A 129,376-nucleotide genomic window follows, 5' to 3' on the forward strand; every position below is an offset into this window, starting at 1 on the left:
AAGTTTTCCTTGAAAAATGTCAATCACATTTGGGACAAGGCACGTAGTGTTCTCAGATGCCTTACATCCTTATGTAAACTACTGTGTGTCTATGAGGACCTAAGCCACAAAACTCATTCCTAAACGTAAGAGCAGTGCTCACATAAAACCAAGTTTGATTTAAGTCAAGCAAGCTGCTTAAAGGCTGGCCTGGTCACCCTCACCCAGGGACTATCTGCATAATATTTCCAAGTTAGTTTGACGCCTATTTTCTTCCACCAACTGCATCATCGTCAGCCTCGGTGACCCGTCTCAGCTCCCTTAAGACAGAAAATTCACGACTTACCATCCCCTCTCTCGTGTACCAACCACTGAGCAGTGAATAGCCTCAAACTTGAGTTTTGGTTTTTGAGACAGACTGAATTTACAATCCCCCTGCCTCTGCCTTGTGAGGAGCTGAGAGTTCAAGTCTATGTACCCAGACTGAGCTGAGGTATCTCCTTTAAAATGTTTGTTTTCTAAATTTTTCTTATGCTGAGTTTGATCTGAAGAACACACACTTGGGTGTGCTGAAACAATTCACTGTATATTTAGTTTCAACGTATTTTTATTTCCAGCGGTTATTCTGGAACAAAGCTATTTTCACAGAAGGGATACACATAAAAAAGAATTTTGAAAATCAGCTCTTAGGATATAGATGGATTTTTTTTTTGTCACTGTTTATTCAAGGGCCATTCAAGCATTTAAAATTTATGAGAGCTGTCTCTGGGCCAGGCACCGAAAGGAACTGTATCATAAGATGAATAAAATATAAACCCTGGCTGAAAGGTATTTGCAGTGCAGCGTGGGATGGATCTTAAAGGAGCCTGGGTTTTGGTGCTGCAGGAAAACTTGCTACTAATTAGCAGGAATAACACTCATCATTCTGCAAGTTCTGTAAAATTCTCTCTCTTAACTTCAGACTGCAGCACTGATGTCCTCGTAAATACTAAGAACAGAGCTGTAGGGAAGAGTACCTCACAGATCCATCTTTAGTTCTCAAGAGACAAAGCAGCATAATTAGACGAGGTGGATCAGGAACTGTGCTGAGGCAAGAGGGTCTTCTTAGTGCTCCAAGGGTAGCCATGCTCAGAGGGCAGCCATGCAGTCGGCCTGAAGAACGGGTAGCCTTTGAACCCTGGGCTCAGGTCCCTTCTCTGCTGGACTGGTCCAGCTGTGGAGGTTTAAGAGGAGGAAACAAATCACTGCTCTACCATCCTGGCTTGCTATCCACTATCAACTCCATGACAGATGTTTTGTGAATTATTTTTGGTTCGTAAAAAAATGTAGCTGTGAAACCCTGAGGGGAGCACCTCGCTATACAGAGGGAATGATATGTCCTTTGGGAGGAAAGGGCAGACACTAAAGGAAGTGGGGAGAAGGAGCATGGTTACCACGCCCCAGTGGCTGCCAGGTAGATGTGTTCAATTATTCAGACTGGAATTTACTTTCAGCACAAAACCTTAACTGGTGCTTTTGCTGCCATCCAAACCATTTTTATTAGCATCTTTCTAAAATAATTGTCCAATGAACTAGATGGCCAGGAGTACACCCAATAAATAAGCTGCCATTGCAACTCAATTCTTGTATGACAAATCATTTGGGGGATCAGTACTCAGAGCGATCCTCTCCTTATGGTTTATTTTTAGTTTTTGTTTTTGTTTTTGTTTCTGTTTTTTTTGTTTATTTGTTTTTTTTTTGTTTGTTTTTTTTTTTTTTTGTGAGCTATTGATTTGCACTCGGTCAGGGCGAGGTATGGAAGGTCAGGGTATACTTGGTCCACAGGGATATAGCTCAAAAACAAAAGTGAGTCCAATTTAGATCAGATGTGTTAAAGGGCCATTTCCTACCTAGGCATACAACTGAGTGGAGAGAGTAAGGGTAACTTAGATTACAAATGCACCCAAGGAAGAGAGGGTCTATATTATATCGAAGTCTTCAGAGCTAGAAATCACCCTTTCAGGGATCATGGGATGTCCAAGGCCAGCAAACACTGAAGGAGATGTCAGAGGATTCCCGAGCACGTACGAAGCAGAGCACTTCCCTCCAGGTCCGCTTCAACCTGCCTCTCCTCAGTTCTTCTGAGTGGCGCTAGATTTCTACAGGTCACATTACCAAACTTTTGGAGACCAGCTAAGACCCTGAGAGTCACATACGGTGGCTCACGCTGCAACCTCATTAGCGGGGGCGGGAAGGAGGTGCAGGCTTAAGGCCTGGGCTGTATAGTGAATTCAAGGTCAGTCCAGGCAGCGCACAGCATCCTTTCTCAGAAAGGGTTATGACTGCTGCTGCATAGCAGATCACTTGTCTAGCATACTCCAAGCCTTAAGGTTGAATCCACAGTGCCACAGAGCAAAGCAAACCCACCAACAGTCAGAACTCCTGAGTTTATATTTTGTAACAATTGCAGCAAACAAACCATGACGAGCTGCCACAAAGTAGCATCTGCCGAGGTTCGCAGAATGGGACTGCTCATAAAATGGTATGACTGATTTTATAAGTAAAATATTCAAAATAATGAAAAATACTGTTAAAAATGAAAGGCCCTGTGTTAAATCTGTAGCTCTGAAAACAAACAAACAGTCACAAAACAAACAAAAACAGTCACATAACAAACCAGTGGGAGGAAGAGGAGAGACAACTCTTTTTTTTTTTTTTTTTGGTTCTTTTTTTCGGAGCTGGGGAGAGAGACAACTCTTAACCTCATCCTGATGTTAAGAATCTCATAGACGTGAAGTTTTTCTAATTATAATCCTTAATAACTTCAAGAAGTTTAAAACTTCAAAACAATTAAGACAAAAAATTAAAACAAACAATTAAATAAAACAATTATTTTAAACTCAGAGCCAACTGAGAATTAAATCATCCCGTTGCAAACTGTTTCCACCCTACCCGGCCTGGAGTTTTTACCTCCACAACAAAGTACAGTCCAAGCTTAGACAAATGAGGTTCATGACAAGTTTCTTTCTCGTGATTAAATCCATTACTGACATTTTTCTGTGTATGTTTTAATGTAAGTATTTATTAAGAAATTCCTCAATCACATTCACTGATAGCGTTCATGCAAGAACCCACACCTGTACATTTATGATAGCGGTGGGAAAGTGTAAGGCTTCCTGTAGATTTCAGGAGGAAGACGAGGATGTCTTTACTTCTTTACTTCCTATTTTGTTTCACCAGGTTCTGGGAGCCCAGCTCTCAAAGGAAGTAAAATGCACTCAGACTAGGATGAAGAAGTAAAATTACCTTTGTTCACAGGAGTTACAGTCTATAATGTCCACCATTAGGCTGTGGGGGATGGCTCTTTTACGTAGGGTTATTATTGCTATGATGAAATGTCATAACCAAAAGCAACTTGGGGAGGAAATATTTTATTTGGCTTACTCTCGTGGAAGGAAATCAGGATAGAAACTCAAGCAGGACAGGAACCTGGAGGCAGGGGCTGATGCAGAAGCCATGGAAGGGTGCTGGTCACTGGTTCCATCAGGCTGCTTTCTTAGAGAACCCAGGACCAGCCTAGGGGTGGCACTGCCGACAGTGGGCTGGTTCGCCCACATGAATTGCAAATTAAGGAAATGCCCTACAGGTCTACCCACAGCCAGATCTTATGGAGGCATTTACTCCATGATGCCCTCCTGTTTGATGACCCTAGCTTGTGTCAGATTGACATGAAACTAATCAGCACAATAGACTAACTGGTAAAGTGTTTGCCTGGGAAGCACAAAGACCTGAGGTTAGACCGCTACAATACCATACTCAGGTGTGGTATATCCTGCAATCCCAGAGAAGGCTATAAGGGAGGTGGATCCTGACAGATCTCTGGAAGATTGTGAACCAGCTCTCCTGGGCCATACTGCGAAGTTTCTAGACAATATGACTCTGTCTCAAACAAAAAATGGAAGGTACCTGAGGGAAGGACACTGGAGGTTGACCTCTGACCTCCACATGTGCACATCAGCATCTGTATACACACACACACACACACACACACACACACACACACACACACACACATAAAGAACTCCATTGCTCTTTTACATACCAGGAGCGAATAAGGGATTGAAACTTAAAACACAGAGCCTTACCTTGGCATAAATCTAATAAAATCTATACAAGTTTTATATGAACACAATCACAGAACCCCAATGTATATATAGACACTCTGTTCAGAGGCAGGGAGGTCCTGACCCAAACCCTAACAAGTGATTTTGAGGACACCGATGAAGTGACTGTAAATCTATGAAAAGACACAAGTCTAAGGGACGTGAGCCAGCCCTCAGGAGAACCAGGTTGGAGGACTGACCCTGCCCAGCCTCAAGACTGATTATGAAGTTATTGTCATCAAGACACTAAATTGAAGGAAAAAAAGACAAATCAACGTGACAGAATAGAAAGCCCAGAAATGATCTTTAACTGTGGAGCAAAACCAAGAGGGCGGAGAGACTAGCTTTCAAAAATCCATGTTAAAAAAAAATCAATTTAGACGCAGGTCTTATAGATACCAACTCCAAATGGATCACAGATGTAATATGAAATGCAAAATTATAGAACTCCTGGAAAATATGGCCTTGGGCACAGGGATGAGCTTTTAAGTGTGACAGCAAAAGCATGGTCCATGAAAGGAATGATGACAAGCTGTCCTTCCATTAAAATGGCGTGAGACACAAATGACGCTTGTGAAACATAACTTTATCCAAACACACAACATATACAAATCAACACTGAAGCGATGAGTGACCTAATTTAAAAATCAAGCCAAAGACCTAACGATACCCCAACAAGGAATTTGGGCAGCAAGCAAGAGAATGAAAACCTGTTCCCCACTGCACGTCCTTGCGGAAAAATGCAAGCCATGAGTTAGCACTACTCCATACCCATTAGAACCACCTAAATCCAGAACACCACATCAGTGTGGGCACCACAGGAACTCTTACTGACACTGGCATGGAAGATGTTGGGGGACAGTTTGGCCATTTCTTTGTCTTTAATTTTTTTAAAAAACTTTTGTTTAAGGCTTGTTTTATTTTGATGACCATGTGAGGCCACAGCCAGGCCACTATGTACAGACAGGAGGGAAGCTTTATGTCTTGGTCTCTTCCTCCTTGGATAGTCTTGATGATTTCTTCCTTCTTGGCCTGGAGGCGCTCCTCCCGGTGCTTTCGTGCTTCCTTGGTCTGAGACCTGCGAGCCACAGCCTGGTCAGCCTGGAGCTCCTTGTGGGCCTTGTCTGCCTTCAGTTTGTGGATCTGCTCTGTGAGAATCCGCTTGTTTTTGAATACATTCCCTTTGACCTTCAGGTACAGGCTGTGATACAATCTTCTTAGATTCCCGGAATCTCCTGAGAAGCCAGCTCAGGATCCTCATCCTTCTCATCCAGGTCAACTTCTCGGGCATCCGAGCGTTGGCAATACCCTTCCTCTTCCCTATGCCCATGTGCCTGCCCTTCTATCGGGCCAAGGTGTTTTTCCGGCAGCAGGCCCAGGAATGGACAGTCACGGGCTTCTGGATGATCAGTCCTTCTTTGGTCAGCTGACGGGAGTTGGCATTGTCGATTTTGTTGGTCTCATTGGGGTCTAACCAGACCTTCTTTTTTACCACAGTGGAGGACACTAGAGGCAAGCCTCTTCTGCAGCCTGAGCATGCTCATGGCTGCAGACACAGCAGCAACAGGGAAGAGCTATTTTAAAAACTTTTTATCAGTTCTTTGTGTGTAGAAGAATTTTAATCCAGCAATATGGCTGCTCTGGCAAGGGATCCCATCCAAAGATATGATCCAACTGGAATGCAGACGCCTCCTGGATTACAGTACGATCTGGCTAGAACACACATAGGCACTCCCTTAGTGCACACCTTTAATCCTTAACGATGAAGGTATGGTTAGTTTGTAGAAGGAGGCAATCATGTTGAAATTTACATCTAATTGAGGGGCAGACAAAGTCACAAATCAGAGAACACTGGGGTTCAGATCCTGAGTTTTGGTGTCTATAGAACTGGTGTCTTCATGCACTCCAGCAGTTCATCAATGGAGTAGATGTTGGGATGGACCAATTCAAAGCCCTGGCCGTGAGCCTGAGAGATTCCTGAACTGGTTAGCCCTCTGGCTCTCCAGTTCCCCTTACCTCAGGGCCAGCTCACCTAAGTCCCCATCATAAGGGCCAGCTCTACTGTGCTGCCCAGGTGAGGAGAAGGGACAGCTTCCTGCTCTCTTAACCTTGCTGGGGACAACTCTCCAGACCCCTGCTGGCGGTGAAGGCAAAAGAGGGGAGGTGATTTCTTTCTCATACAGCCATGACATAGCAGACAAGAGGCAGGGCCAGCTCTCCCACATTCACACCCTCAGGGCAGCTCATTTGGAACCCCCTATATCCAAGGTCAACTCTACTGTGCTGCCCAGGGGAGGGGCAGGGTCTGCTCTCATGCTCTCGTGACCCCAATCTCCTGCCTGTAAGGATCTCCCTTAATCACACTACAGCACAGGAGGAGATTGGTAGAGGAGTCATATTCTCAGGGCAGGCTCACCAGCAACTCCCACAGAGCACTGCAACTGACTAGGGGTGGAGTTAGGTTTCTTTTTGTTCTTTTGTCTTTTTTTTTTTTTTTTCCAGAGCTGAGGACTGAACCCAGGGCCTTGTTCTGGCCTTGCTCTGGCCTTGCTCTCTACCACTGAGCTAAATCCCCAACCCCGGGGTTAGGTTTCTTGCTATCATGATGAGATGCCAAATCTTTTAAGTTCAGACTTCATTTTAGAGAACCTGACCTAGGTTTGAACTCAGGGAAATGAAGAGGCTGGTACTTAGCATTAGTTTCCAAGTTGTCCCCTCTCCCCTCAACAAAACCCAAGCCTAGCTCCAGTCTCTAGGCTAATCCCCAACAAGACCAGTGTCTCCAGGTTATTCCTCCAACAAACCTGTACCCCCAGGTTACAAGCCCACCCCGTGCCTAATGCCCACCAATGCAGAGAGGAGCAGAAATCGAGTTTATGATGTGACTCCCAAGACCTTGCTGTGAGATGCATCAGGTTGGTTTCTGTCTGTTTTCTTGGGGATCACTAACATTTCCCTGTACAACAATACCCCTAGGGCCAGCTCTCCCACGATGCCCAGGTGAGGGCTGAGGCTAATTCGCACAGTCCTCAGACATCAACATCCGGGCCCCAGACTGCAGGTCAGACCACTGCAAGGCCACAGACCCAGACGTCCCCCTCCACCTCCCCGGTAGCAGCCCAGACCAGGAGCCCACCATGGTCCCAGTGGTATCACTGGCTACTCATAAACAGACTGTTCCTCACTCCCTTCGAGTTCTGCCTCTCTTCGTTGTACCTGCATCCTTCTGTTTCTCTTTCTCTTCCATTTCTCCACCATTTACTTGCTCCTTATGGCGCCAAGGCTCTAGTGGTCTCCGAGTGTCTGAGATCATCTCAGGAGTGCTATGCCTCTCTCAGGCATTATGGTGCTGGGTGGGGGTTATCTCAGGCACGGTCTGTCCCTCCAGGCCTGCACTGCTCCAGGCCAGAGGTCAGCTCGGGCTAGCTTCCTGTCTGAGCTCCCACGGCTCAGGTCTGGTGGTCATCTTGGCCTCACTTCTCTCCCAGCCACCTAAGTGACCCCAAGGGAGGGTCGACTGTTTCGAACTCACTCCCAGGAGGAATTCTTCTAGTCTCTGTCTTGTTCCCTACCCTGGAACCTGTCTCCATGGCACTGGACCAGTGGTCATCTCTGGCTTGATATTTTTCAGGGAACATTAGGTTATTAGTCATTCGGATGTTCATAGGTTGACTCTCTGTCACCTACCAATGCACATGTGACACAGCAGCCACGCCTGCAGTGCCTCTAGGGACAGGATGTCTTTCATTCTTAATTAGCATACAAAGAAGTTTCATCTTGGCCATTTTCAATAGTTTGGGAGTTTCTTATAAAATTAAACACACTAGGAAAGAAGGGCTGTGAATGCCTTTCTTCCCAGCACTTGGAGGCAGATGCCGGCAGATCCCTGTGAGTTCCAGGCCAGTCAGGGATACATAGTCAGACCTTACCTTAAAGAAAATAAAATACAATTTGAAAATTTAACTCTTTACTACACAACCCAACAATTTTAACCTTTGATGTTTACCCAAAGGAGCTTAGAGCATTTTCATCTAGAAGCCTACATTGAATGCTTACAATAGCTTTACAATGTTCATTTCAGACACAACGGTGACCATTTCGTTGCTACTGGGATGTTGTTCAGCATGTGAGTGGAGAGAATGCTATGTCCCAACACTGGAGCAGAATTTAGGAGTTCACAGAATGAACTATCAAGCCACCCAGGAAAGGCCAATACCAAGAGCAGGGACTGCCAGGTGCCAGAAGTCATTCATGGGGAGAAAGGCATGAACTTGGGGCACATAAAGGATATTTAGGGGAGTGAAACTTTTGTGCGGCCCCTGATGATTGATGTGTTATATATGTGTCAAAGCCAATAGAATACACAACACCACCGAATCCTAGTGCAAACTATAGACTATGGCTTTTCAGAGTCGGCATACACTCAGTGATGTTAATGCGTGTACCGTTCTGGTAGAGGATGCTATAGTGGGAGCAGGCTTTAATCAGTATGGGCTTGAGGCATATGGAACTCTACTTTTTTATTCAGTTTTGCGGTGAAAATAAAGCTGCTCTAAAAAAGTTTACTAAAAAGAAAATAAGCCAACAACGAAACCCATCCAGAGATGCTATGGTAAGTTCTATATTAAATTTTATTTAGGAATACATATTATATAAAAGTTTTATTTCACAATTACATAGATAATGCTCTGTGTCTGGTGTCCATGTTTGCTGCAGATGACTGTTGCTTCTATGGGGGAAGAGATTAAGAATGAAAGGGACTGGGACTAGCTACTCCCAGCTGTCCCTGGGGGCTCTGAGAGGTGCCCAGCACCTTGGGTACGTCACTGTTCAAAGCAAATGAGGAACTTGACCCTGCGACTGTTCTCAGGGACCGTGCTGCACATGGATTTCATTATTGATGCCTGCTGTATGGAGCCCAGCTGACGTCTGTGACGGCATCAGTATCCGGCTTCCAATCTCCACTCCTTAAAATATTTCTCCATCGTGTTCCTGGACTGAAAGGTGCCGACGTTTACGGTGGGTATGATTTTCTGTGGCTTTAGCCACTGGACAAAACGCTTCATTTCTAAGTAGCTGCTGTGCTCACTATAGGGGATTCCTGTAACATCAGAGGGAAGAGATTATTTTCTAAAAACCAAACTAATAAAAAAATATATATGAATATATATATTATATGAAAAAGCAATCTAGAATATTATTCTAAAAAAAAAACCCCCTCTGGTATTTTAGTTATGATAAAAGTAACTTGATGCTATGCTGTGTGGTGGTGACACACTTCCTTAACAACGCACTTGGAAGGCAGAGGCAGGCAGATTCTGAGTTTGAGGCTAGCCTGGTCTACAGAGCAAGTTTCAGGATAGCCAGGGCTACACAAACAGTCTTGAAGAAAAAAGAAATAACACCCCTGCACACACATAAAACCTTTATTAGTCTTTATGACTAAGAATGATGAAAATATTAACTTATCATAAAACTCAGGGCACACAGAAAACAAAACCACTATGTTATAATGCATATACCTAGACACATGCATTTTTGGAGAACTACATTCATTTGGGATTTTCTTCTTCCTCTAAACCAGTGGTCTCGACCCCTTTGGGAGTCAAATAAGTCAGAGGGTGGCTTAGACCACTGGTAACCACAGACATTAACATTATGGTTCCTAACAGTAACAGCATCACAGTCCTGAAGGAGCTGTGAAGATAACTTAGGCTGGGGTCAGCACGGTGTGAACATTAAAGGTCGCGGCATTGGGAAGCTTGAGAACCACTGCACTACACTCTCCCCTCAGCCGTGAGCTTCAGGAAATCTGGAGGAAATCGGAAAATGGGAAGAAAGACACACAAGGGCCTCTGGTTCCTAGAGTAAGCAATCCTCAATACAGCTTTACATACAGAAAAAGCAAGACGCGAAACAAGGGCTCCTAAAGCCCCTTTATTGTCTTTTCTTAAAGAGCAATGGAGGGCTCTGAGAGTGAACCGGTCCGTTAGTGGTGACATGCAGCTCATCCCTACCCGACATTCTGAGGGCGAGGGTAAACCTCCCAAAGGGAGCCTGCACCAGCTGCCACCCTGCCGTCACCACATCTAACTCACCTCTTCCTGCCACAACCTTGCTGCTTCCTGACAGCGCGGTATAAAACCACAGCATTGCCTGTTTCAAGTAACTATCGTTTCCTCTAAAATCACCGACTGTCACATGCAGTGGCCTGCGCTGGGCGGCACTGGACACTCACCAGCTCCGCTCCCTCATGCTGGCTTACAGTGCACTGGGCAGGAGCTCAGAGTTAGAGGGACCTGAAACTCTTGGGTTGCTAAATTCTCTGCTACCCGTTTCTCTTGGTTGTTAATTTTACAGTGCTTTAAGCATTAATTAAGTTAAGACAGGCATTCCAAGTGCATCTCAAGGGAGAAGCTCTGGACCAGAGAGGTGGTTCAGTGGTCAGGATACTTGCTACCACACCTGATAACCAAGTGTCACCCCTGGGACCCAAACAGCAGGAGGAGAGGACTGACTCCAGCACGTCCGTCGTCCTCTCATCTCCACATCCACACCTGGTATACACGCACAAATGAAGAGATGTCATAAAAAGGAGAAATGTCTGGAAAACGGGAAGCTTGAATGACTTTACCATATATTGCTATGTTTCCTTTTGTCTGGGGAGTAATATCTGCTATGCTCGTTATGTTGTTAGAGTGTGTCCATCCTGTAGGTCGGAAAGCCAAAATCTGATCAAATTTCCCACCACACTTCTTCAAGTGGTTCTGCAAACCCTGTTAAATGAAAACAGTGCATTGACCGTTGGTCAGCGTCAACAGAGATGGAGTCTGTGGAATCAAACGGCGAGATCAGAGGCCTGGCACAGGCAGTCACAGATAGCTTCTGTTGCAAGACTGCCGTGCAATGAGCCAGTGCCATGCTTCGAAAGAGACAGTCATGGGAGACACATACAAGCTCCTCTTTCCTTCTTTCTGGAACTGGCCAAGGCAGCATCTGGAAAGAAGCCCTACAGGTCATTTGGGACCTAAGTAGCTGAGTGAAGTGAAATCTGATCTGAGTTAGCTCCAAAGCCACACAGAGACATTAATACGATAACAATAAACAGAAATGCAACACAAGTCTGTGAGCAAAGCGACACAGAGACACTAATACAATAACAATAGACAGAAATGCAACACAAGTCTGTGAGCAAAGCTGAGGGGAGCTGAGGAAGGGCACAGCAATCCGCTGAGGTGGTACTGTACTGTACCCAGATTTTAAAGATGTCCTGTGGCATTCTTCCTGGGCACTTGCTGTTTACCTCAAACATAAACTGGACTCATCTTGGTCTTCAGGGCGCTGTAATCAGAGGTGATGTGCTGTCTTACTCATTGCTTTTTCTGTTTTGTTTTTGTTTGGTCTTTAGTTTTTGGAGGCAGGGTTCTTTGTGTAGCCCTGAGCATCCTTCCTGGAGCTCACTCTGTAGACCAGGCTGGCCCCAAGCTCCCACCTGCCTCTGCCTCCCAAGTGTGGGATTAAAGGCGTGTGCTACCATTTCTGGGCTCAGTCCCTGTTCTATTGCTCTGCAGAGATGCCATGACCAAGGCAACTCTTATAAAGGAAAGTATTTAATTGGGGGCTAAAAAGAGGGGGGGGGGGCGGGGAGACAGAGAGACAGAGAGACAGAGACAGACAGAGAGACAGGGCCTATCACAGGTTTTTGAAATCTCAAAGCCCACCCCTAGTGGTGCTTCCTCTCACAAAGCCATACAAACTCCAACAGAACCACACCTTCTAATCCTTTCAAACAGTGCCACTTCCAAGTGACTAAGCACTCAAACATTTGCTTAAGTGGGGCATTCTTATTTAGATCACCACATTCCACTCCGCTACCCCCATAGGTTTGTAGTCATATCATACTGCAAATGTATTTAGTCTGACTTCAGAAGTCCCCAGTCTCCCACAGACTCAACGTTATCTACAATTCCACAGTCTGTTGAGACTCACCTGTTAAACACAGCAGGTCAAACCTCAACTTCTACAACTCCACCCCTGACGTCAGAGCGCTCTCCAGATTTGCAGCTCCTTTTGGCGTTGTGGACTGCGACACATTTCACTTACTTGGACTGGTTCCACATCTGGTCTGCTGCCCTTCCTGAAAGGTATCCCTAACATCTTGGGGTTTCTAAGGCAATCCAGACTTCACCTTCATAGCTTCACACAAAGGCCTCTCTGGACCTGCATGCAGGGATATCCCTCACACCCTCCTGGGCTCAGTGACTTTCCTTAGCCATGGAGGGAGACATCCCAATTCCTTTCTTGTATTCTTGACTCTAAACCCAGAACCGGGAGGCTGAAGCTGACAAGTTTTGCTGCTTGCTGGGGCTGGAACAGGACCCTGTGTTCACCTATGTCTGCATCAGCTTTCTGGCTCTGTGGCTGGTGGTCTCCCTCACAGCTTAAGCTTTTCCTCAACTCCTTCTCACAGGTTGGAAGCTTAGCTGGGTGGGGTCTTCCCCTGAGGCTACTGCTCCATTATTTCTTTTAGCATCTGGCTTTTCTTTAAACACTGTATCTCCTTGAGCACAGTTCTCAGCTCCACCAGACTTCCTGGTGCTCCCTTTCCCCTCACTGTACACTGTGTACTTCTCTTTGTCCAGCGTGCTCCTTTTCACTATAGATCAGCATAAGAGTGATTACCAATAATCGTATGACACAGTCAATACTAGACTATCTTAAAACTTTCTCAGTCAACACCATTTGTCCAAAACTCTTTAGCCTAGGCAGATTTTTAGGATAAGGACAAACCCACCCATGTTCTTTGACAAAATACCAAACAAAAGGTAATATTCTCACCCTCTGACACTTCTCAGGCGGGGCCCTCACAATTCACATCGCCATCAGCACTGTCTCCCAGGCTCCCCTACTAGGGTGGCCCATCAAGCCCGACTTAAAGTGTCCAACTACTTTCCTAGTTCAAACGTCCCGTCCCATACCTCCATCAAACAGAATGGCGGGAACTGTCACAGCGATACCCAAGTGCCTGGTACCAACTTCTGCCTTAGTCACTGTTTTATTGCTGTGAAGAGACATCACAACTAAGGTGACTCTTATAAAGAAAACGTCTAGTTAGGGGCTGGCTTACAGGTTCAGAGGTTTAATCCATTATCAGCGAGGCAGGGGGCATGGCAGGCACAGTGCTGGAACAGAAGGTGAGCCACAGAGACAGAGACACTGGGGCTGTGGTGGGCTTATGAAACCTCAAAGTCCACCCCCAGCAAGACACTTCCACAACTTCTAGTCTTTCTCAAAGAAAGTGCCACTTCCTGATGACTATGCATCCAAACACGTAAGTCTACAGGGGCTACTCTTACTCAAACCGCCACACCTGCTCCTCTTGTAAGTGTTGAATAAATTAAAGGGTCTCAGCTAAAGTCATAACGGGCTACATTTCAAAAACCTCCTTTTGAAAGACTAGAGACACTCAGCTGACCGCAACAGTGGCATGAGAACGGGGTAACGCTGACATAAGGGAGCTATTTTTAGGTCAACACTTTAGAGTTTAAGGTTGAAATCTAGGATTTCAAAAGTGTAGAATGAATTAGAATGCGCTTTGTTGATGAAGTAATTGTGTGTGTGTGCACGAGTGTGTGCACAAGCACATGTGTATATGTGTATAGAGGACATGGGGTATGGGATATCCTGCTCTATCATGCTCTGCCTATCCTTTGAGTTGGGGTCAGTCACTAACCTGGAATACGCTGATGGCCAGCACGAGCCACCTTCTTGTCTCTGCACCCCCAGTACTGGGGCTGCAAGCACTTGCACCTACTCCTGGCCTTTATTGGGTGCTGGAGATGTGAGTCCCGAATGTGCCTGCACAGCATGTGTTCATCTGCTGAGCTATCCTCCCAGCCCCGCTGGACTTCCGTTTGTACCAACCAAAGCTTTTATTAATTTGAGGAAAATATAAAGATATCTATCATGAAAGGACCATGTTTCTAGTCAGCTCCTAACTTAGATATTAAGAGCTGGAGTTGCAGACACTGATGTTATAGTAAACATCTCTAGCATTGTACGTTTCCCAGTTCTTGTTTTAGTTGTTTGCTTAAGTACTATTTTCCACCACCTCGCCCTCAGCCGGGTGACAGTAAACAGAGACCGCAGATGGTAATGATGATAATACGTGTAATTGTACCCATTGTCCCATCAACTGGAGTCTAGTTGGCAGCATCCATTACCAGCACAGGGTGCGCGCGCGCGCACACACACACACACACACACACGCACACACACACACACACACACAAAACGCCCATGTGTCCGAACTACCTGAAAGAATTAAATGAGAACCAATTTTTGGTTCCTATGAGACAAATCAGTTATTCTAAATATAACATGTGATATAAGCCAGTGCTACAAATAGAAACTTGTGGTTGCTTGAGCCAAATCTACAGAGAAGGCTGCCAGCAACCTCTCACTGAGCATCAGCTACAATTGTAGGTCTGTTCTCCTGAGGAGAGTTATTATAAACAATTGAGTCAACACAAAACCCCTGATTTATGACTGCCTCCCCATGTTTATTGGTAACCAGTGTGTGAGGAAAACGCCTTGGCAATGTTGCCAAGGTTTAGTTCGGGTCACCAGCAACCCCCACAGCATCTCTGTATTGTGTTTTACCACATTTGGTCAATAAGGGTTAAGTCAGAGGTGGTGGTCAACCGTGAGACACCTGTGAGACCTTGGGACGAGCGGTGAGCAAGAACTAAGCATCATTTGCAGCGTCTCAGCCTTTATCTTTAGATATGTGAGTGCATGTGATTGGGTGTGCTGTGTGTGCTCAGGTCCAGGTACACAATGGGCTTGTGGTGGCCAGAGGGCTATCTGTGTGTCGTTCCCTGGGACCCATCTACTGTTTAGCCAGGTTCTCTCAGTACCTGAAGCTTGCCAAGTGTTCTAAGCTACTGGTCAGGGTGCCCTAGACATCCAGCTGTCTCTGCTTCCTGGTGCTGGGTCTACAAAGCACATATTATACCCGGTTAGTGTTTGTTTCTTTGTTTTTAGCATGGGTCTGGGATAGAACTCAAGTCCTTGTACAGTGAGCATGTTACTGACCCCACACTCTAAAACCCTTTAAAGATTCCCTGAATACCTGGGAAACTCCTGGGTTTGTCTTTTAACAAGAAAGCCATTATGTCTGATGCAGTACAGATATTTGGTAAACTTGGTTATAATCATTAAGATATGATATTACGGGGCTGGGGATTTAGCTCAGTGGTAGAGCGCTTACCTAGGAAGCGCAAGGCCCTGGGTTCGGTCCCCAGCTCCGAAAAAAAGAACCAAAAAAAAAAAAAAAAAAGATATGATATTACAATAATCATTGGATTCCACTCCTCTGTGCCTGATAGAGTAGGACTATTCAAATCTCCCCACTATCTGCTCACTCCTAGGGAGGATGGGAGAGTCCTGAGGCGGGAAAGAGATGCTGCTCTAAGCCCACACCCACAGCGGGCACAGGAGGTTAAGAAGGTGTGGCTCACCCCTGGAGCTTCCCAGCCCCACCCTTCAGATGTGCCTGGAGGGACTCCACCCACCCGCCCTTATCTTTCTTAGACATTCATCTGAGACCCCTAAAACACAGACTTTTCATACAGGATGAATTTTTAGTATAAACTCCCAGAAGTGGTAAAAGAAGCTGAGAGAGTAGTAATCCTTTAGACAATAGCACGGGTAACTCCCTTCTCAAGAAGGCCAGCCTGAATCAGCTCTGCAGAAAGCCTTCCAGTCTGCCCTGAAAGCCGTCTGAGTTCCCGCATAGAAACTGTGCTTGAGGTTGCAGTTGCCTCAAGATTTATTTCTGTTTAGCCCTGGAACGATAAAAATACAGTCTAAAAGCAGCTCCCGAGGACCAGAACACTGTAAAGCTACTGGCTGTCAGGAGCCATCGAGTCCTTTTTCTGAGCAAGGCTGCTGAGAAGCCTCGCTTCGCCAATTACTGCCTTACCTCCGTGTCCCCATCGGGGTCACCTCAGTGTCCCCTCCAGGGTCACCCGTTTCTCACTAGTCCCACCACAGCAAAGCCACTGAGTTCTCTGAGGAAGCCACGCTGCGTGCCCAGCCCCTGGAGTACTCTGGCCGCACAGCAGCCGGCTCTGCTTCTGGTCTCTGTTTACCTCTCCTTTGCTTATTCACTGTGTTTTTTCTCTTGGTGTCTAGGCAGCAACTGCCAGTGTTAAAATCCCACAGTTGAGCAATTTTCAGTCTACTTACAAAATCAAAGTTGGGCAACACTGCCATTACCAAATTCTACAACGGCCACACCATCCAGAAAAGAAGCCCTTTATCCCCGGCAGCTCATGCCATAGCGTGTATTACTACTCCATCATTTTCGTGGTTGAAGAACGCCCTGCTTCCTGGATACATCACATTGTATTTGTTCATTCACTATTTGATGGTTGTCTCTGCTATTGGGCTGCTGTGAATCCTGCTACTGTGAGTTCTTCCACAGTTTCAGGCACGGTTATTAATAAGCATGATTTAGAACACAATGCAAAAAATGTGGTCTTGCTTTTGCCATATTCATGCTTATACACAACATTACTGTTTCCATTGGCAGGTGTCAAAATGTTACAAAATGCAAAGAAAAAAATCCTAGAACTTAAATCTGAGAGATAGGCCCCCAAACCACAGGGACGTATCAGACCTTCCATATCACTGTTTGAGCTTATACCTGGGGATTCACACTAGAGCTTCCTGTCAGAATACACCAGCAGTTCATGCCAGTATTAATAGGGGCCAAAGTCAGAACCAAACAGAACAGGCCTGAGGGAAAAAACTTACAACTGTCTAACCCCTCCCTCACCCCAAGATGACTAGGAAAATGGTCCTGAAACAGAGCCTGGATGACCAGCTAGGACATGCTTTTCTATCTGTGTTTCTTCCTTTGGGCTAACTGTCTATGTCTGAAGTCCTGGTGGCATGGGAATTACCCAACAGAGGTGTATACACAGAAAAGCTAAAACATCAAATGTTTTTGTCGGGGGAGGAGGGTATTTTCAGAATTCTGACAGAATTTCTTAGAGTTCTATTAGGATAAATACCTTTCCAGTGCTTACCTTAAAATTGATTTGCATCATGGGGAGGAGGTGAACCAGAGAGTTGCACATGTCTGTGGTAATGAGGGAGCTGACTTCGGGTATATTGAGGCACTGCAGAGTTTTATATTTTTCCTGGGACATGCCCACCTTTGAACCTAAAACATCGGCAATGGCTGTAGACAACGCAAAAGAAAAGAAACGATGAAACCACAGCTTGTTAAACAGAGTCACAACTTACTCACATTTTAAAGTACAAAATTACCAAATAAAAAAAGCTAATTCACAAAACGAACATTCTCATTTTAACCACAAATCACCAAATGATTTGCTCATTGGCTACGTGTAATTAACAACGAGAGGGCCAAAGAATTTACTTTAAAGAGCTGATTACTTATCAATGAAAAGCTACAAAACAAGCATAGAAAGCAGATGTTGAAATGGCTCAGTAGCTGAGAGCACATTCTGCCCTTGCAGCTTGGTTCCAGCATCCTACTTGGGCCGGCAGCTCAAAACCTGGAATTCCAGCTCCAAGGTAACTGATGGGATCCTCTGGCCTCTGTGGGCACCTGCACTACCATGCACAGATGCAGATACACACACACACACACACACACACACACACACACACACACACACACACACACACCTGACTGAAAGTGCAATTGATCTTAAAAGAAAGCAAAGAAAGCAGCATAGACAGTCAGATGGGAAGGAAGAACACTGGCACGTGTGAGAGCCCTGGCCTTATTACTTCATCTCTTGGAGGTTGGCATGGTGTTATCACACTTAAGAATCAGGGACCACTCTGCAGGAACTAAATGACACATCTATCACCTAGACAAACTACAGGAAGACAGAAACAATCACCCAGGAGCAAAAGTTAGATTGTTCTCTGCTGGCTCGCTGGTAGGTACAGCAAAGAATGATGCGGTATGGCTATGCAGTGAGCGCCTTAAAGGCTGAGACCACGGTGACGCACGGACTACCTATAGACATTAAGTGTCAAGATGTTCAAACTTGTCAAACGTTCCCGCAAAGTTTAGCCTCCCGGTTTAGTGTCGAGCACTATCCATTTTTCCTCTTCAAAGGTAATACTGGATCATTTCAGAAAGTATCAAATGCGGGAGCAGGGCTGAAAGGGCCCATGCAAGAGTCTGATCTTTATAATATATTAATGTGAATTAGATACCACTGCCACCCACCTAGGAAGACTTTCTCCTTTCCGATACAGTACGTGCCACAGACAATAAGGGCACGTGGGTTTAGAGTTACAGCCTCAAAGGCAGTGTTGATGGCAAACTGGATAGCCTCCTGCTGAGACGGGAAGGTATATTCTGGGCTGCAGTATCTGTGACAAGGAAATGGTTCTTACTGACGGAGGAAGAGCTGCAGCTCTGCTCGGATGCTTACAAGACAACAAACAAACCAAGTTCATACTCCAAGAACACAACTACTAAAACCACCCAGTCCCGCACTGCCCACAATGGAAATACGTGCAACTGCCAATTTATGCACAATAGTGATTTTCACCATACATTTTTTAATTATGTTTTTATCATCCTCAAAGAAGTTCCGTGTTTGAATATTCTTCTTCTCAATAAGAATATATTTTCTCAGTTGACCACTTTACTTATGAATGACAGAACTCAGTATCTATTTTAAAACCCAAGTCACTGTCAAAGAAAATACAACTGATATTTATAGACAAGAGTTCTGACTTAATAAATAAGAAACTAAATATAAATTTAATCTAATATCTCAAATTAAAGGTGGTATACACATGGTTATTTCCTTTCATAAACCCATAAATGCATGCATCACAAGAATACAGCACACACAGGGGCTGCAGAGATGGCTCATGGGTTAGGAGTGCAGATCCTAACCTGGCCTGTAGCTCCAGGGGCTCTAACAGCTTACCTTCCCACTGGCACCTGCTCCCAGGAGCACAAACTCCGACACAGAGTTAGAGATAATAAAACAAATCTTTTAAAAAACACACAACAGATCCAGCTGGACTGTGTGCTCAAAAACACCCAGTGAAAGGCTGGCTCCCAGCTACTAATTATCTGTATATATTTTGAGATGAAGAGGGTGGTTTTTTCCAAAGTATAATATACTATAAGCACTGAACAAATGATTTTTTCATGATTGTCAGAACTGTTTTTGGTACTCAGTCATCAAAAAGGGGAACGAATCTCAGTCCTTCCTTCTAACACAAAGAAATCCAGAAACCCGTGAAGAATAAAACTACACGTCTTAAAAATGTTACTTTAATTTATCTACCATTTAAAGAACATAACATGTCACTGAGAACGAACACCCACGGAAAGACTTGTTTTTGGTGTTTCTGCATTTTTTGGAAAGATAATCTTTTACTGAAATATCTTATCCAAAGAATCCTTGAAATGTTTATACACTTGAATCCCAACAAATCAGTGTTATTTTAATACATGGAATTACATTGTATAGTACAAATATTTAATACACGGAATTACATCGTATAGTACAAATACATATAATTTCTGTCACTTCTATCTTAGTAAGGCTAAGATCACATAATCTAAACATGAACATTTAGTTGGCTGTATTTGTATCACTGAAGGATTCAAAGGTATCACTTATAGATTACCTTTTTAAGAAAAGAATAAAAGTAATTCCAATACTCATAAGCAAAACCCCACTGTGGCCTCTGTTTCCTCTTTATAACTATACCCAATAACTATATGGACACTTCAGAAAAAACAATAATTTAAAAGGTGTTTTCCTAAAGTCTGTCCCCCAATTTTCTTTTTAGTAACAGGACTGCCTATAACTATTTTCAAAATTAAAATAACAAAAAATTATGACCTATAATTCTAAATTTGCCTTTTAGCAGGTTTTTTAATGGCATTTCCTTTTGATAAACACTCTTAAAACAAAGTTGCCTGTAGACCACCATTTAAATGATCTAAGCAGATGCTTAAATTACCCACACAACTCAGGGCAGAGCTATGGGTGGGACAAGGGGGAACACATAAGGTTTCTCACGTGGTGTCTAGGAACAGTGTGTGGACTTTGCGGCTGGCAAGGAGAGAGCGTTCCATGCTGGGGTCTGCTCGGAAGTCTCCAGTGTGCAGTGTGACGGCACCGTTAGGAAGCTGGAAAAGGATCATGGTAGCACCTGGACAGCTGGGTACAAACATTTTAGAGGCACATGCAGGGAACAGACAAAGCACATCTCTCATCATCAACAGGAGAATGGCCTCCAACGGCGGCCCCGTGTGCAGGGAAGGTAGCTCACATCTACAGGGTGCACATTTACAAGACGGTACCGTCTTCAGGATAGGCTGGCCTGGCTTCTAAGCCCTTAGGACAACTTCTGTCTGATCAGAGTTGGCTGAGACCCTAGCTTGATCGAATAGTTTATGTGAACTGTGTGATCTGTGGTAAACATTGCAGTAAGGACAACTCTAAAAAACATCAGAACTCAAACTGGCGATCAAAAAAAAAAAAAAAAAGAAGTATCAGCAAGGCTGGAAGACATTTTTTTTTTCTTTTTAAAGACTCTTTTTTTTTTTTTTTTCTTTTTTTCGGAGCTGGGGACCGAACCCAGGGCCTTGCGCTTGCTAGGCAAGCGCTCTACCACTGAGCTAAATCCCCAACCCCCTTTTTAAAGACTCTTAACATGAGAATATTGGCCTGGACTTCAGCAAATCTAGATTTTGCCTTAGTTCTTTTCCAAGATGTTTATGGTCTCTATAGAACAGGCTCACATCCCAGAAAGAAGCCTAGTGGGTTGCTGTGTTTGGGCAACATGAATCTTGATAGCTCCATACAGTGCGGGGTAGAGATGCAGATGGGAAAGGGATGGAGAGGGAGAGGGAAGAAGAAGAAAACGAAGGAGGTGGGTAGAGAAGGGGGCAAGAAAGACAGAGACAGAGAGACAGAGAGAATGACAGAGAGACAGAGAGAACGACAGAAGGACAGACACAAAAAGACACAGAGAGAGACAGATAGACAGAGCGAGGAAGACAGAGAGACAAATAAAGACAGAGAGATAGAGATAAAGACAGAGAGAGACAGAGATAGAGACAGAGAGACACACATACATATATACATACATACATACATACATACAGAGAGAGAGAGAGAGAGAGAGAGAGAGAGAGAGAGAGAGAGAATGCTATCCATACCAATGGAAAAAGAAATCTTCCAAATCTTTAGAGTCTAAAATTAAATGATTTATTTTTTTTTAAGTTTAAAAGTAGGGTGGGAGCAGCAGGCCAATCCTCTGGTATCCAAATAGAATATAAGATTTTACTTTACCTAAGTTAAGGAAATTGGAAAACTTCATCTTTGAAGACCAGTAACAAAGTGTTCTTTTTTTAAAATATAAAGTGTTGCCAGTCAACTGTACAAAATATAACAAGACAACGGATTTACTCTACATTGTATCTGATAGTGAAATTGTATTTTCAAAAATAGAAATAGGGAGCTGGAGAGATGGCTCAGTGGTTAAGAGCACTGACTGCTCTTCCAGAGGTCCTGAGTTCAATTCCCAGCAACCACATGGTGGCTCACAACCATCTGTAATGGGATCCAATGCCTCTTCTGGTGTGTCTGAAGTCAGCTAGTGTACTCATATACATAAAATAAATAATTCTTTAAAAAAATATGAATAGTATTTACTCTGGTTTAAGAATCCAGATTGTCAGCTCTAGGCTCTCGGACAAGCATGCCAAGAAAGCCATTTTCTTTTTCCATGCTGTTTAAGGCAGGCACCTCTTATGGCACTTGTGTGTTGCCTACAGTGGTAAGTGGGTCACTGAGGAGACCTTCATACTTACTGATTGGCATCCAGCAAAACAACCTTCACACCGTCCACTATACATTCGGTGTCCATCGGCAACTGATGTATGTATTGTTCCTGCACACGAAGCTTCTTCTTCAACAGACTGCCAGTGATCTGCAAGGCAGGGTGTGTAAGAAGCTGGTACTGTATCATGTTCAGTGGGGGCCACGGTGTGTCAGTGCTCTCTGGTTTCCTGCTGTTATGCATGTGAACCCTCCACAGCAGGCACGGGTCTGTGAAATTCCCATGTCACTCTGCTGCTTGTTCATCGGAGAAAGGCCCGCCGTCCCTGCAGGACACACGAAGCACGTCCTGACCTGGCCCTTGCCCTCCACTGTTGGTTTATCTCCTCTGTTTCTTTGTGGTGTGTTCTGGATATTAACTTTCCGGAAGCTCAAAGTACGGATTTCTGAGGTGCCTGGGCCTCTCCACAGACTGCCTGATTCATTCTTTCACTGAGTAAAGAGGACACTTCCAGAGCCCTGTGAGGATTCCTTCGCATTCTAGCTGAAGCCCCGGGGAACTGTTAAATGTTCACGATCTAACAACCTGTTCAAGGTATTTTGCACCATGAAACGTCTTCTAAACTCCAGCTGGGGACAGAGTCTGAGGCACCACTGCTGTGGTAATAACCCTGCTCTCCTTTACCGGAAGGTACAAACTCCCGACATTAAGTATTGTGTCTCTGTATCTACCTAGGCACTCAGGTGCATGCTTCTCAGTGAGACTTGGCTTAGTGACTATACATACCCACTTGACTTTCAAACCTGAATGGCCAATCTGCTTAGCCGTCTTCTCCAGCACAATGCTGGCTCTTCTAGTTTTCAATAGCAACGTTTCTCAAGGTCACAACATTCCATAGAGTTTAGAGGACTGAAACTTACCTCGCTACAATAGATCGGCCGTGTGAAGTCCTTCGACAACCCAGCATAATGATCAGAGTGGAAATGTGTAAGGAAGTAGGCAGTGCAGCCTTCGATCTCGCCATACTGAAAAGCATCCACGGTGAAGCCAGTCCCTGCAAGGAGACGCCCCGCAGTGGGGTGAGCAGGAGCCAGGGGCTCACACACCTGGGTCCCCGCTAACTGCCGGGCCTCTCCACTCTGCTCCTCTCACTTATGCTTCAAATTCACTATGAGTTTCTTAAAAACATCCATTTATCAACAGGGAGGAATAATTCCTGTGTCTGCTAAATATTCCAGTGTAGAGTCTTGGGAATAATCTCCCCCCAAAAATAATAATAATAATTAAAAAATACTAAGTTACAAACCAATCATTTCATTTCCCTGACTAATGCTTTTGCAGTACTGATACTTAGGGGTAGGTAGGTGACATCTCTAATTTCTACCAAGCATGGAGAAGAGAATCAGTTAGAACTTCAAAGCCATGAATTCCAAAGAGGGGGTGAGGTTGATAGGCTTCTCAGGGATCAAAAACCATACCAAAGTTTGCAATCCTCCAAAGAGCCAAAGTAAAAGAAAAGACAGGTAATATTATCTGTAGTCCTTGGACTTCCTTTTGGGTTAGCGGAGGAGGAAGGAAACGAGAAGGGGTTGCCTCGAAAGTCTTCCCGGAGGAAAAATGACAAAAGTGAACTTGAGAAACACTGTTCTAAAATGTGCTTATGGACGAAACAGTCAAGTGTGCTGACCGCTGATAAGCAGGCAAACTGACTCAGCCTCACCACACTTTCGAGGCGGCCAATATGTACACGTGCGTACGTAGCATGTGTAAAGTATAAAAAATGAAGTGTGATGATCACTGAAAACAGAAGCAGCCTTGGTCCCACATCAGTGAGGTATTTCTGGGCAGTATCAGAAGCTGAGTGAATTCCTGCTGTTCCCTAATAGAAGAGTTAGTTCCTGTTAGCAATAGAATTCAATTTTCCTATGAACTTATTTATCTGTGAAGGCATGGGCAGGTACCCAATTGGAACATAAAAAAGCAGAAAACCCTAGGTTCTCGCACTGCTTTAAAATTGGCCTTTGTGGTAGGTAGAGCCTGTTCCACTCCCCCTTTTAAGCCACTAGGCCTGTTTATCCTCAGCTTTTGTTATCTTTACACCGACATCTTACGTCTTTAAGGTTACGTGGAATCTTCACTGTTCACATGCCTTTCTATAATGGGTACCTAATCACTATAGTATCCTATAGAAAATGGTTAATAAAAATTTGCTGATAATGGAGAAAAAAAATTAAAAAAAAAAACCTGAACGCTAATTCTGTTAAAAGATTCCCAAAGTATCATAAAAAGCAAATATATATTGTATATACTCTACACAAATTATTTCAACGACAGAAATGTGACGTTAAACATTGCTGTGTCTTCCCTGACGAGCTGAAGCTGGTATTTCAACTTACCGGGGATTCTCTTATAGAACGGACATGTTCTCCTCGATTCCCCTCCACCAGAGGACTCGGAAATGTTCACGGCCCCTCTCTGCGTCCTGCTGGGAGTCCGTCTTGCAAAGGCTTTGCTTCTCCTCAAGCTGACTGCCCCCAACTCTGGATTGTTAGTGAGGTGACCTGACCTTCCCTGGTATGTTCCTTCCTGTGGTGAATTGGACTTTTTATGTCTCTTTCTTCGATGTTGGGCCCTCTCTCCAGACAGTTCCATAGAGTGCTGGCTCTCATTTAAATTCTTTGCATCAAATTCTAAGTCACTTAGGGAGCTCTGCGCTTTCCTCTTGCACAACCGGGGCCTCTTTTCACTGGGACTCACAACTGGACTGGCCTTTGGCCCTTCTGACGCTCTTTCCCTTGGTGATGTGTCTTGTGTTTTGGGTGGCAGTCCAAAAAACACACCTATGTCCATTTGCTTCATTACTTTCTTAGAAGGTTGGCTTGCACTGCCCTTGGGGCTGGAAGGCGCTGTGCTCAATGACTTGTTAAGGGGCGCGCTAGAGGGCCTCTGTGTGTTCGAGCAGGCACAGTTAGCGCCTGGAGCACCCGAGCCCTTACTCCATAATCCTCTCCTCTGACTTTGGGTTGGATGCAAAGGCAGACGCTCGCCTCCCTCCTTTTCAAGTGGCTTTGACATGGCACTTAGAAGTAGTGGCAGCGAGGTATGACTGCCGGCGGCCGACGTTTCAGTTTTCTGTTGCTGATGACGTGATGCAAGTGAGTGGAATTTTTCTGGCTTTGCCTTGGTGGTCTGGCAATTAGGAGTAGCGCCTCCCACTGCCGACGGCGCAGGTGAAAGCAAGAGGAAGGCGGCATCTGTATCTGATGGGTCCTCTCCGGAAAGCCGACCCGAGGTGCGGGAGATGAGCTGGAAAGAGTCATTTCCTGTACTGCCTCTACTCAGCGCACTACACCCAGCCTGAGCGGCCAGGGTCTTCGCTGTGGGCTGGATCCCCTCTGCTTCCTCTGGGAAGGGACCATGAAGGTTTTCGAACGTGGCAGAGACATCTTCTAGGCTGCTGTCTTTAGAGCTTTGGGTGAAAAACAGCTCCTGCTGTGAGTCGTCCAGCTCTTGGTCGCAGTTGTAAGTCTCCTCGTCACTGTGCAGCGGAGAGTAAGAGATCTCGAAGTCGCCGCAGCCATTTTCTGGCAATGGCAAACCAGTACTCCCTGACTCGCTTTGGCAGTTGAAGGCAACCTCAGCAAGGGGAGATCCGCTTCCCACCAGCTGGTCTCTCTTAACAAACTCTGCACGCTGTGGAACCAGTGACTTTTGGGAACGTGGAGAAGAGGCACTCTTCCTGTTGGTTTCAGCTGGAGGCTGGGATGTTTTTAGACACTGTATCATCAACAAAGAATCTTCTAACACTTTTCTTGAGTCCTCAGTTTTCAGAAGCACAGACCGCCTTTCCTCAAGGTTACAAGAATCTGGCTGTGCTGCAGCGAAGCGCCCAGCCAACGCCTGCGAGGGGCTGAGGGGCTCCTTGCTATCTCGACTTTGAGCAAGCAGGACGTGAGTGTATTTCTTATAGTGGGAAGGAATTGTGGAGCTACACAGCACGCCGTCAGGGCACTCTGGAAATAGTTAAAAAAGAAAGAAGATCATTTTATACACTAAACCTTGACCGCACTAACACCATAAAGTAACTACTAGGCACAAAACCACGGTTCACCATTTGGTTTTGTTTTTTTGAGACAGGGTCTCTCTACAGAGCCCTGGCTATCCCAAACTCTATGTAAACCAGGCTGTCCTTGAACTGACAGGTATCTGCCCACCTCCCAAGCGCTGGTATGAAAGGTGTGGGCCACCATGCCTAGCCCTCCATGGGTCCCGTCTAAGAACTATGGCAACATCTATGGCTAACTGCCAAAATCAACATTAAAACACCAAAAATTAATCCAATATATTTTTACAAGGTTAAGCCAAGTACTTTTATATTGCTTTTCGGATCCTCTTTCCACAAGGAAATTTGAGGTAACTTAGAAACAAATAGTCAAAACTCATTCTCCATATAGTCCAAGGAGAACTGTCTGTGTGTTAAACATGACATTTATCTTAAAATATCATAAAAACATGGCACCACTCCTGTTACTGACACATTTCTGTGAGACTGAATCATCTAAAACTACCTTTTAGTTCCTCTTCCGGTATTCTAACACGCATGATGAATACAACACGTCCCTATTTAGAAACCAAATGTATTTATAGTTTTCTATCTGATTCAAAAGTAGGAGAACAAATTGAGCCCGTAGGAATGCTCATCTTTAAAATGTTAATACTATCCAACTTATTCGGTCCTTATAGGAGTTATGTAGGAGCAAGTAGAATGTTCAGTGACATTTATGGCAACTGAGGAGTTGAGACGCCAGCTCAGTCAATGAAGTACCTGCTGTGTACACGAGGACCTGGGTTCCGATTACCAATGTGTACATAAGCAAGTCAGGCATGGTTACAAGTGCCTATAATCCCAGCACTGAGGGGACACTGACAGGAGCCTCGCTGGGCCTTTTCTTACCTGTGTCCGAGATGGGTGGAGAATCCAAACACTCAAAAACATGCCACCGGGGTGTCTGACCTAGTAATGAGGAGAAGGGCATCTGGCAGCTAGGGCAGTGTCCATCATAAAGCGGGCGCACCTTTGGGGTCGCCTGCTTGCCTCTGTTTGTTCTACATTGCTTTTTTGGTGTTGTCTCTTTGCTCTGAGACTGCTGAATGTCGTCTCTACAGCTTGAATTCTGGCTGGATCCTGCAGAAATCTGACTGTTTGTTTCTGCAAGGCACACTGGATGGTCCTTTGTCTCGCCAGGATTTTCTGAAGTTCTCTTTTTGTTTCCTTTTCCTTTGGACTGGTATTTTCCATCTGTTGCTTTTTCAACAGATTCTGAAATATTTTCAGAACAACTATTTGGATGTACTGGTTTGGGTTTTCTTTTAGATTTATATTCCCAGATGTCTTCTTCCCAAAACGCGTCTTCTAACATGGCAAAAATGATTTTTTACGAGCGTGGCACTAGTCTTTGGTGAATTCACAGTGCATTTCTTATAATGAAATTTTAATAGGAAAAAAAAAGTAACCAAAAGTCAACTAATTTGGTTGGAACTGAAAGCTTTAGTGGTACTGGCCCACAGCCCACTTAGTACCTGTGAACAACTGCTGTTCCATTTATACCACAATAAAAATTAAGAGAATCCACCACAGGGTAACATCTGTACGGTTTTCTTTACACCATGACACACTATTTCATTCAGGTTTTTTTTTTTAACTTTCCAGAGCTTGATTTATGAAAATAAGAATCAAGAATGCCTCAAATGTTAAGCACTGATGGAGAAGTACCTGGCTCGATGACTTTAATTGAAAACAGGGTCTATATAATGGTTAGGAAGCTATTGTGGCTCTCATTCATGTGGACAAGTGTCCATTCACAAGTCCAGTCACAATCCCTAGTCTACTGAGTGCAAAACTAGTCACGCCATAATCAAAGAGGTGTTGGTTACAACCCACAGCTACCCTTATACGTCCCTCATGAATCCAACCAGCTTCAGTTTCCTGGGTCAGTCCATGTCTTCCTCCATCATAGGATCAAACCCTGCACAGTGAACAAAGTTCAAACAGGTGAGACTGTACTCCACACCCCTGGGGCTGTCTGCCCCGAAAGCCATCAGCCACCTCTGTAGACCTCCAGAGAGGTCAGATACCAGAAAATTCCTACAAGCTCCCTCTCTTTGCCTTTGGATCTGGGGTCGGGGAAGGTCAATGAAAGGGTCCTAGGTTATTCTGAGGTTAAGCAATGCTAGCTCTCAAAGGGCCCTTCTGCGGCTCGCCCACTCCCCTCCAGCAGTCCCTCGCGGGCACACCTGGCCAGGCAGCATGGGGACCAGCTGCAGCTGCTTCCTCTCGGCGCCGCCTCCGCTCGCGGGACATTCCATTCGCGCCCGCACTTTCAGCACACCCAGAGTCACAGCACACTTTATTTTTGGTTGTTGTTAACAACACAAAACCACTGGCCTCACTGCCTACATAACAAAGCTTCTCCTCTGAGTATTGCTTTACCCTATTTACCTTTCGGGTCTTTCTTGGCGGGAACGCAGTCCCGCTGTCACTGCCGTGCCGAATCAGCTGATGTCAGTTTAAGAGTGGGACAACTGGGGAGGCTTTTCTTAAGTCGGCTCTTTTTTAACTTTGCACATAGTTATTTGAATTTTATTTGTCTTGGAAACCTTGTCGGGCTCCAAAGGCAATGGGTTCCCAGTTCCTCTAGAGCGGGATCCCACAGCCTTTCCCGTGTCGAATCAGGCGCTCTGAACGTCCAGGCTCCACGGCCGCCCGGAACCTGGGAGGGGCGGGGGGTGGACAGCTCTGGAGTTTAATTACGCGCCGGGGAAGCACGGCCCTTTGGACTTTGGCGTCTGAAGGAAAGCTTAGAGTAGGCGGAAGCGTGTGTGGCGCAAGTCCGGGCTGGTCGGGTCCCTTTCTGAGACAAGAGGGCGGCGCACGCTGGTCCGACCCGCGCCTTCGGACCCGGAGCCCTTGGGAGCTCGCGCAACATGGCGGTCCCCGGAGCGCGCGGCGCGAGTCTCTCGGGTCTTCTGCCCGCGCAGACCTCTCTAGAGTACGCCCTGCTGGACGCCGTCACCCAGCAGGAGAAGGATGACCTGGTCTATCAGTATCTGCAGAAGGTGGACGGCTGGGAGCAGGACCTAGCGGTGCCTGAGTTTCCGGAAGGTGAGGGGCTGGCGTCGGGGTGGGGGCCGCTCCCGGGTCCTCCCCTTCCTCAGAATGGCTCCCTCCCGCCAGCAGTCTGGAGATCTGGTGCCCTGTGGTCCGCCCACAGCCCCGAGGCAGAGGAGCAACCCTCGGAGGGGTTTCTGCTGGGCGGGGACCAGTGTTTTGCATCTCTGTCTCGAACCCTGCGTGGCCTGACGTCAGTGACCACAAGACTCCGTGGAAGTGTATCGATCAGTTAGTTTCTACGTGCCACAGACTGTTTTAAGCACTTAAGGGAGATCTTAGTACAACCCACCGGGACCCTCTTACTAGTCTTGTTTTACAGTTAAGGAAACCGAGGCACAGGCACGGCCAGGGAACCTGCCTGTCTAATAACCCCTAAAGTTGAACTGCAGACTACAGACCTTACATCTGATGCTTCTCTAGGCCTACCGCGTTCCCGCGTTCAAAGTGGTGAACCTGTTGAGCTTTAAAATTTGGAGTCAATTTTAGCTTAGTACTCATGTTTGAATCCTAGCTGTGGGAACTGTTGGAACATGGGAAATAGTTACTCCCAGTAGTGCAGTTTAAACAAAACGCTCCTTTACCATTTTTGGTTGGGAGTGTCATTGTTTAGCCTACTCGTGTTGGCACGTGTCCTGGCATGACACTGAAACCACATGCATAGTTAATTTGTTACCTGTGTCAGGGCTCAGATATCTCCCGGAAGGATAGATCAGTTCCTCCTTCATTCCACAACAGTCTTGGATATCTTTCCTACCCTTTTGCACTCACCTTGAGAGGGGCTTGCCCTCTCCCTCGTTATTACTATACCGGATTTGAAATACCGTGGAATTGCAAAAGAATTGGCTGCGTGGCGGTTGATCTCCTCGGAGAAACTTCAAAATGACGAACACATGTATGCGGTGTACAGATATCTTCTGAAACCTTTGTAATAAAGCACATAGTAATACACCATTGTAAACCAGCAGGCCATCAGCTAGAATTTTGAGAAATGTTGCAGTTTCCTAGTTTTGTTTGTCTTTCTAGTAAGTTTACTATATTACTATGATATTTGATCACTGTGACTGACATCATACAAGTAAGAAATTAATCAGGCTTTGTTTTTGACATAGCCTCATGTTCTATGGCACCCAGTTGTTAACAGAATGTTAAAAACAAACAGCAGTTTTTGAGGTAAAGTTATGCTTGGTCTTGATTGTAGTTTACAGATCTGCTTAGAAAACACTCATTCTTCAGAAGGTACCACCTGCAGTTTAACAGGTAATCCAGGACGACCTGAAACTGAATCCCCGCACTTCTTTCGTTAGCTTTTTGATTTTGAGCACATTACTTGATTTCTCCAGGCCTTGATTTTTTTTTTCACTCGTGAAGAAAGTGGAACTGGTATTTACTTTTTCTGGTATTTAAGTGGAGGTGAATCAGGCAAATTCTTAGAAAACAAGAAGACTCATTAAGTGTTGGCCATTTATTGTATTCATTATAATTATTGCTGCTTAAAATACATTATTATCATTAAATCTGGTAAATACCCAGCACAATAACCTAAATTACTTAACACAAAAAACTTAAATAACTGCTTCTATGCCCTCAATAAGGCACTCTTTTTTTTTTTTTGGTTCTTTTTTTCGGAGCTGGGGACCGAACCCAGGGCCTTGCGCTTCCGATAAGGCACTCTTAACAAGTGCCTATTTATAGAGTCCTAAATATCTTACAAGTGGGATGTGAAATACACATCAACTAGTAGGTTAATTAGTTGTTCTGTGTCATCAATTAAATATGTAGCTAATACTTATCAAGAGGAATGATTAAGTGTTCACTGAGCCCTAAAACCTTTTGCATATTTGGTGGAAATACTAATTTGTTAGGGATCATCTTTTCTAGAATGTTGTTAAAATTGAATAACTACAGTTTCTGTTGTTGATAATCCTTGCTACATTGGTCCTCCTATCGGGTTCCAGGGACCGATAGTTAATCACCTCAAAATATTCAATGGAAGTTTCCAGAAATAAACTGTTGATATGTGTTAAATCGTACGTTGTTCTAGTGGCATGATGCACTTGTGTGCCTTCCTCCTGTGTCCTCTCCAAGATGTTAATCATCCTGTTGTTCATGATACCCGTCAGCCCTTGTCTACATCTCAGTGTTGTGTGTGCTGCCCACTGCTAGTCAGCTCGTCGTCATCAGAACCACAACGCTTAAGTCCCCTATCTCAGTAATCATGGCTCCCAATCTCAAGAGTGATGATGTCATTTATTGGATATGCCACGGAGAAAGTCTAAAGTTTCTCCCTTAAGTGGAAAGGCGACATTTCTGACTGTATGAAGAACAACCGTGTGCTGTGGTCCTAAGGTCTCCAGTAAGAGTTAATTTTAACCCTTCAAATTGTAAACAAGGAACGGGTAACTGCACAGTTTTGCCCCTGCACCTCAAACTGCAAGTGGCTTAAGGAGGGCAGTATGTAAAAAAGCAGACATCTAAACCTGGTGTCTACACCTGACACCTGCGGCTGACAGGGTTCAGGTAGCCACTCAAGGGATCTGAGGTGGACCTGTCTATGTCTTCTGTCAACTTCAGCTTTCAGTTTCTTTAAACTATTTCTGTGTACTTCAAGGTACAGTGAATAATAACTGTGTTTATTTACTGATAAGCGATAAATGTTGTTTTCTTATATAGGAATGCTGTACTTTTTAATTTAGCAAAGTCATTGTATAGAATAAAAAGTTTGAAATGTTGCCAACTAATTGTAAATTCTATATTAAAACTAAATTTAAGTTCCTACTTTTCTTTGAAGGGAAGAGAACATGATCTTCATCAACGCTAGTAAGGGTTCTTCTAACTCTGCCTTTAATGTATTTTGTTTTATATTTAGTTTCGTGCAGCCCTAGAACATGGTAACGTCTCTTCTGTAAGAGTAACTGGGGCATGTTATGTTTGTCCTTCACGCATCCTGGTCCTCTTGGTTCCTTGCTGCTCATGACCTTGGCCTTTGTGTCCGTGTCCCTGCTACACTTGATTATGGGTGCAGTTAGATTTTTTAAAATAATTCTTATTTCCTCTTGCTTTTGTTTGAATGTGTTGATTTTATTCACTCCCCAAGGCTGCTCCACTATTTCTGAAAGGATTTAGTATCGCGTGTAGTGGTTTTGGGTGGGTACATTCACAGGTCGCCTCACAGAGCAGATGCCCTTTCTCCGTGCTCCCACCCTCTTCCTGTTCGTCCCTCTCCAGGTTTAGTCTCCACATGGTTGTCTCATTGATCTTTCTCATGAAATCAAACATGCCGACGTTGTTAGAATCATGAAGTTGTTCTCTTATTTATTAATAGAAAGGAGACTCTTAAAGTGTTTGGCTATTTATACTGGTCTTTGAACAGAGATTCACATTTTAATGGACAGTTTAAATTACCCTTTTTCTTTTTGTTTCCTTTCATTGGTGTAATTTGTTTTGTATAAATTCCAGGACTAGAATGGCTGAATACAGAAGAGCCTTTGTCGATTTACAGAGACCTGTGTGGGAAAGTGGTCATCCTCGACTTCTTCACTTACTGCTGCATCAACTGCATCCATGTGCTGCCCGATCTCCACGCCCTGGAGCGCACGTTCTCTGACACAGGTACCTGCTCTTTGATTGGTGTCTCACACACTGAGCACATAAGCACTGGAAGAGCATCTGGCTCTTTTACTCAAAGAGGACTGACCATTTGGCAAGACTGTGTGGTACTTCTAAGTGCGATCTGAATCTATGAATCACTGACTCCTGTCCCCTACCAGGTAGTCAGGTTGATCTGAGTCTGTGAGTGAACAGTGACCGCCTTCCTCCTGTGAGTCAGGTTGGCCTTCAAGATCTAGACTTCCTGACTTGCCTACCATATTCCACTAACCTGCCACGCTCGGTTTCCATGCGCTTTTTCATGAGGGGTTAAATTTAGTGATAATGGTTTGCCTGAGAACCAGAATTTAGGATTCAGGTTTTGTCTGTGGGTAAGAGCCTAATTTACTTTTGTCATGATGAGATACTTAGAAAAGTCTTTTTCTATCCCAGGCTTAACTAAATTTGTTCTATGAAAAAGTGAAACATCTGGCCACAATTTTATGCTCTTCTCAGTGTGGTAATACAAAGGTTTAAATTCTTAGCAGGAAATGTTGTTAGGCTCATTCCACAGTGGAATGCAGAATACAGCAGGTACTTTTCCCTGACCTTGTATCATTATGAGGTGATTCATTATAGTTAATGTTTTCTAAAGCCCACAGGAAATCCTCTTCCAGCATTAGGGCCTCTGGGTATGGGGAGATTATCCTAGTGTTTGCTGTCCAGGTAGGAAAGTAATCAGGTTTTTATTTTTTGTTGACTTCTTTCTAAAAATAACAAGAGAGTAAACAAATTGATAAAATGCTTTCATTTAAGTGTGAACTAGTCAGTACTCCTGGCGTCTATATGAAAGCAATATGGTTACTAATTTTGTGACCTGACGCTGGGTAGACCATGAGTACATGGAGGATCCCTAGGGACATACTTGAACGAGTCTGCTGGTGAAATCCAAACACACAATAGAGTCACAAGCTTTTTAGCTGTAATATATTCTATTTTAACAATATTAGCGAAGAGATTTATAAGAGACTAGGTGATCAGAATTGACGTGTACACATTTAAGGACTGTGTTTTATTTATTATGCCCTAATAGTATGTGCCTCTGTGTCTTACTCCAGCCAGCACATCTTTTAAGCATGCATTATGAATATGCTTTTAGGAAATATGCAACAAGTCTGAGTAAGATGCATTAAGGTGGAAAAATCCATTATTTTGTAAAATTAATGTATGTAAAAATTTAAAAGTCTTATAGAACCCTCTCCCCCAAAGAGTAGTAACTCACTTTGCCTGTGACACTTTATAAAGATTTTCCAGTGAAACAGAACCATCTAAACCCAGAACTAAGGAATAGTGCATGCGACATTAAAAATGGGCAGCAGGACATGCTCACCTTGCATGTGTCAGGTAAGCAGCAAAGATGCCAGAAGAAGTCGCATTCTTCCCCCACAGATAGGTTTATTGGACAGGACCTTTGATAAATATGAAAAGAGACAAAACGGAGAGATGGCTCAGCGGTTAGAGCACTGACAGGTCTTCCAGAGGTCCTGAGTTCAATTCCCAGCAACCACATGGTGGCTTGCAACCCTCTGTAATGGTTCCTCATGCTGTCTTCTGGACTGCCAGTGTATGTGCAGACAGAGGGCTCACATACATAAAATATATAAATAATCTTTAAACACATAAAAATGAATAAATAAAATGAGACAAAGATTGGTATGTTAACTCATGTTGTGAGACAAAGGTTGATATGTTAACTCATGTTGTGAGACAAAGGTTGATATGTTAACTCATGTTGTGAGACAAAGGTTGATATGTTAACTCATGTTGTGAAGTGTTCTTTAGGGCATTCCTAAGAATTCAGACTCTCTTCTTCCATTGAGGATGTGACAAAGTTGAAGACAGTTTTTTATTTTGTTTTGCTTGAGTTTTTGATAGACATAATAAAATTTTATTTCTGAGCATACTGTGTTAACAATCCTCATGTTGACCCCTAAGTGACTGTGTAGTTAGCTTAGTTGGTTGACACCACACCGGGAGAAAGCCAGTGCCCTCCTCCCAAGGCTCTGTGCCTTCTGCCAGTTGACATGGATTTTTTATTTTATTTTATTTTTTTACTGTCTCCGAAAAGCATAACACTTTGTAAGTAGAAAGGGTCCAGGAAGGTGGAGGAGTAGGAAGCGCAGAAATATCCTTCAGAGATAGTTCTGTAGGCAGACTCTGTCAGGGTGGAACTCTCATTCTTTTGAAGGCAAAGTTGCTGAATATTTTTAGCAAAGTCACAAGATAATTTAAAACTAAACCAAAAAGGCAAGGAAGAATAGCCAATTCTAAGAAAACATAAACCACGGAAACTATCTCTTTAAAAGATCAAATGATAGGTGTATGAGACTCTCTTAAAACAAATTAAAGGTGCTTATAGAACAAGAGGAAGGTGTAGAAAAGATGAAACAGTGCACAAGCAAAAGGAAAGAGCAGTAAAGAGGTAGGAGGACCTTTGACAACACAAAGCCAGCGCTGGGACTGAAGACTGTACCATCTGGAGTGGGCGATGGAGGCAGACTGAAGCAGCCAAAGACAAGACTCTGAGCTCAGAGCTAAGGCAGCAGAAACATGGAATACCATCACCTAGATCAGGTGCTTTGTAGCAGGGACTTTTAGAGAAGGAATGGCCAAAACCTGTCCCAGTTTAATGAAAGACATGATTACAAGTATCCAGCATGTTCACTGAACTCATAAGTGCAGTGGACTCAAAGAGAACCACACCAAGACTAGAATCAGTGCTGAGAGACAAGGACAGAGAACTCAGCAATAGGAGAGAAGGGGCTCATTGTGTTCAGAGAGCGTGAGGAGTTGGCAGTTCCCTCAGATGGTTGGGTGTGATGAGGCCAGACGCTGAAGGCAGTGGGCCAGTGTATTCTGATTTCTAAAGGAAGACTTTGTGCAAAATTTTGCAATTGCAAGTTATGCTTCACAAGTGAGAGAGAAAGGAAACGTAAAAGCTGGAAGCTTGTTAAGAGTTCTGCAGGTGGACAGGAACACATGCCATATGCTGGGAAGAAACGGGTAAGTAAACACACAGTAGTTAGAAAAACTACATTATCATAGCAGTGATGTTGTAGCTTGATGTCTGCAAGAATTAGTAGACAAATGTATAATAAAAGTTAGTCTAAAAGGTATCAACAGATTTGAGGGAAGAAATCGACAGTTCTGTGATAGTAGTTGAAGAATTCAATACCCATTCTCCATAATGAATGCAATATCCTGACAGAAGATAAGTAAGGAAATAAAGGAATTGAAAATACACAATAACGCAGCTAGATCTCCAACCTACATAGAACACCTCAGCATTGTCAGGACACACATTTCTTCCTTTCTTCCTTTTTCTTTTTTTAAAGTCTATAAAGGCAGGTTTATTGGGAAGCTGCTTTCAGGTGGGTTCACTGGTCCCAAAGGAGGGAGGCAGAGGGAAGGGGGAAGAGGAAGAGAAAACATGTACATGGAGCAAAGAAGTGCAGAGAGGGAGAAAGGTCACACATTCTAACCCAGCTAGATCTGCAGCTTACACAAAACCTCAACGCTGTAGGACACACATTTTGTTCAAGTGCACATGGATCATTTTCTAGGACAGAACATATATCAGGTCAGAGTGTTTTCAGTAGGTTTTAAAAGAATATTCCAAGTATCTTCTCTGTTATCAATTAAAGTTAGAAATCGATGGAAAGAAAGCTGGAGTGATAAATGGTTTGTAGAAATTAAACACATCTTTAAATACCCAATAGACCAAAATAGAGATTATATGACAATTAGAAAGTACTTAGAAACAAATATTTATGGCATAAGAAAGAAAGCTTATAAATACATTTAAAAAATATATCAAACTTACAGCATAAAGAACTAGAAAAAGAACTAACTTCTGTGAAATTAGCAGAAGGCACCAAACAGTGAAGGTTTGAGTAGAGAAAAACAGAATAGACAAAAGAAAAATCATAGAAGCTAAAAACGGATTTCTTGGTAATATCAATATAATTGACAACCTTAGCTAGATTACTAAAATCAGAAGTACAGGTGAAGCTATTACTACTCGTTCTGTTGGAATAAGGATTAGAAGAGCACATAGAATGGTGTGTTACTGATGAAACAGAAGTGTCTGAAAGCTCAAAGTCTACCAGGAGTAAGCCGTGAAGAGAGAGAAACCCCAACAGACCTTTATCTACTGCTGTTAGTCACTGTAGCCAAGTCACAGTAACAACCAGACTCTTACTGCAGGCTGAATGGAAAGGGGAAATAGACACACCCACTGGGGCTAGTACTCACCCCCAGGAAGGAAGGGAATGTTGACAGCTTTGAGGAGCCCTGAAAATACGATATTATACTAAGTAAGATAATCAGCCCCCCCCCTTACACACACACACACACACACACACACACACACACACATAGAGAGAGAGAGAGAGAGAGAGAGAGAGAGAGAGAGAGAGATTGAGATTCCACTGAAGTGAATTATCTAGAATAGTCAAACATAGAGATAGGAAGTAAAATGGTGTGGAAAGACTAATAAGGACTTACTGTGCAACGATTAAGTTTCAGGGAATTCTATTTGTAGGATCTCATTCTTAGCCCAGGCTGGTCTAGAGCTTACTGTTAGCCCAGGATGGCCTTGACTTTGTGTCTGGGATTTTCAGTTTTGCAAGATGAGGAGGTCAGAGATGGCTGGTGGTTAGAGATAGTTGTCTAACAGTATGATTGTACTTAGTTCTCTACTACAGTAAAGGATTGTTAAGGCAGTAAAATTTGTAGAAAATAGCATTTCTGAACACAAAACAGGCTGTGTGTGATGGTGTGTGCTGTAATGCCAGCACTTGGGGAGCTGAGATAGGAGTGTGACAAGTTGGAGGCCTTCTTCAACCATGGGGGGTGGGGAGGTGGGGAGAAGGGTTGCTTTAATCCTGTTTTTACATTTAAAATTAACATTATAAAGACAAATCTGTGCACTTTGGGGAAAATTCTGTTTGTTCCTTAGCATGGAATCCTACTGACCAGTGGGATCCATTTGTTTGGAATATAGACATTTTTATGAACCAACTGTAAACTTGAAATTGGCCATAGGGAATGTATTTATACACGAAAGTCAACAAATGCTACAAATCAGGAAATTTAAAAAATTTGATTTTGAACAGGTCCATCAAATTGAATCACTAGTTTGCTAGCATACTGTCATGGTTTGAATATGCTTGGCCCAGGGAGTGGCACTATTTGGAGTGTGGCCTTGTTGGAGTAGGTGTGCCACTGCAGGCTTGGGCTTTAAGACTCTCATCCTAGCTGCCTGGAAGTCAGTCTTCCACTAGCAGCCTTCAGATGAAGATGTAGAACTCTGAGCTCCCCCTGCACCAAGCCTGCCTGGATGCTTTCACGTTTCTCCTGCCTTAATGATACTGGACTGAACCTCTGAACCTGTAAGCCAGCCCCAATTAAAAGTTGTCCTTGTAAGACTTGCCTTGGCCATGGTGTCCGTTCACAGCAGTAAGCCCTGACTGAGACACACACACACCATGGGGTATCTTATTCTGAAACTGGTAGACTGTAGAGAAGCCGTTCTTAACTGCCGGGTCGAGACCCCTTTGGGGTCGCATATCAGATATCCTTCATATCAGTTTATATTACAGTTCATGACAGTAACAAAATTAGCAATGAAATGACTTTATGGTTTGGGGGTCAGCACAGCATGAGGAACGACATTAAAGAGTCACAGTGTTGGAAGGTTGAAAACCACTGCTGTAGACTAATTTGTGTTTCTGCATTTGTCTGTTTTGAATTCCGTTTGTAGAATAAATTTTTAAGTCTTGGAATATACTTGGGAAGTGGTCTCAGACTTTTAATTTCAAAGAAACATTGCTGAAATAATATGCTACTATATGAAAATCTCGGTAACTCAAAAGTTTGTGTATTGTCAGAAGATAATTCAATTCATGTTGAAAAGACATATCTAGAAATCTTCAAATGGTTCAAAAGTTCAGTAGATTGTCACCAGATTAAACTTGCTTTCTTATATTTTTGGTTGTGAGCCTATCCTTTAATGGCTGAGCCTTCTCTCCAGCCCTAAACTTGCTTTCTTACAGCTGGATGTCTTCCGCTGTCTGGGACATTTGTGAGCATAGTGCAGCAGTGTTGTTCCTGTCCTAATGGCTGCAGCATATTCTAAATCCCAGTTCACAAGACATGCTCAGCAGAATGAAGGATTTCTCATTAATTCAAACACCTTGACAGAGACTCTGTTTCAAACCCACTCTTGCCTGGCTTAGTGGTTCAACCTCTAATTCCATCACTCAGTAAGCAGGGGCTGGAAGATTATGAATTCTAAGCCAGCCTGGACTCCATAGCAAAACCCAGAGTAAATAAATAAATAAATCAGTAAGTAAATAACAGCTTTTAAGCTCCAGTCTGCAATAGTGACCAATATCATTTTTATAATAGCATATGAAAAACTATTTTAAGCAAAAGTAAATAATGCTCAATTGTAATGAGTCACTGATGCTTACATGTTTTAAAAGAAATAACTGTGCCCTGAGGTCATTAGTTCATAGGAATTCAACACAAGTTTGTATTAAATTGGTAACAGTCCCAGTGATGTCTGCTTGTTGCGTGAGCGTTCCTAAGATTTTAACTCCTTATGCTATTACCTCAGAAGTTATTGTTACAGTACTTATTTAGGACAATGGCTGGTATCACAGGGAAAATATTCTTAATTTATACAAAGCATTTTCTTAGGAAAGCTTCGCATATGTTAGTGTGATTTCTAGTTATATTTAATGCATAACTGCATCAGAGTTCTAGTTTGTTTTTTGTTTTTTCAAGGCAGTGTTTCTCTGTGTAACAGCCCTTGGCTGTCTTAGGACTTGCTTTGTAACCAGGCTGGCCTTGAACTTAGAGAGATTCACGTCCATCTGCCTCTAAAGTGTTGTGATTATAGGCATGCACCACCACTGCCTGGCTTGCATCAGATTTCTGTTTTAAAGCCTGAATATTTTGTTATTGCTGGGTGAGCACTAGTACACGTCATGCAGTAGGTGAGGCCTTCTCTGTTTCACACTTCACTCGCATTGAGGACTACACCTGAACTTTACAGTGAGAGTAAACCTTGAAGGGAAGTGAGTTTAGTTCACTTTGAGTAGTTTCCAAACCACCCTCAATGACAATGTAGAGAACCAGCCAGGTGAAGACTCAGCCTCAGATTCAGAGGAGCGTTGCCTTTGAGGCTCTAAGTGATTACAGCAAGGACACAAGCAGCATCGAGGAGAAGCTGTGCAGGAGCAGATGCGGGGAGACCAGATGCAGGGTGCCCGTCCTTTCTTGGTGGAGACACATGGCACACCTCCTCCAGCATGGGCAGAGACACATTTGGCACACTGCCACCCAGGGAGCTTCCCACCACTCGTTTGGTTCATTTCCCACGTTTTTAGTGGAGGTGCCCACAGGGGCAGCTGATTTTCTGTGGCATATTCTAGAACATCAGAGAATGTTTGTTCAGTGTAAATCACATGGTTTATACACAGTGCAGCCATGGTGAGCCACCGCATCTGTGCCGTCTGGAGTGGTGAGCCCTTCTTACACATAGGCCTCAGACAGACAGGTCTGCTGTGCTAACTCTTACCTGTATATGTGCTACATTCTCTTTTCTTTTCCCACAACCTATTTAGTTATCGGTCTGTGGTGTCCTTAAGTAGTTGAGCTCCTGTGAAAATATTGCTCATTTTATGGCATATTTTCTGGGGTTTAGTCTGACTTTTTTTTTCTTTCTGTCCCTGCTTCAACTTAATCTTTAGTGGTTTTGATTTCACCAATTGTCCAGTGTCTTCTGCCTATGGGACCCTTTCTCCCTTTGTTTCAGCCTACCTAGCTTTGCCCCAGGTCATCTATGATATTGTTGCATGGTGCTGGTGGTGCTGGTGCTGGTGGTGCTGGTGCTGGTGGTGCTGGTGCTGGTGCTGGTGCTGGTGCTGGTGCTGGTGTTGGTGCTGGTGCTGGTGCTGGTGGTGCTGCTGGTGCTGGTGCTGGTGCTGGTGCTGGTGGTGCTGCTGGTGCTGGTGCTGCTGGTGCTGCTGGTGCTGGTGCTGCTGGTGCTGCTGGTGCTGGTGCTGCTGGTGCTGGTGCTGGTGCTGGTGCTGGTAGTACTGGTGCTGCTGGTGCTGGTGGTGCTGGTGGTTCTGGTGCTAGTGCTGGTGGTGGCAGGGTATGTCTGGGTGAATGTGTATGGTGGCCAGAGGCTGCCTCCTCAGACTCCTCCTTAGTTTTTGGAGGCAGAGTTGTTTGTTGTGGTGAAGCTGGAGCTCACAGATTGGCTGGACTGGCTGGCCAGAGTCCCTGGGGTCAGCCTGCCTTCATCTCCCCTCTGCTATGATTGGGGAGCTTTTGTGCTCTCCTTTTACACGGGTGCTGGCTCTGAATTCACATCTTCTGCTTGAACAGCAGCAACACTTTGAGCCTTTTCTCAGCCCTCTTGCTTTTTTTTTTTCAGCTGGGGACTGAACCCAGGGCCTTGCGCTTGCTAGGCAAGCGCTCTACCACTGAGCTAAATCCCCAGCCCCTCCCTCTTGCTTTTTAATACTGTTATCTATAAGGTTCCTGTGCCTGAGATGATTTTTCTCTCCTCTTTTATTTTATAAAGTTATGCTTACCATTTAGGGTGCAGGTTTTACTTTTTTAAATGTATTCAAGAAGGCCTCAAATATTTTGTCCTTCTGTTTGACTAGATTATCATGTAGACTGTTGCTGAACACTTTCTGTTCCAGTGTATTCAATTGAATCTTAGTTACTGTTCCGTTGCTGTGAAGAGACCATGACCAAAGTAACTCTTATACTTAAAAGTTACTTAATGGGGGTCTCCTTACAGTTTTAGAGTCTTTACATGGTCCTCATGGCAGTAAGCAGACAGGTGTGGTGCCAGAGCAGTAGCCGAGAGATCTACACCCTGATCCATACACAACGGGCAGAAGCAGAGACATTGAGGCTGGTGTGACACACTGGCTCCAACAAGGCTCCGCCTCCTACTCCTCCTAATCCTTCCCATGCAGTTCCACCCTCTGCTGGCTGAGCATCCAAATATTTGAGCCTGTTGGGTCCATGTTCATTCAAACCAGCATGTTTCTTTGCAGGCTTTTGGAATGATTTGTTAGAAGTTATTTTGTTGCTGATGCTTTTGAAGTTGTCCTCCTTTCCTCCTTCCCTTTCTGCCTTCTCATTCCTCTTTGCTTTCCTCTCTTGTTCCTTTCATGCTTTTCATGTGTTGATCCTTATGTTGGAGTCGCAGAGGGAAGAAGCTTCTCATCCTAATTGTTAGGACCTAGGTAATGGCAAACTAGTTTAAGAAAAGTATTTGAATATTTTAAGACTTAATGCTAAAAAGTGAGAAAAATATTTGACAGTTGTCTATATATGAATCAATATTTGGACTGTGATATGAGATATACATACATACATACATACATACATACATACATACATACGGAGAGAGAGAGAGAGAGAGAGAGAGAGAGAGAGAGAGAGAGAGAGAGTGTGTGTGTGTGTGTCATCTTCCTTCTACTTACATACCAGTGCCCTTGACCTGTAAGGCGTTTAACCAAAGCCTTGTGGATACTGCTCACTATCTGTAATTACTGTAAGGCCCCTTTTTTCATTAGTAAGTGCTATCACTTACTAATTGTGGCCTTAAGCCACAATTCACTTGAGCCACTTTCAATTTGAGATATAATAGTAAGACTCTAGCACAGGTTTCTTTTTCTGTCTTAATGGATGATGAATAAATACGCATTCTTACCATAGATTTTATTTTCATTCCTTAAGTCAAAATCTCTCACCTTTTCACTGAAAAATATGTATGCCTTCTTCATTGACAAACATGAATTGCTAGCACTACTGTTCCTGAGCTTTAGGGCCATAATTAACTACAGTGTTGGTTACTTGAATACAGAACTAGTACAGCAACTGAGTGGCTAATGTGGGTAGTGGATTCAACATAGATCCCTTGAAAGGGGGATGTTAGATTTTAGATGGGCTGAGTGAGTCTGAGATTCCACTGCACTGCTTAGGAGGGTGTGTAGTCTAAAAACACGAATAACTGATTTCTGTGATTTCCTACTCCATAACTTTAGACTACAGTTGATTTTAGAACCAGAGAAAGATGGGGAAAGAGGGATTGTAATGAGTGATAGCCTAAGGAACCAAAGGACACTCAGATTGCTGCAGCACCTTGGGAGAGGGAAGAGAGGTGGAAGATCGGGAGATGCTTCTGCAATGACACTTGATCTTCTTACTAAGAAGAGAGGGATTTTTTGCAAGATGGTGATATAGTCATGTTTCTGTGTTTTTAAGAGATCAGTCTGACTTAGGGAGGTAACTCATTATGGATAAGACAGGTATCGAAATCTGCAAATGCCAGGGTCAACAGAGTAATGATCTGCATGTGGCAAGATGGCAGTCAGTTCAGCATGACTTTGCTAGTGTTGGTTCAGACTCTAGAGTCTTGACACCGGACAGTTTATTTAGACATATTTAAGTAAAGAATGGTTTTAGAAAAATGCTTCCTGGTAACAACTGACTCAATTCCATGTGCACAGTAAAGCATCAAAACTGTTTTGTACTGTATGTGTGACCTCTTTTATGAGATGGGAGAACCTGGTGTGTCCTGGTCATACAGATAGCAGGAATCAAGTGGGTTCTGTTGACTGAGGAAAGTGTTCAAGGTAAAGGTACAGGGGGAGGAGTCTGGGCAGGGGCGGGGCTTCAGATGTGGCCTGGTCCTACAGGTAGCACAGATAGATCACCAGGCTATCTAACTGATCTACTCCCAGCCTTCTGTGTGGAAAACAGGTAGAATTTCCCCTTGAGACAGTCCTGCATGTCTAACATTCCTGATTTCCGTGGTGCTTATCTGTGAGTACAAGGCTCTCATGCTTGCTATAGGTAGGTATAGCAGGTCTGTAGAGAGACTTCTGCTCTGAGACGGGGTACAGGCTGAACAAGTAGGGGTAAGAGGAATGAAATGAAGGCACCCCATGGGTTATTACAGAGACACTCTAGCAATCTAATGTAGTTGGATGTACAATAATGCAGTTCTATAACTAAACACCAAAGAGTGCAGATTGGGAGGGACTCTCATGAGGGCAGTTTGAAGTATTGAAGGATCTTCAGTACTTGCTTTTCACTTCCCTTGTAACTTCAGTTGCACGTAGAACAGAGGTCTAAATGCTGACCTTGACTTTGAAGGCCACTTCCGGGTGTTTGTTCTCGCTTCTCAAACTTCCATCTTCTTTGCATGTGCTGTTTCCTCCCCCTGAATCTCCTTCACCACTCTCTTTGCCTCATTTCAACTTCTCATCCTTGCGGTGTCACCCCATTCATCATTTCTTGGGGAAAATATTGGGGGAAAGTATGTAGGAAATACCACCGTATATTTTGATTTAGATTATTATAGCTATATAATATACATAAATAAACGGGCTTAACTTATAAGCTCTTACTTGAATTTGGCGACTTTTGAATTATTACTGTTATTTATTTCAGTGTTTGCATTGTCCCAGATCTAACCAGTGTCTTGCCCACCAGCTGCCTCCTGTGCTCACGCCATTTTTGGAGTACTTCCTTCTCACAGCAGAGTATTTCTAGTTCCTCCCGCACTTTCACAGCCCATCCCGAAAGTTACCATTTCTCCAAGGAGCTCATGGCTCCTAAGCTGTCTTTGTTTTTTGTTTAGTCTTAACAGTTATCGAGGCTGTCTTTCCAACTGCCTCCACCAGAAGTTACAGTGTTCATTTGAAGGACAGGGGATTCATGTGCTGCTCCTTGTATTTCATTTTAACACCCTTGGCATCTTTGTAGCCTTGGGGTGTGTGTGTGTGTGTGTGTGTGTGTCTGTCTGTCTGTCTGTCTGTCTGTGTCTCTGTGTGTGTGTGTCTGTCTGTCTGTGTCTGCGCCCGGGTGTGTTGGGGGTGGGTATAACAACATGGTTTTCATGGATAGGTTTGTCATTCATGCACCTGTTTCTTTAGCTGCTCTGCCTTGTACTTTATTTCATTTCTTACTACTTTTTCTCTTAAATAGAATTTTTAAAGAAAAAATAAAATGCAATAGTTTTGAAAGAAAAGTAGTATAATTCTGAAGACTTAGAACAGAAACAGAATGACCCTTTGGTCCTAGTAAGAAATACCCAATACAAAATGTTTGACAGAGATTTGGATGTCCTAGTTATACTTACCTTAAATGTTCAGGGAGGAGAAGGATGGAGAAGTGTTGCTTTGGGACAAGCATCAAATACGCAAGCAGGGTGTGGTTTCCCTCAGATGGATCCCCAAAGCGAAAGAAGGAAGTAAATGGGACAGTTTAGGATCCAGTATGAAGGATGGAGAGTTACAGCCAGCACTTCCTCCACACGTGGTGTCCATAAATGAAACGATACAAAAAACAGCTGTCAGAAGAGGGAGCTCTCAGGTTAGGAACCTGGCTTCCAAGATGATAATAAGGTGGGCACATCCATAAAAAACTGCAGGAAAGAGAATGTCACTAACAGTCAGACTTGACAACTTCCTTACTGAAGTAATGTCTTCAAACAGCATTTAAGACTAATGAAAACCAACTTGGGTCAGAAATATTAAAATTAAAAAGAAAAAGAAGAAATGGGTATTGATTGAATTTGAGAAACAAAAAATTCAAGATATTAGAAATGAAATTAAATTACAAGATGTCCAAGGGAGGATAAATTCATGTAATAATGGAGTGGGGAGAGTGCAGTGAAGCAGAGGGGAGCTTTCATCCGATCTGGGTGAGTAGGGAAGCTGCCATGGATGGATGGAGATGCCATACGTGTAGATGCAGAGCAGAGATCAAAACAGCACTGTCAGTAGAGGTGCATGTGATGGTCAGGCTTTGTTCTGCAGAAACAGAACTGATCAGGTAACAAAGGCTGAGGATTTCCTGTAGGAGCTGACCTACCTATTGAATCGGGAGCTGGCTGACCAGTCTACATGGTTTAGTACCTGTTGCTTCCGTTTAGTATCTCAGTGGCAGATGGAGCCTCGGATATAGAAAGGGAAAGGGAAGAAGGACAAACTAGAGCCCCTGTCAGCTCTGTCTTATTTAAGGAGTGGCTAGCAAGTGCCCTTTATTGTGGAGCTAACATTCCTGGACCACGGAAGGGGGTGGGGGGGAGAGGTGGGATGCAGGTGTAGTCTGGTTCCCTGGTGTTCCTCCCAGCCTGCTGAGGCTTTGCCTGCCCTTTGTGGTTAGCCTGGCTCACTCCTTTCACCTGTCTCGTGGATATGCTCCAGTCTCCTTTAGCTAGATGACCCCATTTGTATCTGCATATTTATTCAGGCGAGCAATGTGCTATATCATGTATACTAGGTTACATCCTCATATTTCCCAGCGTGACGTAGTTGTGAAGTTTAATGCTGCTAATTTCTTTTGGAATTTAGAGGGGTTTTTTTGTTTTTTTGTTTTTTTTAATTTGAAAGATCGTGGTTAAGTTAGGTGAGATTTCACTGTGTACTAAGTACTAGGCTAAGTATGTACACAAATCATTCCTTCATGCACTTAACCTTGGGAGTCATTCAAGATTGCTTCCCCATTTCACACGTGAGAAGACTGATAAAAAGTGAGTAATTTGGCCAAAGTCTCAAATCCTCCCACTTCTGCCCACTCCCACTCTTCCACTTTGCAGGTATTTGCTCCTCGTGATTTTCCTGGGTATCCATGGCTGTTTAACTGTGCATCTCAGCAGTTTGGTTAGGAGCTGGTAAGACACACTTTCCTCTATTAGGTCTGATGCTGTGCTGGCCTGGAGTTACGTACACTTCTACTGTAGCCACAATTAGAAGATTAGGCATTATTCAAGTGCTTGCTTTGCCCTGATTTCTTCTCTTTTCCTTTTGGATTCTTGTAACTCCTTAGATGTTCTAAGCTATTAAGATGTTGTTCTGAGACGTTGCCTGAAGAAGTGTCTATTTTCCCTCAGTCCCCCTGAGTGTATCCTTTCTCTGACCTGATCTCTGGGCTCCCGCCTTTTTCTTTGCCACCTGTTTGCCAGTGAATTCATTCAGTGTCTTTGTTTCAAGTAGGTGTTTTCAGCGCTGACATCTTTATTTAGTTTTTCTTTTACAGTCTTATCTCTTTGCTTGTTTCCTGTCTTTTCATTCATTTCATTTGTATTTTTCTTTTACTTCATAGAATACAATTTTATAGCTGCTGTAAGTCTCTGCTGATTAAAATTATTTTGGCATCTAGCTCTTGTTTATTTTTTATTTCCTTTGATAATAAATCAGACACCCTTGTTTATGGTGTTTGTTTGAGGCAGGTTCTTACTGTGGCTCTGAGTGACTGAGGACTGGTTTACTATTCTTTGTGAAACAGTAGTTTGTGACTATCTACAAGACATTGGATATGTGATGTGTGGAACTTGGGTTCTGTTGAAGTCCTGATAGATAAATTTAGCTTTGTTTTAGTAGACATTCAGCACAGTTACTTCTGATTATAAATTCCCATCTTTTAAAAAATTATTTTTGGGGTTGGGAATTTAGCTCAGTGGTAGAGCGCTTGCCTAGGAAGCACAAGGCCCTGGGTTCGGTCCCCACCTCTGAAAAAAAGAACCAAAAAAAAAATTATTTTTAACGTATGCATGTGTGTTTTGCCTGTGTGTGTATGTGTGTGTGCCCCACATGGATACAGTGCTTCCAAGACCAGAAGAGAGCACTGAATACTCTGAACCCAGAGTTGCAGACCAGGGACCCAACCTGTATCCTCTGTGAACGGAGCAAGCTCCTAACCACTGCACCACCCCTCCAGCCCCCTCCTCATCTCCTCTTCTCAGTAATTCAGTTCTCAGTGCTCAGCATTTGCTATACTTTGCTGGTCCTGCTGCTGGTCCTGCTTTCTGTGTGTGTAGTTTAGAGAAATGCAAGTTGATGCATGAGTATTTTCACTTTTCCCCCTACTCTCCAGCTTCCCTGGCTCTCTGACCAGAATGCAATGGGGTTTCAGCTGACAGAAGAGCTTCTCCTTGGTAGCACTGGCCCTACCTTTCTGTGATATACCTTCCCATGGTTGAAATCTTCCACTTTCTTTAAAAGCTTTACCCAAAAACATAGAGTTCTAATCCTGCACATGAATTTGATCCTGTGTGTTTAAATGTTAAAATTATCTGAGATTTAGATTTATCAGTTTTGTACATACATGTTTAAATACAATTAAATACATGAGCGCAGTTGTTTTTTAATCTATAGATTTTTATATTAATGAGCAAATGCTAATGTATGTATTATTTTCAAGTTTTCATAATGTTTAACATACACTTTTCTTTTTCAGATGGCCTTCTGATTGTCGGTGTTCACTCAGCTAAGTTTCCAAATGAAAAGGTCCTGGACAACATCAAGAGTGCTGTCCTTCGGTACAACATCACCCACCCTGTGGTTAACGACACAGATGCTAGCCTTTGGCAGGAGCTTGAAGTCTCCTGCTGGCCAACACTGGTCATACTGGGACCCCGTGGAAACCTGCTGTTTTCTTTGATTGGAGAGGGTCACAAAGATAAACTGTTTTCATATACATCTATTGCTTTAAAGTATTACAAAGACAGAGGACAGATCAGAGATGGAAAAATTGGGATAAAACTCTTTAAAGAGTCTTTGCCGCCTTCACCATTGCTGTTCCCTGGCAAAGTAGCCGCAGACCCTACTACTGGTCGGCTGGTGGTAGCAGACACCGGGCACCACAGGATCTTGGTTCTTCAGAAGAACGGGCAGATTCAGTACAGTATTGGAGGTAAGGTTTGCTTCTAATCATGCTGCTTATTGATCAGTATGTAGTATATTTTTCAGTTTAAAAACAGCTCAATATAGAAAGGCAGCCTGAATTGCCATCTGACTTTATCACCAAGTTATTTTGTTATTTAGTCTGTGTGTCCAAGTTAATCTCCCTCTCCTCTTCAGAACAAACAAAACCCAGAAACTTCATGTCAAAAGGAGGAAATCATTAAGTTATATAATTTCTTAGGTATATTGTGTGTTTTATCTTGTTTTTTAAGAAAAGTGTCACATTTATTTGTTCATATAAATATATACCAAGATTTTAGGTCAGTGACATTTTAAGTGGGAATTTCATGTTTTCTTCTCTAACAAAATATGTCCATATAGTTTTCTAGACATGAACTCAGGACAGTGACCAAGAAACTTGATATTTACCCTATAAAGTAAACAGGCTAGGGTTCATACGTATATTTACTTTTCTCTTGCTTCCCCCTTAAGAACTAACGGATACATCTAGACCCCTCCCCTTTCTTGCAAGCGCAGGCCATCTAGTTTTATAGCTCTCTGCCTTAGATGAGATCATGCCTCTAGCTTCTATCTGCATGAGTAGTAAAATCTCCCAAGTCCATTCAGACTAATCTGCTCATCTGGGCTGAACTGACAAACACAAATTAGTCAGAGGGAAAGCCACCCCTTATAGCCACTCCCACTTGATAGCACAGGACACACTACATAGATTAAACGGGGTCCGGAGCCATTGCTCATTGTGTGTGCTAAGATGTTCTCATCTCATGTGTCATTGTTTATGGTTTTTATTGGAGTATGCGTTGTTGTGTGAAGCTTTCAGTTTTTGGTTTGGGCTACATGGTATTTTCAATTTGAACAGTTATGACAATTGTTACTCAAAAAATGTCTTGGAATTTTGGTTTTGTGGTTTTGGTGTGTGCGGTCTATGCATGCTATGTGAGCCTGTGTGCTAACAAATGCACAGAAGCCAGAGGTTGACACTGTGTGTCTTCCTCCATTGCTTTCCGCCTTATCCTTGGAAACAGGGTCTTCAGTGAACATGAAGCTGACTGGTGTGGCCAGGTTTGCTGCCCACTGAACTCCAGAGATTTGCTTGCTTTGCACCACGTTGTGTTGCTGTCGCTCTTATTAAGATAGCGTAACTGTGAAGTCCTAGGTGGTCTCTGTAGATCAGACTGCCTCAGCTCACATAGACTTGCTTCCCGGGAGTAAGGGCGTGTTTTGCCGTGGTTGGCTTCTTGTGTATGCTGGCAGTCCAAACACAGATCCTTGTGATTGCACGTCATTACCCGAGGAGCCATCTTCCCACCCAGATTTTAATTGCTGTAACATTCAGAGTGATGTAGGTAAGTGCTCTTCTTTTTAACAGGGTCTTATATATACTTCTGGTTGTCCTGTAACACTCTGTGTAGTTCAGGCTGCTCTGGAGCTCAGAGAGATCCACCTGCCTCTGCCTCTGCCTCTTGAGCTGGGATTAAGGGAATGTGTCACCATGCCCAGCCCAACAATATTCTTATGTATATGAGTACACTGTCACTGTCTTCAGACACACCAGAAGAGGGCATCGGATCCCATTACAGATGGTTGTGAGCCACCATGTGGTTGCTGGGAATTGAACTCCGGGCCTTTGAAAGAGCAGTCAGTGCTCTTAACCCCTGAGCCATCTCTCCAGCCCACAATATTCTTTTTAAACAAAAAACAACAGCAAATGGTATTTTCAAGTATGCCTCTAAAAATACTGCTAACTCTTAGTATCTTCTTTAACTTGGTGGTCTTTAGACAGAGCCTCTGTCTCTGTCTCAGGCTGGCCTGGACCTCACTGTATCCCAGACTTACTGAATTCACAGCAATCTTCCTACGTCCAAAGTGTTAAGATTACAAGCATATGCCACCACACCCACCTAATATTATTTGTTACGTTTGTTTGTTTGTTGTGTGTTGGGGAGTAGAAGGGTGCTTGTGTCTTCCTGCATAGAAGTCAGGACAGCTCTTAGGAGTCAGCTCTTTTCCTTCCATCGTTATAGGTTAGAGTCAGACTCTGGTTGTCAGGCTTGGGAGCAAGCTCTTTTACTTGTAGAGCCAACTTGCTAGTCTCCCTAAGTTTTACAATAGAATGTTTTGGTCACATATTTTCAGGAAATACTGATTTCCTAGGACCTATCAGATTTGGTCAGGGGTGGTATAGTATTGTCAGGTTGCTTAGGCGAGTTCCTCTGGCAGTGTCTCGTGGAGAGTCAGATGATGGCTCTGCTCAGCACTTGCAGGTCTCAGCTACCAGTGAGTCTTCCCACCCCTTATTCTTCTCTGCGTCAGTAACAGTGACGGGGCAGACCACATCCCTGGCTTCCTTCTAAGCACACCGCCTGCACTTCTTGTCTTCATCCCTACAGGACTTTAATCAGGGTGTTATTAGGTATTATCAGTTCTACTCTACAGAAGTAAAACTAAGATATAAGCACGTACTCAGATCTCTAACTGGAGAAAGTTAGAGCTGGGAGTTCATGGCACCTGCATGCACTCCCTAGCCCTCTTCCTACTGTGTAAGACAGTGGGTGTTTGCAAAGCAGTTTCTGAGTGCTGCCCAGAGGCCTGAGGAGCAGCAGTTGTACTGACTGTGTTAAGCTGTGGGTTCTTGGAGCTAGGCTGTTCCAAAACTTGAGAGGCCATCCATTAGGCCAGGGTGACTTTACCTGTCTTAGAGTATGCACTGCTTAGTGACTGAGAGAGCCAGTCGGAGGGAGTGTCACCCTGGGCTTCTTGTCTTAAGAAGACAGGATGGCTCTCAAGGTGTGGGACTATTTATAACAGTTCGATTATGAGTATTTTTCTAGGGAAGGAATGTATGTATAATTTCATTTTATAGTCAGATTAGTCTGTTGTCCAAAATTGTTTTTAAAAAAATCATCCCTTTTGGGGCTAGAGAGATGGCCTGGCATTAGGGGCACTTGCTCTTTCAGAGGGCAGTCATTGATTCCAGGAGCTCTGATGCTGGCTTCTGACCTCTGTGGGGATCAGCACCCATGGTGCTTGTCACACATGCATGCAGGCAGCACACGCGTAAAATAAGTCAGGTTTAAAAATTATCCTTTTAGCTGCTGTATGGTTAAAGTTATTTTTAACTTTCTAGTATAGGTAACAGGTCTTTAAAAAGCTTTCAAAATTATTTTCTGCTGTATACGCTACTGAAGTGCACTAAGAACTATTACAGTATAAGCCCTGTCATTACCCAAAGTAGATAGAAACAGAAAGAGAGAAAAATAGCAAACATTTTCATTTTAAAATTCTTTTAATTATTTAATTTTTTACGTGTATGATGTTTTGCCCGCACTATACTTGTGTAGTGTCCTCGAAGGCCAGAAGAGGGCATCATGTCCTCCAGGACTAGTGTTCCTGAGGTGCCATGAGGGTGAACTCAGTCCTCTAGAGAAGGAGCCAACACTCTAACTGCTGGGCCATCTGTCCAGCCCCACATTTTCATTTTAAAATAGAAATACTGAAATACTATGTTATTTATTTTTAAAAAAATCCCAGCATTAAATGCAAATTTTAAAATCATTTATTTGGAAGATATTATTTTGAGTTTCTTTTTTAATGTGAAAAAAAATCTCATGACTGTCTTGTCTTTTAGGACCTAATCCTGGAAGGAAAGATGGGGTGTTTTCAGAGTCGTCTTTTCATTCTCCACAGGGTGTAGCTATCGCAGATAATGTCATCTATGTGGCCGACACTGAAAACCACCTTATAAGAAAGGTAATCTCCAGTCTAAGTTAAAGTTTTAATAGTTATAGTCAAGATACCCTGATGTTTATCAGGAGTCCAGGGTCATCCTTGGTTACATACAAGTTGGAGGCCAGGCTGGCCTACATGAGACCTGTATTAAGGACAAGAAAGGGTAGGAGGAAGGGAGGAAGGGAAGGAAAAAAGATGCATTAAGGTTTCAGAGAAATTTCCTGTCAATATACTCTTATACAAAGTTGGACTTCAAAGACTATTTCTAGAGAATTTTTTAAACAAATGGAATTTATTAAAAGTCTTTTGTATGCTTAATTTATTCTGTCTTAGTCACAGGAATGATATGACTGTCATATTCCATTATAGATAAACCTAATTCTCTTAAACATTTCCTACCAATACTGATTTTGACTACAGTCTACCGATTGTTAATTATTGTCAACTTGAACAATAACTAACCAAAGTGCATATGATCTCCCTTGTTAGGTAATCACAGTGCGTCCAATACTTCACTTTTATTCAACACTGACATTTGTCTTTACTTGACAGTCATCACACAGTGCACATATAATAGCAAGGATGTATCTAGAATGTGTAATAAAATCTTGGTAAAGGTATTGTATTTTCTTTGCTGCCGAGTAGGATCTGGCCTGTTAAATATCCAATAGATATTTGTTAAGTATATTACAAGTTATATATATTTAATGAAACATTTTTGTGGATTTATTTTTATAAATATATATTGTGACTTAAAGAATTAAAGAAGATGTGGGATTTTTTGTTGTTGTTTGTTTGTCTTGGGAACTTCTAGATACTTAAATATGCTGATATACTGTTGCCAAGATAGGGAGGACACTTATTTGGATACTAAACCTAATTTATGCAGAACTTTGTTAACATTGCCGTGTGTCGGTTATAGAAAAATGGTATGGTTTTAATTACTGGGCTCTTTTTTTTTTGTTTTTTTTTTTTTTCTTTTTTTCGGAGCTGGGGACTGAACCCAGGGCCTTGCGCTTGCTAGGCAAGCACTCTACCACTGAGCTAAATCCCCAACTCCTGTACTGGGCTCTTAAAAGTTGGTTTTTCTAAATAATTTTTTAAATTTAATTAATTAATTAATTTTTTACTTATTCACTTTACATCCTGCTCACTGCCCCATTCCCAGTCACCCTTTCCATAATCATTCCCCCACCCCTGTTCTCCCTCCCCTTATCCTCTAAGTGGATGGGGATTCCCCCTGGGTATACCCCAACCCTGGCACTTCAAGTCTCTGTGAGGCTAGGCTCTTCCTCTCCCACAGAGGCCAGACAAGACAGCCCAGCTACAAGAACAAATTCCACTTATAAGCAACAGCTTTTGGGATAGCCCCTCCACCCCCTCCAGTTGTTTGGGACCCACATGAAGTCCAAGCTGCATATCTGCTACATATGTATGGGGAGGCCTAGGTCCAGCCCATCTATGTTCTTTGGTTGTTGGTTCAGACTCTGAGAGCCCCAAGGGTCCAGGTTAGTTGACTCAGTTGGTCTTCCTGTGGGGTTCCTATTCCCTTCGGGGCCTGTAATCCTTCCCCCTATTCTTCTATAAGAGTTCCCAAGCTCCATCCATTGTTTGGCTGTGGGTGTCTGTATCTGTTTGAGTCGGCTGCTGGGTGGAGCCCCTCAGAGGACAATGTGTCCCTGTCTGCAAGCGTAATAGAGTGTCATTAATAGTGTTAGGCATTGGTGCTTGCCCACAGGATGGGTTTCAAGTTGGGCTGGTTATTGGTTGGACATTACCTCAGTCTCTGCTCCCCAAGCAAGTAAAAGATCTGTATGACAAGAACTTCAAGTCCCTGAAGAGAGAAATTGAAGATCTCAGAAGACGGAAAGATCCCCCATGCTCATGGATAGGTAGGATTAACATAGTGAAAATGGCCATCTTACCAAAAGCAGTCTACAGATTCAGTGCAATTCCCATCAAAATTGCACCCTAATTTTTTATGGACCTTGACCGAACAATACTCAATTTCATATGGAAAAACAAAAACCCCAGGATAGCCAAAACAATTTTGAGCAATAAAAGAACTTTGGGAGGAATCACCATCCCTGACCTCAAGCTGTGCTATAGAGCAATAGTGATAAAAAAACAAAAACAAAAAACAAACAAACAAAAACCTGCATAGTGTTGGTACAGAAACAGAAACATTGATCAATGGAATCAGATCATAGAACCAGAAACAAACTCACACAGCTATGGACACTTGATTTTTGATAAGGAAGTCAAACAAAGAGTCTTTAACAGATGGTGCTAGTCTAGCTGGATCTCTGCATGTAGAAGAGTGAATTGATTCATGTTACCCTACACAAAACTCAAGTCCACTGGGATCAAGAACTCCAGCATAAAACTGGATACAGTGTAGCTCATAAAAGACAAAGTGGGGAAGAGCCTCGAATGCATTGGTACAGGAGACAACTTCTGAGTGTTCACCAATGGCCCAGGCTCTAAGATCAACAATTGATAAATGTGACTTCATAAAATTGAAAAGCTTCTATAAGGTAAAAGACACTGTCAATAGGACAAAATGGCAACCTACAGATCGGGTAAGGATCTTAACCAACCCTACATCTGACAGAGGGCTAATATTCAAAATTTCCAAAATGTCAAGAAATTAGACATCAACAACCCAAATGGGGTATAGAACAAAGCAGGGAATGCTCAACAGAGGAATGTTGAAGGGCTGAGAATCACCTAAAGAAATGTTCACAGCCCTCAGTCATCAGGGAAATGCAAATCAAAACAGCTCTGAGATTCCACCTCACACCAGTCAGAATGGCTAAGATCAGAAACTCAAGGGGCAGCAGACATTGACGAGGATGTGTAGCAAAGGGAAGACTTCTCCATTGCTGGTGAAAGTACAAACTTATACAACCACTTTGGAAATCAATTTGGTAGTTTCTCAGAAAACTGGGAATAGTTTTACCTCAAACTCAGCTATACCACTCCTAAGCATGTACCCAAAAGATGCTCCAACATCCCACAAAGACATGTGCTCAACTGTGTTCATAGCAGCTTTATTCCTAATAGTCAGAAACTGTGAACCTAGATGTCCCTCAGCTGAAGAATGGATAAAGAGTAGTTTTCTCTGGGAGTTATTTCTGTAATTGTCAGAGTTACAGATGTCTGATGATTCACTGCAGTAGAGAGACCAACCTCAGAAATGCTTGTCCTTCATGACTTGTGCCCTGTTCTCCTGCTTCACAACTTGGAGTTTTCGAGTGTTGGACAAGGTGCTGCATTCATGCCTGTTCATTGAAGTAGTGTAACCACACAAATACTGGGTTTCTACAGTCAGGGTCCATTCTGAGTGACGTGACTTAAGTGTGTTGTTCCTTCCTTTTTCTTCCGCACAAATAGTTACTGTATTTTATCTTGAAGATCGTGTTTGCAGAGGTCTAAGCTCATTACCCTCTTACATTCACACACAAAAACATCATCGCTCCACGTACGCCCTCCCTTTGTCTAGAGTAGTTTTTTTATTAACCTATAGATCTCATGTCTCCTTTTCCTCACTCCACGTGCCATTCATTTCCTCACCTGAGCCAACTGTAGATGACCACTTTAATATGCTATCTGTGTATGACCCTAAGTATCACTGTCCTGTACACATGGTCATCTTAGTGACTTTAACGTGGCACATACTAGGAAGTTCACCCATTGAGTATAGAACTCACTAGTTTCCAATCAGTTTAGCAGGCTTTGCAGTCATAACTTTACAGTGTTTTTAGAATATTTCAGCTCCAAAATAAGAATTGTCACACAAAGATAATTACCTTTCCCATTTTTAGGCAATCAGTTGCCTATTGATAGGCCCTTACTGGGCTTTTTACATGAGTACAGAAGAGTCCTGTAATAGATGATTTCTTCTTCAATCTTGCTTGATATTGTAAGTTCCTCTGTGAGGTAGTATGTGGGTAATTCATTCCTTTTTACTACTAGAATGAGAGGAACAAATTGAATACGGGCATGACAAGTCATCTGTAACTAGCCTTCTAAGACATTGTGTTTCAAACACTCTGTGTGTTCTGTTGAACTGTTCGCATATTGAAAGCAAAAGTAACATGCATTAAATAAACGATGTACTGAATTTTTTGTAGATAGACTTAGAAGCTGAGAAGGTGAGCACTGTAGCTGGCATCGGTGTTCAAGGGACAGATACAGAAGGCGGTGAGGAGGGAGACAAACAGCCCATCAGCTCCCCGTGGGACGTTGCACTTGGGACCTCAGGTATGCAGCTGAACACCAAGTGCCAGCACATGCTGCTCGTAAACATAGGATCTTTAACAAGTTCTTTTTTGTGGGCATTTGTGGCACATGCCTTTAATCCCACTCTGAAGAAAAAGGCAGGCAGATGTCTGGGTTTGAGGTCAGTCTGGTCTACCAAGTGAGTTCCAGGACTGCCAGAGCTACACCGAGAAAGCCTGTTTCAAACCAACCAAACAAAAAGAAACCAAAGCAAAGCAAAAGAAAAGGAAATGAAAAGATAAGAAAAAAAATCAAGAAAATCTCTTTTCCAATTTTTTAATTAAAATATTCTTGAAATGTTAATTATGTATCTTGTTTTATATATTTGTACTTAAGGCTTGGAGAGCAAAGGCAACCATAATATATGCAAATAGAATACATTATCTATAACATTACATTATATTTAAAAAAAAAAAAACGGTAAACACGGCTGGTTAGCTGGCTTGCTCCTGTATTGGTGCTCAGTGTGCACTAAGTTCTAATTTAAACAGTTTCTTATAACTGAATCTTCTAATTGGTGTATTTATCATTATTCTTAAACTGACAGGGTTGTAGTTTCAGAAACCACAAAGATTATTCATGGCTACCTATCATTTAATAACCTTACTCTAAGTGAAAGAGAAACAGATATGAAAGAGAAAACTACCTTATCTTCTTCACTCTTAAAAAATGTCCAAATGTGGAAATAGGATAGCATCTTTTGATTAATTAAAAAATGTTACCCTAAAGAGTCAGGCAGTCGCTGATAACAGATGAGACATGCTGTCTTTGTGTCATGTTGCTGTATGAGCATAGTAAAGAAACACCAGTGTCTCATCATCGGTCCTCAGTGCTGAGGTTTTTGTCTGTATCCAGTATCAGACATAGAAAGAGTAGAGTCCGTGGGAACTGGAATTTGAAACTAAGTGGTCTCTGTGATCTTCTTGGCGTATTCTGAGAATTCTTGCTCTACTATGTCAGTGCCATCTCTGAAGAGAGGGGAAACTATGATTTATTTGTAAGGTTAGTGGGGTCAACAGAAACACGAGTCACATAGGCAAAAGTTAAAAGTCAGACGACAGGGATCCATGCTTTACCCACCATGAGTCTGTAGAAAGCGTGATTCTGATAAATATATATAATACTCATTTACATTTAGATGTGCATATTTATTTCATATTACTTATAAAGTGAAAGATAAATACAGAACCAGAAATGTTCAACTTACAGCATTTCTATCAAAATTTGCTTTGCTTAAAATTATGCTTGAAATGACAGTATTTATTGAGTTAGACATACATAATGGCCAAGGAGTATTTAAAGTTTCATCCAGGCTGAAAGCTTCCCAGTTACTCCTCATGGTACTGCTGGTTGTTTATCTCTGTGTTGAGAATACATCCATCTTACTCCTAAGAGATCCTAACTTTATTGATAAGTATTGTTAGGTTCTAAGTTAAATGATCTGCTTTTGAAGAGACACATCTTTATTAACCCTAGTTTTCAAGTCCTGCTTTAACTCAGCTCATGTCTCTCTCTGCATTTAACCAAATTCTGTGAACATCTTGTAGTGGTTTGAATGAGAAAGGCTTCATAAAGTCGCACCTGAGTGTTTGGTTCCTTGTGGGTAGAACTGTTTGGGAAGGATTAGGAGGTGTGGTCTTGTTGGAGGAGGTGTCAATGGGGGTAGGGTTTGAGATTTCAAAAGCCCATGTCCTTCCCACTTAGTGCGCTCTCTCTCTCTCTCTCTCTCTCTCTCTCTCTCTCTCTCTCTCTCTCTCTCTGTCTCTCTCGCTCTCTCTCTATCTCTGTGTATGTCTCTTTCTGTCTGTCTGTCTCTCTCTCTTTCTGCCTCTTGCTTATGGATCAAATGCAAATACCCAGTTACTGATTCAGCACCATGCCTGTCTGCCTCTGCTGTGTACCTGCTATGATGATCATGAACTTTAATCTTCTGAAACTGTAAGCAAGGCCCCCTCCCCTCAATAAATTCCTTCTTTAAGTTACTTTGGTCACAGTGCCTCTTCACAGCAATAGAACAGTAAAAATGGCATATGTCACTCCAGAAAATGGGCAAGAGAAGTAGTCTTGAATGCACTTAAGTGTTGGCTGCCCAGGAAGTGTGGTTCGAATGCTGCCTGAAGGACTTGTTCTCAGTGGTCACACTATTTCTAGAGTTATCTATGAACTAGCTAATCTGGGTATCTATACTAAGTCTTTGGTATGTAGGCTTTATTAAAATTGCTGAGGAGCCCCAGAAATCTTAATTAAAATTTGGGACAATTGTTTGAATTTTTATAAGACTTGCAAAGTGATATGTTACTCAAAACATCTTCATAACTAAAGCTTTGAATTACTTTAGAGTCCTAACCTTTCTTTTGTATTCTTATTGGTCTTTAACTTTCTTATTCTAAGTTTTATGTCATAAGATTGTTTCTTTGTTGCGTTGTAAGCTCCAGGGATCATTTGTGAAACTGAAGAAGATGGAATTTAGTAGACTCTGTCTTTTCAGAGCTGGTTGAGCCTAATTGTCGGTCTGGCCCAGCGGTTCTCAACCTTCCCAACACTGTGGCCCTTTAATATAGCTCCCTAACCATAGAATTATTTTGTTGCTACTGTAATTCTGCTGTTGTTATGAATCTTAGTGAAATATCCAATATGCAGGATATCGGATATGTGACCCCCCCAAAGGGTCTTGACCCACAGGTTGAGAACTGCTAATCTAGATAGTCCAAAAAAAAAAAAATTGATGACTTATAAAATATCTGTATTTTAAGAAACAAAACATACAATTCAAAGTCAGTTTCTTTTTTTGTTGTTGTTGGGTTTTAAGACCCCATTTCACCAAGTACTTACATGTAACCAAGCTACCTTAGCATGGGGTGCTTGTGTTTGTAGCTGTGTACCACCATACCCAGCTAGCCAGTCTCCTTGTGTGAAAATAGGGCTTTTTCTTCAAGCAGTTTCTACTGGCTTTTTTTTTCTCCCACCTCGGATAAATCATTTTTATTTTCTCAAAGCATAGTGAGAGTTTTTGAATACATGTAAAGAAATAAATATGAGGGCTGAAAATAATTACATTTCCACATATTCGGCACTTGACTTAGCTACTTGCCTCTATTGTATCTTCTTTTAAAGTGTTCTTCTGCTCGAAGTATGCACAGTCTTTCCATTCCTATTTCAGAAGTGTGTGTCTATTTCAATTATAAGGTCACGCACGTAACCGCTCAAGCAGATGATGGAGTAAATACTTGGATGCTTCAGTAGCCCAGGAAAGAGCTTCCTAAGCTCTTTTTCTAATGCTTCGGAAATGTTATAAAACTTTGTTAAATTCTATCATAATTCATGAAAGTGAGAAGACAGAATTATCAGTAAGAAAACATGAAAAATGGGTTGCTTTGTAGTATCTTTAAATGGTATGTTCTATCCAGTGTACATCAATGGAACACAGCTACCCAGAACTATATATAGATAAATATCAGGAGTGTGAGAAAGGAACCTCTGTTGAGTTTTGTGTAGAAGTTACATGAAGATACGTGAAGCATCGGGAGATGCACCCACACAGATTTACACTTAAGAGAAATAAATGAAAAAGATAAAATTCTACACTGGCGACTTCTGAAAGGAGAGGGAACTTGTGATCATAGAGGCATGCTTAGAGTCTCCAGATGATGCTGTTCCTCGGGTGTGTACATGCATGTGCAGACAGGATTTACTTAGTTACATTTTCTCTATCACATGTACAGGTAAACAAAAAGAATGGCAAGTAACAGATGATAACTGCTGGATGTGTACTTGACTGAGAATTTCAGCTTAGGGGAAAATAGCCTTAAGGGGCTAGAGAGATAGCTCAGTGGTGAAGAGCACTGACTGCTCTTCCAGAGGTTCTGAGTTCAATTCCCAGCAACCACACGGTGGCTCACAACCCTCTATAAAAGATTTGATACCCTCTTCTGGCATGTAGGTATACATGCAGACAGAGCACATACAGAAAAAGAAAAGAAATAGACTGAAAAATGCTGTTATTCTAAATACATTTGTAATTGTAAACGTGTATTTTAAATGACTATGTGCATTTGACTTAATTGTGCAACTGCTGCAATCAAGTAAACATAATTTTGCAGAAGTAAATTCTACCTTATCCCCTTTAATATGATAACTTCTCTCTGAGATAGTGGTGTCTATGATAGATTCATCTTTTACCAACTTATTTTTAAAAAGGTGTTTCTCTTCTCTCTTGATTCTGCTGGTGCCAGACAATAGCCTATAAAGCACTTTATCAGAGAGGTCAGGCCTGCCAACCTGAGTGCTTCATTTGGTCCCTGTCAGAATCAGTTCTAGAAAGGATTCTGTGCTTAAATCCCATTAACCTTCCTTGACTCCAATCAGCATCTTCCCTTGATACAAACCCCCTTTTCTTACATCTCCTTTAATGGTTGGAATCCAGCATGAATGTGCTCAGCTGAGAGTCTGTAGACAAAATACAGTTTCGCACTTACATGCTTAGATGATCTATCACATGACAGCTCTAAAATACCAGGAAACATTTTTGTTTTAAATGTAATCCACTGATGCAGGCATGTTTAAAGGGATTTATGCATTGTGACCCGTGTACTTTTATTTTGAAAGACAGTTGTACTTTTGAAAATTTGATAGATTCTTTTTATATAATAACTTAATTGAATTTTTTTCATATAATATACTCGGACCATGCTTCCCCCTCTCCCAACTTCTCCTAGGTCCTCCCCAGCTCTCCATTCCCTTTCTTTTTTTACTTTAAAAAACAAGCAGGTCGGGGCTGGGGATTTAGCTCAGTGGTAGAGCGCTTACCTAGGAAGCGCAAGGCCCTGGGTTCGGTCCCCAGCTCCGAAAAAAAGAACCAAAAAAAAAAAACAAGCAGGTCAACAACAACAACAACAACAACAACAACACACACACACACACACACACACACACAATCATATTAATAAACCACAAAATCAGAAATCATGTTATATAAACAAAAGACTAATAAGACGAAAAGAAAAAAAAAAACCCAAACAAAACAAAATGAGACATAAGGCGTCTATAAACCATTGGGATGGTTTGTGTTGGGCATCTGTTGCTGGGCATGGGGCCCACCCTCAAGTGTGGTCTGTATATCTAGTGAGAGTCCATTGGCGAAAACTAACTTTTCCTTAGCAAGTGTCAGTTGCAGATAGCTTCTTAGTTAGGGGTGGGAGCCCCAAGTCTGCTTCCCACTCAGTGCTGGGCCCCATCTGGTTTGAACCTGTACAGTCCTGTTCTGCCACTGTCCCTGTGAGTTCCTATGTCCACAGCCCTGTTGTGTGAGGAGGACAGTGTGCCCTAGAGCCATCCATCTCCCCATCCATCCCCCCATCCTTCCCTCCATTCCTCCCTCCCCTCTCCTCTGCAGGATCTCTGAGGCCTGAAGGGAGGGTCTCAATGAAGAACGTATTCAGGACCAAGAGCTCCTAAGTCTCTTACTCTGCATATCGTTTCAGTGCTCTATGCTAGTTCCCATTAATTGCAGGAGGAAGCTTCTCTGTCAGAATATTTTTACTATCCTGTTTCAAGTTAATGAGGTAAAATGTAGAAATAGCAAATTTTATTCTTGCTCTATAGATGTGTGTTTTTTTAAAAGTGTATACAGACAATCCTGCAACTCTGACCACAGTCAGGGTCACCCCAGAGAGTTTACTCTTTGCTCAGTCTCCCCACGTCACCACACATTCACTAGCCACGGGCAGCAATGGTTTTGTACTTCCTCTCAAGCTCTTTGTGACTGACTTCCACGGGAAGGGTAGTGCTTTCATGACCCTGTGTAGTTGGCTGTTCCTTGCTGAGAGTCGTCTGTTGTGTGGCTCACCTCAGTGTCTCTAGTTGCTAAAAGTTTTAAATAACGTACCACTTCCACTAATGTTTGTGGCTTCTGTTTGTGGTGATCATTCATTTGCTTCTCTTGGGTGAATGCCTAGGAGTGTTGTTGTAAAAATATAAAAAATAAAATAAGTAGGGTTGTCTTTTATCCCCCTAGGTCAGTCTCTCTGAGCCTGGCAGCAGTCTCTCTACCTATCTAGTACCCAAGGCAGGTTTCCATGCCAGAAACACATCCCAACTCCATGGCGGCCCAGACCAGCCATCCCACACTTTCTTACACTTAAATTGGTGCACTTGAAAGACCACACAACTCAATAACCTTAGATCCAATTGATAAGATATAATTGGCCACCTAAACATGCAGAGCCCGCCCAGTACCATCCATCCCTTATGAACATTAATAACAACCTGTAAATACATAGAGCGGAATCTTAATACCACCTGCCATGGCTTCTCGCCCTCTCCCTCCTGTCTCTTCTCCTTCCGTTCCAGTCTCCTCCTCTTCCTTCAAACTTTTCTCCCACCCATCCTTCCTTCTCCTCCGGTGACAGGTCTCCTTCTATCCTGTACCTGCCCCTCTCCCTGTATTTTACAAATTCATTGGGGAGGTTCTGGTGAAGTCACATAATTCCTGTGTACACGACTAGATTGCTGTCCTTGAGGCAGTGGACTTAGCATCAAAATACAGATAACTCCAGGGCAAACCACAACGTAGGAATGAAATTGATTGCCATTTTTCTCCAAGTGGCTGTTTTCTTCAGTCCCAAGCATGGGCTTGAATCATTGTTCCTGCCTGTTTAGTTCAAATTTCTTTTAAACAAGTTGTCTTAGTTTGGGTTTTATTGTTGTGAAGAGACACTATGATCAAAGCATCTCTTATAAGGGACAGTGTTTAACTGGGGCTGACTTGTAGTTTCAGAGGTTGAGTCCATTATCATCACGGTGGGAAGCATGGCAGTGTGCAGGCAGACCTGTGCTGGAGGAGCCAAGAGCCCTACATCTTGATCCGAAGGCAGTCAAAAGGAAACTGGCTTCTCTGTACTGGGCAGAGCTCAAGCATTAGGAGAAGCCCTACACAGTGACACACTTCCCAATAGGACCACTCCCTGGGCCAAGCATATTTAAACCACCACACCAGTTATGCTGACTTCTTGCCCTTTTCTGAGCTGAGAAAATGTTGACCCTTCCTTTCAGAAGATTCTTTGGCTTCATAGGTAACTTACCTTGGGTTGACTTACGTTGGGTTGATACATAGTTTCCCAGCCATCTGCTCATTGTTCTCTTGATTTTTGTATGTAAAGTATGTTTTTCTTTGGTTGCTTCCAAGCCTTTGCTTTTGGTGTCAGCCATTTAGCCGTTGATCCTGAGTTACCCCATCTGGACTGCTGTGGTGTGGTGATGTCTTCCTCCTTCATTGTTTTCAAGGAATCCTCTGGGGTCTCCACACATCCTCACTTTTCGTTCCTGCCTTTCTGAACCTCCAGAGACTGAGCTCACCTTCCTCAGGGTTATGTCCCAGAGCCTTGGCACATTCTCTCCTTCCTTCACTTCCCTTTCCTGCTGCAGTAACTCCTCTTGATCCGCCCCCAGGGAGACTGATCCTTTCCTTGACTGTGTCAGAAGATGGCCCTGCTTTGAAGGGTTCTTCATTTTTAGTATCATGCCTTTAAAGAAAAATGGTGTTTCTGCTTTGCTCTTGGTTTCAGGCTCTGTCTCTACAGAAGTTTCCCTCTTCTTGTCCACAACAGACTAAGTCGGAGTGTCAGCCCAATACTTTCGAATTTTGTGCTTCAAAGATGGATGTTGTGGTCGTCCACATCGCCTCTTTTTCTCTTCTCCTCTGTTTGCTTTCATGTCTGTCTTCTCACTAATTACGTCCTTCATCTTGAATAGAACTAACTGTAAAGGCTGAGATAAGTAATACTGTGTAATGCTGGGGAAGCTGCATGGCTGGGTTTTCTTATTATGAAGATTACTATGTGCTTAGGAGCCTTCCAGGTCTAATAGTTGGGCTGGTTGAATGGCTCCAGGGTGGGCAGTGGGGTGTAGCTAGCTGCCTGGGTCTGTCTTCTTGGTGCCATTCTTTACCCTCAGGGTTCAGTTCTGTCATCCCAGTACACAGAGCCATATCATGGCTGTCTGTATGCTTGCCTCTAGAACAGACCTTTGCTGTTTAGTCCTTTGCACTTGGCCGTCCTTGGCACTCCACAGTATTGAGGAGACCTCGCACCCTGCTCCCCCAGCAGAGTCCTTCACAGCAGCATGGGGCTTCTCCGCTGTGCCCCGTCTAACCCCACAGCTGCAGTCCGTCTTCTCCGGAGTCTGCAGCGACACATCACTGCTTTTCCCTGGAGGCACAGGGCAGCTTTATGAGAGCTTTCAGAATTGTGGAAACCCATGTTTACACTACAGATTTCACAAAGGCCAGCAGAAGGGTGCTCATCAGTTTTTTTCAAAGCTGGAGTGTTTTTCTTATTTATTTTATTGAATTTATTCCTATTTTTAAACTATTTTAGTAATCTTTGTTGATAATTATGTTTTACCTTCTAAAAACCTTTTAGACATTAAAGGGAATAAACCAGTCTCTCGTCTTGGAATAGGAAGCTGAGGCCTCTCAACATGATAATGAACCTGGGTACACTGGCTGGTGCGGCCAGACTGTCTGCCCACCAGCCACCCAAGGAATGACATGACATGGAGACTTTATTAATCATGGAAGCTTTTGGCCTTAGCCGGGTATCTCTCAGCTAGCTTGTATACTTTAGATAACCCGGCCTGCTACCTCTCCTTCAGTCCCAGCACTTATGCTTTTTTCCCTGTCTGCCTGGTGAATTCCCTGCACCTGATTCCTTCCCAGAGTTCCTACCCCTGCCCAGAACTCCCACCTATCTTCTCCTAGCTAGCTATTGGCTGTTCAGCTCTTGATGGAACCAATCAGAAGGTGCTTTAGGTAGGCAAGGAAGGACAGAGACACACCTTCATATAGTCTGCAGAAGTATTATCCCAACAGGCTGAGTACAGGACCAGAGGCAGATGCAGGGAGAAGGGAAAGGCCCAAGCAAAGAAACAGACAGGGCAAGCTCTCTTCCATCGTACTTCCCTGCTTCCCCAGTGCTAAGGAGTTAGAGCAGATGAGCTCAAGTTCCAGGTCTAGCTGTGCAGATTTTAACAAATCCTTAATCTCTCTGATTTTAGTTCTTTTATAAAATGAAGATGATGGTAATAGGACCACCCATGCTCAACAGTCAATAGCATGTGCTCTGGTGATGTTTTTGCTGTCCCTCACTGCTAGTTGGTTCTTAGAAGCTCCAAAGACCAAACCCTAAATTGATGTTGTCCTTACCTCACTGCTGTAAAGGAGGTCAGTGTACAGGAGCCAAGAACAGCCCAGTCCCTGAACTTTGTGACAGCATACTTTTATCCTGCATGTGCAGGAGACTGCCTGACCTATATATACTGACCTTCTTAGAGAACCAGAGAGACGTGCACCAAGCTCTCCTTTGCAAGAACAGGCTCTAAAACCTCCCAAGGTGAAAGTAAATTCACCTGACTCACCTGTCCTAACAGCTCACCTCTCCTGGGTCACGTGTCTGCTTTTGTTGGAGTCAGGGTCTTGCTTATGTAGCACACACTGGCCTGAAACTGACTGTGTGGCCCAAACTCTGTGATTTTCCTGCCTCTGCCTCCTGAGTGTGGGGAACACAAGCATGAGCCCATATCCAGCAAAAGCAGCAATGTAGCATCAGTTAAGATGGAATTCTTCAGTCACTCCGATGGTGCCTGAGATCAAGGTCAAAATGGTTCAGACTCTTCATTCTGATCAAATTCTTCATTCATTTTAAATGAAGAGCCAACAGAATTTGCTCGTGAATTGTATATGGCCCATGAGAGAGTCAGTCAGGGTGACAGCATGATTTCTAGCCCAAGAAACAAAATGGGGAGGCCGCCGTTCAGTGCTCCATAGAGTGACTGGTGAAGAGGACGTGCATCTCGGTAGGCGTGCGCCTACTCGACAGTGTATCCAGCACCATTGCAGACAAGCCCCATCGCTGGTGAGTTATTCTTACTGAGAGCACCCAAACCTGGCTGAACTTACTTAAGAACACGGCTCATTCTGCGATGTCTTACATGCAATCATGTCACGGCTAATACGTGCAGTTTTGCTTAATATTTTTTTTTTTTTTTGCTTTTGTTCCCCAAGCTACCTAGTGGTAATGGTAGGTCTTTATCTCATTTCTGTTGATAGGAGCATGTTTATACTGTCTCATCATTAAATATGACCGTCACTATCAGTTATCTTGAAAGCGTTCACTATCAAATTAAATAGGTTTTCTGTGGGTCTTAGCTTGCTTAGTTTTTATGACTAGAAACATTAAGAGGCCCTGAATGGCTGCATTTTCATATGTAACTTGAGAATTCTTAGTCCTGTTAGACCCCAACCCCATTGTAAATTATCTGAAAAATCAAAGTAAAATTCACAGACGCATAATCCAATTACACTTAGATGTCTTTAAAATATGAAAAAGAAATAGAAGTAATTAATAATAAAATAGGGATTCATTCTGGCATGACCTTGGTACCATCTCATGTGCAAAACTGGTTTGGGGTGAGGCTCACTCCTTCGCTGTGGTGATTTGGGGTGAGGCTCACTCACTCCTTCGGAGTGGTGATTTGGGAGGACAATACCACAGACTTGCCATGCTGGGTAAGGAATCAAGAAGTCTGAGCAGAGCCCCATGCTAGGGGCTGAGGATGAATCCTAGGAGAGGGAGGAGGGAGCATACCTTGTGCAGGAGCTGAAAGCCTGCAGGTGCTGTCTAGGACCCAGCACACGCCAGTACTGTGTGGTCCTTAGCTCCCAGAGCCTGGACTCATCCCTTGGTCATCTTTAACCATGGACAGTCACAGCCTCACTGGGCAGAAATTGCAGCCAGGATTCAAGCCCTTAACTCTTTGATTCTCGGTCACGGAAAGGATGCTTCGAGTTCTCTTATCTCAAAGGCCATCACCACCCCAGGTGCTCAGTTTAATTCCTTTGAGGGAGAATTAGGAAAGCTTAGTAGTGGGCTTCAAACTGCAATTGTCTGCAGTTCTCTGTGTGTCAGTCTAAACTCGTTACGATAAATACAAGCTTTGGATAATTGTAAGTGGGAAACATTCCAGACATTGTAAAAGTAAGGGCCACCCCCTCGCGCCTTTGTTTACTTTACTTACTGAAGCTTTTCTGTTACCCTGTTGTTCATTTCCTTAGTTAATAATGCCATCATCTAGTCAGAAACTTGAACTCATTCTCAGGGTTTGATATGATCGTTGTGGGTTGTTTCTGTTGTACTGGTGGGTCCTGGGTCCTAGACAGTGCCATTATAATCCTAGATGTGTGATGGCTTTCACACAAGACAGCAGTTGTAAACTGAGTGCATCATGGATATCACGTGTGGTAGTGCAGTAGTAGTCAGTGCTTAGTATCGAATTAACAAGTGTGTGTGGGAGACATTGTGTCCTACTCTTTACCCTTAGTGCCATCTGCTCGGAGCTGTTGAGCTTGTAGATCTATTTATGCTTGCCTAATGCAACAAGCTATAAAGGTAAGATCCAGATTCATGAAATAATGATCATGGCTGACATTTGAGTGCTGCTGCCTGTAAGCAGTGTTCATCTGAATGTCACTGTATCTGAAATAATGGAATATTTTATTAGCTTAGATGACATAGTCATTTTAGCAGTCCCAGAGAGTTGCTCCAGAATAACTGATGAAGCAATGTGTGTTAAAAATTAATTGTGCAGGTCTTTTGATCTCCCTTGAAAGTGATGAAGCGGAGACTCAGTCCCCAGAACGTGGACAGCAGAGTCCCCTTCCGTACCGTTACATCTGCAGGCACGGCTGTGCGAAGGAGGCACACTGAGACACTTTGCATGCATAGCACTCGAGACAGAGAGCGTCAGCGCATCATGACTGAGGCATTGTTTGTCTCTTGGTCTGGCTTGGGCCCAGAGTTCAGTTCCTTCCTTTGCTAGCTAGTAACCTGGCGTGCTGACTTCCCTGGGCTTGGTGACTCATCTGGAATTGGACTTGCTCACAGTACCTAGTCATGGGCCTTTCCCAAAGCTGGAATGGGTTTTGGAAAGTGCTTGGAATTATAGCTCCTTGATAACTTGAGAGCCATCATCATTGTAGGTTTCTGTTGTTACTAAGTTAAAAGACATTTAAAACGTATTACTAATTAGGGAAGAATACCCTTCTCATCACAAAATACTTGAAGTTAAAGAAATTACAAATAACTCTATAAGATAATGTCTCACCAGACTACTTTAGTTAAAATGTCTCAGTTATTTCAAAGTACTTCCTAATTAAATTAAATATGTTAACAAAATTAATCTGAGAAATAGAGCTTTCCCCTCTTATAATAAGTGTAGTATCATTAAGTGTCTAAAAATAGAATGGTAAAATTAATGGTGATAAGCAGCATATTATAATACACTGTACTCTTGGTCTGCTAAACTCCTTGGAGGCTTTTAAAACCAGGCCTGAAGTGGCTCATTTGCTAAAGGGCTTGCCATGCAGCATGAGGATCTGACCTCAGTCTTGAGCACCCAGTAAAAAGCCCAGCCTCGGAGGCTGTATCTGTCTCTATAGCCCAGCCTCAGAGGCTGTACCTGTCTCTATATCCCAGCCTCGGAGGCTATACCTGTCTCTATAGCCCAGCCTCGGAGGCTGTACCTCTCTCTGTAGCCCAGCCTCGGAGGCTGTACCTCTCTCTGTAGCCCAGCCTCAGAGGCTGTACCTGTCTCTATATCCCAGCCTCGGAGGCTGTACCTGTCTCTATATCCCAGCCTCGGAGGCTGTATCTGTCTCTTATAGCCCAGCCTCAGAGGCTGTACCTGTCTCTATAGCCCAGCCTCAGAGGCTGTACCTGTCTCTATATCCCAGCCTCGGAGGCTGTACCTGTCTCTATAGCCCAGCCTCAGAGGCTATACCTGTCTCTATATCCCAGCCTCGGAGGCTGTACCTGTCTCTATATCCCAGCCTCAGAGGCTGTACCTGTCTCTATATCCCAGCCTCGGAGGCTGTACCTGTCTCTATATCCCAGCCTCGGAGGCTGTACCTGTCTCTATATCCCAGCCTCGGAGGCTGTACCTGTCTCTACAGCCCAGCCTCGGAGGCTGTACCTGTCTCTATATCCCAGCCTCGGAGGCTGTACCTGTCTCTATATCCCAGCCTCGGAGGCTGTACCTGTCTCTGTATCCCAGCCTCGGAGGCTGTACCTGTCTCTGTATCCCAGCCTCGGAGGCTGTACCTGTCTCTATATCCCAGCCTCGGAGGCTGTACCTGTCTCTATATCCCAGCCTCGGAGGCTGTACCTGTCTCTATATCCCAGCCTCGGAGGCTGTACCTCTCTCTGTAGCCCAGCCTCGGAGGCTGTACCTGTCTCTATATCCCAGCCTCGGAGGCTGTACCTGTCTCTATATCCCAGCCTCGGAGGCTGTATCTGTCTCTTATAGCCCAGCCTCAGAGGCTGTACCTGTCTCTATAGCCCAGCCTCAGAGGCTGTACCTGTCTCTATATCCCAGCCTCGGAGGCTGTACCTGTCTCTATAGCCCAGCCTCGGAGGCTATACCTGTCTCTATATCCCAGCCTCGGAGGCTATACCTGTCTCTATATCCCAGCCTCGGAGGCTGTACCTGTCTCTATATCCCAGCCTCGGAGGCTGTACCTGTCTCTATATCCCAGCCTCGGAGGCTGTACCTGTCTCTGTATCCCAGCCTCGGAGGCTGTACCTGTCTCTGTATCCCAGCCTCGGAGGCTGTACCTGTCTCTGTATCCCAGCCTCGGAGGCTGTACCTGTCTCTATATCCCAGCCTCAGAGGCTGTACCTGTCTCTCTGTATCCCAGCCTCGGAGGCTGTACCTCTCTCTATAGCCCAGCCTCGGAGGCTGTACCTCTCTCTATAGCCCAGCCTCGGAGGCTATACCTGTCTCTATAGCCCAGCCTCGGAGGCTGTACCTCTCTCTGTATCCCAGCCTCGGAGGCTGTACCTGTCTCTATATCCCAGCCTCGGAGGCTATACCTGTCTCTATATCCCAGCCTCGGAGGCTATACCTGTCTCTATATCCCAGCCTCGGAGGCTGTACCTGTCTCTATATCCCAGCCTCGGAGGCTGTACCTGTCTCTATATCCCAGCCTCGGAGGCTGTACCTGTCTCTGTATCCCAGCCTCGGAGGCTGTACCTGTCTCTGTATCCCAGCCTCGGAGGCTGTACCTGTCTCTGTATCCCAGCCTCGGAGGCTGTACCTGTCTCTATATCCCAGCCTCAGAGGCTGTACCTGTCTCTCTGTATCCCAGCCTCGGAGGCTGTACCTCTCTCTATAGCCCAGCCTCGGAGGCTGTACCTCTCTCTATAGCCCAGCCTCGGAGGCTATACCTGTCTCTATAGCCCAGCCTCGGAGGCTGTACCTCTCTCTGTATCCCAGCCTCGGAGGCTGTACCTGTCTCTCTGTATCCCAGCCTCGGAGGCTGTACCTCTCTCTGTATCCCAGCCTCGGAGGCTGTACCTGTCTCTATAGCCCAGCCTCGGAGGCTGTACCTGTCTCTATAGCCCAGCCTCGGAGGCTGTACCTGTCTCTATATCCCAGCCTCAGAGGCTGTACCTGTCTCTATAGCCCAGCCTCGGAGGCTGTACCTCTCTCTGTAGCCCAGCCTCAGAGGCTGTACCTGTTTCTATAGCCCAGCCTCGAAGGCTGTACCTCTCTCTATAGCCCAGCCTCAGAGGCTGTACCTGTCTCTATAGCCCAGCCTCGGAGGCTGTACCTGTCTCTATATCCTAGCCTCGGAGGCTGTACCTGTCTCTATATCCCAGCCTCGGAGGTTGTACCTGTCTCTGTAGCCCAGCCTCGGAGGTTGTACCTGTCTCTGTAGCCCAGCCTCGGAGGCTGTACCTGTCTCTGTAGCCCAGCCTCAGAGGCTAAGACAGAGGGCCCTTGGGACTTTCTAGTAGCTAGCCAGTCTAGCCAAATCAGTGAGCTCCAGGTGCACTGAGACCCTGTCTGTTAAGCACACAGAACAGAGCATGATTGAAGAAGGCATGCAATGTTGACCTCTAGCCTACACACATGTGCACACTGCTATAGACACGATTCCGTAAGTAGTATAAGCTACTAGACAAATATATTTTAAATGGCTGTTCTTCTTCATTTCTGAATGTCAAATCCCATGCCTTTGGTAATAAAAAGACGCATTCCTTAAGCTTCTTTTTATTGTTATTTTGTTTTAACACTGGTTCTCTGTAACTTACGCTGGCCTGGAACTTTATAGTCTCACAGGTTCCCAACTTGGGCATTTCCTGCCACTGCTTCTGGGAGTGCAGGCATGGCCCACCATACTCCTCTGAAATCTGCCTCTCAGCCTCTGGGACTCCAGGAGAGTGCTACTACGCTGCTCTTAAAAGCATCGTTCTTTCATGGAAATTGCCAGAGTTTTCTTAAAGAATGTCAGCCCATTTTTTGTGTCACATAAAAGAATTTTTAAGCAGTGTTTAAAAACATTATTCCAGAGATGCAGATTGACATACTGCTATTAAGAATGTGTGGATTTGGTTTAAGGAAATGGAAATGCTAATTGATTTAATTTTGTCATTACACATTGTAAACATGTATTGAATTATCACCCTTTACTGCATTTAATTAAAAAAAAATGACAACTTTGGGTTGTCATAAAATTGTTGCAGGTGAGGTGGTAAGTCTCTAGTGACAAGCTCTCCCTGAGGAATCGTTTTCTAAAACAGCTGACTCATAAAAATTAATATCCTCCATGGATTTCAATTCCTGAAAAAGTATCATATTAACCAGATATGTACATAATACATGCTACTTATTTTCATAAAGGTTCAAAGGTCCAAAGAAATGACATCCTGTGGATAGCCATGGCAGGGACTCATCAGATATGGGCCTTCCTCCTGGACTCTGGCACACTGCCAAAGAAAAGGTAAGTGGCTATGTCCTGGGCAACCATCCTCCTGGGAGCCCCCAGCTTCCCTGCCCAGGTCACCACGCTCACAGCACGTGCTGTGCCTGTCAGGGTGCACTCAGCCACATGGCACAACAGAAGTGTGGAGCAGGCTTCTTGCTCTCTCAAGTGGATTCACTGGGGAGCACTGGTCTGCTCCCCAGGCTAAGGAAGCAGCTGCTGTCAGGAGCTCTGCCAGCTCTTCTGGCAGAGATAGAGAGGAGGAGGTGGTGAGTCACTAACTGGCGCTCAAAGCTGCTGCTCAGAAATGATATACGTCACTTGGACTTGTATTTCATCAGCCTCGGTTAAGCCTGTGGCTGCGTCTAATTTCTAAGAGCCTGGGAGGAGCCATTCTTCTGAGTGCCTAGAGAGAGAACCAGAAGTGCTAGGTGGGGCCTTAATCCTTCACAACATAAACCCAGCACATGTGTCTGCAGTCACTCCTTCAGGTGGTTGAGTGCTGCATGGCAGAGTGGCTGCTCTTCCCAGCTCTCCTGACTGTGGACGCACAGGAGAGTGAGTGAGTGAGCCCCCTTACCTCTGCCATTCCATCATTGTATGTGTTTGTGTCACCTCAGGATTGCTGTGTGAGGGAGGATTTGGATAGCATTGGCACATGGGTCCATGCACTGTCGGGCGTGTGAGGATGGGAGCAGCACTTCTCCACACAGTGTCTCCTGACTGCTCCTCCTCCCTTGGCCTCAGGCAGGGCTGGCTGCACTCTCTCTGTTCCTCTCCTCTGTCTCTTGGTGCGTGCCTGATTCTAACTGTTTCTTCCTCTGAGACTACTTAAAGAAAGGAGCCTGGTTCCGTTTTCTTCTGTGCACTCTGCCTGGTGCTGTGTCTGTAGATAACAGTGCAGTTAATAAGCAAATGGCGGAAAGTCTGTCCTGTGCCTGCAGAAGGCACTGAGCGAGGCCACTGGTGCTGCTCACAGGCTTCTCCATTTGCTTTCTTACACACCCAGGACCACTTGTCCAGGTTGGTACTGCCCACAGAGGGCTGGGCCCTTTCATGTCAGTCATCAGTCAAGAAAGTGACCACAAGTTTGTCCACAGGTCAGTCGGATGGAGGTGTTTTCTCTATTGAAGCTTCCACTTCTCAGATGACTCCAGTTTGTGTCAAGTTGACAAAAACCTGACCAGGACACAATCACAGGCCATAAAATTGTTATGTAATCGTAGAAAGTAGGTACAAGCTATCATGACACTTCCCTTTTGTTTGTTTGTTTTTAGTTTTTTATGTAGTTTCTCTGTGTAGCCCTGGCTATCCTAGGACTCACTCTGTACTCTAGGCTAGCCTCTTACTCAGATCTACCTGCCTCTACCTCCTGAGTGCTGGGATTCAAGGTGTGCACCGCCACTGCCCGGCTCCTTCTGCTTGTCTTTGTAGAAAGGGACAGCAGCCTAGCAAGTCCAAGACCTCAGGTGTGCAGGCTGTGGAACACAGTTGTGTAGTGGGCTATGGCAGTCGTGCGTCTGAACAGTGGTTACAGAGGTTCTCATCTGTGGGTTGTGATCCCTTTGAGACTGAATGCCCTTTTCACAGGGGTCACCTAAGACTATCAGAAAACAGATATTTACATCATGATTTACCTCAGTAATACAGTTATAAAATAACAACAAAAGTAAATTATGGTTGGGAGTCACCACAGCAGAAAGGTGTTATTAAAAGTATATTAAAGGGTCACAGCATTAGGGAGCTTGAGAACCATGATCCACACTCCTTCATGCGGAGCTCTTTAGCCAAGGCTTTTGAAGCGTCATGGAGGACTTCTGTAGCAGAGGTCTTCCAAGTGGAGCTGATACCAGTGATGTCGGTAACATCAGGTCTTGCCTCATCTGAGTCCTTGTAGGAGATTTGGACATTCCAAATGCTGTTTAGAAAGGTTTTTTTTTTTTTTTAATTTGAATTTTTTTATTTTATTTTTTTTTATTAACTTGAGTATTTCTTATATACATTTCAAGTGTTATTCCCTTTCCCGGTTTCCGGACAAACATCACCCTCCCCCCTCCCCTTCCTTGTGGGTGTTCCCCTCCCAAACCTCCCCCCATTGCCACCCTCCCCGCATAGTCTAGTTCACTGGGGGTTCAGTCTTAGCAGGACCCAGGGCTTCCCCTTCCACTGCTCTTACTAGGATATTCATTGCTACCTATGGGGACAGAGTCCAGAGTCAGTCCATGTATAGTCTTTAGGTAGTGGCTTAGTCCCTGGAAGCTCTGGTTGCTTGACATTGTTGTACTTTTGGGGTCTCGAGCACCTTCAAGCTCTTCCAGTTCTTTCTCTGATTCCTTCAACGGGGGACCTATTCTCAGTTCAGTGGTTTGCTGCTGGCATTCGCCTCTGTATTTGCTGTATTCTGGCTGTGTCTCTCAGGAGCGATCTACATCCGGCTCCTGTCGGTCTGCACTTCTTTGCTTCATCCATCTTGTCTAATTGGGTGGCTGTATATGTATGGGCCAGCTGTGGGGCAGGCTCTGAGTGGGTGTTCCTTCAGTCTCTGTTTTAATCTTTGCCTCTCCCTTCCCTGCCAAGGGTATTCTTTTTCCTCATTTAAAGAAGGAGTGAAGCATTCACATTTTGATCATCCGTCTTGAGTTTCCTTTGTTCTAGGGATCTAGGGTAATTCAAGCATTTGGGCTAATAGCCACTTATCAATGAGTGCATACCATGTATGTCTTTCTGTGAGTGGGTTAGCTCACTCAGGATGATATTTTCCAGTTCCAACCATTTGCCTACGAATTTCATAAACTCGTTGTTTTTGATAGCTGAGTAATATTCCATTGTGTAGATGTACCACATTTTCTGTATCCATTCCTCTGTTGAAGGGCATCTGGGTTCTTTCCAGTTTCTGGCTATTATAAATAAGGCTGCGATGAACATAGTGGAGCACGTGTCTCTTTTATATGTTGAGGCATCTTTTGGGTATATGCCCAAGAGAGGTATGGCTGGATCCTCAGGCAGATCAATGTCCAATTTTCTGAGGAACCTCCAGACTGATTTCCAGAATGGTTTTACCAGTCTGCAATCCCACCAACAATGGAGGAGTGTTCCTCTTTCTCCACATCCTCGCCAGCATCTGCTGTCACCTGAGTTTTTGATCTTAGCCATTCTCACTGGTGTGAGGTGAAATCTCAGGGTTGTTTTGATTTGCATTTCCCTTATGACTAAAGATGTTGAACATTTCTTTAGGTGTTTCTCAGCCATTCGGCATTCCTCAGCTGTGAATTCTTTGTTTAGCTTGTTTAGAAAGGTTTAATATGGGAGTGAGCTGATTCAATTCAGGAGGCTATAGCCGTCATCCAGGCACGAGGCACTAGTGACAGTAGTGCCAGGATTTCTGTGAAGTGTGGTTACAGCAGCTAGGGTGTGCTGTCAGGGCCGCCTGTGTCTCCTGGTCAGAAGGGTGTCGCTACTTATAATAGGAAAATGGTTGCTCATGTTATATCGATCTGCATCTTAATTCTGTGGGTGTGTTGCTACAAAGATAGTATCTAATGGAGATTTGCAGGCAGTGCTGGCCCCTAATGTTCACCACCTCTTTATCACGGGCCGCTTCTCTAACGTGTTTAGACCTCTTCTGTGCAGTGTATGTGCTGCACGTTCCTCTCTGGCCGGGAAATGGTCGCACTCATCCCATGTCCTTCCTTTACCCTGCTTTGTGCCACTCTAGTGTAGGGAAGGTACAGTCCCGAGTGCTGGTCTCATTGGACCTCCATGTGCTGTGCCATTGGGAGATGGTGTCCACACAGCCTCTCACTCCCTTTCTTACCGTGCCTTGTCTTCCTTATGATAGTTTTGACATAAACTTAGACATCAAGGTGTCACTTTCTCTGTGTTAGAGGAATTAGCAGGGGTTCTTCTCAGCATTTTGCGCAGATCTCTGCAGCGCAGCTGCCCTGAGTTTGTTACCGTCGTGTACCACCATGCCCTGTGCTGCTGCACCTCAGGCAGACATATCCGAGTGCGTGTAAAAAATGGGGTTTGTACAGTCGAATGCAGTCATTATGTCATTTTCTTAAAATGTTCATGCTGAGAGACCTGGCTTCCTTCAGTCAGCTCTCTGTTTTATAGAAGACACAGACATTTCAAACAACCAAAACTAGATAATCGTTTAATCTTCTAGAGCCTGATATTGTATGAAACTAAAGTTAAAATGAGAATAAATCATCTCATTATTATCTCATAATCTGATCATTACTGTTGCAGCGTCAAGGATTTCTTACCTGGTATTAGAAAGTGATGTCAGTAGTTAAGTATTATACTAAAGAGGGGAGAGGCCGCCCTGCGCCTCACCCTGGAGGGTACGCCTGGATAACCACAGCAGTGGACGGGCCATCCGCTATGGGCCCTGTGAGTCTGTCTAACTGCTGTCACTGTCAGCTGGTTATTTATGCTCCGTTAGGAACTTGTGACCCCACCTATGAACGTGTCTTTCAGTGACCTAAAGAAAGGAACCTGCCTCCGTTTTGCTGGAAGTGGAAATGAAGAGAACCGAAACAACGCATATCCTCACAAGGCGGGCTTCGCCCAGCCATCAGGCCTCGCTCTCGCTCCAGAAGAGCCCTGGAGCTGCCTCTTTGTGGCTGACAGCGAGAGCAGCACTGTGAGGACTGTCTCGCTGAGAGACGGAGCCGTGAAACACCTCGTTGGCGGAGAGCGAGACCCCATGGTAAAGAAGCTGCTGTGTGCTGTGCACACACCCCTGAGTGAGCCCCTGTGGAGTTTAGGGGTTCATGCCTGGCCTGTGATAATACGCAGTCGGAACAGAGAGCGTGGTTATAGAAAGGCACCCACCTGACTACACCGGGGACCGTCTGGGGAGGGAGGAAGAGCCGTTGCGCTTGGCTTGTGGCAGTGGAGTAGGAGGTGCACTGCACCAGCGGATGTGAGCTGCTGTGAGCGAGCCAAACAGTATGGCAGCAAGCGTAGAGTCAGACTGCCACTGTGCTCTCCTGCCATCACATGCCAGCCCAGCCATGGAAAGTCAGAGCTTCCCTAGCCTTAGAAACACCAGGATCTTAGTTTTCATGTTAATAACTGCTGTTTCTTTCTCTCTAAAAAAAATAAAAGAATTTATTTGCTTTTGGTGATGTTGATGGAGCAGGCATCAGTGCGAAGCTTCAGCACCCACTTGGGGTTGCATGGGATGAGAAGAGGCATCTGCTCTATGTGGCCGACTCCTACAATCACAAGGTGAGTCTGGGCTGGAGATGCACCGCCCTGCTTCTGGGTGGGAGATGCACGTGCCTCCCACCAGGGCCACTCTAAACACGGAAAGCAGCGCCAGCCTCAGTGCTGCGGCCCTCGGAGGGTTTACAACAAAACACAGTGTAACTGTTATCTTATAATGTGAATGAAATGTCTGATAAATTCTCTCTCCTTCAATGATGTAAATGATTCAATACTGGGATTTTCTGGAACTAGCTCCTGCTTTGAGACTTGTTTTTTGAGAATACTAATGGCAGTTGGGAGCCCTGGTTTCCCTGGCACTGCTGTAAACAGGAATGACTGCAGGGGAAATGTTTGTTCTTTTTTTCCTTAGATTAAAGTTGTGGATCCAAACACAAAAGTCTGTACAACGTTAGCAGGCACTGGAGATGCGAATGACGCCAGTTCCAGTTTTGCGGAGTCGGCCTTTAATGAGCCGGGAGGCTTGTGTATCGGTGAGCGTGGTCGGCTGCTCTATGTAGCAGACACTAATAATCACCAGATTAAAGTGATGGATTTAGAAGCAAGAACAGTTTCTGTGGTAAGTTTCCTTAAAGCATAGCTTAAAGGCTGCAGGTTTAAGAGCCTTGATGCAGTTTTGTCTATCTGTCTGTCTGTCTCTGGTATGTGTGTTAGGCACATGGAAAAAGGGAGTCGGAAGTGGGCACCCTGTTGTGTTCTGGGATAACTAGGCCAGAAGGCTTACTCTGAGGATCTCCTGTTAGTCTTAAAATATAAGTTCCATCTGTTGTAGGCATTTGAGGAAAATGCTGGAATTTGGAGAGAATTGGATGAATCTTTAATAAAAACAGAAACCTTGGGTCTGTTTTGAAATGGATAGAAGTCATGATACACACTATGTGTGTGCCATAGAGACTGGTTGTTTTATTCAGTGGCCTTAGAGTATTACCTCCTGTCTTGTTTCCTGTGGTGAATCCAGTACCAAATTGTCCTCAGAAGTCCCAGCTCTCCAAACTCTGAAAATGAGATGGACTGGCGAAAATTTGGCCAAGTTCAAAACAGTTTTCAAAGAGAAAGTCTGTTCCCACTGCCTTTGACTATCCACCTGGTAGTGTGTGTGGGAGGAGAGGCTGACTTTTTTTTTTCTAAGCAGTGTTTGCAAGGTAATTATTTTAAATTAAATCCTCAGAATAGCATTATGACCCTGTATCCTAACCACTGTCCTTAAATTCATAGAGTTGCTTTAATTTCCTGCCGTTTGCAAACCATGGGACAGGTAGTTTTACACCGCGCCCTCGGGTGTCTGACCGCTGAGTCAGGCTGCTACTGCTGAGTCAGGCTGCTTGTCTGTGCTTGGGGAAAGTCTTTAGACTAAAAGGTGGCTGATCTCACTGATAGGGAACTTCATTTTTCTGTCCAGATCTAAGGCTAAGCTCCCTCACTTTTGATCCTAAAAGAGCTTCTGCTTTAGTAATGTGTCCTCTGGCCTTCTAGCTCCCTGTCTTCAAGTCTGACAGTGCTGTGGTAGACGGCTCCTTCCCTAGAGAGAAACAGAAGACAGTGCCCAAAGTGCCGAAGTCCGCCCCAAATATCAGCCTCCCCCCTGTGACAGTGCATCCGGGCCAGGCTCTGCAGCTCGGGCTCCGGCTAGAGCTTCCGCCAGGAGCAAAGCTGACAGAAGGTGCCCCCAGCGGCTGGTTCCTGAAAGCTGAAGGTATGCGTGCCCACAGCGCTACAGACAGTCGTGAATTGCCTAGGCTCCTTCTGTCTGATGGTTTCTGGTCACTGTGTATTTTCTGTATGTTTGGGCCACATTTGAGAGAAGTGGTGTGAAAACACAGCACGTGAGTCTGCCTCTACTCCACCTTGATTTGTTTACTGTTCCCTCCCTCCCACTCCGACGGGCAGCTCTGAGCAGTGCGGTCGGTCGCTGGGAATGAGGCTTCCTGCATACACGAGGCCTCTTTCCATCCTCTTCACTCCATCTCCAATCCCAGTGTGATCCCAGCACTCAGGTGACTGAGCTAGGAGGACCACAAGTTTGAGGCTAGCCTGAGCTACATAGTGATTTCCAGGCCATGTGAGATACAGAGTGAAAGCCTGTCTAAAACACAAAAATTAAACAAATAAAATATTACAGGTCTGATGAGGAGAAATAGTGGAGCTTCCTTATGTGACGTCCTTCTGTAGCTCTTCCTTCTGGGCCTGTCCCTCGCTGTGGACAGGAAGGTCAGTGTTCTGCCTGCTGCTCTGAGACCTGGGAGCTGCTGTGCCGCAGTGGGAAGGGAGGAAGAGGCAAGTCCAAAGTGAAGCCGGGGTCCAGAACTCTCAAAGCAGGACTTGGTGTCTCAGAAGAGCTTCCTCTGTCCTCGTCTCCCACGCTCTTTCACACGCTGTCACCCAATCTTCCATTTCCTCAGCTCCTTCTCTCCCACACCCTCTCACACACTTCTTTTTTTTTTTTTTTTTGAACATTACCCCAATTCTGGCCTCAGGCCTCCTTACCTTCATACATTCTCAGGCCAGAAGCTGCAGGTCTCCACCGGTCAGGGTGCTGTCCAGATCAAGGGGACCCTGCAGGTCGACTGCTAGTTACAGTTTGAACTGATTCCGAAGACACTCCCTGAGTCAGTGCGAACCTGGGTACCCCGAAACCCCTTTCTGGGCTCTGAGGTCCTAGAAAGAGCTCAGCTCTTTTGCGTGTGTCTATACATATGAAAGCAGCTCCCTAGTTGAAGACCACATACTTAATCTCTCTTTAATTACAGAACAATATCATGTGTTTTAAATAAGATATTGAGAACCTTTCTAACACTGCATTCTTAAAGTCCAGAGTGCGTGCTGAGTCATTGCCCTGAAAGTGAGGAGGAGTTAAGGTGAAGGGTCAGAAACTTCGACGTCCACTCTCTGTCCAAAATATTGGCTCTGTTTTAACTCTACAGAGCAAATAAGCTCTGAGGCGAGACTCGTAGTAATTCAAAGATTCCAAAGCATTATAGAGCCCACGCCTATACTTAGGGATAGAAGACCTCTCTTTGGGGGCGACTGTTTTAAAGAACACTTCACAAGTCATACATGGTATGCGTACGTAGCAAACATAGAGAAGCGGCTGGTGAGTAGCAGTTTGTTGTCTCACCCGGACTGAATCACTGCAGAGGTGTGCAGAGGTGTGCAGAGGTGTGCACACATTGGGTTCTCTGCAGCTCATGCCCTAGTCTTAGACCGTATCCCTGACGATCAGTTTCCCTTTGGCCCACCGTCTCCCAGGTCCTGTGTTTGTTTATTTATTCAGCATCAGGCCTTCCTTTGGGCTGAAGAGCCACTGTTGTGTGCTCAGCTCCATTTCAGTAGATGTCACAGGGCGGGAACTACACTAGTAAAATGCAGTTGGGACGGGATGTCCTTCTCTCACCGGTCACCGTGTCAGAGCGAGGCTTGCACCAAACGCTTGCTGATGCAGAGGCTCTTTCCCTAGAATTTTCTAGTGTCCTACTTGTATTCTTTTTCAAATTTCTGTATGTATATTATGCATGTGAGCATGTTCACATGTGTGATTGCACATGTATGTATATGTGTTCATGTGAGCATGTTCACATGTGTGAGTGCACATGTATGTATACAACATGTACATGCAAATATTTGAGCATGCATGAGGTTAATGCCATGTTTCTTCTTTGATCTCTCTCCACCTAAAATATGGAGAGATGATGTCTTACTAACTCTGAGCCCACTGCTTCAAATACTTGGACACTTGTGGGGATGCCCTGTCCCAACTCCTGAGCTCTGGGATTACAGATGGGGCCACATGCACCCAGCATTTATGTGAGTTCTAGGGATCTGGATTCTGTCTCTCACACTTGCGTGGCAAGCATTTGCCCATCGCCATGCCCCAGACTCTGGTATTTTTTTAATAGTCTTAATAATATTCTCTCCTGTTTCTAGGCAATGAATGGCTTCTTCAGGAACAGATCCCATCTGGAGACATAGAGAATATTTCCAATCAGCCGGCAATCTCCCTGCAGATCCCTACTGAGTGCTTGTCCCTGGAGGCCGTGGTGTCTGTCACCGTGTTTCTTTATTACTGCAGTGCTGACAGCAGTGCATGTATGATGAAGGGAGTTGTGTTCAGGCAGCCTTTGCAGATAAACAGTGTCCAGCCAGCGTGTGCAGCTCCTGTGGAGCTCACGTACGCATTCTAGAGCGCTGGCCAGCAGCCAGCAGCACAGGCCTGTCATCCTGCCACCTATCATTTACGGAAGAAGCGTTATAGAAACCCATTGCTCAGTTGTAACAACTGACACCACAATAAAGCTGTCCTCCTTATTAGTATTTTAATTGCAAACCAATTCCTTCATTTGAGCAGTGTGCTGTCCAAGTCATTGACCATCGTTTAAGCACGGCACTCTAAACTCTGCAGTTATCTGACCCGAGGTGACACTCCATGCTGTATCAGAGGACATTATATTTGTAGTCAAAACTAATCATGCCCGATATGTTAGATAGCCTCTATGCCTTTATCAGAGAAAAAGCCATTTCACGGATAACTTTCCAGTGACTTGGGATGGGCCTGAGCTCTGCACCTTGGTGTCAGGACACCTGCTTAGCCGGCACCAAGAGCGCACATGCGGTAGAAGCTTCTCTCCTGTGACTTTTCTCACCTGAGATTTTTTAAAAGAGAGTTTTAATCTATTTTTATTATAAATTATTTGTTTTCACATTCCATTATTAATGCCTTATAACTTTATATAAAAAAAGAAAAATATATAGGATTTCTAAGGGCATGCCGACCACCCCTTGACTATGTAATGAGCATATTCCTAGCAGGCAAAGCCTAGATCCCCGTGCTGACTTAGGGGTGTCGGAGACTGCTGTGCTGCTGTGTGTGATGGTTTATTGTAATGGTTGAGCGTGAGGTAAATGAGTATTGTGTTATTTTGGAAATTTACATTTCAGTTTTAAGAGTTAAGTAGCAGAATTGTTGGGTTTAAGACTTTTGTTATTGTTTTGGTTTCCGTATTTAGAATTTAAATTATGATCATTCTGATATTTTTGAAAAATCACATATAAACCTTCAATTTGCTATTGTCAATGTAAATATTTTAATTTAATTGATGGGTGTAGTTTTACTAATATACCTCCATCTAAAATATTAGGGCTGAAACAGTGATTTACTGATACTGTTTTGATATTTGTTTTCTTTAACCCCATAAGAAACAGCACTGGGAGGGATATTGGAGAGGTTTGGTTTTCATTTACTGTAATTATCAGAGATTATTGTAACCATTTAAAAGCCTTGTTTTTATAAAACTGAGTTGACATAGTTTTTACTAAGATTACAGGATTTCAGAAACATTTGAGCCTTGCCTATAAATCAGTAAGTGTCTGTACACACTGCCTCCTGCCTTCCATGGACGTTCTAGATCGGGAGTATAGTCATTTAAGTACAGTCTACCTATTTATTGATTGTTTTTTGAAGTAGTTTTTCATAGGCAACATTTGCTTGTTTTATTATTCAGTTAGCTAAAGAAAAATCTGAAGTAAAAGCTTCATGACTTTAATTAGTAACATGCAACTCTTTTCCAGGAGCAGGGCGGTTGTAAAGTGGAAGTGACCGCGTTGAGAGTCACACACGGTCACGTCAGAAACCTTTGTTTCTAGAACCAACCAGAGCAGAGGATGTGCAGCTGTAGTGTACTGTGCTGGCCCGTGGTGGGGGAGGTGCCGTGGAGTATGTCAGCCGTGTTTGCTTTGTAGTCCTCATTTCCAGTTGGACAGGGTGAGAGGATGAGAATATTTTGGCTCAGTCATTTCCTGTTTGAGGACATGAACAGTTTCACTCTCTGAAACAGGGTGTATACAGTTTCACTCATGTGGAGATTATTTTCCACTCTGAGAACACAAGCGTGTGTTCTATAGTGAGAATCCCTTCCTTTTCCTTCTGCCTGGGTAGGACCCTGCTTGAGTCTTCAGTGACCGAGAGTACCTTGAGGATGCACAATGGCGCACCCCACACACCCGTGCCTCCACACTGCTGGCTACATAGAAGGTGTTGGACCTAGAAAATCCATGGTGAGCCGAGTACATGGTTTCCTAGAATCAGGAGCGACACAAATGTCTGACAAAAAGAAACCCTGCAGTGTTTAGTTGTAACGCTTCTGGAGCTGCAGCCACCTTCTGCTTTCTCTGAGAGCCTTTAGTTCTGTGACCTGTCTGCTTGGGACTCATACCACTAAGAGAAGTTACTTGGGCCTGTTTCTGCAGTGTAGGAAATCTGGGGGACATAGTGAAAATGTATACCTATAGCCTTTCCACATATACAGAATTGACTTTTTATCTATTGGAAAGTCTGCAGCTTAGCTGTTGCCTTTGCCATGGTGATGTTTAAGACCAGTCACCAAAGACTTGAGTTGTTAACTCATTTGGAAGATGTTTTCTTTGGCATGTGCAGGGGCCCTGGGTTCAGTCCTCCGGGGGAACAATTAAGTCATGAAAAGCTAAGTTTTGTAGTGAGCAGTGTTGTAAAGCCACGTGCAGGGACCGTGTCACTGAAGCTCTAAATGAGGAAGCTCGTGCTGTCTCCTGAGCTCTGCCTCTGTGTTCTCAGTGCTCAGACTTTAGAGAGCAGTCTAAGCTTCTCAAACACAGTGAGATGATCTGAGTTGTAAGCACTAACTCAGAGCTTTTCTAGCACCACTTCTGTTATCAAAGATGGGGTCTGCTCTAGAGTCAGTGCTTCTGTTAACCAGCTTCCTTTACAGTTGGAGTTGGTGAGGACAGGGTAGTCACGGTGCTTCATTGTGTAGCACGGTGTAGCGGCAGGAGTGTGGACTCTAGCTGGGTTCCACCCTGTAGAGCAGGGCTGCTGTCCCAAACCTGGGCTTGCTGCCAAGCTGCGGTGAAATGCCCACACGGCATTTAGCACAGAGTAATTTATGAACTGCAACTTATCAGTTTAGTTACTAATAATGACAGTAATTTATGGCCACAGACATGGACTTGACTTTTTTTTTTACAACTCCAATTTCTAAAGCAAAATATTTCTCTACCATTTGACATGTTAGTAGTCCCCGTAGTAGCTCAAGAAGAAAAAGAACACTTTATGGTAGAATGTGTTAACCATTTCATAAACAGTATTGTTTATAAAGAGGTACCTCTCTACTGTGTTGAAGTATTTAAAAAGACCTTCTGGAACTTCAGTGAATAAGCTTTTTCATAGAGGATCCAGACAGCTGTGACACACCACACTCTTAACAACTGATACAAGAATCTTCAAATTACAACCTGTGTATCCGGGATGGTTCCCCTACCCTGGGGCGGTGCTCTCTGCAGTCTTCAAAGTACTTGAGAAAAGTATTACAGACTAGGTAGGAGTGTATGTTCCAGAAGAAGAAGCTGCTTTGGCATGTTGGTAGCCTGTCTGGAGGTCAGGAAGCCCTGGGATAGTGTCCAGTACCTAGAACAGGACCTGGTACGCAGGGTTGCTGGTTGTCCTCGCTGACTAAAGTGCGACTAGTGAGCCACAGAGCTTGACCGAGGCTCTCCTACAAAAAAGTGGGAACCTACCCCAGGGCTTCAAGACAAGAGCAGGATACTTACATTTATCGAGTCACCTGCCGGTGCTTTCCCAAGTACTTTGTGTGCTGACCACATGCAGTCCTCACAGCAGCCTTAGGATGGGGGATGGTCCTTCTCCTGGAAGCCAGGCTTGAGCAGTTACCTCAGCAATCAAAAGCGTGCCCTGAGGAGGTGACAGAGCCTAGACAGCCCAGGCAGTGCCCCACTGCCTGCTCTGTTGTCTCTCAGACATTCTAGCTCACATAGTTCAGACGTTTATGCAGTGACTTATCAGTCCAGAGGATTCCAGGAACCCTGAGAATGATTGTGAAATTCATCTCAACTCATTACAGCCATTTGACTTACATGACTTCTCCTAGATGCTTATCATCTGGGCCTCGGAATGGCATATATAATCATTGGTTCCCAGAGGATTGTCTGTGCCCTTAATTTCAGGGACTGTCCAGTTTTTTCTTGGCAGGAATATGTGTAAACACCCCAGTCAGCTCAACGGGACTGTCCTGAAGAACATGTTATAAAGAGCACGGCTGGTGCAGGCCCCGAGGAGGCTGCCCATACCTGACACAGTGCTTCGTGAGCCAGTGCCGAGTGGCAGAGCACAGTCTTCTGCCTTCCTTCGTCCCCAGTGGCTGTGTGCAGGCATCCTAGTGACTCAGGTGTTGTTCCTGAAGTCAGTGTGGCAGTGTGAGACAAAATGCTGTACCTAGGCCGTGGTGGTTTTTAGAAGCATCCCAGTGCAGTGTCCATCTGTTGTGAAGGAGTGTGGTCGTGAAGCAGCACTGCGGTCCACTGAGGAGCACAAAAGCCTGGGTCAGAAATGCCATCTGAACCTGACAGCATGACAGCATCACATACTTAATGTGGACCTCAGTGCTAATCACCAAGATTGCTTTTCCACCTGTGAAGAATTAGCACTCACCCGAGTCACTCTTCCACCCTGGCTTAATTCAGTTTGCTTTTCTCCAGTTTGTTTGCAATAGGGTAACAGACAGAGTGATCGTAAACGTTAGAGGCTTGGTAATCAAGCCATGTGGCATTCTGTGGCTAATCAACCTTGTCACCTGCTTGTGCTGACTTGTGTAGACTGGTGCCTCAGGTCTCGGGTGGCTACTGTGAGCACACAGGCTGGGCCGAGTAGGACACAGCCCTGCCTGCCAGCTCTCCTAGGTTAGCTTTTGCCATAGTGAGGGGCTTGGTTTAATCATTGTCAGGGTTAGAGTTGAAAAGCTAAAACCCTGGTTGCTTGTGGAATGTGCGGCCGGGTGTAGTTACTCATTGTCTGCTGTGTCCTTTCCTCCCCTTGTGTGTCACTCCTGTGTGTGTGGACACAGCTTTCCGCAGCCTCCTGACCCACAGGAGAGTACTTTCCAATACACTCCTCCCTGTGCCCATCTCAGCCTGGGGTTAGAAATGAACACTGAACCAACAGACTACACTCCTGTGTCTGGCCTGGCTCAGAAGTGGGTGTGACCAAAACGGCTGTTAAGTATGGTGCTCACAGGTGGCTTCGTCTCAGCTTTCCTCACGAGATAACAACAGGGATGTGAAGATCCACCCTGAGATATGGACATTCTAAGGAGAGGTTTACCTCTCGGTACCTAGTTTCATGAGAGAATATGTTGAGATAAGTAAGATATAACAATCAATACATCACACCAATGGGGGTGAAAATGCGTAAGTTCCTAACGTAGCCATTCAGGTATCTTCTATTTTAAAGACTGCTTGTCTCTATTTTTACTTCCACTAGAAACATAAGGTAGTCTTGTTTGCGCAGAGTTGGAATTTACTGTTGGCGCCTGCCTGTGATGTCATCATTGAAAGCTACCTGCAGACATGAGCCAGAGCCCCGCCCCACTCAGCACCATGGCAGAAACAGCTGCAGCTCCTGCAGAGCCCTGGCTGAGGAGCTGGGGTCCTCGGGAACTACAGATGGGGAGCTCGCTGCAGTGGTTGTTTTTCTAAAATCCCTAGTAATCTCTCAGTTTTCTATAGCAAGGAACAGGACCTGTGTGAAGTAAGGCTTCCTCGTTGTATGCAGGCTGATAGAGCTCTAGGTCCTCTGTAGGAGACACGGTTACTGTCATTACTCGTGTCCGTCTGTCTGTCACTCCTTCAGGGTGTGCCCTATAAAATCATGTTAGGGACTCTTCCCATCTTGTGTGGTAAATCATGTAATTTAATCTGTGAGTCTAAGGTGATCCGCCATGACGACTTTGTGCCTGAACAGTGCCGTGAAAATCCAGTATAAGAGTTAGTCCTGAAAGGACTTACTAGCGATGCATTCTAGAGTGTTTGTAGATGGAGTAATATATTTTTATGCAGTGTATTTTACACTTATTTCCAGACCAAACTCTGGAGTGGCTTCTTTTTCAAGTGCATGACCGGGGGATAAGACCTGTGGGCTTCGCATCTCAGGAGGAGTGTGGAGCGGAGGGTCTGGGAAACGCGAGTGTCCACTGTACTTGCAAATCTAAAGCTCTCCCAAGGCTTTGTACACTCTTTTTCATGAAATAGATTAAATATTTTTCTCCAAAGCTGTGTTTCTGTCCTGAATATGCTCTGTGTCTCACGTATGTCATTAATTTCACTACTTGGAAACCTGTAAGCTGGGGCTGGAGAAGCAACTTAGTGGATAAAGCTTGGGGCTTGGGTCTCTGCCTCACATGACAGCTGAGCCTGTGTGGATGACAGACAGGAAGTTAGGGTCCTCTCTTGGAGTTCTGAGTCTCCTTAATCCGGGAACTTAAGAATGGATTCAAACGGAAGCATAAGGACAATTTCACTAGAGTCTAAAGAGAAACCTCAGGGCGGGCTGTGAACCTCAGCAGCTGCCTGGGGAATGAAGAGGAAGGACAGACAGAAGGAAAAAGCCACTGACCACTGACGTGCGCATGGAAGGCAGACACAAATGGAGGGGAGGGCGGCTTTAGAGAAAGCAAGGAAGCGTGAGATGTTGGGGAAAGTGTAAGGAAAGCATCCCTAGAAGGAAGGAGGAGAAGAACAGTTAACCTTTCCTGGGAAATTCAAAACAGCACACAGATGCAGATGTTTTAGCTTTGCATGGCTGTGGCTCAGAAGCTGCTGCAGTAAGGAAGAAAAGGGAGTAGCATCTCATTAAAGACCTGATGATTCCATCCATCTCTTTAGCATGGCTTAAGGTAAGCCGCCTACCTGGAATTTAGGTCTCTATTTAAGAGTCCATTCTCTTAAGTAGAAAAGAATTTTTAAAGATTATTTATTTATTTATTTATTTATTTATTTATTTATTTATTTATTGTGTATGAGTTCACTTCATCTGTCTTCAGACACACCAGAAGAGGGCATCAGATCCCATTACAGATGGTTGTGAATCACCATGTGGTTGCTGGGATTCAAACTCAGGACCTCTGGAAGAGCAATCAGTGCTCTTAACCACTGAGCCATCTCTCCAGCCCCAGGAATGTTTTTCTACTCTTAATATGGTGAGCTGCCTTAATCCCTGAGGAGATAGGGGATCCACTGGGCAAGCAGCTAGCTAGAAGAGCTGAGAGGGGTGCTCTAGGTTCAGGGAGAGACCCTGCCTCGGTAAGTAAGGTGAAGAGCAGTTAAGGAAGACACCAGATAATCTTCGTGTTCTATTGCCGTCAAGAGACACCATGACCATAGCAACTCTTGAGAACATTTAACTGGGGCTGGCTTACAGTTTCAGAGGTTTAGTCCATTATCATCATGGCAGGGAACATGGCAGCCTCCGACTTGGTGCTGGAGAAAGCTGAGAGTTCTACATCCAAATTTACAGGCAGCAGGAAGAGAGACTGAGCCTGGCTTGGATATTTGAAACCTCAAATCCCACCCCCAGCGACACACTTTGTTCAACAAGTCTGTACCTCCTAATCCTTCTCAAGTAGTGCCACTTCCTGATGACTGAGGATCAGATGAGCCTATGGGGGCCACTGTTACTTAACCACCACATCTGATAACCATCTCTGCCTTCCACCCACAGGCACAGATGTATGTCCCTACACAGACGTATGCAGAAAGGAGAAAACCTCAAGATGAGAATTATTTGAACCTTGGAGAGTATGGGGAAAAGAATACTAAATTAAAAAAAAGAACTAAGACTTTGAAGATATCTTTGTTCTTATTTTATGTGCCTACATAAGCATGGATATTATGTATCCAGTGCCTACAAAAGGCCTGGAGAAGGTTCTGATCCCCTGGAACAGTCCAAGGCAGTTGTGTGTTGACATGTAGTTGCTAAGAACCAAACCCCTGTCCTGTGGAAGAACACGTGCTCTTAGCCACCGGGCCACCTCTCCAGCCACTGTAAGTAAATAGTTAACAATCAAGTCATTCAGTTTTAATTGGAGGCTTTTATATACACTGAGGTGGGAAAGAGCAATGTAGTCACAAAATGATACTGGGAAACTAGGTGTGCAGTGGAGCTCTACCCAAACAGTGTATAAGAATTTGGAAGGAGCTAATGATTTAAAGAAACTCCCAAAAGGGCAGAAGATGAAGAATAAGTGTTAGGATGGAGAATGGCATTCCTGAAAATTACCTAGACCCAAAGCAATAATTGGGAAGCTTGATGTGTATAACCATCTACAACCTGCAAAGAGCTGTATAACAGAACAAACATGGAGGGAAAAGCCAAGTACTAGCCACTTTCTGCTGCGTTGGTAAAACATCTTGACCAAGGCAGCTAGCAGAAGGAAGAGTCTATTTGGATTATGGTTCCAAGGGAATAAGAGTCCATCAAGACTAGGAGGCATGCATGCATGCATGGGAGGCTAGGAGGCATGCATGCATGCATGGGAGGCTAGGAGGCATGCATGCATGCATGGGAGGCTAGGAGGCATGCATGCATGCATGGGAGGCTAGGAGGCATGCATGCATGGGAGGCTAGGAGGCGTGCATGCATGGATCCAAGCTGAGAACTCACACTCACTTGCAAACCCAAGGCAGAAAAGCAGACGCAAGTAAGGTAAGACTATCAGCACTCTAAGCAGAGACAGACTTCCTCCAGCAAACTTCCACCAGCCAAAAGTTGTGCAACCTGTTCAAACGGCACCAGCAAGCAGCTGGAGACCAAGTGTTCAGTATCGGAGCCTATGGGGAACATTCTCGTTCCAACCACCACATCAAAGAAATGAAAACTCAAAACACCAGAGAGAGATCAAATTAATATCATATAAAATGTGGAACTTATAAATAAAAATATACTAGTTGAAAAGTTATGGGGGGGGGGATACCAGCATGCAACAGCTAGGGATTTACAGAAATGAAATGATGCTCCCTCTGGATCAAAATGTGCACATTCAGTCGGCTGCTTAGCAACCTATTTATAACAAAAAGGCTCATTACTTCAGCCAGGTACACTGGGCTACCCAGGCACAGCAGCTGCATTTAAACACTGTTCATCTCCACACAAATCTGAGGGAAGTGCCAAGGCCATGCATCCAGAGGTCTGATCAGTTACAGCAGTTACTAGGCAAGTGCATGAGAACCAATAGTTCCCACTGGTTCTCCGACCCTATCCTCTCAACATTGAAGTCTTGACCTGAAATCATAGAATGTCATCTCTTTGTAATGCAGATCCCGGACAAAACTGGGTTCTTTTTGAGACAGGTCTCTAAGTCTGACCAAGAGCTCAATGGTCCTTCCGTCTCAGCCAGAATGATACGGTAGTTCACTTGTAGAATGTTTATGTACATACACAAAAACATGTCAGCACATAAAAAACAAAGCCGAATAATAACAAATATTAACGGCCTAAATATTCATCAGTAGTGAAATACTAAGAAAGCAGCAGCCCCTCCATTCAGAAGACTAAGACAGTCATGGTTAATACAGTAACTATGGGTGTGTGCCTGTACTTACACTGTTCACACAACATGTTCACGCATGCAGACACATACATGCATTCCTAAGCAGACTTTGCTTTCAGGTTATGCAAGACTATAAAATTGCGCAAGCCAGAAGTCAATAGCGGGCTGGAGAGATGGCTCAGCGGTTAAGAGCACCCGACTGCTCTTCCAGAGGTCATGAGTTCAATTCCCAGCAACCACATGGTGGCTCACAACCATCTGTAAAGAGATCTGATGCCCTCTTCTGGTGTATCTGAAGACAGCTACAGTGTACTTATATATAATAAATAAATAAATCTTTAAAAAAAAAAAACAAAAAACAGAAGTCAATAGCTGGGGAGAAGAGACATAGGTGGGGTTTAGGTTTCCTGGGCACGAGGAAGAGAGAGAGGGAGAGCAGCCATGGGGTTGAGAAGCTAGAAGAGGCAGAGTCGCCAAGGCCTCTGGGCCAAGAGAACATGGCCTAGAGGATAACCTGGTTGGAGCTGAGAGCAGCCCAGACGAAGCATGAAGTAGTAACTTGGGTTATCAATGGGAAAGTGGATCCTAACAGCATGGAGAGTAGGCAGTTGTCCTGCTATTGAGCTGCTTAAGGCATATTTAAAAATATAAGGCACTGTGTGTGTGTGTGTGTGTATCTGTGTTTCACCTGAGAACATAAATGGTCTAAGGCAGAAGGCACCCTGCAGTGGGATTTTATTATTATTATTATTATTATTATTATTATTATTATTATTATTATTATTATTATATAGTATTCTGCTTATATGTAGGCCTAAAGGCCAGAAGAGGGCGCCACACTCCATTACAGAGGGTTGTGAGTCACCATGTGGTTGCTGGGAATTGAACTCAGGACCTCTGGAAGAGCAGTCAGTTCTCTTAACCTCTTAGCCAACTCTCCAGCCTGGAATATTTTTTTAAAAAAATATTTTTTAGTACAAGTGAAACCCCGCTTAAATAGTATACAAATATCCAGGTAATCTGGACTACAAAGAACTTCCATAATCGACGTGGACTCGGATTGTTCTGTGACCTTGAATTACCAGAGCATTTCTCTGCAGGGTGTCTAAGGTGAGCACCTCTCTCTTCAGACTCAACATTTTGTTAGCTTTGTGGGACACTGTCACTAGAAAGCAAGTGACACAGCTACACTCCACTGTCTAGGAGCAAAATGAGTCAAAGGTGGCAAACAAAATGGCATCTCTAGTGTCTGAGCATGGGGCACGTTACAGAGTGACTGAACATTCTTAGAGACAGCTGTCATTTGTACCACAGATGCTGAAATCATGCGCATCAGAACTGTCCAAAGCAAGGAAAACCAGAAAGATATTAGGGCACAGCAAAGTACTGAGTGTGTGCAGAAGAACTGGTCTTCAAGCCTGAGTGTTTGTGTGGCTTTCAGCACAGAGTGAATTAAGTGGGAGGTGCTGTTTCCCATGGTCCACCTGTGCTCCTATGATGTTTCCCACGGTCACATGGTCCACCTGGCTCCTACAAAAGATCCAGAAACAACGGAGGAACGGTGTGAGAAACAAGTGCTTGTTGCAGGGAGAAACAGCCTGGTAATGGACGCATATGGAAAACCTGAAGTGAGACTTAACCTCCCTACGAAAATGCCACAGCCTGGTCACAAAACGATGGCCCTGAGCTGGTCTCTGTCTGTCACCAGCAACCAGCTTCCTGTCTGAACAGCTGGGCCTATTATGGGTCAGTGCTGCCCAGAATTCCCTTACGATCAGACAAGAGAAGCGCTTAAGAACCGAGAAAACTCAAAACCCTGAGTTTTCTGACAGGAAATGGTATAGTTTGTCCAAGGATTTACCGCATTAGGAGGGAAGCGGAACCAGCCAATCTCGTGGTGTGAACCATTAGCGCAGAATGCTTCGGAACGAGTAAGGACAAGAGTGCTCAGTTTAATCCATTTATGCCTGAAGACTTAGTCTTTATTATATTTGTGTATGCGTGGTGTGCACATGGGAGTGCATGCGTTCTTGAATGTGTGTAGTATAGATGTGTAGGTGCATGTCCTCATGGTGTGGGGGTTCATGTGTACACATGACTGGGCCCCCGTACACGTGTGGGAGTGTATGTGTGTAGGACAGGTTGATGTAGGGTATCTTCCTTCATATTCCACCTTATAAGCAGAGTCTCATCGGTAGCATTGTCTAGTCTGGCTAAGCAGCTTGCTCTGGGTAAGACTTCTCTGTCTCCCAGGTGCTGGGATTGCAGAGGGGGCCACGACACCCACTTGACATTTGTGTGAGTGCTAGGATCTGAACTCCAGACTTCAGCTTGCTATTAAGTGCTTTACCCACTGAACTATTCCCCAAGCCAAGGCAGCCTCTTAGAACTTTAATAGGACTCAGAATTACTTTTAGTACATTTTGTTAACAAACAGAAGTCTTGTTAATAGAGGTAATTTTGTGCAATCCCAACCTCTGGGTAATTCAATTGATATCATATATAATATACACGAATATATACTACTCAATAAAAAAACTTCAGCCAGAAAGACCTTAAGAAGTGAGGTTCTCAGGGCTGGAAAGATGGCTTAGTGGTTAGGAGCACTGACTGCTGTTCCAGAGGTCCTGAGTTCAAATCCCAGCAACCACATGGTGGCTCACAATCATCTGTAATGGGATCTGATGCCCTCTTTTGGTGTGTGTGTAAAGACAGCTACAGTGTACTTATGTATAATAAATAAATAAATCTTAAAAAAAAAAGAAGTGAGGTTCTCTTCTGCCTTTTTTATGTATAATAAATCTTTAAACAAAAGAAGTGAGGTTCTCTTCTGCCTTTATTTTGTTTATGAATAATCCGTAAAATATTTGAAATATCTTTATGTACTGAAAACTTTAGCTAGGGAAGTTTAAAGTTTTGCTGCAATGAAAAAAAATTTTTTTAAGTATGTGATTTCTGGGGTTGGGGATTTAGGTCAGTGGTAGAGCACTTGCCTAGCAAGCGCAAGGCCCTGGGTTCGATCCTCAGCTCTGGAAAAAAAAAAAAAGTATGTGATTTCCAAAATTTACTGATGTTATCCGACCTCAATCTTAACAATTTCCAAAGAACACATAGCTCTTTATTCTGTCTGTCTGTCTGTCTGTCTGTCTGTCTGTCTGTCTGTTTGTTTGTTTTTACCAAGGCATAGGGAACATCTGGTTCTCCATCATATTGCACACCAGTTGCTTGCGTGCTCGGTGGTTAAGGGGAAGAGTTAGTCCGACTCACAGAGTCACAGGCAACCAACTGTATTTCCAGGCTCCTCTGAAGTCTACCCTCCCTGTGTGAAACGGCAGCGGGCCAGCCACATGCCGAGGACAGCTAATACTTTTCAAGAGAGGAGATGCCTCTTAGAACAAACAAAGGTCAGAACCAGCCCACGTGTCCGTTTTCCAATCAGGTCTGAAAAACTAAAATGAGAGAAAAGTCGAACCAGGGAGCGTCACTTCACTGTTCATCAAAGCACTTTAAGGGCGTTAGTGGGGGCTTGGCGGTGATGTGTGTGCAGGCCCTAGGTTCAATCCCAGAAATGAAGCAAGGAGCTATCAGAGTCTACTTTTGTTCCTATGAAGTTTAGGTCTTTATTTTGAAGGCATCTCCATAACTCTTAAAGCATTCTTCTATCTCTGTGGTGATGAACACACAAATTGCATGCGTGCGTGGTATGAGATTACCTTTACATGTGTGTAATTGTTATGGATGTAGGTATGGATAATTTGCATATACCTGTAGGTATGTATGTATTTGAGCATTTGCAGTTTCTAGTTTCCTGTTTGTGCTTCCGTTCAGAATCAGTCAGTCCAAGGGAGTCGGAAGTAGCCTACATCTAACCAAACGGCAAAAATCAGATTTTTAAAAGGATCGTGAGTTCTTTTAACTTCAGTCTTAAGAGAAGCAAGCAGATGGCATTGCTGTACGGTGTGTGTGTGTGTGTGTGTGTGTGTGTGTGTGTGTGTGTGTGTGTGTGTGGTTACTCCCCTTAGAGAAGAATCTCCTGCACTGTCAAAGCAGAGGCTCCCTGAGGAAGGAAGGCTGAGCTCTGTAACCCTACCAGCACGTGAGAAGCACCCATTTCCCTCATGTTTACGATCTGAATGGAAAAGAATCATCCCTTGCATAATTTCCCTCTGTGTAAATTGAAATTGTTCTATATTTAACATTTCATCTGAAATGTCTCAAGCAAATCCCTTATTAGAATACACAAGATAAGAAGAATAAATATTTAGAGTGTAGTTTATCTCCCCATCCTGGAAATGGAAACACAATGGCTTAGTCATGTTCAGGAAGCTGACAGGACCTCGGAATCCCAAGGATTGCTAGAGGGCTGGCTGCCGCGTCCTCCTGTCTTTAAGTGACATGCCCACATCAGCGCTGCGGAAATTCAAAGGGAAGAAGCAGTTGTGTCTCTCTAACCCCGAGGAAGAGCTGAGTGATAGCCTCATGGCCAAGAGCCTTCTTCGGTTTCTTGCATTTCGGTGTCACCAGCTTTCAGACACTCTGAAGCTTTTGCTGTAGGCTAGGGTTGGACGTGGACACGCGTTTTTCAAGTTATGGAAGGAAATTAGCAAATGTCTCTGTCGACTTCTACTCCAGTGAGTGTGAATAGAGGAACTGAGATTCTGCTACTGTGAGGTTTGCCCTAGAAAGATAAGGGTCTACCCTGCTTTTAACAGGCTATTCTAGAAACTTCTGGGAAGTACAACCAACTATTTAACAACCCCACCAGGAGAGTGTTTCTTGGCTCTAACCCACGTGCTTACCCTGTATCAGAAGCATCCCGTCAGTTTATTGTTCAATGAACGCCCATGCTAGATCGTTAGGACCTTAGTTAGCCATGTGTTTAAAGCTTGATTGTTTTGGCACCTCTGATAGGAATTCCCCATGTGCATGCCCACTGAGCAGTCTTTCCAGCCCTTCCCTATCGGTTCACAGCTGCCTGAAGTTGTGAAGCCAAGATTTAAGCACAACCTTCGGTAGAGAGGGCCGGTGAAATTGGAAGTAAAGTAGATACCCCTGCGCCACACTTGGTCACCCTTCCATCCCCGCTAATCCCTGTGGCTGACCACATTCTTTACACTGCGTCCAGGTTTTTGTTTGTTTGCTTGTTTCGCCTTTTCCAGAATGCTAAACGGAATTACACAGACTCCTTTGAATCGGCTTCCTGAACATGGTAGCATTTATTCAAACTCCCTCCAGGTTTTCTCGTGGCTTTGTCTCATCCCACTTCCCAGTTCTCCCATTGCCTGGATGTGCCACAGTTCAGTCACTCTTTCCCCTCTCCTGGCTTGAAACTGTTCCCCTGAGACTGGACCCCATTTTCCAAGTGTGCTCTTTCTGAAGTAGACCTCCATTTCACCACTGAGGGCTGGACAGAGGAGAGTGCCCACCCCTTGACCTCACCTGCCAATGAGCTAGCCCTCACAACAGATAGCTGACTGAGGACCAGACGAGAAACAGCAGCTTTCCTTCCATGGAGAGTCTGCTTCCATAAGCAGCCAGCTAGGGTGGAGTTGGCCCCACTGGACTGTGGGATGAAGGACAGAGAAGACTACATTTTTAGCTGAACCTTTAAGAATTTTTAAAATATATTTGCTATGAAGGAGGTGGATCTCTGAGTTCAAGGCCAGCCTGGTCTTCCTTGTAAATTCCTGGCTGGCCAGGGTTGCAGAGGAAGACTTCATCTCAAAGGGGGAAAACAAAACAAAACAAAACAAAACTGTTGTGGTTTGAAATGTTTCCCCAAAGTCTAAAGCAATCCCTAGTGCTGGGCGTGGTATTGCTCTGCCTGAAGCAAAAAGATTTCCGTAAGTTCAAGGCCAGTCTGCACTACTTAGAGTGTGTTAGTCCAGCCTGAGGTATATAAGAAAACCCCATCTCAAAAAACCAAGCAACACCCCAATGTTTTTGAGGTGTCTCAGTACCAACACGGTTGCTACTTTAACTCAGTTGTGAGTATTCATCCCCTGTGCTAGGTCCTTGCGACTTTTGTGTAAGATCTGACTTCTGTTTCCAGCCCAGAGAGGGCATGGAGCCTTATTAAGCATGACGAATCCACAATTAATTCTAGCATCATTGGTGTTTTGTCTCGGTGTTTTCTGCCATCTGCACAGACGTGTTTACTTCTCTCCAATTTGGACGGTTTTCATTTCTTTTTCGTGCCTACTTCCTCAGGCTGGGATTCTCCATGCTGTGCCAAATGGAGTTGCTTTCAGAGAAGGAAAGTGTCTTTCGTTGTCGGACCTAATGCTTGTGTAAATATCACACAAGTCATTGATCATATTGGGATGCACTCCTCCTATACCAAGCGTGTTGAGCGTCCTTATCTTGAAAAGATGTCGGGATTTTTTTTTTAATATGACCTAAGGCTCCGTTGGCAAATACATGCACTTAAAATGGGATGTGTTCGTACGAGGAAGTGGCATTTGACTTTCAAAAGGAAGGAAATGCTGGCGACGTGAAACATGCCAGATGCAGGAAAACAAAGGCTGTGTGGTCGTGTTTATGTGGTAGCTAAAATAGCCAGGCAAGCTTGCCTCGCATGCAAAACCCTGGATCTGTTTGGTCCCAGGAAGGGGAGGAGTCATTGTCAACACTGTGAGCAGAATGGTAGGTACCAAGTTCTACAGGGAGAGGAGGTGATGAGAGTTGCCCAGGGCTGCAGAATCCCTACTAACGCTAGTGAGTTGGTTCTGGGAACCCAGCGACTGATGTATTACTACACTATCCACTCGAAATTTGCAAGAAAATAGATTCTAAGTGTTCTCACCACCAAGATAAAAAAAAATAGTGATCATGTTAATTAGCTTGGCTGTGGAGTGATTTCTTCACAGTGTCTGTGTGTATCAAATCGATTTTAATGCTGTGGATGGTGAACTGTCAAGTTGGCACAGGATAGAATTACCCAGGGTGGGGAAAAGTCTCCTCCCCGAGGGATAGTCTAGATCATGTCAGCTTGTGGGGATAACTGTATGGTTTATTATGTTAACTGAGGTGGGAAGTCAGAGGATACCACTGTGGGAGGTACCATTCCCTAGCCAGGGGCTCCTGAACTGTGTGAGTGGGGACAGCTAGCTGAGCACCAGCAGCATGCGTTAACTTGTGTGTCACTGATGCTTGATTCTGGATGTGGTGTGACAAGTTGTGTCAAGCTTCTTCTACCTCTGTGAGTTCCCAAAACAGTGGGCCAGTGTCCTGTGATGCTGAATTAGTATAAACACTTTCTTCCCTATGTTGCTTTGGTTAGGGTATTTTATCATAGCAATGGGAAAAGAAACTAAGTCGTAGGCCTTAAAAATACAAAATAATGACATTCAAGCTCAATGTAATGTAACAAAAACCGAAGAAGAAGAAGAAGAAGAAGGAGGAGGAGGAGGAGGAGGAGGAGGAGGAGGAGGAGGAGGAGGAGGAGGAGGAAGAGGAGGGAGAGGAGGAAGAGGAGGAGGAGGAGGAAGAAGAGGAGGAGGAGGAGGAGGAGAAGGAGAAGGAGAAGGAGAAGAAGAAAAAGAAGAAGAAGAAGAAGAAGAAGAAGAAGAAGAAGAAGAAGAAGAAGAAGAAGAAGAAGAAGAAATGTTTTTCAGATGCTTATATACCTAACAAATTTATTTATTTTTCCTTATTTTCTGGCCAAGCCTGTCCAGCAAATAAGGTTAATTTATTAATCCCCTAGGATTGAAAATTAAAACAACCAGACTAAGGATTAAAACAAGAGACCTGCAGGCATGATAGGAGAATGAGGAAGAAGGCAGGAGGTGACATGAAGGCTTGAATTCAATCCAAATGCATTTATGAAACTCTCCTAAAGTTAATAATTGTCTAAAGGTTGCAACAATGACATCAAATTGCACTCTGTCATACTGTAACTTTCTCTTCCTCACCCTTGGGAAGAAAAAATACCTTCTCTTATACCTAATTCATTTGCTGAGAGTTTTCATTTTGAAAGCATGTTGGATTTTCTTAAATAGCCTAAAGGCCCATGGGCAAGCACATGCATTAACAGTGCACTGTGTTTGTGTATGGGGACACGAAGCAGAGAAAGGTCTAGCAAGAACGCTCAACCCGCTCCTTCCCACACCTGTCTGCCTTTTAAGATTCTCAGCCAGCCATGGGCCCTCAAAGACAAATATTTCCCTTAGTGCAGTTTATTGTCCTGAAGGTTGGGGACATCTTTACGGCTCTTGTTTTGATGGCCTCAGCTGCCATTTGTTTTACGAAAGGAAACCCATCAATGGTGTCCGCTTCGGGAAATTCCTGATTTTATTTACCGTGGAGCAGGGAGGGGACACAGACAGTGGGGCCTGAGTACACTCTGCTGCCCGGGACACATTCAGTTTGCTTGTGTTTAAAAGCACTCTTGGCGTTTCTCTATCTCCCTGGTAGCACCAGCCACTTCCTCAAAGGCTCAAATGCTCAACTGAACCACGAGGAGCAGAGGCCGACGGCAACATGGGACTTTTGGAATCAGGGTTTGTATCTATTTACACACCCCCTGCACTGTGACGCAGCTCATGCTTTGATAAGACTTCACAATGAACTACAGGCTTTCAAGAAAGACGTGAAAAGGATGGTCTTGCTCCAAGTTCTGATGATGTTCTGGACCCCCACCGCCCCGGTTCATTCAGTTACCCCCTGACTAGTTATTGCCCTCTTCCTGCCCCATCTGGTGCTCAGGGAGCTGAATTCTGTGGGAAGCAGAACAATGACCTTTCAAGGTTGTCCTTGGCCTGATGTCCTGGGACCTGCTAATACATTATCATTCATAATGACAGTGTTTGGCAGGCATGGTTAAATACCTTGAGGTGTGTTGCGGTAAATATTAAAAATATCCACAATCCCTCACTAGCCGGCATCGTCGAGCCATATGGCATTAGCAGGGTATTTTCATCTCAGAAGTGGCCGGTTCTAGGGCACTACGCCATGCTACCTCTAGCTATTCTCTGGTCTCAGTGACAGCCACCCTCCAGGCTCTCTGCCACTGAATTCCTAATTTCTATCCCACAGTGCTGCAGGCTACTACTGTCTGAACCCAGCAGCAATCTCTCCACCCATCTAGTTCCCAAGTCGGGTCGCTGCCACACCAGTTTCATACTGAGATGGCCATCTCGCAGCTCTCTTACTGCAGACTCTGCTCACATTCCCAGCATTCGCCCCCTGCGGTTATAGTCACAACTCCCAGTTACCTGTCAAAATCAAAACTCAGTAAGTTTGTAATTTAGCAATCAGATTTATGTCTTAAATTCTCAATTCATAAAATGCCCACACAATAAACTCACAAACAATTGATAATGATATAAACCACCCACCTAGATAAGACAAATTGTCCTGTAATAATCCATCCCTTAACTACCTGTTCATAACTACCTGTGGCCATTTAAGGCCACACATATCTGGGTTGTCCTGTCTGCCTCTGTCTTGGTTCTCCTTTCTTTCTCCTCTCTCCAACCTCACCAAAACTCTGTCCTCGCCTACTTTTTCACTGCCCAATCACAGGCCTTATTTTGTGCCTGCCCTCCTTTAATTTCAACCACAGAGTTTGGAGAATGATCCTAGATATCACAGTTCCTTGAAAGAACTGTAGCCACAGAAGCCGAGTTTGGTAGGGAGCTGATGCTGGAAGGGGCCTCAAGCCATGGGATGGGAAGCTGGGAAAGACCAGGAAGCCTGTGGCAGGCTCGTGACTGCGGACATCTCAATGTGGGTTCCCTCAGGACCATTTGGACTCACGTGCCCCATAACTAAGAATAAATATGTGTTGTTCTGAGTCACTATTTCATGACCACTTGTCATAGCGGTATGAAAAACTATTATAAATGGGATGTTCTGGCTTGTGAAATGTTCTGGGTGTGCCATGCCTGTGATCTGTCTCAGCTCTAGGGAGGTTGAGGCAGGAGGATCACAGGTTTGATGAGTACCTGAACTACATAGTGAGACTGTTAGAAGCAACTTGCTCCAGAGAGAGCAAGAGAGAGAGAGAGAGAGAGAGAGAGAGAGAGAGAGAGAGAGAGACAGAGACAGAGACAGAGACAGAGACAGAGACAGAGACAGACAGAGACAGACAAAGACAGACAGAGTCAGAGAGAGAGAGAGAGAGAGAGAGAGAGAGAGAAATTGAGATCTTGTGAAAGAAGCCAGTTTGAAGAAAGACTTCCTTCACCCTCCACCAAAGCAACATGTGAGAGACAGACTATGTGTAGACAAAACTCTCCCCTCAATGCGAAAGCAATATACAGATCCTGGAAAGGGTAGGTGGGCGCCATCTAAACGATCCGTGAGGATCCTGACTGATCCAGAGGATCAAGCTTCTCTCTGGCCCATGACCGCCCTCGGAAGTCCTTAATCCACTGCCTCTGTTGCTATACTGTCCACATGTCCCTGCATTCTTTTTGTACTATGACTCAAGAACCTGGAAATCCGAGGTGCCCTTCAGATGGATCCATACCAATAACAGAGGGAGGGAAAGAGAGGCAGGCCTCAGAGCCCTACTCTCCTCAGTCAGCTAAGATGTGCGGTGTCTCACAGCACCAAACTATTATAATAAGGAGGAGGCTCTCCTGGAGGAGGCTGCCAGTGTGGTGTAAGAGCCAGGCAGGTGCTCAGTGGGCCAGCGCTGGGCCTGGGCTGAGCTGGTCCTTGAGTCACTGAAGTCTAAACTCTGTTTTTTCTATACCAACATGTCCATTCACCCTTCACCAGAATAGTAGGATGCCACTGTTAACTGTCAACTTGGTGTTAGCTTGAAAGAAATGATAGGCAAGCAAAGCCTCCTTTATTTAAACTCCTCCCGTTGTGCAGAGATAAGCCTAAGAAAGATTCAAAGAAGATTGCCATTTTGCAGGAAGCAAGGTCATCACTGCAAAAAACTTGGAGTCCTCGTGCAGAAACCGCAAGCACTGGTGAGAAGATAGGAGGAAGACAGCTTCGAGGAGGGAACTGTGGGGCAACTGCATTCTCTGTGTTGATTCTCCTGGTTTGTTACCACGCTCCTATTCTATATATACTTGAAAATATTATCTGTACCTTAACAAGTAAGCAATTAGGCCAGACTCACTGCTCAATGGCTGACCCATCTTTTATCTGAAACAGGGCAGTGTCAGCATCTAACAACGAACAGAGAGCAGTGCTCAGTTCTAAAGCTCTTCTTTCTGGAGCAGAGTGGACATAGCATTCGGGTAGAGCAAATGCATGCTCTGGTATAGGAGAAACTCAGATCACAGAGTCCCGGTTGCATGTGCTGCCTCTGAGTGGCAGCTGGCCCTGCTTGCAACATGGATGCAAGCAAAGGTCTGCTGTTTGGAGCTAAATATGGACAGAACGCCTCTTAAAAGATGGTCTGTTATTCCAGTTAACACTAACTTTTGTTAGCCACTAGGGAATTGTGAGAAGTTTCAGAAAGGGTTGTTACTTCATCAAGTGTGCCCCTCCCCAACCCTGATTAACCTCAGCACCCATCAACTTGATGGGGCAGACCCAATGAATGGCACATACCAAAGATGTACAAGCTGGTGGCTGGCCTGCTATGTCACTCCAGAGGTCAAGCGAGAGGCCTTTCCCATGGATGTAAATACGTAAGAGGAAATCCTAGCTTGCCTTGAGACTCTGCAAGATAGGTGCTCCTGGATTGGTCCCACGCTACCATCTGAAGTTTTTATTAACTCCAAAGTAGGAAACTACAGCCCTGAAGGCTGCTGGCCAGTGGCACCAAGAACTCAAGAAGTCATGGTGTTCAAATTAGAAACATCACACCTTAGAGCAAAAGATGCCCACAAGCCATAGAGAGTTTATGGTCTGAATAAATGACCTATTTTTTGTCATTGTTGCTGCTGTTGTTGTTACTGTTACTGTTGTTGCTGTTGCTGTTGCTACTGCTGCTGCTACTGTTGCTCTGGCTGTTGTTGCTGCTGCTGTTGCTACTGATGCTGTTGTTGCTGTTGCTGCTGTTGTTGATGCTACAGTTGCTGCTGCTGCTGTTGTTGTTGCTGTTGCTGCTGTTGATGATGCTGTTGTTATTGTTGTTGTTGTTGCTGTTGCTATTGCTGCTGCTTCTGTTGTTGCTGCTGCTGCTGTTGTTGTTGCTACAGCTGCTGCTGCTGCTGTTGTTGTTGCTGTTGCTACTGTTGATGATGCTGTTGTTGTTATTGTTGTTGTTGTTGTTGCTGCTGCTGCTACTGTTGTTGCTATTGTTGTTGTTGCTGCTGCTGCTACTGTTGCTGTTGCTGTTATTGTTGTTGCTACAGTTGATGCTGCTGTTGTTGTTATTGTTGCTGCTGTTGTTGTTGTTGTTGTTATTGCTGCTGTTGCTGTTGCTGTTGTTGTTGAGGCACTAGTAGACCAGACTAGCCTTAAACCTTAAACTGGGTCAGTAGGTACAGGTTGAGCCACCTGGTTTAACATTCACAGGTTAAGTCCTTAGTGCAGTTGTATTAAGAGTTGGAGGCTTTGGGAAGAGATTCTTGAGGATTTCATCTTCACAAATGGAATTAGGGCTTGTGCAAAGAGGTTTAGGAAGTCTCCTCTCCCTTCTGTCATGCCAGGCACCTCACAAACCATCTTGGAGTATTTAGAATTATGAGCAATGTATTTCTTCATTCCTAAGTAACTGGGTCTGGGGTGTTTTGCTACACCACCATGAACAGTCAAAGGCTTGGTAGAATTGGGATAGAACCCAGGCATCTGGAAAGCCCTGGGCTCTTCCCTGGTACCATCAGCAGCCAGGCTTATCCACTTCTCCTAAGGTATCCGAAAGGCTGTTCAGAAACTTCAGGGCAATTTTTTCACCCTGCACAGCTCAAGAACTGCGGGGAATGGTGTGCGTTCGTCTGCTGTTTACAGTCTTAAGACTGATAAAATGTGCTTGTACCCATAACAAAATGCCCTTGCCTCCCATGAGAATAAGCCTGGTATTTGCTTATGGCTTAAAGCTGGCACAGCAGGAGGCATCCTGTCACCTGGTTTTCTCCTAGGAAAATTGGTGGAGAGCACAGAGACCTTTTCAGATTCTCACACTGGCCCTGATGAGTCAGTCCTTGCCCTTTCTCAGAAATCCCCGGGTAGCAGCTCTTGTTCTTCCTCTCCAGCCCTGCCCTATTGTAAGGGGCACCATGAGTTAGACTGTCTCTGCAGCATCCCCTGGAAGCAAAAGCTGTCATCGTTTCTGACTACCAAGGAGGAACGAACCCAAGAGGGGGGCAAGGGCGTGCCCAGAGTCACCCTGTTGCCAGTCCTTTGGTGGCTACTGCTTCATCATGGATGACCAAACCCTTTTAGTGAAGCATTATCAATACAGAGTCTGCCTTTTTAAAGATAGAAATAGACTATAAAAAGACCATAAGAGACAGCGTCAAAATTACATAAGAGGCTAACTCGAAACACTTCAGTCCATAAAAGGACAAATGACACATTAATTACAAATGTTATTTTTCCATGTAAGCAAGCTCCAGATCGCTCCCTTTCCTTAACAACTCTTTATTGATTGCTAGAGGCTGAGAGCAATGAAAACGTGTTTCTTCAAAGCATCTCTAAAAGGAGATTTTTGGTGTCCTCCTCCTCCCCGGCTCCTATTGGCTTTCTGCCTCCTCTTCGGCGGGGTTCCCTGAGCCCTGAGGGGAGGACTTCGCTGGAGACATCCTATTTAGGTCTGAGTGTCCCAAGGTCTCTCTCTGCATAATTTCCGAGAGTCTCTGTATATGTCGCCATCTGCTGCAGAAGGAAGCGTCTCGGATGATGGCAGGCCACTGGTCTGTGAGAACAGCAGGCTGATGACTCAGCTCTTACAAGCACTTGCTCCTGCAGACAACCCCACGCTGACTCTCCGCGTTCAGTGGGGTGGTTTATAACTACCTGTTACCTCCAGCTCCAGGGACCCAGCGCCCTATTTGGCCTCTTCAGGCAACATACCCACACGCAGGCACATATGCACACTTAAAAATAAAACAATATTCGTTTTAAAACAGGCCTTCAGAAGTAGATTCCCAACAGAGTTAGAAGCCATATCCAGCTCTTAAAGTCACCAACTGTCCTCACCTAAGAAACAAACATCAGACTGGCAAACAAGCCAGCTGTCTCCAACTTCTGCAGCCAGCACTTATTTCTGTTTGCCATCTAAATGGATGCCCTCTTTGATGTCCCTTTCTTTCACATGTGCACGTACAACATAACTTAATTTGAGGCCCCATCGGCCTGGTTTTTAAACCTAACCCCCAACATCACCTCAGTCTACATTAGGATCAGGCAATTGAAAGGTGCTCACGCTGTGTGTTGTGGATTTGGCAACATTGTGACTGAAAACTGGCATCTGCCACCGTCTTGTTACAATTGTCTTGTTACAATTACCGGGGTTGAAAGGGCAGGGCTGCTTTCTCCTTCCGAGGAGGCAGGCTGGTTTTCCTGAGGCCTTTGCCAGGCGGAGCTCTCATTTAGCCTGGCTGTGAGAAGGAAAAGGAGTTGGTGAGAACCACAGGAAGCAAATGTATCATTTGGGCAGCTCCTGTTCATTCGGCAAATTTGCCTGCCACAGACTTTTCATCTATGGCTTAGAGGTGGGAGAAATGGGCGTGAGGAAGAGGGAGGCACAGCTTAAGCCAGGAAGAGCTTGAAACCTTATTTACTCAAGGAGGTGGCGTTTCTGGGAGAACTGAGAAAGAAGCAAGGCTTAGATGTTCTAGGGGTTCTGAGACCTAAGGCCCAGGACTCCAGGCCTGTCATACCGCCCAAGGGAAGCCTACCTTGAAATGCTGGGCATTGCAGAGCTGTGGCATATACCCAGGAAGCAGCTGAAGAAAGGCTCAGGACAGAGAGGGAAGCACCTAGAGTTCAGAGGGCAGAGTTCATGGCCAGGGAACAGTGAAGAGACCCCAGCCCCCTCCAGGGATCCCATCTATAGACCCCAGAGGATTTCCTCCTCTTTTTATATTGAGGTATAAATCCAAATGACTTCAGAGAGCAGTGTGTGTGTGTGTGTGTGTGTGTGTGTGTGTGTGTGTGTGTGTGTGTTGTGTGTGTGCATGTGTGCTCCATTTGTGTGTTGGCCAGGGATCTGTCTCGGGCAATGCTCCTGAGAAGCAGTCCACCTTGCTTATTTGAGACAGAGCACCTCATGAGCTTGAAACATAAAACAAAACAAAACCGGGTTGGTTGGCCAAGGAACCCCAGAGTGCTGTCTGTCTGTGCTGTCTCAGCCCTCAGAGTGCAAGTTCACACCCCCACCCCACCCTGCCACTGCACTTAGCTCTTTATGTGGGATTGGAGGTTGAACTCGGTCCTGGAACATACAGACACACAGCAAGCACTTTATGCACTAGGTTTTCTTCCCAGCCTACAGAATTTTTGTTTTTTATGCCCAAGAATCCATACAGCCTCTGAAGTCATGGTAGAATCACTACAGGTTACCATCAGGGAAACTTACATATTCATGGAGCAGCGGCTTTCTACATCCCAAGGTCAGAACAATGTCCTCATTGGAATGATGAGGAATGAGGCTCTCACCTTCCTCACTGCCTTGGTGAGAGGAAGAGAACTGAAGCCTCCTGGAGAGGCAGGCACCATCCAGACCATTCACCGTACACAGAGCTCACAGTTTCTTTCTTTTTTCTTTTCTTTTGTTTTTTTTTTCTTTCTCTTTTCCTGGAATCCTCTCCAGTATCACTCGCCAAGAGAAGGTTTGCTGAGTGGGAGCGATATGAAAGTCACAAAATCACTTGCTTCTTGATTTTCTCTCTTTGTTCCTTTCAGTTAAGTCAATTTCCCACTTAAGGAAAACTTTGACAACCCCTCATAAGCACACACATTCTGTGACAGGTCTATGATTACAGTTAAGCAGTCTTGTCAAGAGACACACACTCCTGCCTTTTGCTTTGCCTTGATTCTGGAGAGGGTCACAGATTCCCGGATACTCTAATAAGCACTTTCTACACCTCAAGAAGGGGGAAAGGAATGGCTGGTACCTGTAAAGGAGCTGGGGGGGGGGTGAGATTGCAGGGAAGAAAATGAAAAATAAAATGCACACATGCACACACCAAGCTACACCACACAAATTTAATTTCCCAGAGAAACTGAAGCAGAGAGAGCCTCTGGTCCCGTCTGTCGGGTGAAGAGATGACATAGAGTAGAGGTGGAGGTTTAGCGGGCCACAGGGACCTAAAATACAGACTTTGTTATGGGACCTCTGGAGCATAGGGTCTATGCACGCAATGGGGAAGTGACTTCCTCTGCTTATAAAGAAGACCCTGACAGGAGTCAGCCATTTCCGTGAGTGGCAGGACATCAAGCCAATCACGTATAAACTTTTCTGGAAGTGGGCGGGCCCAGGTCTCATCATCACTTAGCTCCAAGAGCATAGAAAGTGCTTCTCCATCGATCTGGTGCTTTGACACTCTATGAGAGATCCAGTGGTGTCCAACTTGCAGACTTGGTTCTCATGCTTCATAGGCCAACAACCCACTGAGGGCCTCCGCTCCTTCACAGGGAAAACAAGCGCCTTGTCACAGAGCAGGTTGCTTCCCGCCTCTCTCAGATGGAAATGGTACCATTACTCCCTGGCACACTCCTGACGCAGACTGGGGAATACAGTCCACAGGACGATGAAGGCACCCGCTGGGCCAATGGCTTTCAGACAACTACGGAACTTTGTTTTACATAATACCCATCAAGATGCGTGTTCGGACCAATGCCTTGGGGTTTCCTATGGGGACATCTAGAGGCGCTTGCTTTGTCTATTGATGATTGGATTTGTAGAATACAGTTCAGGTCCAGGAGACTTGACCAGTAGGGAGGAGCACATTCGTGTCCTTGTTCCCAGAAAAGACTTCTTCATTGCCTTGTTCCGAGGACTCCGGGTCTTTCGGTTCTATACATGTTTGGTACACTGTTGATACTCAGCACGTGTTTGTTTGGGCAACATGGTTCTCTTGAAGGAAAATGTCTGTTCATAAAAGATCTAGTCCAAACTTTCCTATTATACCTGGAGTATTCACATGGCATACTTTTAAAATGACTTTGACAATTCTAAGGAACACCCCAGAAAGGCAAAGTCTTTGAAGAGCATCTGTGACAGAAATAAGGATACCATGGAGCCACACAGGCAAGATGGAGGAGCAGAGTAGCTTCAGATCATCCCTGGCAAGCTCCCCAACTCTGCTTAAGTTTGTTCATGATTGCATGGGGCTGTTGTCTCCAGACACAGGGGCGAAAAAGAAAGAGGTGTTTTCACTAAAGAAAAGTGTTCTATTTTTCTTTCCAAACAGCTGGGGAAAGAAAACAGGGGCTTCCTTTATCAATAAAACAGAACTGCAGTGACCTTAAACTCTGGTCTGTGAGCTTTAAGTTTCTCAGGCCCTAGCCTTTGAGCCCTAGGCTAGCAGAGTACCTTCCAGGTCAAGAAATAGTGAAGAGGAAAGAGCGCGCTGACTCCCCCGTCTCCATGAAATCTTGTCCTGCCCTCCCTCCAGTACTCACCTGAGACCCCGGCGGGAAGGCTCGTGAGCATTTTTAGTGCCATCCCACAGCATTCACGGTCTCCCACTTAGCTCAGAGTGCAGCGCTCCTCCCCCACAAGGCTCCAACCATATTCAGCACCCATGGAAATCTGCGCTTCAAGCGACTGATAAAGATATAGCCACCATATGGCTATACTGTACTGAATGGATACACTGGAACGGGAGACCCAATCTGTCAGAGGTATTGAATAAAGCCCTGGATAAAGTCTAAATTCAAAAGCCCTGCCCATGTGCGGCCCATCACCCAGTTCTCCCCGAGGAACATCCAGGACACATGAACTAAAAAGAGAATAGAATATTTTTAAGTTAAGAGTTATTTCAAGATGTCCAGTTGCTGAATATATAGTTCGCCATCTTTTCAAATTATATAGGTCAGTAGATAGCCCATGCTTACAGAACTACCTATGTCCTCCCTCTGCCAGCAATGGTTTTTCTAGTTCTTCAATGGGGACAAACTCCGTAGTTTGGCTCAATGGGAAGCTACTGCTTTGAAGGGGGTGCGTTTGGGACTATTGATTTGCATGCACACTTTCCTCTCTGGCTACACTATCATTTCATTGGTAGCTAGGATCTTGCCGTAATCATTTCTGCATCCTGTAGAAATAGCATCACACATAGTGGTCTACAGCTGTTTGCTCGATGAGTATGGGTTGGATGGGTGGATGGGTGGATGGGTAGTACCCTGCTTTCCTTTCTTTTGCTGCGATAAAACTTTATGACTAAAAGCAATTTATTCGCCTTACAGTTGCAGCTAACAGTCCGCCCTTATGGAGGAGTCAAGGCAAGAGCTTGAAGCAGCTGGTCACATCCACAGTAAAGAGCAGAGAGAACAAATGCATAGATGTCTACTTATGCTCAGTCCCAACTCAACACAGTCCAGGATCTCTGCCTAAGGAATGGTGCCACCTACAGTGGGCTAGGTCTTCTCATTTCAATGAATATAATCAAGAGAATTCCCCAGAGATAACGCCCACAGACCAACCTAATCTCGACAACCCCCTCACTGGACTCTCTTCCCAAGTGGTTTTACATTGTATCGAAGTGACAATTAAAACTAACCATCACAGATGTGCAAGTGGGTAGATGGGTAGGGTGGATGGAAGGAAGGGTGGCTAGTTGAATAGTTACACTCTACTGGAACCCATAACTTAAAGTACAGGTAACGTATGGTCAAGACGTGTAAGATAAACGTAAGCCTACGGAGAAGGCAGCAGAGATGGAAGTCAGAAGAAACAGGGCGGAGCCCTTTGCACATTTGTTTGGTGTGGGGCAGTAGGGCAGGGAAGGGACTGGGGAGAATCTTTGTGCTTAGGTTTCTCAATCTGCCGACGGTTTGTATTGGGAGTATCTCTCATGTCCCTCCCATCTGACAACACACTGGATCAAACTCATAAATTCTCTGTGTTGGGCTCTGGTGAATGTACCCTCCCACAGGAGGAAACTCTTGCTCTGCAAATGTGAGCACGCGTCCTTTGCCACAGCACTGAATCTGAAGAGCGTCCGCTTAGCCTCTTCTTTGCACAGCATTGTTGACTCCTCTGTGTGAAGCTGCCAACTTGGATGCACAGTACAGCATGTCCCACAGAAGTCCCACCACACCCACGCCCCTGTCCGACTGAACCTTGGCCTCAGCGTCTTATTATAGGCTAGCAATTATGGGCAGAAGGAACTACTGAAAACTACCTGCTCCTGGACACACACAGAGTCGCGGTGAACAAACTGGTGGAGTGCATTCAAGTTCAGGAACGTGAGTGGGAGAAGGGCAGAGAGATGTTAATCTCTGGCCTGTTACATGGAAGGAGATAGAACATCTCACGTACCCAAGCCTGTGTCCTGTAACATTTATCATCTGGGGTTATGGCCAGTGACTCCACTGTGTCCCTTCTCTTACCCCAACCTGGCTTTGGCTTCAGAATTAAAGAGAGGGTATGTGCTGGTCAGGGATGTGGAGCCGCTGGGGGAACTGGGAGTAGAGGCCTAACCTTGGACAGGATGGGTAGCCAGAGCATCTTGGCCCACTATTGGAGGCTCTCTCAGCCTGCTGACTTACAGCACCCAGGACCACCAGCCCAGAGGCGGCACCACCCATGGTAAGCTGGGCCCTCCCCCATCAATCGTCAATCAAGAAAATACATCACAGTTCAATCTTCTGGGAGCATCTTCCCAGTGGAGGCTTCCTTTTCCAAGACTTGTGTTAATTTGACATAAAACTAGCCAGCACCCTGTGCAAGCCTGCTCACCTGTGTCCCTCCCTGAGAACTCACTGTACTCCCCTCAGCCAAAAGGAGAGCCCAGCATAATAGCACGCAGTCATCGTCCTTCTGCTGGGTAGGTGGTTCCCTGAAGCTTGTTGGTATGGAAGCCCGGCCTACTCAGTGAGCCAGACAGAAGCGTCAAGGTAAACGGCTCCCTAGAAACAACACCCAAGGTTGGTCTCTGCTGTCCACACATAGGTGCACACACTGTGCACCCACACAAACACACACACACACACACACACACACACACACACACATACACACACGCCCCACAAACTGAAAGCCATGCAGCCTTACTCTGCAGTGTGAAATCAGTGTGAGCACGACCACACCCTGTCAGAAGGAGCAAAGAAAGACTTTGCTGTGACTCTCACTAGTCTCTGCTGGGGAGAAGAGACTAGTATCCCAGCATCCCCGCCCCCTTGTACTTCTGTTGGCTTTAACTCTCCATAATGCCTGGCTGACAAAGGACATTAGTTCTCAGATTTGGGCCCAGCTTAATGTAGTGTGTCTGTCCTCAGCATTAGGTAACTCGTAACATTTTCAAGAGCTCAAGTTCCAAATAGTCTTTTATTTTGAGTGGGGTCTCTCTCTCTCTCTCTCTCTCTCTCTCTCTCTCTCTGTGTGTGTGTGTGTGTGTGTGTGTGTGTGTGTGTGTGTGTGTGTTGCTATGCAACCCAGTTCAGCATAGCAGAAGGCCAACTCCATATGCAAGAAATCTAAAGGTATGGGTTCAAGGCCTTAGCTCTTACCTAACTAGCAATGTGGAGTGAGATGCATGTCAACTGGACAGGTTAATGCCTCAGTTTGCCCAGCAATGAAATGGGAATGATTTAGATCATGATGACAACAACTCCATTCTGAGAGTTTGCGTGGAGAAGGCTGAAAGTCATGTCATGTCTTAAACAGACACAGACACACAGTTGGGCCACAGCAGCCTGTGTCTGGGAAGAGGGACACGGGGAACTGCTACTGGGAGGCCGGGGATTCTGATCACGGTGCACATGCTCTTACTGGAGCTGTGGGAGTAAATGTGTTTGTTTATTTGTAAGAGTGAGCATACACTTATTAAGGAAAAACGAGAAAGAACCCCAGAGAATAGGAGGGGTTTCAAGAGGGAAATATCCCAGGGCACACTTAAAAAATAGCTTTGAAAGTCTATTCTTTGAAAGCATTGTGCATTTGTTTTGAATGTATCTGTCTGTCCACCACTACCTCCCCACTGCCCCACCATCTCCTTCCTCACCTCATGCCCTCTTTTTCTTAATAATAATAATGATAATAATAGTAATAATAATAATAATAATAATAAAATGCTGTTGATAGCTCTTGAGTCTCATTAGCTCTTCCCACATGTGTACGGGGAAACGGGATCGCCCACTGGAAAACAGGCAACCTACCAGCAGCCAGAACCCCAGAAGACAGCGACTCTCCCTGCTTCGGCAGTCAATTGATCCTTCAGGATGGGTGGGTCTCAGGGGTCCCGTCCCACATCCATCCTGGGATTTTGACTGGCTTGATCTTATGCAGGTCTTGTTAGCACGACTTCTTGAAGAGGGGCGAATGGGTTCATCTTTGCATTCTAAGACCGTGTTGTTCCAGAATGTGATTCTAGATACAATGTGAGACAATAATCTCCATGACGGATCTAAATTGATCACGGACAGTCTGTGCTCTGGGGACATCTGACCTCTACCTCAGCATCGCTAGAGATAAGTAGGAGGTCCAATTAATGTGGTGTCCCATGAGGCTTCTTGTAGATGGGGACATTCTGTGCACTGTATGATCCCCCTTTTTTTAACAGTCCTAAAAGTCTTCTCCCATGTCACAACTGTGTACGCGAATGGTGGCCACAGGAAAGGGATGTCTCCTACAGGGATTGCTGGAGAGAGCTAGTTCCTCAGAGCATTACCCACGCATGGCTAACTTCCGTGGTGACCTAGCCATTCTGTGCACCACAAATCCAGCCCACTGTTCCATGGACCACACCGACAGCTTTCTCTCTTTCTAGGAACACACACACACACACACACACACACACACACACACACACACACACACACACACACAAATAAACTTAAGAATGCTTCAGAGATTAAAATATCCCCTCTGTAATCCCAAAATGCGCCTGGTCGGTCTGGAGCTGAGCATTAGGAAGGTTGACCGTTGTCATGGCTGATTTACATCCCTATGCACAAGAAACTGCCTCCCTTTGCATTTTGTCCCTCACACATAGAGGGAGAGCCACAGGTGCTTAAGAGAGGGCCAGACCCTGTGGTCAGCCAGACTTCCTGTGAGGGTTCATGGTTTCGAAGCCGCCAGTGTTTGTAACTTGAGACTTATCTGTTTGCAGGGAGTTGACCCGTGCTAGTGGGATTTGGGGCTCAGAGCATTCCTTAATATGGCTTTGATGATCTTGAGAGATTGTAATTAAAATTCTAGTCCTTTCCCCTGGGGCTTTCAGCCCTATTTGAACTGAGCCTATCCGGCTAGAAATGGAGGCACAAAAATCTTAATACGCTTTTACTGTAGGCTCCAGCCAGAGGTGAACCAAACTTTGTCAACGGTACCAAAGTCCATACCATCTGCCCAGCCTGGAGACTCTGAGTAGCTATCAGAGACCACCAGCCTTCTCTTGGCTTAGGACTTGGAAGAGACCAATTTGGATTTTGCACGTGTGTTTCAGGCCACCCCGAGCCTGAAAACATTTATCAGAATGGGTTTGAAGTCCAAATTAGCATCAGATGACTTTAGCAATGCCATACTCTCACTTTATGTCATAAGATCACTTGTTTGTAGATCTGGAAAAGACCTAGTCCTTCTACAAATGTGGAAACCGGGCGGGCCATGAGTCCGTGAGGGTCATGGAAGGACATACTGCTGGTTGGTAACAGACACGGGTCCAGAACTCAGTCCCATTCTTTCCTCTACAGCCTGTCAGAATTTCCAGAGCTCTCAAACATTGACAGACCGTGCTGGCAGGCCACCAGCTTCAATCAATACTCACTATCACAAAATTCCAGCAAAACCTAGAGACCATGGAATCTGTGTTTATGTGATTTCGCCTGTTTGATTGGAAAAAGATGAATTTCTCTACACGATCGAGGCTGTCTGTTGACTTAGGCCAGCCACGTGGAAGCGTGTTTTGTACTTTCCTAGAGTTCTACTGCATAAACATCCTTCCCGTTCCTTCCATTTCGTCACCCCAAGACACGTGACAAATAATGCTGGTTCCCTGCAGCACGCTGACTTGGGGTAGCAGAGAGTAGAGGCTCTCTGCCATTTAGTCCTGGGGGCTTCAGTTAAGTCAACCGTTGAACCCAGAACTAGGGAAGCCAAGTTTAAGGTTTGATCTGGTGGGCACCTCTCTACCTCTCGAGAGAGGTTCACTCCTGTCATGGCCTGCAGAGGCCAGGAGGGAATTAAGGGGCTCCTTGACTGGGTTCCCACTGTAAGGTATGGACCACTCATTTTCCCATCTGTTTTCTGTGATTTGTCCTGTTCTGAGGGGTAGCCGCCATGGCTGGAGACTGTCCTGGGTTCTGCCTCCTACACTCACACACCTCTTCTCCAACGTTGTCTAGAACAGACTTCCTGATGCTCCAGCCCGTCCTGTCTCTCCTTTTAGGACCTATGAGTCTTTGGTTAGGTGCCCGCATACCCCAGTACCAGCATGGGCCAGAGTGAAGGGACCCATGGTTCTAACTCTGGATGGCTGTGTGCATGCAGATCCCCAAGCTAATAATGTCCCATGGGGACAGGGGACACCAGACAGAACAGTTCCGTCTGTGGCTCCCCTCCCAATCTCAGCTGGGCCTCCTGCCCTCCCCAACTTCTCCTTCAGCCTGGCTCTGAAACAAGGTTACCCTGTCTTGCCTAAATATGGGGACCTAGCTAGACTTATGCCTTGTAGCTGCTACACGGTCACCAACACAGCAACACAGGAAGGGTTGTCCATGTTGATAGGAGAGACACGTGGGACAAGTAACGAACTTCTTCCTTAGGAAAAAGAGGCTTCTGGGACTCAAACATCAATGTGATTATCTACTTATACCTTTAAAGCAACTTTGAGTGGGAACTGAATGAAATGCAGCCACTCAACCCAGAAAGATACAATTTTGAAAATCTTTACACACCAATGGATCATCCTGACACCACTTACGGCGCCACCAAAATTCGGAGGCTCATTGGCTAGAGCAAGACTGACTTCTGAGGACCTATTTTTTCCTTGAAGCACGAGTGTGTTTGTTGTTAAAAGCTCTAAATCTGGGAGCATAATGAAGAGCCTCCGTTTCTATTTAAGTTTTGTTGATCAAAAACTACGGGTTCATGATTTGTCCCCTTGACAATTTCCAAGAGCACGTGCCTTTGTTACTCAGTGCTCTGCTGAGCCTCACCCGGCCCTCATCCCGTGCCCGGAACTCAGGCTCTCTCCTGGAGCCCTGAGAAAGGTCACCCAGAGAGTGCAGTGGGAATAAAGAGGCGAACCCTGGGTGGACAGGGCAGACTGAGCAGGACCAGAATGCTCAGGCCCCCAGAGGCCCTGCAAGATGAAAGCGCTCTCTCTCTCTCTCTCTCTCTCTCTCTCTCTCTCTCTCTCCCTCCCTCCCTCCCTCTCTCTCTCTCTCTCTCTCTCTCTCTCTCTCTCTCTCTCCCTCTCTCTCTCTCTCTGTGCTGACTTTGTAGTAGGATTCATGGACAGAGTTGGGGTGTGGCTGGTTTCACGTGCAATGTCACACAGCGTGACTATCCCCACAAGGAACTGGTGGAGAAGCAGGGCAGCAGGAGAGACAGGTGGGAAGGAACAGGTAGAGGTGTGACCCTGGAACACAGTTACACTTTATGGTGTTTCAATGACCCGGTCTCAAGGAATCTCACATGAGGAACAGGTAGAGGTCCTGTCAATTGTAATGCTTCTGGGAAACAGACTTGAGAATAGGCTGTTAGTGTTTCGTTTTGCTTTGCCGTGTGTGTGTGTGTGTTTGTGTGTGTTTGTGTGTGTGTGTGTGTGTGTTTATGTGCTTGCACATACAAATGCATATATGTATGCACACGCTTTGGTGGTTGGAGGACAGCCTTGGTTGTGACCCCTACCGCATTGTTCATCCACCTTAGGCTAGGTTGCTACTGAGCCCCATAGACCTGCCTGTCACCACCCCCACTGCTGTGCCTGCTTCTTTAACATGGCTTCTGGAAATCAAACTCAGGTCCTTGGGCTCCCACAGCAAGTGCTTCATGGACTGAGCCATCTCCCCAGCCCACGGTTGCTTTTGATCAACACATTTCTCATGTGCCTCACACTGCACTCGACCAGTCCTCAAATGATGCATTCCTATCCTCCTATGCATGGTTCCCTACTCCCTTCCAGGGAACTCCCTGTGAGCAGAGAGCATCCCTCCTCCAGCCTCGGGGCAGGTCTTAGCTGGTGCCTCCCTCACGAAGGCCTTCTGACCTTCTTAGAAAGTGTCTATGCAGCCAAGTAGGTCATATCTCAACCTGGCTACATTTTTTTCAGGTGTCTCTTTTGCAAAGACCTAATGTTTAGGACTGGATTCATATACGATGCCACTTTCAGTATATCTCCCATCATGCTTGGCGTGACAGAACTCAACATTTCTGGTCTTCAAGACCTGGGCATGATGGCACTAGAGTGACAGGGGCAGAAGGATGACCAGTTTGGAACCAGTGTGAAATATATAGTGAGACTGCCTTAGGGTTTGCATTACTGCTGTGAAACACCACAGACAAAATCAAGTTAGGAAGGAAGGGGTTCATTTGGCTTCCATTTCCACACTGTAGTCTGTCACTGAAGGAAGTTAGGTCAGGAGCTCACACAGGCCAGGAACCTGGAGGCAGCAGCTGAAGCAGAGGCAGTGAAAGGGTGCAGTTAACTGGCCTGTTCCTCCTGGCTTGTTAATTTAAAAAATGCCTTCAAGCTGGATCTTATGGAGGCATTTTCTTAACTGAGGTTCCCTCCTCTCAGATGGCTTTAGCTTGTGTCAAGTTGATGGAAAACCAAACAAGGGCAGGGATCCTGTCTGAACGAATGAATGAATGAATGAATGAATGAATGAATGAATGAAATGGTCGTCATGCAATGTCGAAGGACGAAAAATGGAAGTACAAAGATTCTGTGTAGGCAGAAACGCTCAGTTGGGCAAGTCTTAATAGATGTTCAAATGGGGAATTTCCGGTCTGAACCAGACGCCCTGTACTCACGTCTATCCACCCCATATTCGGCAGTGACAGGGGCAGGCTTTGGAGTGAGGCATTGCCGTGTGACCCTGGGGTGTACAGCACTCTTCCTTGCCTGGGCTTTCTACTCTCTCAAACAGGGAGGTGTCATCTGAGTCACGTGGTGTCTGAGTCATGGCGCTTGGGGAGCAAGGCGGCTTTACGGCATAAAGACCTGAGGGTTACACGGGGCCATGCTAAGTCAACTCGCCTATTACTGATGCCTGGGGCTGTTTCCCAAGAAGCAGAGGCTTAGGGATTTTGCTTCCACAGTCTACATCTAGAAGGTTGTGGGTAAACGCCATTTGTCAGCGAGGTCTCCCATGGCCACCCTACGTTAAATAACTGTGCTCCTTCCCTGCTGCCACCTTCTAACTTTCCATGTACCTCTGTCCGTCTGCCCTCCTCCAGTAGGGTAGGGGACAGGGACGGGAATCAGCTCAGCCCATCAACTCCCCTTGTGCCCGGCACACATTAGGGACACAGGAGAGATCCCTCAAGTGAGGAAGAGACAACCTGCAACCAGGGTCTCTTCAGTGGCCTTGGGGACGATCCCAATGCACTGTTCTCTCTCTCTCTCTCTCTCTCTCTCTCTCTCTCTCTCTCTCTCTCTCTCTCCTCCACTTGCAACAGCCACCAACGTACAGCAACATCTCCACAGCAAAGCACTCAGGCCAGATGCAGGTTCTGAGCCCTGGAGGCCAGCCGCCAGGCAGAGACACAGTCAGCTCCCAGCTTGTCTTTTAATCTAGCTGTGCAGCTCGGGGCATGACTCCCTGTCTTTTGCATCTTCCTCTGACAGCTCTGGGCACGACTCTCTACCTTTTGCATCTTCCTCTTGGACAGGGGGGGCACTAGGCCTCTTCCAGTTTCCTTGGTCCTTCCAGGCCTCTACCCTAGAAAACCCAAGAAGGACCGAGTGTCTGCATTCCTGGGCTTCTTGACCTAAACACAGCCCTGGCCACCAGAGGAAACCAGGAACAGACCTCTGCAAGAAAAGGCCAGCAAGCTCCCTTGGACTGGAACTGACCCTGAGCGTGAGGAACTCTTGACGAACCCTTTGAAGCTGGGGCAGTCCTTCGGGTGGGGCAGGAGTCTGGCTGGGAAGGATTTTTCTTATTGGCAAGCATTTCCTTTCCCCTGGCATCCCTTTTCCCCAGGAATTCCCTTCAGCTAAAAGAGAAAGCAAACAAAAGCCACCCTCTCCACATACAGGAGCCTTTTCTCTGACTGCGAGGCCCTGATAAGAGAACCCGCCTGCCAGTGGCTGCTTCCTGTTCCAGAACCCTGGAGCTCCTCTGCCAGGAGAAGCCTTTTGGCCCGGGATTAGTGGGCAGCTGCGGGGTGGGGTGCCGTGTGCTGGATGGCCTTCAGGTAGCGGCTACAAGGTCAATGGTGGGTGAAGTTCTGGAATGGGACGAGAATTCAAACTGCCAGCCGAGCGTGTAAAGTTGCCCACGCTGTGAGTAATTTATGTCTCAGCCCAGTACTCCCCCTCCCCCTTTTAGGCCTACCTCCCCCTCCCCCTTTTTGACCTACCCCCATCACTACACCCCCTGGTTAAGCAGCAAAATTGTAACAACTTCCAGACATGGCCAACCTATGGGACCGACCAAGTCCAAGTCACCCTCTCCATTCTAAGGGACTCCTGCTTTGGTGGAGATCTAGCTGCGATGTAGCGAATTCTCCCATGCCACACAGAGGCCGCTTGCCACACGTGGCTAGTGTGCACCTGAAATGTGGTCAACCCAAACAAAGGTGGCAAAATGCGCCCTGGATCTTAGCGACTGAATGGGACCCTCCTCCCCAGCAGGTAATAGAACCTAGTAGTCATCTTTACATTGGTATGGAAATATTAAAATGTTGAAACGTGGTGGCATCCCCCTTACAAACGCCAGCTCAGAGAGTTAGCGACACACAGTGCCTGGGACGCGTTGATCGGCAGCTGGATGGAGGACAGCCCTGGGGGGAGCGTCTAGGGACAGAGTATCATAACCCCATGATGCCATAGCTTGACACTCTAGAGAGATTTCTCAGAGTAGAGCTGGGGAGACTTGGACACCAGCATCCACCTTCAGTAGTAACTGCAGGGCTTTGAGAAATTCACTTCCCTGGTTGGAGGTTTGGGGCTCAGAGTCCTGCCATCTTTGGTAGTGAGCTTCGACAGTTCCCACGTTCTACATTACCTCTTCATTAAGGCAAGCTTCCTGGTTTGTTAACATAACTAAGAAAAAAAAAAAAACATCAGTAGGGCTGGGAGGATGGCTCAGCGGGTAAAGGTACTTGCTGTTGGGCCTGACATGTTGGAAGGAGAGAACCACCTTTTGCCGGCCTCCACCTGCACACCATGGCACACAAATGCATAAATACAGGCAGATAAAACAAAAAGAATAAAAAAAAAATGAGGGTTTTGTAATTAACTGTCCAATACTGTTAGGATGGTTTGTATGTGTTTGGCCCAGGAAGTGGCACTGTTGGGAGGTGTGGCCTTGTTGGAGTAGGTGTGTCACTGTGGGTGTGGGCTTTAAGACCCTCCTCCTAGCTGCCTGGAAGCCAGTGTTCTGCTAGCAGCCTTCAGATGAAGATGTAGAACTCTCAGCTCCTCCTGCACCAAGCCTTCCTGGATGCTGCCATGTTCCCGCCTTGATGATAATGGACTGAAACTGTAAGCCAGCTCCAATTAAATGTTGTCCTTACCAGAGTTGCCTTGGTCATGGTGTCTGTTCACAGCAGTAAAACGCTAACTAAGACAACTGTAAAGTTTTCTGGTTGACAAACCCTTTTCTTCTTTTAATCATGAGATCTAAGGAGCAAAGATCCCTCAGGTATACTGAATTATCTTATAGTGAAAGTCACATCTGGTCCATGCAATCACTCTAGCACAGTTACTTGACAGTGTCTCTCAGGAACTGAAAAGGTGCTGGGTGCGGTGGCCTATGCTCTTAGTTCCAGCACGCAGGAGGCAGAGGCAGGTGGCACTGAGGGCACACATGTCCTTACAGTCTAGGGGCCTAAAGTCCAAAGCGTGTGCAGGCGTGAACAATCAGGTGTGGTTCCTCCTACTTGCATTCCCGTTTGCTCAGAGTCCCTCTTGTTTCTGTGTTCTCTTTGTATTTTTTTGTCCGTGTTTGGATTTGTTTCTTCCTTTTTAATGATTTTTCCACATGTATGTGATATATTGCGATCATGTATTCACAACCACCCCCACTCACTCTCCTCTCACTTCCATTCCTGCTAGGCCCCTCCTTTTTCTAAACTAGTCCTCTGTCTATTTTTATTTTATTGCATGGTACTGTGTGATATTGTATAGTGTGTGCACATGTGTGCATGTATGTGTGCATGTGTGTACATGCATGACTACATGTGTGGGCACACGTGTGTGAGCTGGTCTTGTGCAGGTAGCAAAAACTGCTGCATATTCATGATAACAACCCTCCCCGGGCTCGAGGTCACTGCTTCACCTTCTCCCCCTCTAGCTTTACCGGCTTTCGCCCCCTCTTCTGCAATGTTCCCTGAGCCACGGAGGGAAGTTACTGATGCCCTGCTTAGGGCTTAGCACCAGATATATTTCTTCTTCTGAGGACATCTGTAGGTGACATTAGAACCACCCTGGAGATCCTCACCTTAATTCAGGCGCCTCTTTAAAAGTTCTTTCTCAAATGCAGCCACATGCTGGTCCACCAGGAGTTAAGGCATCCATATGGGAGCCTGGGGAGGAGTAATGCAGCCCATAATTCCTCCTAGCCTAAGTGGTCCCTCATCTGAGAGACAGAGGAGTCATGCAGGAGGGTAGTCAGCCATGGCGAACGGCTGCATACAGCAGGGTTGGGGGCAGTGATTCTCTGCTGCTTCCCGATAGCACTTGGGAGATGGCAGATGTGGGCACTTAGACCTGAGGTGCTTACTGTAAGTTCCTGGAATTAGGGGTGTAGCTCAGTTGCTAAAGTGCTTGTCTAGCAGACAGGAAGCCTTGTGTTTGATTCTCAGCACTAATTAAACCAGTGGTGCATACCTGACGCTTGGGACGTGCATTTTCCAAGTTCGAGGTCATCCATGGCTCCGTTAAAGTTCTAGACAGCCCTGGGATACAGAAGTGCTGTTTCCAAGTGTTTTTTAAAGAGAAAAAGGAGGAGGGGAGGGGCTCTGGAAGGACCTTTGGAAGGAAGACGGACATGTCAAGCTAGAGGAGTCACTGGAGTCCTTTGTCTTGCTGAGCACCTTGAACTTGACCCTGTTGATTTGTGGCTATCTCGGAAACTCTCATTACTGTGTCCTTGCGACTTCCCTTCCTTGCCTTTCTGGGTTTTGTTGTTCTGTTCTGTTCTTGGTAAAATGACTCCCGTGCCTGAGATGAGGGAGGTGTCGCTTGTTAACACAGAGAGTTTAAATAAAGATAATCTTGGCAAACAAGTCTTGGAGTTGAGAGAGAGGATAGTCTTTGTTCTCCAAATAAGAATAACCAGGACGGAAGAAACACACATAGCTTCACTGTGCTTGTGGGGCCAGAGTGGAGTGGGCTCCCCTGTGCACAAAGTTCTGCTTTGCCTTAGAGCCATGGTGGGGCAGGGTGCCTGCCCTGTCCTGTTCCCTTCCAGAAAACCATCAAGTCCAGAGCCATTTAAATGCAGAAGATGAAATAAACGGGTCGTGCAGGATCTTCTCTTCTGAAATATGCGGTTCCCATTCTGAGCAGGCCGCCCTGGTCTTCTCTGACCTCTGACCTCCACTCACACACCCACGGCTTGCTAAGTGCCCTAGAAAAAGATCCAAAGAGGAAGGCGGGTCCACGGAGGCTGTGACAGCCCCATTTTCTTATTGAAATGGAGATTTTTGGGTCACAGAGCCAGAAAGAAAGAAAAAACTCCACAGAGTCAGAGAGAGACTCAACTCATCGAAATGCAGGCCCCTGAATGGAGCGGGACACTATTTAACTCTTAATTCAGAAGGGAGATGGGACAGCAGGCCATGGGCCTCCCAGAAAACATGGCACCATTCCCTACCACACTGAATAGAGTGAATTTACCTTCTATTTTTAGACTTGGTCCATATTTTGTCCCTTCGTCTTGTTTTCCTGTTTCTTCATCTCCCTGCTCATGCTAATGCTTAGCACAGCGAGGCACCTTGAATCCCTTTTGGAACGGGACTCACGAACCCCAAGGAACACTGCTCCCAGCCTCTCCTTGGCTGCACTACAGCCGACAGAGTCTTTCTTCTTTCTCTGACTTTGTCCCCAGAAGACTGGACTGTGGGAACAGGGACAGCCCAGTCTTACCTAACCACTTATAGGTTAGCTGGCTGTCAGTGAAGGGGAAGCATCCTGCAGAGGACCCATTACCTGCCCCCTGGATGGTAGTCATGGGCTACATGGCTGGGGATTTGAATTCATACGCTGTCCCCAGCAGGTTCCACCAGGGGCCTGTGAGAAGAGACAGCATTTAGCTTTAGATAATGACAGTCCAGCACTTGGAATAGGATTGGTGTCCTCAGGGGACAAAGAAGAGAAACCAGCGTGTGTCTTTTGCCACAGGAAGACAGTAGGAATATGGCAATATACAAGTAAGGAAGAGGGTCGGAAACACATATAGGACCTGCCTGCACCTTGACCTCAGATGACACACTCGGACTGTGAAAGATGGCTGCCATCGGACTGTGAAAGATGGCTGCCATCGGACTGTGAAAGATGGCTGCCATGTAGCCCAACTGATGAACCCAATGACTGTGCTGGTCCCAAAGTCAGCAGCCATACCAACTCAGCTTTCCTTTAGGGCTCCCAGCAGCTTCCTGCTGGGAGCTGAGGCTGGTCCACTGAGCCTTTCCTTTCCCCTCTCCCTTAAAAAGACCAAATCTCCTGCAGGACAGCTATGGACAGGCCCCCAAACCCCCACTATTTCCTCCTGCATCAGTGGAGTTCCATGGACAGTCCATTTTCCTCCTGTGTGGTCTTTGGGGAGCTGACCTTTTCTCTGCCGGCTAATGTTGCACATTCTGCCTGCATCCACAGCGTGTCAGCTCTCTAAACTTACGGTTAGCCCACCCCTCCCCTGTTCTATCCATGGCTGGACAGAGACTCCAAGTTGACTACAGCATGTTAATTGTGGCACCAAGTCTTGTTCCTCTCGACGAAGATGGGTAAGGCCTACCTGCCTGAACTGGGAAGGCGCAGGAGTTTGGAAGGGTGACTCTAAAGCTCTTGCCCCTGCCCAGATCTTTGCTGCCCACTTAGCAAGCACATCACATCTCCCCAAAACACTTTACACAGTGCCGTGAAGTTAGGATAATTGCTCTGAAATTAATCCTGTTTGGAAACCTGTGTAAACTGGCATGGCATATAGATTATGACAAAAACACCGCCTTACCCCAGCCTCTCTCGGTGTTGTTGTGTTTTTTACGGGGCGCAGGGAGGATTTACACACCGCTGGCTCGCTGAGCCTTTCACCATCCCATAGACCTTCAAAGGCGCAAACACAGCTTTGAAGGGATGTGCTCCGTTTCGCTGGTATGTGCAGGACCACATAGTGACACGGAGAACTCTGAGCAGGGTGGACAATGCTCCCCTAGCTACACCCCTGACCATTTCACTTTTTGTTTTGGGAGAAGGGCTCACTACGTTCCTCTAGCTGGACTTGAACTACTTTTGTAGCACAAGCAGGCTTTGAACCAGAAATTCTGCTGCCTTGGTTTCCCTAAAAGCTGGGGTTGCAGGTCTTAGCTGGTGAAGTGATTTTTGAGTGGGAAGTTCAGTGGTTCTGACTGGTCTCTACTCCTCCATCACCTGTCAGTCACAGGGGTGAAGAGAGTTAAGAGGAAAGAGAGGCAGAGGCAGCAAACAGCCTGTTCAATCAAGGTCTGCACTAACCTGTTTGCAGGACCCTTTCATCCCCAGGGTTCACACTACTGAGGTTCCCTAATCCCAAGGACATCCTCTTCATCCTGGGGCATCCTTAAGTTACACTGTGTTGGCCGTAATTGTGCTGGCACAAGCTAAGGTCATCTGAGAGGAGGGAAACTTAACTGAGAACATCCCTTCCTAAGACCCAACTATAGGTCATTTTCTTAGTTAGTGATTGATGGAAGAGGTCTCAGTCTACTGTGGGTGGTGCTATCCCTGGGCTTCTGGTCCTGGGTTCTATAAGAAAGCAGGCTAAGCAAGCCATGAGGAACAAGCCAGTAAGCAGCATGCCACCAGTTCCTGTCCCCAGGTCCCTGACCTGCTTGGGTTCCTGCCCTGACTTCCCACTGAGATAAACAGTGATGTGGAAGCGGAATAAACTCTTTCCTTCCCAACTTTTTTTTGGTCATGAAGTTTTACCACAGCGATAGGAATCCTGACTAAGACAACCTCCCAGCTCCCTCTGCTACAGTCTTCCCTCAGGGCATCCTTTGGGTTAGATCTAGGATGGCTCCAGCCCTGGTCTGTTCCTGGTAGTCTCTGCTCCCATGGTGGTAGAGTTACCAAGCCTTCCAGAAGGGAGGACAGCAGAGCCCTAGCATGTAGCAAAGGACAGAGGGGCCAAAAGAGCCTTGAAGCCCAGCCTGCCCTTTTATAAGACACTGGTCGATCTCTTCCATGAAGGCAGAGTTCTTTATGTGCACTGTTTCTTCCTATAGTTGTTGGGGGTCTTGAGTTCCAACATGACTTTGGAAGAATTCTTGAACTCTCAACAGCTGTAGGAGCCCCCAGTCCAGCATCTACCTGGATCCTCTAAAACAGCCCTGCCTAGCCTCAGATTTCCCTGAGGCATTTAGACCAGTCCATGGAGCCAGAGGTAGCCCCTGGGGCTCCCAACAGTTTTAATGCTTAGCCAAAGCTCTACAGGCTCTATGGAAACCTGGCTGGGTCAGACTGCAGTGAAGGCGGACAGAACTCCCAATACATTATCCTGTGTCCCCTCAAGTATCCGTTCTGAGCTCTTCCTCAGCTCTAGGCTCGAAGGGTCATGGGGGAAGTACCCAGAGTCTTGGTAAGGGACAACTGGAAGGGAACTGAACATCCTCTGCGGCCTGATGGCTCCTGGTCAGGTGACTGAAAGTGTGTGGGGACTCATGGAAGATCACTGGGAAGTGTCGTGGAAAGTGGGGACAACCCCATACTGAGGAACTGTCCTGTGTCCATTAGCAATTAGAAGATCTCCCCTTTCACCCCTTACATATGTAGAAGCACAGAACATCGAACCTAGGAAAAAGATTTCCACTCTTACAAACTAACTTCATCCGGAGACTCCCCTGCATCCTTCCTGGGATCTCTAAGGCAGAAAGAACAGGCTGTGCTTGACCTGGGAAAATGCCTCCACTTCTTGGTTCCTTTCCCCAGACCATAAGCACAAGAGGGCAGATGCCATTTCTAGCACTTGAATGGCATCTTGTACACAGTGGGATTTAATAAGGTCTATTGAATTGTATTTGCAACACTTCCCGAAGGGGGGTGGGGTGGTGGTGGCTGAAAAGAACACAGGTCCAAATGAGTGATATCTGAGAAATAAAGGCTTGCCCCCTGGGCTTTTGTGATTGAATCCTAGTCGCCAGTTGGCAGAACTGTTTGGGAAGGATTAGGAGGCGTGGCCTCCTTGGAGGAGGTGTGTCACTGGAGGCAGGCTTTGAGGTTTCGAAGGGCTCAAGCCATTCCCAGTGTGCTCCGTGCCTCCTGCTTGTAGCCTGGGGTGTGAGCTGCGCTCCTATTGCTAGGCTTTCCTCTGTAACTGTGTAACAATTAAGCGCTTTCTTTTATAAATTGCTATGGTTATGGTGTTTCATCAGAGCAGCAGGAACTTAACCAAGACAAGAATGAAAGGGTCGGGGGCTGCAGGGATGGCTCAGTCTGTAAAACACCTGCTACACAAGCATGAGGACCTGAGTTCGGAATCCAGGGTCCCTGTAAAAGCCCGGCCATGATGGCACACTCCTCTAGTCCCAGTACTGTGAAGCCGAGATTGGGAGTATGGAGCCAATCTAGCCAAATCAATGATCTCCAAGTTCAGAGAGACTCTGTCTCAAAAACTGCAGTGGAGAACATGGAGGAAGATGAGTTCTACCTCGGTCCTCACTTATGCATGTCTATCCTAGTGTGCGCTCACAAACACATACACACACTTGTATGCACACATGTGAGCCACACAGAGTCACACACATAAACACACACACAGTCACTTATACACGCTTCCATGTGCACACATGCACACACATGTGCACACACACAGTCACACACACAGTTACATACACATGCTTCCATGCACACACACATACAGAGTCACACGCACATACACACACACATCACACACACAGAGTCACACAGTCGCACAGATAATCACACACACACACACACATACAACACACAGCAACACACGGTCACACACAGTCACAGTCACACTCACACAGGTACACTGATTTAAAAGAGGGGAAACGCTGCATAGGAACGGGGTTTGCCACCCCTTACCATACCATTCACTCCCCCGTAGGCTCCTACTTCTATCCCATTCTGTCTCCTAACTTGACTAAGATGAAGTCAGTCAAAATCAGTCTTGAGCCTTCTTCTGCTCCAGTAGTGAGAATCAAGAACACCGCAGTGAGCTCCCTGAAGCACAGGCAGTGCAAAGGGATGAGCTTGGGATAGGTAAGCACATTGTACTGTCAACTCGACACAGCTAGATTCACCTGAGAAGAGGGAACCTCAGTGGAGGGATTGCCCCATCAGACGGGCTTGTGGGCATGTCTGTGAGAGACTGTCTGGATTGATGACTGATGTAAGAGGGTCCAGCCCACTGTGCGTGGAGCCTTCTCTAGACAAATAGGCGTGGGCTCTACAAGAAAGCTGGCTGAACATGAGACAGTGAACACCCAGTAAGCAGCATTCTCCACGGTTCCCACCTCCAGGCTTCTGCTTCAGATCTTGCCCCAGCTTCCTTCACCGAAGGGCAGTAAGCTGACACAAACCCTTTCCTTTCCCCCACATTGCATCTTATCACAGCAACAGAGAACTAGAAGAATTTCCTAGAAGGTCAAAGTGAAACTCAGAAAGGAGGGGTTGGAAGAGGGAGAGTAGAACAGGCAGTGAGGTCAGGGTGGAGCTAGGAACAACTCCATACTGGAAACATTCTCAGTATTTGAAATTTTGGAATGTGGGTGAATTTGAAAATGGGTAGGCATTTGTTTTAATTGTTTTAAACTCTCCTCTTAGGTGGGGGATTCCCAAGGGAGTCAACAGCTCACGTAAGGCAAGCAAACAGCTCCCATGGGAGTATTCAACAAGAAGTTGGAACTTCCTTTGAAGAACACACACTTAAAATTGTAACAAAATATATACAATGTAATGTTTGCCACCAACAGTGTTTCAACATTCACTTTCATCTTATTACGCTTTCCAACCCTCAGGCAACAGACACAGAGCTTGTTCACAGCTATCTCCTTCCTCCGTCCCTTGGAGACTACTGTTCAATTTTGTTTCCCGTGAAGTCATCCATCCTAGGTACTTGCACTCAGTTGAACCATAAGATATGTGTCTTTGTGTTGAAAACGAACATGTTTAATTAATTCCTGTCACGTGTCCATCCCTGAATCATTCTGACCCAGGAAAGCAGGGAAGTACCATGGAGTACTTGGCACTGTGACTCTCATCCTGCCTCTTCCCACTGTTACAAAACATCTGACAGAAGCTACTTTAGGGAGAAGGGGTTCAGGGGATACAGCCCATCATGGCGGAGGAAAGCATGGAAACTGGAATGTGTCACACAGTTTGTTCACATCATTGGATCAGGAAACAAAGGTCAAGCCAGAAGCCAGGCAGGCCAACCACCTTCATGTCCCTCCCCTCAGTGCAGCACTGCCTCCAAGTGGGTCCCATCTCCTCCCAAAGGTTCCACAACCTCAGGCCAGAGAGGTGGCTCAGCCTATAGACGTACTTGTAGCACGTCTGACCACTTTAGTTTGACTCCTGGAACGCAGAGCAGAAGGACAGGCTTCAGAATGCTGTCTGCTGACATCTGCATGCACGTCATGGTGGCTTGCTTGCACTTCACCCCAACATCACCTGACACAGTAACAGCAGCAGCAGCAGCAGCAGCAGCAGCAGCAGCAGCAGCAGCAGCTTAAATAAAAGATTCTACAACCTCCTAAAACCACACCATCAACTGGGAACAAAACATTTAAGTACACAAGCCTGTGGGAGACATTTTGCATCCATCTGTAAGAACCCCATCCCTGGGAGATGGGCAATCTGAGAGAAGCCAGACCTTGGCTATGGCTCCCTGCATCACCCTGGCCAATGGCACAGCTGCCTGCTCCCACATTTCTATTCTGGTCTTAACTTCCCTCCCTATCCCTATCCAGTGCTTCAGGGACTAATTGCCACATCGGGATCTGGAACAAAAAAAATCCCCAATGAAAGTGCTAACAGCTGACAGCATAATAAAGGACACTGTGTTTCAACTTCATACTTCTGTCCACTGAATCTCTAAGGGTGCGTTTCAGATGATGGTCATGCTCTGAAGGGACAGCCCATTTGCATAGCCTTTATATGTCTGCCCTGCCTTGAGCTACAGCCTTAAGTCTGCCTCTAGCCTCTCAGTGATGGAGGCTGTTATGAGTTGGATGTGAAATCTGTGGATCTGAAGTTTATTCCCAGTTAGTGATACTGTTTGAGATATTGTGGAGTATTTTCTTTATTTGGTTTTTAAAAATTTGTTATGCTGGTGGTGGTGGTGGTGGTGGTTGTGGTGGTGGTGTGTGTGTGTGTGTGTGTGTGTGTGTGTGTGTGTGTGGGCACAAGCACAGGCATGTCATGGTGTGAATGTGTAAGTCATAGGATAACATTAGGGAGTCAGTTTTCTCCTTCAGTTGTAGGTTCCAGGGATCAAAATGAGTCATCAAGCAAGGGATTACAACCTAGGGAGAATCCATTCACTGAAGTCAAGGCACATGTACTAAAAAGGACCTTCTGTCTTCCTGCTGGGTTACTGAGTGGAGACACTATGACCTGCTTCTACCAGCCAAGGTAATCAAGGAATGAAGAAAAGGGACTACCATAGGGCATCTGTGGACCAACTATGGAGCAGTAAAAGTACTTCAGACTGGAGGCTTTCAGGGACCACTTAAACTTGGATTCATGTACTGTTTTATAAAAGTATCTTTTACTCCTCTGATGTAATTGTCATCTCAGAGGCTCACTGATGAATAACCTCACCTTCTCTAGCTCTTTCTGAACTCTGACTGGCTGTTTCAACTCAGCTCCTCTGGCTTGAACTCCTCTCCAGGTTGACTGATTCATTCTGGCTTCTCTCAGCTTCTCACTGAATTGCTCTGCTTGGCCTCAAAGTAACCCTGGCAATCTGTTCTAATCTTCTGGCTCCTTCTTATCCTCTGGCTTCACCTGGCT

The 129,376-nt window shown here is 45.1% G+C and overlaps 2 protein-coding genes and 2 pseudogenes across 20 annotated transcripts; 1 reads left to right on the forward strand and 3 right to left on the reverse strand.

Annotated features, from left to right (window-relative positions):
- Positions 1 to 5,098: 5,098 nt before the first annotated feature.
- Positions 5,099 to 5,665, reverse strand: Rpl19-ps2 (ribosomal protein L19, pseudogene 2; annotated as a pseudogene).
- A 2,100-nt stretch (positions 5,666 to 7,765) lies between these two features.
- On the reverse strand, positions 7,766 to 7,858 carry LOC120100457 (small nucleolar RNA SNORA17; annotated as a pseudogene).
- Positions 7,859 to 8,731: 873 nt separating this feature from the next.
- On the reverse strand, positions 8,732 to 28,632 carry Dclre1a (DNA cross-link repair 1A). Of its 11 annotated transcripts, none has more exons than XM_006231635.4 (10): positions 28,495 to 28,632; positions 26,950 to 28,021; positions 24,392 to 26,008; positions 22,916 to 23,049; positions 22,027 to 22,145; positions 20,228 to 20,368; positions 18,403 to 18,548; positions 17,219 to 17,373; positions 10,756 to 10,897; positions 8,735 to 9,222 (listed from the first exon to the last, which is right to left on the reverse strand). In XM_006231635.4, the coding sequence occupies exons 2-10, from the start codon at positions 27,413 to 27,415 to the stop codon at positions 9,062 to 9,064; spliced, it is 3,081 nt and encodes a 1,026-aa protein (XP_006231697.1). In that variant the 5' UTR covers positions 27,416 to 28,021; positions 28,495 to 28,632; the 3' UTR covers positions 8,735 to 9,061. The 11 variants fall into 11 exon arrangements, 9 of the variants coding, with proteins under 9 accessions (NP_001099671.1, XP_006231697.1, XP_006231696.1 ...); XM_006231634.3 differs by having other exon boundaries at positions 28,290 to 28,545; NM_001106201.1 differs by lacking the exon at positions 28,495 to 28,632 and having other exon boundaries at positions 8,732 to 9,222; positions 26,950 to 27,544.
- Nhlrc2 (NHL repeat containing 2) lies at positions 28,560 to 89,292 on the forward strand. Of its 9 annotated transcripts, XR_010066448.1 has the most exons (14): positions 28,980 to 29,157; positions 32,623 to 32,775; positions 48,100 to 48,555; positions 52,195 to 52,316; positions 56,432 to 56,561; positions 72,315 to 72,414; positions 76,879 to 77,110; positions 77,512 to 77,634; positions 77,984 to 78,190; positions 79,105 to 79,324; positions 81,553 to 83,386; positions 83,561 to 83,679; positions 88,491 to 88,646; positions 89,168 to 89,292. XR_010066448.1 is itself a non-coding variant. In NM_001107444.2 (11 exons), the coding sequence occupies exons 1-11, from the start codon at positions 28,980 to 28,982 to the stop codon at positions 81,807 to 81,809; spliced, it is 2,178 nt and encodes a 725-aa protein (NP_001100914.1). In that variant the 5' UTR covers positions 28,560 to 28,979; the 3' UTR covers positions 81,810 to 83,679. The 9 variants fall into 9 exon arrangements, 2 of the variants coding, with proteins under 2 accessions (NP_001100914.1, XP_038966067.1); XR_010066447.1 differs by having other exon boundaries at positions 81,553 to 83,679; XR_010066449.1 differs by lacking the exon at positions 88,491 to 88,646.
- The last annotated feature ends 40,084 nt before the right edge of the window (positions 89,293 to 129,376 follow it).

Source organism: Rattus norvegicus, chromosome 1, assembly GCF_036323735.1.
Source record: "Rattus norvegicus strain BN/NHsdMcwi chromosome 1, GRCr8, whole genome shotgun sequence".
Lineage (NCBI taxonomy): Eukaryota > Metazoa > Chordata > Mammalia > Rodentia > Muridae > Rattus > Rattus norvegicus.

What these genes read in the sequence shown, in the direction of transcription:
- Dclre1a (NM_001106201.1), bottom strand. Translation starts at nt 27,415, where the DNA reads ATGTTAGAAGACGCGTTTTGGGAAGAAGACATCTGGGAATATAAATCT. An exon ending in TCCACCCATCTCGGACACAG is followed by an intron (nt 26,009 to 26,949) that starts GTAAGAAAAGGC and finishes AACTATTTCCAG; the next exon opens with AGTGCCCTGACGGCGTGCTG. An exon ending in TGATGCAAATCAATTTTAAG is followed by an intron (nt 10,898 to 17,218) that starts GTAAGCACTGGA and finishes TTCATTTAACAG; the next exon opens with GGTTTGCAGAACCACTTGAA.
- Nhlrc2 (NM_001107444.2), top strand. Translation starts at nt 28,980, where the DNA reads ATGGCGGTCCCCGGAGCGCGCGGCGCGAGTCTCTCGGGTCTTCTGCCC. An exon ending in AAAACCACCTTATAAGAAAG is followed by an intron (nt 52,317 to 56,431) that starts GTAATCTCCAGT and finishes AATTTTTTGTAG; the next exon opens with ATAGACTTAGAAGCTGAGAA. An exon ending in GCGGAGAGCGAGACCCCATG is followed by an intron (nt 77,111 to 77,511) that starts GTAAAGAAGCTG and finishes AAAAAATAAAAG; the next exon opens with AATTTATTTGCTTTTGGTGA.